Below are 144,179 nucleotides of genomic sequence, written 5' to 3' on the forward strand. Positions count from 1 at the left end.
CCAAAAAGGGTATTAAGTAACCCAAAAGGTATAATCTAACCAAAGAAGGTGTGAATTAAAAAGTGGGTAGTCCTGTAGAAAAGCATCAGCTGTGATTTGTAGAGGTGAAATTTAGGGGAGGAGACACAAGAGAAAAAGATCTCTAAAAAGAGGACCAGAGGCCAGAAAGAAGAGATATTCAATTCAAGAGTTGAGTTGGATGGAGGATTCTCTGACTTGGAATTGGACTGAAGGAACTGGACCCCCTAGAGGAACTTATGCAGGAGACCTCAGACTGCTTTTCCTTTTAGATGGGCCTTTGGTGAGTAAATAGCTGATTTAGTGACCCACATTTCTGGAGGCATAAAGCCTCCAGGAAAGGCCTGTCATCTTGAGACTCTCTTCCCCTGGCTGGGGCTTATAAGTTCTAACTGGTATCAGTGGAAGCCAGAGCTTGCTCGCTCTCGCTCTCTCGCTCTCTCTCTCTCTCTCTCTCTCTCTCTCTCTCTCTCTCTCTCTCTCTCTCTCTCTCTCTCTCTCTCTCTTCCTTAATATCTTTCCTCTATTGAAAATAAACTACCATAAATTCCATTTACTTTAGTAATTCATTTTGGGATTTAGAAATCAAATCTTTGGTAACCACCTATATAAATATTCAGAGTCCAACCACAATTAAATTTAACATGAGAAAATTGCTAGATTCTATGAAAGAATTAAAGTATCTTGTCATATTCTCCCTTCTAAATGCTTACTATTCGCTATCTTAAATGACTGCTAAGAATCAGATTAGGTAGATGAATTAGCCTTTACTGACCCTGCTAATTTGGGTCATCTACTTATATTTATCTAATTGTGCCTTATGGATAAATTCTGAAATAAAGACATACTGTGTACTTGTTTCCCTTCACTTTTAGACTCATAGAAAATAGACATGGTGGTGCTAGATATGTGGTTAAGTTCCTAGAAGAAAAGATAATAGGTGTCCATGTTTTAGAGTGATACTATAGCCTATTCCCATTATATATGCAAGTGACATACAAGAGATAGTGATAGGGACCAGATCTATAATATCATTGATACAGAGTATTTCTGGGCAAGGAAACTTCTTCTACCAATGTGAATTAGCACCCCCTCTGCATCTTAAAAGTCTTAAGAATTGCTTAAGTCACTGATACATGAAGTGACTTGCTGAGGGTAAGGTCACTTATAGTGTTTGAGGCAAGACTTGAATCAGGACTTTCTATCTCCAAAGTCAGCTTTCTCTCCACTGAACCATAACTGCCTCTCAACAAACAAACTAAATATGTGTGTGTGTGTGTGTGTGTGTGTGTGTGTGAGAGAGAGAGAGAGAGAGAGAGGGAGGAAGAGAGAGAGAGAGAGAGAGAGAGAGAGAGAGAGAGAGAGAGAGAGAGAGAGAGAGAGAGAGAGAGAGAGGGAGGAAGAGAGAGAGAGAGAGAGAGAGAGAGAGAGAGAGAGAGAGAGAGAGGGAGGAAGAGAGAGAGAGAGAGAGAGAGAGAGAGAGAGAGAGAGAGGGAGGAAGAGAGAGAGAGAGAGAGAGGGAGGAAGAGAGAGAGAGAGAGAGAGAGAGAGAGAGAGAGAGGGAGGAAGAGAGAGAGAGAGAGAGAGAGAGAGAGAGAGAGAGAGAGAGAGAGAGAGAGGGAGGAAGAGAGAGAGAGAGAGAGAGAGGGAGGAAGAGAGAGAGAGAGAGAGAGAGAGAGAGAGAGAGAGAGAGAGAGAGAGAGAGAGAGAGAGAGAGAGATAGGAAAGGGATATTATTGAGTGTTAAGGAAGGACTAATATTTCTAGTGAGATTTTTCAGAAGAGAACAATGGACTTCGAGTCCAGAAGACCTGAGCTCAAGTCCACTAACTAGTTATATGATCTTGGGCAAATTATACTGTCTGCCTCAGGGTCCTTAACTTTAAAATGGGAATAACAATAGCACTTACCTCCCAGGATTGTGGGAGGATCAAATGAGATAATATTTATAATTTAACAAAGTTCCTGACACATAGTAGGTGCCATCTTTCTGTCTATCTATACATCTATCTATCTAATGAGAGTATATGTAGAATATATATATATATAGTAGCAATGATGATGATGATGATGAAAAAGGTGAAGGCAGTAATAATGATGTAAATCATTTTGTAAGCTTAGCCTCAACTTTTTAAATTTGTACTCTGATTTCAGAGTTACAAGAAATTCCTATGGGAAAATCTCCATCAAGAAATGTGGTATCTAGTTCAAAATTTTTAATCTTACAGGGTGGCTGGGTAACCCAGAGAACTTAAGTGACTTCTTGGACACATGGCCAGGGCTTGTTGGAAACTAGATTTGAATGCAGGTTTTCTTGACTCCAAGACATGATCTCTATCCCCTAGACATCTTAATAGCATTGTAATCACCACTTTCTTCCTTGTTCTCAAACTCATCTGACAATGCAAGGGCTTCACCAGGTCTAGGTTCTTAATTTTAGGCATGCTCAAACATAACTGAACTCCTTGGAAAAGAAGTTTGGGGAAGATTTAACACCTCTTCTTATTCTGTGACTAACAAAAGAATCCAGTCTCCAAAGCAATCACTTTGACCTTTCTCTGAAGATTTTCCTAATTTTTTTAAAAGGCCTTAAAAATGCCAACATGCAAATGGTACATAAAATATTTAAAACTTGAGTCCTTACTTTGAAAAGGTGAATTAATGAATTCATCAATCAAAATCCTGAAGTTCTGAAAACCTCTAATTTACTCCTACTATAATTTAGTAGGAGAAAAGTAGCCTTCAACTTGAGATACCCCCAGAAATGTAATTAACCTTTGCATTTGATAGAACAGGCAGGATACAACAAGAAGGTAAATAAATTGTGAGCACATGGTGTATGGATATCTCCATAATAATAACCTCCCTTTGTTGAATGCTCTGTAGTTTTCCAAGTACTTCCATATGCATTATGCCATTTCATCATTACAGCAATCTAGTGAGGTTGAAAGGGCAGAGAATATTATCTTTACAGACTGCAGCCCACATATAATATAGGCTACTTTAGGACAGGATAGGAAATAATTTTGCTCCACATTTGGGTGGTATTATGGAATAAGAAAGGGACTGATAACCCTTTCCTACCCCCCAATGCCAGTTCTGCAGGGTAATCAACAAACATGTCAGTTTCATACCTTTTCAAATAAATATATATTAATATATGTGTGTAGGTATACATATATATTCTTAAAGCCAATATAGTTGTTTTAATACAATTTCAACTTTTTTATAATTGCCTGTCAAATTCTGAAGTTTGAATGTGTTTATGTCATTTCACCAGTCATTTAGCCTTCATCCTGTGTGTTTATGTGTTATAATTTATCCCATATTCAAGATCTGAAGTCTCAAATGTTTAGAAGAATCATTTGAAGGTGGAAGGAACCTCAGTAATTGTCTTGTTTAAACCCCTTGTTTTAAAGATGAAGAAACAGGGCCTGAGAAGGGAAATCACTTGCCCCAGGTCATATAGGTTATGTTACAGAACCTGAATTTGAACTCAGGTGCTCTGACTTCAGATCAAGTATTCATATCAAGTATACCACAGGTTAAGCCATTTTATTTAGTGGCATCAAACAGACTTGGAGGCTCTGTGGAGGGGGGAAATGTACTCTTTTAATCCTCATAAGTAATTTCTCCTTCTTTTAATTTTTCTCTCCATTAATAAAAATGGATGCTTTATTTCCAAGGGGGGAAAGATCAATTTTTAGAAAGATCAAAAGCATACCTTATAATGAGGACTTTATATGTCTTCCTTAAAATAAAGAAAAATCCATTTCAGTTACTGACCATTTCTTCCAGCTTTCAGGTCTCAATCACTCAGGAACCTTTTAAGAGCACTAATTTGTTTGGATAATTTTTTCATGTTTCTTCAGCATAAAATGATGTTATGATAATAAAATGTTGACTAAACTGTTTTGATTCACTATAAAACAAAAAGTAATCATAGTTCTAGAGAAGTCTGGTATAAGGAATTTGGTATAGTATGAATATTTTTAGTGAATAAAGAGAATTTTATCTGTATTTTGAATGTACTGTTCTTTCTTTTACTCTCTTCCTCTCCCCTAAGATTATCTCCAAGTGTAAGAGTTTGAGCAGGCGTATAAATGTAGGGATGAGGGGAGGAATATTTAATAAATTGCAATATCAAACATTGCCTATTTTTGGAGATGAAATGTTTTTAAAAAGAAAACTATTTGTGGGAAAGGCAGATTTTTTTCCTTTAAAATGAGGCAATTATTTTAAAGAGGCAAAGTAAAGCTGAAAACAGTGTATCCAATCTAAATCCTTAATTATATAAAGACCATTTTCAGAGGTGACATGACTTGCCCAAAGCCCTATGTAGTAGCCCAACCAGGATTTGAACCTAAGTCTGGTCTCAAAATCTTGCACTATTCCATTGAAATACTAATCCTCAGCACAAATCCTATTTCTGACACTTCCCATATAACCCTAGATAATCTTTTTGAGCTTCAGTTTATTTATCTATAAAATAAAGATAATCCTGGCATCTACCCCATGGAGATGTGGTGAAGAAGGAAGGAGAAAGTATATGCAAAGGACTCTCCAAATTATAAAGTACTGTATGTCAACTACTGTTACCTTAATTTTCTAACTTTTGCTTCTCTGTGATTTTTTTTTTTGTTTTGGTCATGATTTTGACTTAAATACAATCACTAGAAGTCTACTGCCTTCTCTGGCTTTGTTGGCTAACAATGCTTTTTAATGGAACTCCTGGGCATTGGATGAAATACTCAGTGCCCTTCAGCTATTCCTCTGGGTCTGGTGATCAACTTGGAATAAGCACAGTGTCATTTAGCCTTCATCATTCCCTTTACACCAAAAGTAAATCTTAACTTTCCCCATACCTTATAATTGCCCTGACAAAAACATTCCTAGTGACATGAATGGTGGTCTTGGCTACCAAGACAGATTTGTATGTTAATGAGTTTTTTTCCTGTAGAGGGCTGTGAACTGCTAATTAGCATCTATGACCCAATATTCTCAGCAAATAAGAGTAATAGCAGTAATTTCTAGTTTTATGCAGGGTACAAGTCTATAATATTACCAGCACTTCTCTTTCGTTTGTAATTAACTGCAAGCAATTATTACAGAGGCAAGGAAGTATATCCGAATGCTCCTAGGTAATAAGAGGGGGGAAAAAATGATGTTTGTAAAACTCATATATATATCATGCTGAGTGAACTGATTTCTTTGAGAGCCCTGTGATTATGTGGCTGTCAATTTAAATTTTCTTTCTTTTTATTCTTAGTTTTGATGTGTAACTTTTTAGTCTACTACTTAACTGTTTCTTTTCTTTCTTCCTTCCTTCCTTCCTTTTTTTTAGAACAATCATGTGATAGCATTGGGCTTTTAGCCCTGTGATAAAGAATTATAATGTTCCAAGTTCCTGTTTAGTTTTAAGACTGGGGTGTGTGTGTAGTGTGAGAATGCCCCTTTGGAGAAAATACAATATAATTGAGTTAATCAAGAGGGAATAAAGGAGTGGGCATTATACTTGAGATCAGCCTTGTGCACTTCTTATTGAATTGGAATGGAATATAGAAGCTTTTATTAAACTATTGCCTCCAGCCAGACACTGTGCTCAGCCTGGAGAATACAAATACAACTTTATCTTCAAGAAGGCTACATTTGAAGAGCTGAACTGAATCAATTCTATATTTCCATATTTCAACAAAGAAAATACACCAAAAATTATTTAAGTGATTTATCTTTTTCTTAAAAAAAAAAAAACAAAAGCCGTACCTTCTGTCTTAGTAACAACCCTAAGAAAGAAGGGCAAAGGCTAGGCAAAAGGGGTTAAGTGACTTATCCACAGTCACATAACTAGGAAGCCAGATCTGAGGTCAAATTTGAACCCAAGATCTCCCGATTCCCGGTCTGGCACTCTATCCACTGTGTACCTAGCTGCCCCTATCTTTTTCTCTAAGATTAAAGAAAGAGATGTATAGCCTATTTGTAGTAGGAAAGGAAAGGAAAGGAAAGGAAAGGAAAGGAAAGGAAAGGAAAGGAAAGGAAAGGAAAGGAAAGGAAAGGAAAGGAAAGGAAAGGAAAGGAAAGGAAAGGAAAGGAAAGGAAAGGAAAGGAAAGGAAAGGAAAGGAAAGGAAAGGAAAGGAAAGGAAAGGAAAGGAAAGGAAAGGAAAGGAAAGGAAAGGAAAGGAAAGGAAAGGAAAAGCTGGTAAAGGGAGTCCCTTCTTTGGAAGACACTGACAATCATAAAAATATAGGTCCAAACTTCTCTTAATGACTCAAGGTCATCATTATATATATGCATTCATTTTTGATAAATATTTATTAAGCACCACCTGTTTCCTTGACACTGCTCTGGGTGTCCAACATCGTACCAAGATGCTCTTTGAGCCTGGTGAGTTGTAAGTCTCTTTGTCCCTTCATGAAACTTTTCAAGCTTACTCTCCTTTCAAAGGTTAATGTTTCTTCTGTTTCGTCTGTCTGACAATGTCACTTTTCCCTGCTTTTGCAGAGTCTGATTCCAGCAGCCTCCACTGCAACTTCTAATGCTTTGTCCTCTGTAACCTAGGGAAGAGCTGAAGGTTGCCCTGGAAACTAGGCAACTCAACTTGTTAAATCAATAATCTTAATTCACACTCAATACCAGATCAACAGGCTCTGGCCTGAGGGAGGATCCACTCGTTTCCTTTGGAGTAAATTGCATGGGCTTTGGGACAACCACTTTCTCCACATCTTAAAGGCCTTTTTCACTTATTTCAGGGCTTACAACTGTGTCCCAGATGGCCAATATTGCTAGAAGGGGGAGGTTTCATGACATGTGAAGAAGAGCGTGGAAGGCAGATTCAAGAGATGTGAGTTATTTTACTTATGAAAGATGTAGCCATGAATGAGTAATTTCACCTCTGTAGTTTTTATTGTAAAATGAGGCCAATCATGCTAGTATTTACCCTATGAACTTTTTTAGGAGCACCCTTGGCTTTTTAAAAAAATGAAGTGCTGTGTCAATATAGCAATATTGTTGAGTGAAAAGGGCATTGGCTTTGAATCCCCAGTCAGGCTGCGTTTAAGCCTTGAATTAGTCATTTCCCTTCTTTACATCTCAGATTCTTCACCTATAAAATAAGGAAATTTAGTTAGCCGATCTCCCTTGTAGGTCTGGGTTCTATTAAACTGATAGACCATTCTATCGATAAAAGACCTTTATGACAAGAGACTGACAGCCATGCTAACACCCATGATGCTGCTGTTCTAGGTGTTAATATATCCCTTGACTGTCTTTCCATCCCTCCTAGTGATGTTCAAGTTATTCCCCCCTCAATTAAAGTAACCAACTCCATTCCTTTTGTCCTTACACTCAGCAGATGACTTCTACCTCTCCTTTAATGAATAGAATGAGGACTTTCTTAACTTCTCAATAAACCCCCTTGACTCTGCTCTGCCCTTCTAAAGCTCTCAAATATGGGTATTCCATCTGTTTTAGACCTTCCCTCTTTCTCTCTCTATACACTTTTCACTCATATGACATTTATACGAATGACTCCCAGATCTTTGTCTCTGTTCCCAATTTCTTCTCTCAATTATAATCACAAAGTTTCTGCTTCATATATTATATATCTATTCACTTCAATGGTTCCCCAGGCAGAGGTATACTGAAAAAAAGTTTAACAACCACCTCTCCAAAAAGTTATACAAACACACATACATGTTTCTGTATATATAAATATATTTTATATCTAACATTTTAAGTTTAATCTCCATTAATGTTTTTCCATCACTTTCTTAAGTAGAAATCATCCACAAAACAATAGTCATTCTACCCCTGACTTTGTAGCATTTATTGTTTTATGAGTATAAATGCTTAAACTATAATTTTTTAATTAAAAAAAAGTTTTTTTTTTTACTTCTATCTTAGAATCAATACTTTGTATTGGTTCTAAAGCAAAAGAGCAGTAAGGACTAGGCAATTGAGGTTAAGTGACTTTCCTGAGGTCACACAGCTAAGAAGAATCTGAAGCCATTTTGAACCCAGGACCTCCAGTCTCTGGTCTGGGATTTCAATCCACTTACCTCCTTAGACTATAATTTTAAGAACTGTTTCTCATGAGCCAGGGTAAGCTGCCTTCAGTCTACCTCTGTCTCTAGGACTCAAATTCAATGTCTAATAATTAATAACTAATAATAATAAATAATTAATAACTAATCATTGCCACCCCACCCAGCCAAATCTCCACCTCTGTTTAACTCCTTCTTCATGTCTATTAAATGATACTTTCATCATCATCCTTCAGACAACCAAGTGTGAAAATTTAAAGTGAAAATTCAGTTTTCTCTCTCTTGTCCTCATCTACCCAATAAGTTTATCAAGCTCTGTATTCTTTATCTCTATTTTTTCCTTTCCCTTCCATTATACTTCTATTTGTTTATGTCTTTTTTCTCCATAATTTTAACTATTATCATAACTTTTTAAATGATCTGTCTCCAGGCTCTCCTATCTCTAACTCAACTTTCACAAAACAGCCCAAATACATTTTCTAATGCATTATGGTTATGTTACTCCTTGACTCAAAGAGTCAAAAAAAAGTATTAGTGGCTTCCCACTAATGTCTGAATTAAGTATAAACTCCTGATTTTGTCTTTCAAGGTGCTTCATAATCTGGTTCCAATTCATTCAAAGCTGTTAGAGACAATTTAGTCCACCGGCAGAGATGTCAAACTGGGGACCTTCCTCCAAGCAGCCCCCTAATGAACTAGACTAAAATATAATTGGGAAATGTCTAATAAAATAAATTAAAATACAATATAGCATAGATAATGTTTATTTGAGGTTTTCTAAGTCAATAGGCAATGGGCCTGGATCCATTTCTATTTGAGTTTGACACCACTGGTTTAGAAAGCTGGTCACCAACTTAAAAAATCATGGATTTGAATCCCACTTCAGATAATTAACACTTAATTAAGTGTATGGCATTGGACAAATCACCTGATTTCTATGTGCCTCACTTTCCTCATCTATGAAATGGAGGTGATAATAGCACCTACCTCTAGGGGCTATTGTGAGGATCAAATGAGATTAAAATTTTAAAGCCCTTAGCCCAATGCAAGGCACATGGTAAATGCAATGTAAATATTCACTATTATTCTTATTAAGATTAGGGACCATTTTGTTTGTTTGTAATTTAATTTCTAGAGATTGGTGGGGGTGGGGGATAGTTGGCACATGAAAGAGCCTAATAAAGGCTTTGTCAATCAATTAATCAGTTTATCCATCCCTCTTTCCTTCATTTATCTTTGCTCAGACTATTCCCAAAGTCTGGAATGAGCTCTATCATTTCCCTACTTCAAATAATCCCTTTCACTTCCTTTAAGTAATGACTCAGATGCCATCTTCTCCATGAAATGCAATACTCCCTAATACTTCCCAAGGTGGAAGCCATCTTTCTCTCCTCAAAATTCTCCTAATAGTTCACCTGGCCCTCCTGTTTGCATTTATTTTTCCCTCTTTTGTTTCTTAGACATTTGTGTATATATCACTTTTCTCCTTCCCTATAGACTATAAAGCTCTTTGAAAGCAGGCCCTGTACCAGATCTATCCTCATAACCTAATATAGTGACATAAATATTATAAGTGCTTATTAGAGCCTTATTCAACTTAAAAGTGGTTGTAAGGATACCTTTAATGATTACCTAGTCCAAACCAATCATTTTTGGAGGATACTGAGACTTACAAAGGTGAAATGATTTGTACAAGCTTACTCAGAAAGTAAACAGCTAAACTATGGATCAAACCCAGGCTGTCGGGCTGCAAATCCTTTCTTTTACATATAGCAAAATCTTCTCTTTTCCATTGTATTGTTAGTTATCAAAGTGTGGTCTGGGGATCTCTGGGGATCCCTGCGGGTCCCCAAAAATCCTATAAGGGGTCATCAAGGTAAAAGCCATTTCTATAATACAAAGATATTTTAACTTATGATAAATATATATATATATCAACCACATAAGCAAAAGCTTTTCAAGACAGTCTTCAGTTATTTTTAAGATATACCAGGAAAATTCAAAATGGGTAAATGACTTAAATATAAAGAGGGAAATTATAAGTATAGTTGAACATATTGTCAGATCTATGGTAAAGGAAAGAATTTATGACCAAGCAAGAGATAGAGAATATTACAAAATGTAAAATGAATAATTTTGATTACATTAAATTTAAAAGGGTTTATACAAACAAAACCAATGCAACCAAAATTAGAAGGGAAGCAACAAATTGGGGGAAAAGTCTTTATAACAAAACCTCTGACAAAGGTCCAATTTCCCAAATTTATAAGGAGTTAAGTCAAATGTACCAAAAAATCAAGCCGTTCTCTGACTGATAAATGATAAAAGGGACATGAACAGGCAGTTTTCAGATAAAGAAATCAAAATTATCAATAAGCACATAAAAAAGTGTTCTAATTCACTCATAATTAGAGAAAAGCAAATGAAAACAATTCTGAGGTTGCCACATACCTAGCAGACTGGCCAATATGATAGTAAAGGAAAATAATAAATGTTGAAGGGGTTGTGGCAAAATTGGGACACTAATACATTGCTTGTGGAGCTATGAATTGATCCAACCATTCTGGAAGGCAATTTGGAACTATGCCCAAAAGACTTTAAAAGTCTGCCTGCCCTTTGATCCAGCCATACCACTGCTGGGTTTTTACCCCAAAGAGATAATAGGAGGAAATACTTGTACAAAAATATGTATAGCCATGCTCTTTGTGGTGGCAAAAAATTGGAAAATGAGGGGATGTTTTTCGATTGGAGAATGGCTGAATAAATTTTAGTATCTTGTCTCCTTTGTCTCCCCTTCATCCCCAAATGACTTTTATCTTAAAAATTGATTTGGGGGAGCTTTTCATGATGCTTGCTCAGGACTCACCTGGTGAAGCTTGATAAAAACCAGGGTAAATGCTAGCTAATAACTTTAGAGACAGATTTTTTTTTTAAGACTAGGTTCCTGCCCTTAAGGAGGAGAGTGAGAAACAAGTGCTTTAGTACAATTGTATAAAGCATTGGCCTGGGGGCCATAGCTGAAAGTAAACTCCTGAAAAGCTGACAGAGAGTTTTCATCCTCTCTCTTTTTCTTTTTTCTTTATTCTCTTTTCCCTTCTCTTTCTCTCACTCCTGTCTTCTTCCATCCATACCTCTCTTCCTTCATTCCTTCCATCCTTTCTTTCCTTTTATAATTCTTTCTTTTTTCCATAATTCTTTCATTCTTTATTTTCCTTTCTTTGTTCCTTCCTTTCTTTCCTTCCATAATTCTTTCATTCATTCTTTCTTTCCTCTTTCTTCCCTTCCTTCTATCTTCTCTTGTTCCTTTTCTCATTTCTTTTATTCCAGTTCTTCCTACCTTTATTCCTTCATTCATTCATTCATTTCTTTCTCTCTTCCTTTTCTCTCCCTGTCCTACCACAGTGCCTACTTCCACAGCGTAGGTTCTTAAATGGATGTTGAATTGAATGGAATGGTTTACTGATGGGGTTTCTAGGCGACTATAGACTTTTTCATCAATGAGATTTTATACTCACCACTCAACTCAAGATTTTAAAAATCCAAAGGAATGTCCAGTCCCTGCTCTACAACACACTCTGCCCTTTGGAGTAAGTTTAACGTTTTCCAAATTTCCCCTAAAAAACATTTATTTTTCCCACAATGATGTGTTAGAGCTGTGATAAATTCATGCTATTTTGAGCAAATGTGTAGTTATCTAAGATTTTTTTTAATGTAATGTACCTACAAGTTTAGAATGTAAGCCATCTGAATCAGTGATCTGTTATTTGTTTGGCACAGATCACTTCAGTGCCGTATAAATAATTAACCACAAAAGCCTACATTAATGAAATACTTGGATTGCAAATTTAGAAGGGGAAGCCAAGAAACCCTGCAAGGTTCACATTCACAAAGTAATATTCATTTTCTCACATTGTACATCTTAATACATTTCCATCGGTGCATATTTAGAAGCCTAATTAGCAACCCAATTTTGCATGGTGTATGTGTAATATGTGAGAGTTTGGGCTTCCATGAGTGGCCTACATTTTTTGTTCGTGTGTGTAATCTGTTTTATTTTCATGTTTATAACAGTTTTCACCATTTTGCCACAAAAAAAAACAAAGGGTAAAGGGACGGTAACTAACCCAAGTTCCTTTACTCTATAAAGATAGAAGACTTAGGACTTTCAAAGTTCAATTTTGAAAATTGGATCTTGGGAACTATTTGCCTTCTTACCTTTATTATGATGTAAACTTCTCGAAATAATATATCCTTTTAAAACTTTATTACATATATATGTGATATATATACACACACATATACAAACACATATAAAATCTGATTTTTAAAGGACTGGCGCAGTTTTTGAGAGAAGCTAGTTTGAAGGGAACTAAAAACCTGCTAGAGATAAAGAAAAAATCTAATTGATGCAAATTAATTCCTACACCATTTTCCAGCTTAAAATACAATTAAATTCAGCACATATTTATTAAGGCCCTACTATGTACAAGGTAGCATGCTAGGCACTGGAGATGAAAATATAAAATGTAAAAGCATTTCTCCCCATAGGAAATTGACATTCTACTAAAGAGATAAAATATATGCCTAGCTAAGCAAATACTGAGGACTGGAGAAGTCAGAGGGGATTCCTGAGGGAAGATAAGCAATCTAAGAGGTAGAAGTAAAGAGGAGATTATTTCATGGATGAAATGTAAAAAAAAAAGGTGAGAAAGTGAATGATAACAAAATAAAATTGATAAGACAGTAAGAATGGTAAGATAGTACCGGACTCCGCAATGGTTATAAAGACCAAGAATTATGAGAAGAACTGTGAAAGTATAGCTTTGAGTTTGTATTTTATACAAACCACTGAAACTTTAGAAGAAGAGAGGAGTGGCATGTTAGAACTGTATATTAAGAAGATTATTTCCATTCTTTTTTGACAATGGATTGAAGAGAAATAAGACTAGAAGCAAGATACAGGAAAACTGTCTTCAAATATCTAAACTACTGTCAAGGGGTAGAGGGATTAGACTTGCTCTGCTTAGCCCACAGGGGAACAATAATGAAGAAGAGGCAAATTTAGATTTGGAGAAAAGAAAAAAAAACTATAACTCAAAGGTATTCTTAAGAGGAATTGAAAACCTTGGGAGGTAGAGGATCCTACCTTCCTACAAATTTTCAAGAAAATCTGAATAGTTATATGTAAAATAGGTTAAGAATTTCTTCAGGAATTGATTATACAAGATGGACTGAAATGCTTCCAACTTTGAGCTCATGAGATCCTATCATTCTTTGTTTGTTATTTAGTCATTTTTCATTCATGCCCAACTCTGTATGTGCCCACTTGAAGTTTTCTTGGCAAGGATTCTGAAGTCACCATTTTTTCCCCAGCTCATTTTACAGATGAGGAAATGGAGACCAAAAGTAATAATAATAATAATAATAATAAGGTTAAATAACTTACTTACTCAGGATCACACAGCTATTAAGTGTCTGAGATTAGATTAGGACTCAGGAAGAGTCTTCCTGACTCATATCCCAGCACTCTATCCACTGGGCAACCTACCTGCCCATGATCCAATGACCCGAGGATAATTAAAAACCTAAAGGAATAGTTTTGAGGGCTTGCAGTAGAATTGTGGATTTGTGACTGTACAGAAAGTGATCATGAAATTGAGTGTTGTGAAGACTGAATGGACTAGTCTTAACTAATAACTAGATATCAAGACTGAATGAGAGGTAAAACTCAAGGATGACTCCAAGATTTTGTGGCTGAATAACTGGAATGACCTCAATAGAAACTTGGAGATTTGGAAGGAGAAAAGGTTTAGAATGAAGGTAAATTCCATTCTGTCCTTGTGGGATTAGAGGTAGCAACAGGACATTAAGTCAGAGGTATGAGCCTAAAATTCAGGAAATTATCAGTTTTGTAATCTTGGGCAAGTCATATAACTAGTCTATACCTTATTTTCTTCAACTATAAATTAGAATAATAATACTTAGAGTATCTAACTCATGAGATTGTTGTACAATTAGAAATTTCCTACATATCTTTCTGATCCCCTAGGGTTAGCTTGCAAAAGGACATTGTACTTATCTCAAGAAACAATATTTGTTCTTCAATCTTTCCCTTATTGGGAGAGAATAATTTTCTTCACCTTAACCCATATTTCTTCATCTTTGTCCTCAAAATTTCCCAGCTTCTGTCAAAGGTACTATCATCCTTCTAATTCTTGCTATTCTTTGAACATAACATTCCATCTCCTGACTCCATATCTTTTCACTTGCTCCCTACGTAACTGGAAAGCTTTCCTTTCTCATCCCTGCTTCCTGATTCCCTGGTCTCCTTTAAGAATTCAGCCAAAATCCTACCTTGGTACCCCCATCTAATCACTACCTTCTAGCCCTCTGATTGGGGGATGGAGGAAAAATGGAACCATGAACTCCAAAAATCACATTTAAGGAGAGCTCAGTTCAGACTTTTCTTCATTTCTCACTTGACTGAACTATTCTGAAACTTCTTTGATTTCTCTACAGTGTGACCAAATCTAGTACCATACATAGCCCACCACTTTTTGGCCCTTTTTGTATTGTCTTCCCTCATTAAATTGTAAACTCCTTGACAATGTTGACTTTCTTTTTTCATATTTATATACTCATTGCTTAGTATAAAGCTTGACCCATAGTAAGTAACTAATAAATGTTTTTTGACTATTTTGTTTTCCAGTCCCATTCTTCATGTAGCACATTTGTACATACAAAAAATTAGTAATACAAATTTTTTTATTTCAAAATAAAATTATATCTGACTATAATTGCATTTACATAAAGTATATTTGCCTAGATAGAAACAATTATAGTAAAATTATAATTTTTCAACATTAGACTGATACTCTTTATCCTCCTAGTATAATAATTAAAAAGAATATTTTTTAATTTATTCTAGAAGAAACAGATACCACTGGAGTCGATTGAATAAAGGATAATGGGCAAATAGGAGATTAAACAAGATCACTTTGGAGATTGTGTGGCAATAATTTTAGTCAATAGGAAGAATAATTAAAGAAAGACTCCTATAAGCTCCTTCTCCTCCCCTACTGTACATTTCAAAATTCAAGTGTAGGGAATGTTCAAGGAGGACTAGCACTTCTGGTGTGAGGACTTGTCCAGCCCTCTTCAGGGCTGCCCATCCACTTCTATTTCTATCTTCTTTCAAAGCTCAGCTCAAACACTACTTCTAAATGAGACCTTTCCTGATGCTCCCAACTCTTCACCAAAAAAAAAAGGAAAAGAAAATTACCTTGTGTTTACTTTATATAATTTTATATTTACCTACATGACTATATATTGTTTCTCTTACTAGAATATAAATGTCCAAACAAAGGTCTTTTGTTTCCACACCTCCTAACAACCTATCCATGTAATGGATATGAGGAACAAGCTATAAGAAGGTCATTGTCAAAAATCTGAGAGATGATCCCAATAAGTTAAAAGATTCACAAAATATGAGATCCACATCTATTATATCACTAGGATCTTTCTAGCATCCAAAGTGTTCTAAGTGAGAGCAAAGTGTGTTGTTTTATTAGGTAAACTAACTGGTAAAACTGCTTAAATTAGGTCACCCAACCCTCTCTGAAAGAGACCATAAAAATAAAAACAATCAAGTCAGTGAAAATATATTTGTTTGTTTGTTTCAGACAGCTCGCTCCCAGAGCCATGAAATGTGGTAAGCTTCTTTCTTCCTATGGGACAAGTCCTCATTTACCATACTGAGGACTGAGATTTTGGCTCCAGATAACAAATGAACAAGTTATTCCTGCCAAGATAGAAATGAATGATTCTACTCCCAAGAATGGGCAGGGTTTTTTTTTTTTTTGAAGCTAAAATATAATCATGTTCTTGAAACAGTATTTCTACATCAACATATTAGAATAAAGATCAGGAACACTCATTGGAGTCCAAGTGCAAAAAAAATGCCCTTGGGGACCTGAACAAGTTTTCGCCCTGCCACATTAAACACTCTGTAAGTAGACCTAATTTTCTGAATCAGACTAATCTCACATGGTCTAATGGGCCCCATTTGTAATTGGTGTTGTTGATTCACATGAATGTGAAAATAATGGCTTGAATCCAAGAACATGGAAGACAATGATTGTTTCACTAAAGTTAAAGGGATAATCAGAGGTCTTTATCAAAATGCGCCCTGGTTTTTTTGGTCAATTAATCATGGAATAAAAAATTACCCGTTAGATTTAGAATTTGATAATGACTGTGTTGTTTGCATATTTAGTCACTTGTCTTCACACATAAGCATCCTTTCATTTACAAAATGAGAACAAAAATTGAGCCACCTCTCATCTGATCAGTTGTGGACCTACTCATTTTGAGTTCATAAAAACAGATGCACCAGTCTGGGTAGTAAGATTTGGTGCAGAAAGTTATGCTACAGCAGAATTTCTTGTTTCTAGAGATAATGAGTATCCATAAACAGTAGCCTATTTATTCTGGCATTCTACATTCCCAGCCTACTAGATATTTCTCAGACTTGGCATTCCATCTTCTGCCTCCTTTAATTCATACAAGCCATCGCCCTTTGCCTATAATATGCTTGCCATTCACAACCTTCTGACTCCAGATATTTCTTCAAGATGCCACCTCCTCTATGAATTTATTCCTTTATTCTCCCTGTCCAAATGTTCTTTTTCTACCCAGATTACCTTGTTTTTACTTATCTGGGTATATGTTTTATTGAATCCCTAGATACCTTCACTTCCCATAAGGTCTTTGTCTAGCCAAAACAAGGTGGCTTGCACATAAAAGATGCTTAATTATAAGATGTTTTTAATTGAATTGAATGATTATTAATAGCCATAACAAAGGAATGTTCCAAAGGACATCATTGCTACTAATGGAAGAAGATGGTCATGTTCTAGATTTGGCAAAAGACTAAACACTTTTTTAATATTTTGGTTTTGGAAAATCCCCAATGGATTATGCCAAACACATTTCTTGTCATTTCTCAACCCATGTGTGTTTTTTAATGAATGTTTAATCCTTATGTTCTGTTTCACTTAAGCTTAACTTGACAAAATGTGTTTTAAGAACAATATTAATTTCCAAGAAGTTTTTGGAACTGTCCTGAGAAGCCGTTTGGAGGTTTTCTTTCTCCCTCCCCTCCTTTTTCTTTTCATTTTTAATTTGGAAGCAGGGAGTCATGTCCAATGATGAATAAACAGAATATGTCCCAAGAGTTAGAACACAAATCAAAATTTGGGGTCTACAAAATAAAAGTACCTTAGAAATTTCTTTCCTTTTAAAAGTCCATGTGCTAAATCAAACTCATTGGGGAGTTTTAGCCCAGATTAGGAATGTAATGGGCAAGGGGGAAATAAAACAGGACTGTGCTTCATCTCTGTTTAGAATCAGGTCTTATGAAGACTGTTAAAAGAATTGTCACAAGACTGTTAAAAGAATTTGCCTAGAAAACAATTTTGTAAAGATCCTAGGAGAATGAGCCTATTGAAGCCTGAACTGTTGGAGAGGTGAGGCTGCCATGTGGTTCTTAACCTTATTCACACTCCTGTGCCCTCTCCTCAAGATCCCTCTCCAGCTCTATTCATGTCTGGAACTCTTGTCTGCTTAGTCCTTTTACATCTAAAACGGACTCTTGCCACTTTTCTTCATCTCCTGGCCATTTCATGAGTCTCTAATCTGCCCTTCCTCCTCCCTATCCTCTCTCCCCAACCCATCTGGTCTCGACCCTTGATCAAATCAGTCCTACCATAATTTCTGGAAGAGGTGTGTCAATTTACTCCTCTGTCCTCTGTGATGCCACAAGCCAGTCAACAAGCCTTTATTAAACACTTACTGGATGTTAGGAAAGTAAGTTTTTTAAGTTTTGAGGATGAAAATATTGTATAAGAAAAATAAGGATAGCCCCTGTTCTCAAGGACTAGTTTATACTTTATTTATTTTTTTAAACCCTTACCTTCCATCTTGGAGTCAATACTATGTATTGGTTCTAAGGCAGAAGAGCTGTAAGGGCTAGGAATTGGGGGGTTATGTGACTTGCCCAGGGTCACACAGCTGGGAAGTGTCTGAGACCAGGTTTGAACCTAGGACCTCCAGTCTCTAGGTCTGGCTCTCAATCCACTGAGGGAACTTTACACTTTAATAAAGGAAGACAATATATAAAAGAGAATTGAATAGATGTAGTGGTTGGGGAGAGCAGAGGTGCTCTCCCAGGTGCATGATGATGAAGTCCAGGGAATGAAGCATGGCTACACTGAGCCTTTTCTCAAAATGGAGGTACTGGGAGAAATTTACCAAAGGGAGAAGAGACAGAGAGAGAAAGAAACTGTTGGCAAAATCGACTTAATCTTAATGTCTGAAATAGTCCCACTGACCTCCACTTTCCTGTGTGCAGAGCTCTTGCTATTATAATTTGCACTACAATGTGCATAATAATAATAATAATGATGATGATTTTCATTTATTGTCAGGCAAATTAAATAGGAAGTAGCAGAAGTGAGACATGCTGAAGGTGGTCTAGGTATCTTTGCTATGTTTCTAAAGGAGTTCCTGAATGTGTTGCCCTGGAGGCACATTTGTAGAAACTTGACAGAGGTTTAGAAATGCTTTAGAAATAGTTGTACCTAAAGCAGGGACAGAGTTCAGAAGTGTTAAACTTATAGCCTTCAGACTTCAAGCAATAGGTTTGATGTCCAAATTTAGCCTGAACCAGAATAAAATGTAATTAGGAAATGGTTAAGAAAATAAAAATGTAGGGGGAAGCTGGGTGGTTCAGTGGATTGAAGGCCAGACCTAGAGACAGGAGGTCCTAGGTTCAAATCTGACCTCAGACACTTCCCAGATGTGTGACCCTGGGCAAGTCACTTGACCTCCATCGCCTAGCCCTTCCTGCTCTTCTGCCTTGAAACCAATATCCAGTATTGACTCCAAGATGGAATGTAAGAGGTGAAAAAAAAGGGAAAAAACTGTAACACAACATAGCTAATGTTTATTTGTAGTTGTCTAAGTTAATATGCATCCTGAGGAATCTGTTTCCATTTGAGTTTGACACTTCTGATTTAGATGACCTCTCTGATGCCTTCATTCTAAAACAGCTATAGTGGCATCAATCTTAGATTTTTCTCCAGTGAATTAAGGCAGAGGTTAAATGACTTGCCCAGGGTCACAAACCTAATAAGTAGCTGAGGCTGGATATGATCTCAGGTCTTCATGACTCCCAGTCCAATACTCTACCCACTGAGTCACATAGCTGCCAAGGATTTGATTTACCATTCTGCCTCTCATTGCCTGTATATCTTCTGACATATCACTTAGCCCAGTGTCTGGCACACAGTAGGCATTTAATAAATGCCTATTGACTCATTAGAATGACAGCATTGGGCTAGATGGATGCCTAGGTTCCCTTCCAGCTTTATATCTAGGATCCTTTAAATCTAAGCATTAACCCATGGCATTTTTAAAGGGAAGAATCCTCCCTCAGCCTCTCTCTCAAGTATTTTTCTCTCCGAAATCATTCTAGTTGTGGAACAAGAAGTCACTGGATGGGACATAGGGAGCTAGCTATTGGGAACTGATAAGAAGAGTCATTCTTAGAGATTCCCAGAATAAGAATATGTGTTCAATTTGCCATAGAAATTCTTGCTGAAAGAGCTCTCTCCAGCCGCAGTCCAAACTGCCACCAGCTGCAAGGCTGAATCCCACCCAGATGAAATGCAGGTGAAACGTCCGTGCCTGGGGAGACCAGTCAGGAGGGGGCATTCAGGGTTTGGAGATTTTTAGACATTTTATTGCAGGAACACAAGCTGCAGATGGAAGCAATTACTGCAGGGGAAACTTTGCTCTCTTTTCCAAACCAAATTCCAATACTGTGAGCTCAGGCTAATGACTATCCTTGAGGACAAGCAAAATCAGACCACCAGTGAATTTCGCAGATCTATTGTACATCCCATCAGGTCAGGAATGGTCCAGCTTGAAACCCATCAGAATTACACCCAGCCCCTCCCTCGTTTCTCATTGGAAAGAGAGGTGACCTCAAACTCACTCATCTAAAATTAATATGCTCTCCTGTAGTTTCCGCTAAAAACCCCATCTGACACTGATACTTTATCGTCTGACTTGTAGGAAATACAATTATGATTGTTAATGAATAGCATGATCATTCCAGTGGGTGGGAGATGCACAGCCTTTTGTTCTGGTACTTCTGGCCATGCTGTCCTCTCTGGAATGTTCTTGCAGTCTTTATAGGGATCAGGCAGAAGCCTGAATCCCCTTCAATGCACATTTGTGAGAAGGGGGGAAGGAGGGGAAGAGAAAGAAACAGAAAAAAGGAGAAAGAAGAGAGAGACAAAAGAGACTGAGAAAGAGAGATGGAGAAAGAAGAAACTGTCAAAGAGAGGAGAAAGACAGAAAGAAAGAGACAGAGAGAGAGAGAGACAGAGAGGCAGAGACAGAGAGAGAGAGAGAGAAAGAGAGAGAGAGAGAGAGAGAGAAAGAGAGAGAGAGAGAGAGAGAAAGAGACAGAGAGACAGAGAGAGAGAGAGAGAGAGAGAGAAAGAGACAGAGAGACAGAGAGAGAGAGAGAGACAGAGAGACAGAGAGACAGAGAGACAGAGAGAAAGAGACAGAGAGAGAGAGAAAGAGACAGAGACAGAGAGAGAGAGAGAGAAAGAGAGAGAAAGAGAGAGAGAGAGAGAGACAGAGAGAGAGAGAGACAGAGAGAGAGAGAAAGAGACAGAGACAGAGAGAGATAACAATGTAGCTAACAATGTCATGGGAGTTAAAATAGAGAGGGGGAAAAAAGCAGAAAGAAGCTGAATCTTAAACCTATGACCATTAATCCATTCTTAAAAATGAGAAATGACTTCTAAACTCCATTGACCAATGTTTTATCTAGTGGGCTTGGCTGCTAAAATAATTTCTCTTCCTCTTTGGAGTTTTAGGTGATTGTCTCCTGGGCTTGCCTCTCACGCAGGCTGGTCTGTAACTACTCTGTCCTCTGAGTGCACAGAACTGCGTATGTATTCTATTGATAAGTCGCTTTCCTCTGGAGAGTTCAACTCCATTACCAGCATAGAACAAGGGTCCCCTCGATTTAACAGGGAGAGACCAGGAAGCTTTGGGAGGTGTGGGACTTTCTGCATTGAAGGAACCAGAGAAGTAATCAGCTCTCTTTTTAGCTTCCTTCAGATAGCACCTGATCACACAGTGGCTAACTTCTTAATGTGCCGTTGGAGATGAAATCACTTTAATTTGAAAGCTATGGCACTCTAAAGAAATTGTTATTTTAAGCAGAGAGGAGTAGAATCAGGGGTGTGAAAGGGGAAAGATGCTTCCTAATAGAAGAGTTTCAGACTGACACGATTTTATTCCAAATATTAAGTTCTAGAAGCCTGTCAGATGACCATGGCAGGATGTTACATTTGTGCACTTGGATCAAAGGAGGTGAGGAGCAATGCCAAGAACAAAGAGTTAAAGGTGACTGCTACCCTAAAGTCAGAGCTAGAGCTGGCAGTGTGGAGGTTCAAGATGAGCAACATGAAATGCAGCTCCAAAGTAATGCTGCATGGGGAAGGCTTGGTCAGTAATCATGTCAGAGAGACATTGGAACATCACAAAGGCAATGCTGAGTAGCCTTGCCTGGGAAGGAGCAGGATGCTGTCACTCGGGGAAGGAGCTCACCTGTGTTTTTGACCCCTGGAAGATTGGGGTGAGGGGAGATTAATGAGAAAGCATGATGTCTATTAGCTTCCTATCTTGACTAATGAGTTATTCTTTTTTTTTTTACATTTTTTCAAAATTATTATTTTATTTATTTCATTAAATATTTCATAATTACATAGAAAATTTTATGATGATCTTTCTTAAAGTTTTGAGTTCTAAAATTTTCTCTCCCTCCCACCAGTCCTAACGATTTATTCTTGATGACTAATTTCTGTACTGCTAAAGTGACACTGCTTTTGAAACAGAACTAATTTTCAAATTATACAATCTAGGAAAATCATTTAAAATCCTGGATCTTCAAAATTTCAATGTCCTGGACCAAAGCCCAATGACCACATCCTAGTTATTACTGTGCCAACAACTTGGCTTTTGAAAGCTTGGCAGTAGTAGTGGCAGAGGGTTTAAAGCAAGATAAAGATAGAGCTAGATCTGCCAGTCACTTTGCATTTACCATCTCCCATATCTGCTATCCTTTCTCTTCTTGCCCCCACTCCATGGATTCCCCCAGTCTGTAACTCGGGCGCCATCTTCCTCATGAAATCTATTTTGATCTCTCCAATTGCTAATGTCTTCCTTCCCTAACTTCCTTGTATTTACGGAGTTGGTATATATTTGTACTTATGGACATTACATTCATGTTTCTATAAAAATCATATATGTGTGCATAAATTTGAGCAGCTAGGTGATGCAATGGATAGAGTGCCAGTCCTGGTCCTGAGTTCAAATTTGATCTTAGATACTGGCTAGCACTGTGACCCTTAGCAAGTCACTTAATTCTATTTGCCTTCATTCCTCAACTATAAAATGAACTGGTGAAGGAAATGGCAAACTGCTCCAGTCTCATGGCAAGGAAATCTCAATATGGGGTCACAAAGAGTCAGGCATGACTGAAACAATTAAAACAACATGTATGTATATGTAATATACGTATATATGTGTGTATATTTGTCTCTTCCATTAGACTACAAGCTCCTCCCAGTCAGAATTATCTCATTTTCTCTGTTGTATCCTTAGAAGTTAGGACACTTCCTGGTATTTAATAAGTCCTTAATAAAAGCTTACTGTGTGATTGATTCATAGTCCAGGGAACCTCATTAGACTTTAACAAAGCAGCCCCAAGATCCCACCGCTGCAGACTCTAGGTGAGATGGCAGCTTCAGTGGGTGTGAGTTTCCTGTTAAGGAAATTGTAGGTAGCTCCTACCCCCACCCCATCTTCTATAACATCCTCCCCAAAAATAAATACAACCAAGAGCTTACCTGAGGGAATTAGCCTATGACATCTACTAAACTTGGCTTTGTGCACAAGGAAAGTTTATGGGACACTTTTGACAGCATTTATAGGGCAAGCAGGTCCTACTTGCCCAGTGTGTATTATGGGGTAAGGATGCACTTAGACATGCTCCCAGCTTCTCTTCTAATCTGAGATGTCTGAGGGAGTTTGGGGCCATTTGGCTACTTGCCTATGCCATGAGGAAGAATAGAAAGCCCATTCTAGTTGGGAGAGAGCTTGCTACTAGATATCCATGACAAAGTCCTTAATTTTGGGGGGGTTTAGATATTGTGGCCCTGGAGGCAGGTCTTTTCATCTGGGATTCATAGGAAATCCTATCTTAACTATTACGGATTTACAATTGGCAACCATTATCTACCACTGCCAAACAAAAGGAGCAGAAGAAAAGAAAAAACCTTTTAAAGATCTGTTGTTGTAGCCCTGACCACAGTGCCTGGAATAATAAACTAGGTGTGATCCAGCAGCTAGGTTGCTCTGAATTGAGAGCCAGGCCCAGAGATGGGAGGTCATGGGTTCAAATCTAGCCTCAGACACTTCCTAGCTATTTTACCCTGGGCAAGTCTCAACCTCCAAAGCTTCTCCCTTACTGCTCTTCTGCCTTGGAGCCAATACACAGTACTGATTCCAGGACAGAAGGTAAAGATTTTTTAAAACAGGAAGGAAAAGGAAAGAGAAGGGAAGGGGAAGGGGAAGGGGAAGGGGAAGGGGAAGGGGAAGGGGAAGGGGAAGGGGAAAGGGAAGGGGAAGGGGAAGGGGAAGGGAAAGGGAAAGGGAAAGGGAAAGGGAAAGGGAAAGGAAAAGGAAAAGGGAAAGGGAAAGGGAAAGGGAAAGGGGGAAGGGGGAAGGGGGAAGGGGGAAGGGGGAAGGAGGAAGGGGGAAGGGGAAGGGGGAAGGGAAGGGGGAAGGGGAAAGGGAAGGGGAAGGGGAAAGGGAAAGGGAAAGGGAAAGGAAGGGGAAGGGGAAGGGGAAGGGGGAAGGGGAAGGAAAGAACTACAGGTGATAGAAGGAGAAATTACTTGGAAGTATGGGGCACTAGTCATGCAACTTTAAACGAATGGCCTAATTTTGCTAAACCTCAGTCTCCTCATCCTTAAAACATGAGATTAGACTAGATCAAGAGTTTTTAACTTAAGAAAACATGGGCACCAAGGATGGATTTCAGGGAACATGAGGTTTTTGAAAGCTATTTTTATAACCGTACATCAATATATTTTATCTCCTTTGTAATCCTATATATTCATTTTATACATTTAAAAGCATTATTATTGACTGAGGAGTCCATAGGCTGCCCAAGACAGCAAAAAAAAAAAAAAGGTTAAGGACCCTTGGACAAGCTGGTCACAGAGGTCCCTTCTAATACCCACATTCTGGTTTTCTAGGATTTCAGTATTTACAGCATCACTTGTTAGCCACTTTAGACATAAGATCTCGGACATGAAAGCTATCTGGCTTTTCTGACCTCCTCTTTCCAAATCTGTACAGTTTGGATAATAATGTTTGGCCTGCCTCCTTTAAGGAGTTTTTGTGACAGTCAAATGTGAACAGGCGCTGGAAAGGTCTTTGAAAACTCTAAGGCTCTTCACAAATAAATACCAAATAAGCAAGGAGAAATAACCCTTCAAGGCTAGGCCCAGACACTCTAGCCTCAGAGAAAGCATTTGGGAAGCTTGTCCACTGAGGCATAGCAATCAGGGTGCTTCTGATCAAGGAACCATATAACCTTACAGCCAGAAGGGGCCTTGGAGAACATCTCATCCAACCCTCAAATACAGACTGAGTGGAGAGCACAAATGAGGGGTGGATACACTTATGCTGCCCATTAATTGCCTATTGCCTTAGGCACCAAAGGATAGAGTGTGCTGAATTTTTTTGTTTTCTGGGTGTTTTTATGGCTGTTCACTTGTTCAGCTCAGTTTATTTCAGTGGTTCAGCTAATTGTCTTACACGTAAATATTCAAAAGAAGTAGTTGTTTCTCTCAGGCACCTTGGAATATTTCAAGTGCCAGCTGCCACCAGAACACAATGAGCCAGCATATATGTTTCATTTCATCCGATCTTATCTTTTATAACTCTTTTCTTTGATTTCAAAAGACATTGACCCTATGTGGAACAGCCCAGCTGTATTTATCCTTCTAAAAGGGATGTATTTCTATCTCTCCTCTTTCCCTCTTCTTCTCTACTTCTATATGAAGACAGATCACAAGAATCCCAGCTTACTAAAATTTTCTATCTTGCAATTCATTTATATTCAATACAAAAATAATTATTGTATATTTTCTATATCCAAGACATTTGCACGAGGCACTAGGCAAGAGTATATACATATGAAGAAGACATGGTGCCTATCCTGGAGTCAACTTTTGTCACAGGGAAGAAAAGATTTGTTTGCGAATAACTAGACTAGTAAGTACACATAGGATTCTAAAGTCATAGATGAAAAGCTAATAGAGTCCTCAGAGGCCATCAAACCCAACAGCCTCATCTTGGAAATAAGGAAAATGAAGTTTATGGAGGTTAAAGTATTTTCCCAAGGTGCTAGATGGCAGAAACAAGATTTGAACCCAAGTCCTTTGACTTCAGAGCCATTACTCTTGCCTATAATAAGTGTAAAGGAATAGTGTAAGATAGAGACTTGTCTAGTGGATTGAATTTAGTCTGAGACCCTGTTTTCTAATCCTAGTTCCTCCTCTTGCTATCTCTAACTGTGGACAAGTTATTTAAGTGTAGCAGACGTCAGTCTCTTTGTGTGTAAAATAAAGGCATTGTACTATGTGGCCTCTGAGATGCTTTCCAGCATTAGAGCAGTGAAGCAGTACAATGTGAGAATACTGAGTAGAGAAAGATTTCTTAGGACTGTGATGATCAGGGAAGGTGTCACATTCCAGCTGGACTTTGACGGTTTTCAATCAATCAATCAATAAACATCTATTGAGCAACTATTATGGGCCTCCTTCATTGTGCTAAATTTTGGGGTAACAAAAAGAGGCAAAAGACAGTCCCTGTCTTCAAGGAATTTACAACCTAATTGGGTGAGACAACATGTAAATAAATATATTCACTGCAAGCTATATAATATATATATATATAATATATATATATGATAAATAGGAAGTAATTAACAAAAGGAAGGGGCTGCTAGGTGGTACAATGGACAGACTGTCAGATCTGGAGTCAGGAAGCCATGAGTTCAAATCCAACCTCAGATTTTCAATCCTAATTATCCCAATTTTAGAGGATGTTCTGTGACAAGAAGTATGAGAGCATTCCTATGAATGTCAGTACAAAGAAATGAGGAAAAGGCTTGAACATAAATTGCAATGATACAGACAAATATCAAAATAAAATGATCCCATATTAAGAATAAATCTTCTCACTTACTATCTGTGTGACCCTGGACAACTCATTTAACCCTTATTGCTTCAGTTCTTCATCTGAAAAATGAGCTGAAGAAGGAAATGGCAAACCATTCCAGTGTCTTTGCCAAGAAAATCTGGAAAATGGTGTCCTGAAGAGTCTGACTGAAAATATGACTGAAAAGTCTTAATAACAATAAAACAAGCACTGTGCTAAGGGTTGTACATGCCAAGAAAGGTAAAAGGAATTCTTCCCCTCAAGATGCTCACATTCTAATGGGGGGGGGGGAGAGACAAGTAAATAACTGCATTCAAACAAAATACATAGGAGATAATCATTAGAGGGACAACACTATCAGGAATGGGGATTGTGAAAAGATTCTTAATAAGTGAGATTTTAGCAAGGACTTAATGCCAGGAAAGGCAGCAGATGCAAACATTAAGGGGGCACCAGGAAAGACCTTCTGCAGAAAATCAAATTTGAGTTGAGTCTTGAAGAAAGCCAGAGAAACCAAGAGGTGGAGATCAAGAGGAATTGCATTCTAGAAATGGAGTACAGTTGGCACAGAGATGTGGAAATTGGAGATGAGGCATCATGTATGAGAAAAAATAAGTCATGGAGCTAGATCATAAAGTGCATGGAACTAAAGTGAAAGAATATTGGAAAAGGAAACTATAGATGTTGTGAATAGTGGGGGCATTAAGCCCATTACTAAAGAATTTTATTCTATTCTTTTGGATTAAGCTGATAGGGTTGCAATACAAAATTCAACAGTGCTAAAGGAGAGGGAAGGAAGCTCTAGGGACAGAAAGTCCATCATCCTCATTTCACCTTCTTGTTGTTCCTGTTAATGTTGCCCAGGTTTGTGAGATAGAAACACCATGTCCAAGGAATGTTGAGTGGTCTCAGAGAAGTGATTTAGTGGTCTTAAATCTGTTATGTCCACATTTCAGATCTGGTTGTTTTAAGGGAAGCTTTGTGACAGGTCTTATCATTTCTCATTCCTACTTTTGCCTCCTGTCCCTAGAAATCATGTTTTCCTTTCTTGAGTACTAAATATACATCTTTTCCACCTTTTAAACTTTACCCTTAAACCCACTTCCCCCCAACACTCTGCAGGGCTAGCCACTTATCTGCTACTTCTGCAAAATTCAATATTTGTATTATCCACAGCCATTTCAGATTGAGGCTATTAGGTATTTGCCTCAGTCCGTGCAGCTGCCTATTGATTTCAACAAGCAGCATAAAAGAAATATGGAGCTAGTGATGAGACAAAGAGACAGAGAAAAAGAAAGAGAGGGAGATACTTGAGAAACATATGAGTTCTCATAGTAGAGAAAATTAGATAGAACTAAATGAAAGGGGGGAAAAGAATAGGAATAAAACACACACCTTTATCTCATTTGATCCTCCCTCATAACTGCCATATAAATTAGGTGTTATAATAATTCACCACTTCAAAGATGAGTGGACTGAGGTTCAGAGAGACTATGTCACTTACCCAAAGTCAGAGAGTTGGTAAGAATCTGAGGAGAGATTCCAAACCATCTTCCTGACTCCAAGACTAGCTCTTTGCACACATGGAAACACTTCAAGACCTGGGTCTTGAAAGAAAGACTGCTGGGTTGCTTTTTTTTCTATCAATTTTGTCCTAAATGCTTCTGAATGAAATAAACTAGTTCACGTGAATGTGGCTGGTAGTTTATTAATAGCAAACTGGATGAGGATGTCCTACTATATGTTTTGGCCAAAGTGGTTAATTAGTGACTAATCAACACTGCCTCTGTTGGGACAGTTAATGGGCTGCATACTGTATATGTTAATGGGGTATAAAGTGACAGACAATGCAAAACCTGGGCAAGGTGTCAAGATGAAGCATAGACATAAAGCTTCTCTGGCATCTAGGAACTAGTCAGGTTAGTCCCTTCCTGTCTTCTTTCTGTCATCCCATTTTATCATCCTCTTTCTGTCTCACACTTTTATTTTAGAGAAGCAGCATGGTGTAGGAGTTAGAGCTGGCTTCTGAGCCAGGAAGACCTGAGTTCAAGTCATATCCCAAACGCACACTAGCAACCTGAGCAAATTCCTTGATGTCTGTGTGCTCTAGGCAATAATCTAACACAACCATATCTGAAATTTGACCATTTATTTTTTAATATTAAGATTATTCATTTAATTCATTTAGAAAAATTTTCCATGGTTACATGATTCATGTTCTTTCCCTCCCGTTCTCCCACCCTCCTCCAGTAGCCAAGGAGCATTCTACTGGGTTTTATATGTGTCATTGATCAAGACCTATTTCCATATTATTGATAATTGCACTAAGGTGATTGTTTAGAGTCTACATCCCCAATCATGTCCCCATCAAACCATGTGATCAAGGAAATGTTTTTCTTCTGCGTTTCTACTCCCACAGTTCTTTCTCTGGATGTGGATAGTGTTCTTTCTCATAGGTCCCTCACAATTGTCCTGGAATTTTGACCATTTATAATAAGTAAGATTCAGTCATTTCCCCACCACTTGGGGTTTTCTTGGCAAGGAAACTATAGTGGTTTGCCATTTCCTTCTCCAGCTCATTTTACAAATGAGGAAACTGAGGCATCCAGGGTTGTGACTTGTCCAGGATTACAAAGCTAGTATCTAAAGCTGGATTTGAACTCTGATCTTCCTGACTCCAGGCCAGACCCTCCATTCACTTTACCACTTAGCTGCCCACTTAAAAGAGATTTAAGACCAGTAAATAACTTCACTGAAACCACTCAGCATTCCTTAGAAATAGTTAACATCTCTACCTCCCAAACCTGATCTGCACTCGCAGAAACAACACGAAGCTGAAAAGATTTTGATGGACTTTCTGCCCCTGGAGCCTTTCGGTCCTTTCACCCTGCTGAATTTTTTATACCGCAGTTAAGACGCAGAGAAGGCGCTGACCTGTATTGGTGGAGAAAGTTTCCTCAAATAAAAGATTCCCGTGCTAATGACACCAGGGGTGCAGGTCTTAGCCCTATGCTGTTTTCTTCCTCGTAGGAGAGGGACCAGAGAACGCTGGGCATGCGCAGCTTTGATTGCCTGCCACCGAGATGAGCATTCCCCTCGTCAACCATGTTCTTGAGATTGGACTTGGCCTGCCCCTGTAAGAGGCGAGTGGGATCCCCCTGATTCATTAGCCCTTTGAACCTCAAGCCCTGTTCTGAATGCATCGAATGCTTTCCACTCCTAATCCCTAGTGGGAGGAGAGGCAGAAGAGATGGCTCCGCGGACCACCCAGAGTGTGAACTTTTCAGCGCGGGCCGGTGGCCTTATTTGTATTGTGCCAGATAGCTCACAATGAGGGAGGTGTACTTTTGTGTACTGTGAACAGCTGGGGAGAGTTTTAGGAAGTCAAAAACCGAATACGGTGGGCTGAGAGATTCCTTCAGCCTATCTCCGCCGGCTTCTTTGAGGTGAGCTGTGCAATCGCTATACGTACGACAAGGGGTCCTTTTTCACGCGCTTGTGGCTAGAAGTCCACAACCGTACTTTGCAGCCTTCCCAAGGAGGTGCCTTCCTTCAGGCTGCATGGACAAGGAGCGATTTTTGCAGCTCTGTCTTGGGGGGAGGGAATGAACACCAGCTCGGACCCCTGATATCCGGGATACACAGGAGAAGACTTTGCTTTCAAAAACCATCATCCCATCCCCCCCCTTCCCGGCATTTGTTCATTCCAAAAATGATTGTTATTGGTGTTCAAGACAATGATGAATAATCCAGCAGTGATGTGTGTAATGAAATATATTTCAGAGACAACCTGCTAGATGAGAAGTCCGGAGAATACTTTGGGTTATATCAGTGAACAGTTCAAACACATACCCCATATATTTCTGAACACGTTAATACTACCTTGGGGCCTGTAAATGATTTTTCCTGTAGCTGAGGAGATGTCAATTATTTTCTCTGATTTGTATGTAGGGGGAGAACTATCTATTATGAAAGGTGCTATCCAGATAGATACTCACCAAGGTTCTTGTCTGAAAAGATTGGGCTTTTATTCCCAGCTTTGGATGTTTTTTATTCTCTTTTTGGATTTGTTTAACGTTTAAAACAACCCAAATAGGCAAAATGCTTAATAGAACATCTTGTCTTCCTTGGTGTCTGTACTTTTGCTTTGCCACCCCCATTCCCTTTTCCCTTTTATTTTTTGGATCTAACTCCACCGTTGGCCTCTTTAACACTGGCCTCTATCCAGAAATGGGCAGAATCCATGAATCAGATAATTGTGAGAACTTCTACTCAAAAAAGATCAAGAACCAATTTATACAGGATTTTTCTCCCAATCCCTTTAGTGGCTTGTGCCCTCCCTTCCCACACAGACATATTTGTTTTGTTTATAGTCTGTGGATATATATGTGTGTATAAATATATATGTGTGTATATATGTATATACATACATGATAGCTCCTACTTAAGAGCTTTGGTATCAATTCTGAGAAATGGGAGACACTGGCACAGGACTGCCAAGCATAGTATGTCCACATTAAGGAAGGCACTGTTCCTTTTTTTGGTCAGTTTTTTTTTAATTAATATCCACCTTAGGTTCTAGAGCTTGTACACATTCAGACCAATCTCATATCTTGAACATCTACAGTCTGATACAAGAAATTGCAAAGAAATGTGACGTGCACAAATTTAGAGACATCTCTATCCTAAATCTTCCTAAGGGCTATTTGTGCCCAATGCATGGTAGAGCTTTCCTAGCTCATCTGGGGAGTCAGAGCTGGACACACTGTATTTTGACCTGACATAGTGATATCATTTTTTGGTCTTCTTCAAGAATGAAAGACAACAACCTCCTCTGTTTAAATACAAGTTCCTTGAAGGCAGGAAACATTTCTTTCTCTGTTGCCTTTATATTCCTAGTGCCTGGCACAATATCGATATTAATATATTAGTATTAAAATAATCATATATGAATTATATATGATATATTCAATATAATACCTGGTATATTGTAGACACTTAATGCAAGCTCTTATTATGAGAGAAAGGGATATGGACTAGTTCTATGATTTCATGAACATAGGAAATGAAGAAACTCTATCACCTTTTCTGGCTTAGTGAGTTGCCAAGTGTCCTGGGAGGTTATGATTTGTCCAGAGTCTCACAGCTAGTATGTGTCAGAGACAGGGCTTGAACTGAAGGCTTGCCAGCTCTCTCCATTAAGCCATGCTTCATTATTATTATTAACAATTATCATTGTTATTAATAAATACATATAGATGGAGTAAATAATGAAATCAAAATGGCAGAAGAGTTATCCAAATGTGACATGTTTTCTTTTCTGTGGGACGGAAAGGGAGTTTATGGCTTTTTAGATTTCCTCAGTCAGGACCTACTATCAGTGTTGAGGTTTTGAGACTGTGAAAACAAGATTTACACATTGAAATGTGTTACTGAGAAGCACTAGCAAGGGGAAAATTGCAAGCACTCCATTTCTCATCAGAAGGAAACCTTTCTGGAATCTAAAGAATCCGTTTCCTCCCTTTCCCTATTTCAAAGATTCGCAGCTCAAATTTTAAATTGTCTGACTTTTTACCTCTGCAATACTTCTTTTTCTTGTGCAAACCTGCCTCTTTATTTAAATTTCCAACATCTGTACCACCCAGCAAATGGAGACCTTGTGGCTCACATCAGGTCACTCCAACTTGGAGAGTCACTTCACTTCTCTTTGCCCTCCACTCACAATGGGAAGGGAGAAAAGTCAATATCTATAAGAGGCTTTCAGAGCTTTGGTGGAAAGAGCATCATCAGGGACAAGAAAAAAGAATTGTTAAGGTCCCTGTATTAGCTACATACTACAAATGAGGAGAGGCGGATAGCTGTGCCTGAGACAAGACCTCCCCATCAGGAGTTAAAAAACAACAAGGTATTTTTGAAAAATAGTGCTGCCTTGGCAACATTTTGACAGCAGGAATTCTCCAGGCTCCCAGTCCCCACAGCCTGTTTCTACCCAGCATAAACATAACCAAACTGCTGTTCAATTACATAATGACAATTTTAATTATTATTTTGTTTAAGTCAAAATGCATATTAGCTCCCCAAAAGCTCATTTTTAGCAGAGGGGAAAGCCAGGCAGCTTCAGGAGACACGTTCCCTGTAGCCTAGCAGGGGCCCTGGGTCTGGGATGGTCCTCCGTCTCTCCCAGGTCATTTGGCAGGTCTCCATTCGTTTTATTTCCATTATTACCCCAAGCTACCCATGTAGGAGTCATTCCATAAAACTGCAAATTGCAGTTAAGTTTGAATTCTTAAAGGCATTTCAAGTGCACATTGTAACCGAGCCTCCTAGTAATCAGCTTGCAGAAAGACTGTTATAATAGTCTTTCTCTCTCTCTGAATTGTGGAGGAAAAGGCAGATGTGGAAATTATGAGTAATGTAATTGATAATCTTAAAGCTTTTAAATACCCCAGCTCTCAACAATCAAGATCTATTTGAGTTCGGAATCTAATAAGTAGCAAATACAATGGGTTCCAATAAGACATCTTATCAAGTGCTCTACAGTGCTCCCCCCTCCCCCCTCCTGCTTTTATGGACAAATTATCATCTCATCAGCAGACAAGTTGAAGAATTGTATTGTGACATGTAATCATTTTTAGTTCATCGTTTTTCTCTGCTTTTCTATGCGCCCCCCCTTTTTTTTTAAACCTGTAAGTTAAGCTCATAAACCCCACCATTTTCCAAGGTTTTGTCCCTATTATTTTTAATAGGAAAGGAAACAGAATATTGTTAAAAGAGAGCTGTTTATTGACAACTAATTTATTGTGACCCCCTGCAGGAAACCATATAATGTTCATAAAGGAGGTTTCCAAAAGACATCAGTGAGATCGCCCTGCTCCCTGGGTTCAAAAAGCTGTTTCAACAACAGTTTTGGTCCCCAGATTCATCTTGGATACTGTCTCTGGAGCCTTGCTCCAGAGAACTTGTATGCCATTAAGAATTATTTCTCATGCCACATTGCATGTACCTTTAATGTGATTTCCTTTAATATGCAAATCATGCCTAATATCAGGGTGATCTTAAATTCAGTGTGAACAGCAATCATGCTGCCTAATGATGTATTCATCAGTGCCGTAGGTGTCTTAATACAATTACTATTTCATATTGTTTTTGGACACAGGCTTGACTATAAAGAAAATTGTATTGTCACTGTAGCAATAGTTTCAACTTTTTTTTTCTATTTTTTTTCCAGGAAGAAAAATGTCCTTGTTAAGAACACATTAGTACTGCTAATCTCTCATCTGCTATCACCTTCAGGCCCAGATACACTGTTACTATCCATTGCTGCTCCTGAGATATGAGGTTATTAAGGAGAAATCATATCACTAATCAAACTTACAAAACAAGGAGTGTGGAGGGGGAGGGGAATTTTTTTTTTTTAGTTTTCCTCAGGTTCTCTCTTGAATTAAAAAAATAAGCAACCACCCCAAAAAAATAATTGGGAACTTGATGCAAGTAAATAGATCTCTCTTATAGTAAAAACAAGATCATTGATAGATATTATCAATTTTTTTGGCACTAAAGGATAGAATTGTGAATTGGTGTTTATTTTATAGAAGAAAGTTGGCCACTTTTGTAGGGCATTGGGAAGAAGGCAGGGGGAGCAAAGAAAAAATATTGCTTAGTATGGGGAAAATGTGAAATTTCAATCTCTAGGGGTTTTTTTTTTCTATTTTCCTGAAAATTACATAGAAGCTTGAGCTTTTGAAGGGGTCTATATCCTGAAAAGCAGAGTTTAACATAGCTCTGCTACTTTCCCTTAAGCCTCTATTTTTTTTTTCATTACAAATCATTTTTAGCAGAGTCAGAAAGCAGGACAGCTTATAAAAGAGGAACATTCCTTCCAGCTTGGTAGGGGCCCCTGGAGCTGGGATGGTTTAGACAGGCATGATTAGGTCATGATCAGTATCACTGGAGGGAATGCCCACATTGATAAGATCACAAATCCATTGGATAGTTTGAGTATGCAACATTATTTGAAATAAACCAAACCTCAAGATTGTCCTTATATTTTGCCTCACTTTAAAAATTTGTATTCCTAGGGCTTAGCACGGTGCTTGGCACACAATAAATACTTACTAAGAGTTTTTTTTTTAATTTAGTTGCTTTATTTCAGCAAAAAGCCTAATCTTCTTTTAAGTCCCAGAACCTGCTCCAGAGCCATGTGAAATCTCAAAGACATCTTGTTCCAGCATGGTGACATTCCCTCAAACCTCCCTTACTAGCTGGAGTATGTGCTCTGCCTCAGATGACAACAAAAGCACATTGATTGATGATAAATAACATTCAAATTAAATGTACAGTTATGAAGGAGAGTGATGGAAGAGGTGGAAAAAAGCATGCCCACCCCCTGCCCCCAATCCCTGGCTCCCTATTACAGTATTTCCCAAAGACAAGAATTAAAGCTAACTAAAGGCTCTTTTTTGGATGCAGGATTGTTTTGCCATGGATGAGGGATTACTGATTGGCTTTTTAACTTCAGCTTTTCCAAATAGTTTTTCAGTTATTTAATTTACTCTACATGGAGTCTATTGATTATTCAAGTTGGCAGTCAATTTTATAGGGCACCCCGCTGTTTCTTTGCTTAATGTAGTCAATGATTGTAATTGCTTGATCAGTGCAGCCCATGAAATAGGTTTTGTGTCTTTTTTACAATGCATTGATGGCTTTATCTGATGCAGTCTTGGCAGGGTCTGGGTTTTACAGCACTATCCTGAACTCCCAGAGGTCTCTAGATTAATGACTATGGCTTGCTGTTGGAGTTGCTGATACTGCTCTCCAGAATGTATTCACACATCTGGCATGCCACACTTGGCTGTGGTGCCAGCTTTGTGTTGTGCAGTTAGAGAATCTCTCACCAGTGCCTAGTTAACTGTTTTCACTAAGGGAATGAGATAAAAAGCCATCCATAGAGCTGTTGGCTCCCATTCTATGGCACTGTAGTCACACATTTTTTTCATTTTTTTCCAGGCTTTCCTTTTTTTTTTTATAAAGAGGCGAATGATGTATGGAAACAACCAAATACGTGAGATGTTTAGAATCTGAACTCTGTTTGGATCCTGAAAGACATCCCAGGGGTATTTGGATTTCCCATAAACCTGCGATTAAGTCCCCTCCATTCAGCCATAGCTGTTATGGTTGATTATGCTCTCATAGCACAAAATGTTTCCAAGTTTTCTACAGCCATTCAGAACCCCTTCTTGCATTTTAGAAGGAGCATGGGGAGGAGAATCACTAATAAAAAATCAGCAACCATCACCCTACTCCTCATCTCATTGTGATTAAGGTAATTCTTTTGCCTTTCATTGAATCATGTTAAATTACTTAGGCATCATTTCCCTACGCCTGTGTGTCGATGTTTCATATTTGATACATGGTGAATTGTATTATTAGACATGTAAAATGTAGTCCTAATAAGCAGACCAAGAAAATGTAATGCAATAGGAAACCCAGGTGCATATATATATATATATATATATATGTGTGTGTGTGTGTGTGTGTGTGTGTGTGTGTGTTTATATATATATACGTATATATATGTGTATATATATATATATATAAGCAGTGTAATTATATAGCTGGCACTTGTCATTTACAAAGCAGAAAGTGACATTCTGACCCCCCCCAAAATGGAAAAAAATATGATGGAGTCAAGCCAGTTGTGCCACAAACAGAATCTCTCAGCTGAGTTTGACACCAAAGCTAGGCATATGTAACCGTCTATATTAATTTTGTTCTCTTCTTCAAGTAGCAAATTAGAAATGTATTATCTATCCTTTAGAGGCAACAGCCACTGCCATGGGATATACAAGATTTAAAACTCCAAACTGACCATGGCTTTAAATCCAATTTAAATTGGACAGCATCATAAGAATAATATACCTACATATGCAATATTAATAAGCTGGGGACCCATGTGTTGAAGACAAATAGATTTGATCAAATTTGTCAGTGTGAAGAAAAAGAAAAGAGAAGAATATAAGGATGAGGACAGTGGCTCCTTTGGTCTTCCTGTCATTGTGTTGATTTCTTTATTTAGAAATATTTGTTGTTATTTCAGTTTTGTGTGATTGTGGTAGATATCTTCCCCCATAGTCCTTTCGATATATTCTTTTTATACTTTATCAATTTTACATACTATTTATTCCCTGACTACTTTCATGTTATATAATTTTAAATCCTTTATACAGAAAGTTATTATTTAATAAGGCAAACAGAAGGAAGCCAAAATAGGTTTTCATAATAAGTTATTGCCAGATCAGACTTTGAAATGTGAATAAAAGTCTTCCAGATTAAGGACTGTGTAGGTGTATTTTGGGGGGTGGGGGAAGGGAAGAATTCCTTTGGTCTTGAATATACTTTGAAACACTAAAAATGACACCCATTTTGCAGAGAATTCCTCAATCACATTTTCATTGCTGAATCCATTAGGGAAAAGATGGTCTGCATTATGGAAAGCTTTCTGCCCTTCTCCCTCCAACTTTCCAAAGAGTCCCATAATAGCTAAACAAAATACTCTGAGGAGCAGGAGGATACCCTAATACAACAATAGATGGAAAGCTTTGCTCCAAAGTGATTTAAGATAATGCAGGCCATGGAATCAATTCTGTGATCCCATGTATACTGGAAGATAGAGCATTTCCATTTTTAGAGCTAAAACTAACTTATGTCAGCACCAAGCTGTTGGGCTATGAGGATTCCTAGGGGGTAAGAAAAAAGAGAGGGCAATAGGGTATTCCAGTCATGGCTGGACCTGAGTGAGCAGAGGAATCAATGAGCAAGTGACAGTACACAGGATTTAGGCTCCTCTGTCATTTTTCAGTTGGCTATATACTTGGTCCCATGTTAATCTCCCAGTCGATGTACTTGTTCACTTCCAAGTCATCTGTTATAGATTGTAAGATCCCAAAGGGCAGGACCACTATCATTTTCACTTGCTTCCTTTATAGCAAGGTGTTCCACACATGGATAAGTTTAATGAATATTGTGGGACTGGAATTTTTGTCATTGTGAAAAGTAAATGTTGCTCAAGCATTAAAGAGCTATGAATAGCTATAGCTATCAGTGGAAGAGGTTGAAACAGGTCCATACCTGGCCCTGTACTTTTTTTAATATCAATATCAACAATATAGATAAAATTATAGATGGGATGCTAATCAAAGCTACAGATGGCACAGAACTAGGAAGGATGGCTTCCAATAGAAGATAGAATAAATATTGGTTTCATTCTACTCTTTAGTAATTAGCAAAACATGTAGTCCATAGCTATCATCTTCCCTCCATTCTCCATCTCCTCTATCAATTCTATTTTCCAAGTTAAATAATATGAGTTCATTCAATTTATCCCTATGTGGCATTGTTATAAATCCCTTCACCATCCTGGTCACCTTATTCTATGTACATTCTAATTGCCAATGTCCTTTCCAAAACATGGTACTCAGAATTAAATGATACTGTTTTTTTATGCCTTATCTGAGTAAGAAATATAAATATTGTGAGGAACTTAATTAAGGGTTTGACTAAAATATATGAGAATTTTAAGATAATACTGTGGTTGTCGATTTTAAAATTGATACAGCCCAAGTCAAAATGACTCTCAGTAGCTTTATTTACAAAGAGATGGAAAGAGTGAAAGTAGAGAAATATAAAGGAGGGTAGAGTAAGAAGTCTATCCCCAATCAACCAAAATGTTGCTCCTGTCCCCAGCTCAACCTATGCAGGGCTTGTTAACCCGTCAGCCAGAGGACTCAGTGGTGAATTAAAAAAGGGTTCAATCCACATGGCCTCCTCCAAAAAGGATAGGCTTCTCTGGAACTAATCTCTCCAGAAGCCAGAAAAGGGAGGTCAGCTTCTCACTCACCCAAGTGAAGTCCTAAAGGGTAAGGTCCAGGAGCAGTCTTATCAGAAGCAGTCCAAGATCTAGAGTCCTAGATCCAAGCTCCTCCAGCCCAAAAATTTGGGATGAAGAGCTCTTGAACAGGAAGTTCATCACCTTTTATAGTCCTTTTTTATGTTACTTCCTGTCCCTTTCTCTACTTTATGGGGACCAATTATACTCTTTTTATTTGCTTAGCACTGCCGGGGGGGGGGGGGGGGGGGGAGAGGGCAGTGTTTGTAGGTTCCACCTCTTCCACCTCTCCTCCTATGAGGGTATAAACTCTTATCTAAGGATTCACAAGTTTCTGACTGATTGAGTTGAAAGGGTGGAGCTCTCTACATGGCTTGCACCTAGTGCCAAGTAGGGGTCTTTACGCTTTTGGCTGAATAAATTTAAAAGTAGGAAAGGGGAAAGTCAATCCAATCTTCACAATATAGATATATGAATATCAATACAACCTTAAGATATAAATAGCATTATAGATGCTTTGTCACACCCTTGACTTATATAGAGCTGACAATCCTTTCAAATCTCCAGGTGACTTTTAGGATATTAAATAATGTTTTGCCTAAATACATATCTACCATTATACACTTTTATATTTGATTTTTAGCTGTAGGAAAAACTTTATATTTATCCATAAATTTAGTGGTTATTATTATTGTTAATAGTATCAGATCCTTAAAATGTTTTATCTCATTTTATCTTTACAACAACCTTGGAGGTGGGTACTATTATCATCTTAATTTTAAAGATGAGAAAACCAAAACTAATTAAGTAACTTATAGGCAGTGAAGAAGCATCCAATAGATGAGGGGAAACTGATAAAATGTGGCAAATTACCCATGTCCATATAACTAATAAATGTTCTAGACCACTTATGAACTTGGATCTCCCTGACTCTAGAACTCTGTCCACTGAGCTACTTGGCAGCCTCATATTTCAAATACCAATAGATAGATATCACCCATTGTCACAGACTATCTGCTTGAATTCTGACTATGTTCAATATATTGTATTAGCCTTCCTCATCTTTATAATCCACAAATTTGATAATTGATTAATTTGATGTCTTTAATAAACTGAATAATAGTTCAGGACCAAGTATATAGCCTGTTAGCGTTAGACTAGACTTCCCTCCAGACTGATAATGATCTATGCATTAATATTTTTGGTTAGTTGGGATTTGAACACAGATTTTCTGATCTTAAATTCAGCACTATTTATACTACACTATTGTTCCCAGTCTAGTAGTTGTCAAAAACAGAAATGAGATTACTGTGGCATAAGTAATGCTTAAGAAAACTCCTGCTAAATCATAGTGATCACTGTTTCCCTTTCGGAGTGTTCACAGACCATCCCTTTAATAATGCATCTGATTCATCATCAGAAATACTGAAAATAATACCTGGAGATTTTAAAAGCAAGTCTTCAGAGATGTTGAAATTAATACTTAACCAGAAAAACATTTTCTATCCTTTTTGTCCTATCACACATCTTCAATGAAAAGTCCAATGAAGTAGAAATACTTCTGGAACTGTAAGTATTCTGAAAAATCAATATAACTTAGAGGACCATAACATGAAAGGTAATTTTTACCCTTGTTATTTAGCTTTAAAGTGCAAAACTAACATGAGGCTCAGACTGTTTTCCAAGTCAAGTTTAAGTTGTGCTGGAAAAAAATGAGGTCATTCACAAAGCACTCCCTTTGTTTCTTGCATCTCATCTTTCATTATTCAAATGATTATTGCATCCTCTTCTTTCTCACATCAAAAGGTGGTCCTTCTTGCCAAGGCAAATGCATATATGTGTGTGTGTGTGTGTGTGTATGTGTGATCCCATTCCATCCATCCTTCTCTAGCAGATTGCCCCTTCTATCATCCCAATTTTCTCACTAATTGTCAATCTCTCTGTCTGCTAGATGCTTCCTTATTACCTATATACATGCCCATTTTTCACCATTCTCAAACCACCCATACTAGTTGTATCCTTTAGAGCCAAACAAAACTAATCACATATTTGACTCATTTTCCACATTACAGCTCTTCAGATATTTAGAGATAGCGTCATGTTCCCCTTGAATCTATTTTCTTCAGTCTAAGCATCATCAGGTCCTTCAGTCATTCCTGATTGGCCATGGACTCAAGTCTACTTGCTCTTCTCAGGACACTTTCCAGTTTATTGCTGTCCTTCTTAATATGTGGTACCTACAATCTAATGTAATGAACTTCTCCATTAGTGGCAATGAAGTGATCCTGAACAACTCAGAGGGATCTGCAAGAAAGAACACTATCCACGTTCAGAGAAAACACTGTGGGAGCAGAAACACAGAAGAAAAACAACTGCTTGATCACATGGGTCGATGGGGACACGGTTGGGGATGTAGACTCTAAATGATCATCTTAGTGCAAACATCAAAACAAGGAAATGGGTTCTGATCAAGGACACATGTAAAGCCAAGTGGAATTGCCTGTTGGCTATGGGAAAGGGTGGGGGAAGGGGAGGGAGGGAAAGAATATGATTTTTGTAAGCAGGGAATAATGTTCTAAATTGACTGAATAACATTTTCCAAAAAATTGTGGTGTCTAGAATCTAACACAATTCTTCTGATGCTATCTGATCAACCCAGAATACAAAGAGACTATAGACTCATTCCTGAAAACTATGTTTCTCCATGCAGTTCAAGGTCTCATAACCCTTTTTTAGCTATCACAGTAGCAAGTTGATTACAAAATTCATTCCAACAGTAACTTTTGTTTGAACCAACTATCTACAGTTTGTTTATAGTATAGTGACCAAGGAGAGACCTGAAAGTTCCAACTATACTCATTATATACAACATAATAGTATAATTCATAAGTTTTATTGATATTTACAATGGGGATGTCCTGGAAGGCTTCTACCATAATGTATTTAGTAGCTATGAGCCTATTCAATCAAATCCAGTGGCTGCTTATTTTCTACAGGATCAAACATAAAATCCTTTGTTTGGCTTTTAAATCCCTTCATAACCTGGTCTTTCTCTTCCTTTCCAACCTTCTTCCACTTGCTCCCCTCCACATGCTCTCTGACTTAGCATTGGCTTCTGTTTGTGTGTGTGTGTGTGTTGCACAAGATACTACATCCCTTCAATTTGAACATTCTCACTGCTTGTTCCTAGTGCCTGGAATTCTCTCCTTCCTCATCTTCACTTCCTGACTTCCCTGGCTTTTTTCAAATCTCAGCTAAAGTCCAACCATCTGCAAAAAGCTTTTCCAAGTCCCCTTTAATTTTAGTACTTTCCCTCTGAGATTATCTCCAATTTATCCCCATCTGAAAGACCTCCCAGTGTAACAGGTTTCCAAAATTCCTTCCCAAACCTCCTTCTTTAGAAGACTCAGAATTTCCAGCTAATCCTTCATCTCCTGCCAGGTGCTCTGCTTGGTGTTGACTTCACCAACATCATGCCCCTATGCTGGTATCCACTGCTGGTACCTCTTCTGTGCTTAGCTTTTCAGCTTCCTTTTTGTGTGTTGTCTTCCTCCCATGGATTGTAAACTCCTTGAGGGCAGGGATTGTCTTTCAGTTTCTTATCTGTACCCCCCAGCATTTAGCACAGTGTCAGGTACATAATAGGTATTTAATAAATGTTTATTGTTTTCAATTGCAAAGACCATACCCCCTCTCCCTAGAGGGGGATAAACACCTCTTTCTGCTTTGGGGCTGAGTAGTCCTAATTGATGAGGAAGGAAGGGAGTGAAAATGCATCTAACCATTACCAGGCACACCCAGACCATACTTCCCATCCACCCCAGGCATCTTGCCATCTACCTTATTCCTCAACACATGTTCCTCCCCTAGGTCCCCCACCTCTTGTTTACACATAGGACTGAAGGGCTGGGGAGCCACCCACATACATGTCTATGAGTAATAAACTGCTTGACTTGTGATCCTTAAGTGCTTAAGTTTCTTCTTGATATCTTATCTATGATTTCATCATAGTGGCACAACTTGAACAAAAACAACCTTCTTGACTTTAACACCATGTGGTAGTTGAACTTTAGTAATAACTACTGATACTGAGACAGTGGTTTAAAGTTTATAGAAAACTTCCCAAAAATGTTCTCACTTAAGCCTCTCAGCAGTGTGGTGGGGTGGGACTTTCAAATGTTACTATCCTCATTTTTAAGATTCGAAAAGTGAAATTTAGAAGTAAAATGTGTTTCCCAGGGTCAGAGATAGTATTTGAACCCAGTTCTGATTCCCAATCCAGCACTTTCTCCACCACACCATTATAATCCTTGTGGCTTTAAAATGAAGATAAATGACCTTAGTAAATAGTCCTAGTTCAGATTTCTCTGCTTGGAAGCAGCTCTTCAATTTTTCCCAGAATACAAAGGAAAGGAATCCTCTCAGTGACCTACCCCATTAGTACTCTGTACTGTACATGTGCATTGTTAAGTGCATGCTATTTATATTTTTCTTACTATATTTTATTTATCCTCCACTATAGTCTCACTCTAATGCCTGCCTCATCATGGCATTCAGATGAGTCAATGCCAACAGAATGTAAACTCTGGCAAATCCCACCTCCACTGAAATGATAAGGATCTGTCAAGCCAGAAAGGCCTTGAGTACAGTCACATTGCATGTACTGTACATCTGTGATTCAGGTACCAACCTAGTACAAGGAGGATCATCACCAGAAGATTAGCTGTTGGGTGATAAATATTTTAGCTGTAATAATTCACAAAGAGAGGCTACTCAAGTATAGGGAAGCTACATGCATACATACATTAATATATACACTAGTGAAAGCATTGATAATTAGAATATTGCAGGATAATTATTTTATTAATGTTTATGTCTATATTCATATATTGAAGAGAAATCGATAACTATCGGGCCCCTCATTGAGGAAGGAGTCTTCTCAGACTTTTTCAAAATCAACCTTTCTCTTTAACACTACTTTAACTACAATTTCAACAATTCAAATGGTTTTCTGAATTATCTTTACAGTTAACAGTTCGGTGTGGCTTCATTCTTTGATTTAATTTTCCATGAAATGCTAGAAACTTCTCTTTGAGATTACCTCTATTTTATCTTGTATATATCTTATAAGGACATAGCCATTTGTATATTGTCTCCAACTTTAGAACGAGATCTCCCTGAGGCCAACTATTATGTTTTATTTCCCCTATAATCAGAGTTTAAAAACAGTACTTGGCATGTAGTAGGCACTAAATAAATGTTATTGACTTGAACACTTGCATTTACCCAAAGAAAATTTTTTTGTTCTCCCCCTAAAAAAGGCATGTCATGATGAGTGATGAAAAGCCACTGCTTTGGGTTTCTGTAGATTAACATTTCAAAAAATCCTGATGCTCCTAGCAGTCAGGAGTGAATCATTAGGGATTGGGTTGACTTCAACTATTTCATTAAGGAAGCACTTCCCATAAATTAAGAGCTCCTCTGAACCCTGGCTCTGTCTTTGAGTTAGATATGGTCCCCAAACATTTTTGTGGTCCTGATGTGAAAGCTTTCAATCATTTTTAATTTTCACATCCCTCTGCACTTCCAGGTTCTGGCTGAGCTTTGCAGCGGAAGTGCCAAAATATCATGAGAACAGCTGTCCCTCTAGGATTTTTGGCTTGACCAGAAGCAGGAAGTGCAGGAAACCTTACAAGAAAGCCCCGTTTTTCACACTGGAGACGTCTGGATAGTTGAGATAAGCTCTGAGTCGACTTCCAAATTTCTGGGTGCTCCTCCAAGCCTGTTCTAAATGGGGTGTGAAACATAGCATGCCGAGGATGAGGATTGGAAAGGGATCAAAACAAAGTCAAATTGGCAGCAGGGCAACTCTCCGTTTAGTTTCCAGGATGATGGAGGTGAAGCTGGAGCCTTCCCATCCTTAATGCCTTATCTAGGAGACAGCTCTGTGAATACTTGTCCAAAATGTTACTTTTCTTCTTGTAAATATTATACTTTGAGTTGTGGCGTTTTAGTGCACCAGAGAGCACAAAAATAATCTTTACTCTTGAAATATTTATACATAAGAAGCATTACTGAAATAAGAATGCATGATTACTTGGATTAGGTTGCATGGTGGTGACATAATTACTTTATTTTTAGTTGTTAGTGCTTAATGGAAACAAGGCATGGAAGTGGGGGAAGTTGTTGTGGTAGAGGCTGTTAACTGTTAAGCAACTGTTATTTACTTCTTGTACCTCTCCCTTCCACAGTTACAGCCTCACCCCCACGCCCAAATTTTCTCCTCTCCAGATTTCAACCATTTTCTTAATTTTACCTTTAGATTTAAAATGAGTTTGAGGCATTGAATGCCAGGGAGCTTCTTTTGCTGAATTTGATTTAACCCAATTCAACAAAACATAATTAAGCACCAACTATGATTTAAAAAAATTTAAAACTCCCTTCCCTCAAAGAATTTACATTCAGCTGTGGGATGGGGAATATGAAGCATGATAGATACTGGATCTGGAGTCAGAGGACCTGAGTTCAAATCCTACCTCCAATACTTGCTATCTGCATAATATTGCAAAAGTCACTTAAGTTCCCAAGACATCAGTTGTCTCATCTATAAAATGGATTAGAGGAAAGGATTGAATATGATGATCTTGAGCTCTCTTTTGCAGCTCTAGTTATATCATCCTAAATATAAAACATCTGTAATAATAATTTGTTATCAGCACTTGATAAGCTTTCATTTAGTTTAAGAATCCTTCCCCAAACTAATGACTTTTTTGAATTGAGAATTAATGCTACTAAATAACCTCAAAGCTCACACTGATTAAGAGCTAGAGATACCATGGGGCAGCTAGGGTGGCTTGAGAGCCAGATCCAGAATCTGGAAGTGATGGCTTCAAATCCAACCTCAGACACTTCCCAGCTATGTGACCCTGGGCAAGTCACTTAGCCCCATTTGCCTAGCCATTACTGCTCTTCTGCTTTGGAACCAATCAATGCAAAGTATTTGTTTTAACCCAGAAGGTAAGTGGTTGGTTGTTTTTTTTTTTTTTAATAGAGAGATACTAGATGTTGGTAATAATGAACAGTGGCACATGTTGTCGTTTCATTTTTAAGCCTAAAATGGCCATTTCAATTAACTTGTTGCATTTTTCCATTTTATTCTGCAAATCTTACACTGGACCATGCATGGTACAAAAAGTCCAAAGCATTTTCCATTGGGTAGGCCTCTCCCCTAGAAAAATCTCCAACCCATTCTGGAATGGGAGGTTGGGAAGGCTCAAACCACTCCAACCTTTGTAAGTACAGTTTACCTGAAACCATTTTATTACAATGAACTAAAATCAAAATTAATCATGAATAAACAAGTAATGATGAATAAACTTCCTTTACCTAGCCCCCCAGCCTCCATGCATTCAAAGTCTATACCAACTTCAATGTCGGCTCTCAAGAAATAAGATTCTCAAAATCTATCTCATGATTCTAGCTGAAGCTTCTCTGATGATCTCTCTGTAGAGCCCAGACTAGCCCTCCAAGCTCTTCTACCATTGTTATTCCTTTATTTCTATCCACCAAAGCCCTCCACCAGCTGCTGCCCTCTCCCTACCCAAGTTAGAGGGTAGTCCCCTTTGGTAATTCCTTATTACCATCTAACTGCCATTTCCCATCCTTTTGATACCTTGACAAACACATGAAAACAGAGTTTTGTTGAGACTCATTCCTTTGTAGGTTGAACACTTGTCAATGTTCAGGTCCCCTGCAACTAGCAAGAGTTAGATCCATTATGAGAGATGAAGAGAGTCCGACTGTTCAGAAATCTAAAGTAGACTTTAAAAGTTCTGCACATTTCTTGAAGCAGGCATGCATTCTGGTTGAAATAAAATAATTATAGACGTTTAATGTTCTTAAATTTAAAGATTTCATAGACCATAAAATAGAACTGAGAAAGAAGGGAAAGAGAAAGCCTTTAAGAATCTTTAAAAAATAATTTTAAAAGATATATTTTGTTTTTCTGTATTTCATAGGTTTCACAGTACTGGATCTTTTGCCTCAAGGTGTGTCCCATCCGCACATCAAGCACATTCAAGATGACTTCGAAGATATAAGAATGAAAATATGGGAGTTTTTTTGTTAATAATTTTGATAGTGTGTCAAATCATTCTCTGATAATAAACATCAAATTAGGCATAAAACAGGAAGATGTATCATCACTATGTATTTTTGCCATTATAACAGAAGCTGTCCAGCATAGCATCTTAGAAGAGGATCCTCTGCAGATGGTGAGGTCCCCCAGGTGTTCCTATTTGTGGATGACATGTATTGGTTTCAGAAGACATTATAGAGTCTTCCGAAAGAGATCTTGAGTCTCAGAGGAGTCTGACCTGTCTTTTCAGGAAAGATTAAATGGATAAGAATGACCATTGCTCAGATTTCAACACATAAGTACAGACTTTGCCCATCAGCATTTATATATGGGGAAAAGAGCACAAATAGAAAACAAGTCGGACTTGGATTTGAACAGAAGGATGGTGAACTAGATTGTTTTCAGGAAGCTTACCCTAAGTTTCCCATAAAAGTGAAAGTTCAGCTTTTTTTTTTCAACCTTACCTTCCTTTCAGAATCCACACTAAATATAGATTTCAAGGCAGAAGAGCAATAAAGGTTAGGCAATTGGGGTTAAGTGACTTGCCCAGGGTCACACAACAAGAAATGTCTGAGGCTAAATTTGAACCCATGACCTTCCATCTCCAGGTCAGGCTCTCTATCTACTGAGCCACCTAGCTACTCCGAAGTTCATCTTTTCAATACTAATATTTTACAGCTGTTGTTATGCAGTAACAAGATGAAGAACCTCACTGCCTCTGAAGAACAAAAATGGAATTGCCTATTTTTAATGGACAGAAGCGTCATTGGTATGAAAAAGGTGCGATACACATCCGATGAGGAACTTGGAAGAAGAGGAATAAGGTATAGCCTCAAAGCTAGAATTTACATACCAGGCACCATGCTATATTTTACAAATACCTCATTTTATTCTTACAAAAAACCTATGGGGTATATGCTATTTATTGTCTCTATTTGATAATTGATGAAACTGAAGCGGACAAAGCTTAAATGACTTGCTGAGGTCACAGGACTAGTTAAGTGTCCGAGATCAGACTCAAACTCAAGCCTTCCTGACCCAGGGCTTCGGGCTTTGTCTATTGAGCTATCTATCTGCTTGGCAGAGGATCAAGAAATGTTGAAATGGGTTTTCATAGTCAGGTAATAGGATAGGATTTTAATAACACATAACACTAGTGTTGTTATGAAAAATGGTTATACTTTGTCAGTGATCTACACTTAATAAAACAAACAAAAACGAAAACAAAATCTCTAAACAAAATGTCCAAGAGATAAGATTTCATCACCTCCTTTGGCAATGGGGCAGCTATAATCCTTGAGGAGTCTTTCAGCAACTCATTTGCATTTTCCAAGTGACTAAGATGTGTTAAACATTGTGTAATCAGAACAATCTGACTTTTTTCCCAAAGTTCAAGGTGAGGGGGTTGCCAGCTCCTACTGGCTTGGGAAAGGCAATTATTAAATTTTCAGCATGATCATTTAAGCCTCAAAAATAAGTAAGCGCTACAAATTAAATTGAAGGGCTTGGTTTCTTGCTTTGTTCGTCTAGACCTAAAAAAATGTTGGGGGAAAATGTTAATAATGCTGGTTAAACTTAAAAATGTGCTTCCCCAGAGAGCAAGGTGTTAAGCATTTTACCAGAATATCTTTGCCCAAGTCTCATCTGTTCTAGTTTCATTCTGTTCCTTTGAGAAATGACCTGAATGGAATGGGAAGGGATCTTACAGCTACTCTAACCCCCAGTTCTCAAATATTTTGGTTTCAAGACCTTCTTGTACCCCTAAAAGTTAACTAAGAGAGGCATCTAGGTGGCTTAGTGGATTGAAAGTCAGACCAGGAGAAAGGAGGTCCTGGGTTCAAATGTGACCCTGACATTTCCTAGCTGTGTGACTGGGCAAATCACTTAACCCCAATTGCCAAGCCCTTTTTGCTTTTCTGACTTGGAACCAATACTTAGTATTAATTCTCAGACAAAAGATAAGAGTTGGGTTTTTTTTAATATTACTGAGATTTTGTTTATATGGGTTATATCCAAAGGTATGTTGGAGCCATCTCTAACCTGACTCAGAAGAGCTGATTATTAAACTTTCAGTTTGAGCATATACAATTTGGAAATCATCAAATGCTTCACATTATGGTTTGATTCTGGTTTTGCTGATTGCCTAGACTTAAGTAAGTAATGGAGAAAATGTTAATATTACATATTAACCTTAAATGTATGTTGTGGGAATTTTTTCAAAGAATAACATTAAACATTTATCAGCATGCCCCTGGACTTATATCTATAAATATAGATTAGTATAGAATTATAGATTAGTATAGAATAGTATAGAATTAGTATACTATCAAGAAGGTCTTGATAGTATAGTAGAGATTAAAACTGATGTAATTTTAAATAAGTATTAATTTATTCAAAAGTCAACCATAAGAAACCCATGATTCTATTTTTCCTAAAAAAATAGTGGGGAAAGTGGTATTGTTTTTATGTATTTTTACATAGTTCTGTAATGTCTGGCTTAACAGAAAACAAATGGATTCTTCTATCTGCTTTTGCATTCATTCTATTGTGATATGTTACTTTGAAGAAAATGAAGAAAATCTGATCTCGTACAGATGCGCAGTTGGAAAAAGGAAGAATACTCTAATAAGCAAACAACATCTGGGATATTATTATGAAAATAATTTTGCCTTTGACCATAGATCACACTTTGAGAACCGTTGACCTTGCCCAATGATTTTATTTTATAGTGGAGGAGACTAAAGTCAAGGGAAATGAAGTGACCTGGCTAAGGGTCATTTAGTAAACATCAAAAACAGAATATGAACTCAGGTCCTTTCACTCTATAGTCAGAGGTCTTTTCTCTGTACCCTACTTGCTGTCTTCCTGAGTCAGAGGACTCAGTGCCTCTAGATTTTTCACAGATGGTCTCTTACACTCTATTTTCCTTTTGTATACTGTTCTCTAAATTTTCCAAATCTAGATAGCCCTCCATTAATATTAACTGCTCAGAATCCAATCTCAAGACTGTGCAAACTTATTAGGACTATACTCCAATGGGCCTGTTACCAGTATGGAAGTAAAGACTCTATATGCATGAGTGCTAACTGATGTCTCAAAGATAACAACAGCTCACTAATCACAACTTCAAAATGAAGTCAGCCTGGGACATTTCAAATTGAGGTTGGCTCATCCATTTTTTTTGAAAGGAGCAAAGCAAAAGTTCAAGCAAAAGTACAGAAGTTCATCCAAAGACATGACAGAAAATATTTGAGGCAGAGCACCAGGGAGATACTTAACAGACCCATCATCACAGAGGAAGTTTCTATTTGACCTCTTGCCAATTCTGTGCTTCCTTAGTGATGGAGCATAAAACTTCCACACTCAAAAATCATCCTTTTTTCCCTCTGCTTACTTTAGGAACATTGCAATTCCTCATTTCTTTTCTTGCCCCAAGCAGGTTAAATCCAAAGATTTTCCCCATGGAAGGGCAAAACTGAGCACTGTACCCAAGAGCAGGTTTTTTTTTTTGTTTGTTTGTTTTTTCTGTTCCTTTGTTGAGAATGATCAAGAACTTGTTTAGTGATTCCAAATTCACTGAGAGCAGTAGAACATGATTCCAGAGAAGCCTTCCCTGAGAGATGACTTCATCTCTCTTTCTAGAGTGACCCTAAGCTGAAACAGTCTATTTGCATATTTGTAAAAATGGGATAGTGTGTTTATTGCGCTCTTATTCCACCTCAGTTGTAGCTGAGGAGAGAAGCCAGTGACCTAGGAAAATACAGTTTTTAAGGTAAGTCTTGGCTATGTTTGAAAAGTCCATCCTTTTTCCTCTGTCTTGGTTTTACTTTGTCACACTGAGTTAAAGTGTACAGCAGCTAAAGGGGTGTCTCTAGGTTTAATATAACTTTTTAAAATCTCCATCAGGGAAGCTAGCCACTTCTATTTTTAACCTATTGTGTCTGGTCTCCAGTATAATGGACCTTTAGCTTAGCAAGTGGTAATTTGGGTTATTGAGATAAGACAGGTTGAATTTAGTTCATCAGGATTTGATTAGATGAGATTTGGCCACCTCTGCTGGGGTCACTCGGTTTAACTCTTTATACTTACTTTTTATAACCAAATCCTAAGAGGATGAGCTCTTTTCATCAGGGCCTGTTCACAATCATTTGTAGTTAATATGTCGGAAAGAAACCTGGAGAAATGAAAGGAGACACTTCCTCATTCATGATTCTTTTGAAAACTGTTTCTCATTCGGTTTTTTCCCCTCCTCCCCTTGCATACTGATATGGCATGCATGGCTTGCTCTCAGCCAGTGAGGAAACAAGCCCGGGCAGGCCTCATAATATGATTCAAATTGCAAATCTCATGTCTTGCATCCCCCAAACACCTCATCTCCTATGCAACCTGGAACCTTCATTCCAGCCCCAATTAGACTAATATATCCACCCAGCTCCGATTGGGGGGTGATGGATCGGCTGGTGGGGGAAATGGAGGCGATTTTCTCAGCTCCTCTGCATTCCCACAGGCATGCAGCATTTGACAGATTGAGCAGAATTGCCACGAAAGAGTCTGACACAGATGGTGTAATTAGAAAATGCGAAGTGTGAGTGTGAAATTTATCTTTGATCAGCACCTCCTTGCCAGATTGTCATCTATGTTAATATGATGATAGCTTCTTGGAGATGGCTAGGAGGAAACAGCAGCCTCGAGGAGGGAGTGGAGACCGCTCACTCCATACCAAGCAGATAGTCTGTTTACTTCGGAAAACCCAATCAATTTCAGCAGGGGAAAAATGAAATTTTACTTCTTTAATTCATAGGGAAAACAAGTCTAACCTGATTCAGACACTTTATTAAGCCCCTGATCAATATGGTAAAATCAGAGATTTAGTTGGAAGAAGAAATGCATTAATTTTTGATGGAGTAATAAATCTTAAAAAAGTGCAATCTATAAATGCAGGAGCAATTGAAGGCAATGTACATCTCTCTTTATCAAGACTTTATGAAAAATGCATAGAAAAAAATCACTACACTCTGCAGCTTTAAAAGTTCGGATAATGCTGTCATAGTTCCATTTTGTTCTTTCAGTCACATCCTCTCCCTTTCCCTGCCCCCCACCACGGTAACAAAGTACAAGCTTTGTAGTTATTTGAAATGTGAACTATCCTATTGTCTCCACTCAGTTTAATCTTAGGATACACCTTTATGAAATGCTTGCTGTCACTCTACATTTTAACAGTCTCATAATCTCAGGGTCGGGTGGGGAGGGGGAGAAGCCAAGGAAATAATCCAATCCCAAGCAGCCACTGTGTTTTGTACTGAGGATACAATGAATAAAAAGAAAGATGGTCCCTGGCCTCAAGGACCTTACAATCTAATGATGGAAATAATACATAAAAGAAGGCAGAAAAAGGAGGGGGGCGGGACGTATGGAGGGGGGAGGGGTAACAAGCCACCAGCGAAATCCAGTGCTGGACGTCCTATTGAGGGGATCCTAAACCAGAGAGGGGGGAGAAGATGCCAAGTGAAACAAGCTAAATTCACTTTCTGCCCTTTATAAAGGAAGGCATTGGGAGGAGTTTGGTACTCCGCCTTTCAGTCCTCTAATCAGAGGAGAGAGGAGGCTGAGGGAGGTGTCAATCAAGGCTTGAGTAAGCCGCATCTGGGGTGAGTTTAGTAGGAACGATGAGTTTATTCTGGGAGGGAAATCTTGTTCCCGGGCGCTGAAAAACCAGGCAGGACAGCAGATGCAAGCCCATATATTAGACCAGAGCCCCTCTCATTGGAGACCTGGATGAGTTGATTCCTTTCCATCATCAGTCGGAAAATTTACCTGGAGACGGATGACTACGAAGCGCTGCAGAAACCTTTCGCCCTTCCCCAACTTAGCAGTCTACAGCCACTGCATTCTTTTCTTTGGATGCTTCCAAAGGTGCAGGTTTACCAGCCACTATGACAGAGTTCATTTTCCTATAAACTGTTCAAATGTTCACATGGATGGTGCTAATTTTCAGGAAGGTAAATTAGCATAATTAATGACCAGCCAAATTTGGGGGTAATACAGTATGTAATTAACATTAGAGAGTTCTGTTGTACCACCTGCCCCCACATTTCATTGTTGCAGCGATCGAACTGTACAGGAGGGTATTTTCCCCTTTGCCGCACTGAGCGGAAAGCAGCTTTCTTCATCAGAATAAGCCATTAGCTGTAATGGCATGTAGGTGTAATGGAATGTACTCGGAACATCTGTGCTGAGAGCAGGGGAGAAATTGCTGCATGCAGTCGTAGGCCTTTGGGGAGCTTGATTAAGGGTTGCTTCAGAGAACTTGAGATCTGGCTTGGGATGCAAAAAAGAGAAGAAAGGAAAATAACGCTAATAGATTTACGGATGTACTGCAGGGAGAACAAAGGATTTTTAATTTTTTTACTTCCCTTTATTGCTCTTCTATTGCATCTGTTCTCTGTTGGGTTTTCACTTATTGAAGTGATCTGGAAGGGAAAAAAGGTTGCTCCTCTGTGCAATTTAGCAGAAGAAATCATTGCTATATAAATAAAATCGTTTGATTTTTCTGGTTGGCCAATGGAAAGTCCTTTGCAACCAACCAAGAATTCTAATTTTAACTGTTTTTTATGCTAAGTGGTAAATTTAAAATTCACCTTTAAAAAAATCAGGCTGGGGGGAGGTCAACATCATTTACACATCTAATTTTTAAATCTATTATACAGGATCATTTTCATATTATATTGGCAAGCTGATTGTCTGGAGACTTCATCTGGTTCTTGCTTAATTCAAATTTGTGTAAGATCAGCTTTGAACTAATTTCTGATTCAGATTCCTGAGTTCCTTTAATAGTGTCATGTCAAATAATCAATAAAATAGAACATTTCTGGACAATAGGAAGTTTGGGGTCTTGGGTTTCACTTATTCCATCATTCATTCAAAAAATTTAAACATCTACTATGTGGCAAGCAACCATGTAATTGCTGGGTGTTTGGTCACTATTACTTTTAGACCATTTACACACAGCCAACAAACTGGACCACTGTGTGGCTAATTGTATCTTTTCCCAGCCTCACCACTCAGCACTGACGGCAATAACCACCTGATCACACAGAGATCCCTGCGGATTGTTAAGGAAGCAGAAGTGAATGGTAGTGATGTTTTGGTCATTCTGAGCATGATACCAGACCACTAGAAGCTTTAATGCTAAAGATAGGCTTAAGGTGGGGCCGATGGAGAGGGGGAAGGCATTTGGCTAGCAGACAAAGAAAAGGGTTAAACATCTGTGCAAAGCATGCAGTTAAGAAGGGAATTAGTGTTCTGCACAGGACAGATGTGAATGCACTACGTAGAGAATGAGAAGTAAACCTGAAAATATTGGGTGATTTTATGATTAGGTAAATCTTGAGCTTTCTAATTATAAACGACAACAAAGCACTCTCCTCACTGGTATCCATCTTCCTTATGAAAGAAGAAGCTTGCTGAGCTGGTGCCAAAAAATTCCTTGCACTGAAGTTTAAAATATGGAGGGAGGCAAGAATGCAATAAAAATTCAAAAGCTAATAATATTATGGCGACTGGCATTGTTTACAATGTAGAGCACCTGCTGTTTAAAAAAAAGAGAGAGAGAGAGAAGAAAAAGTGAAATCATCAAACTGTTCCTAAATGGAAAATCTGGGCTCTCTGCCAATTCCACAATGTGTTTCAGGTGCACTGTAAATAGGAACAATAAAAGGTGCAGAGGAAAGAATATGAAATGTTAAATCTCAGATACGCAAGAATATTAATATGATGTTGCTTGAAAGAAAATCTTGGGACTCTTTCCAACATTCTCCTATGGTGGAGGCAGGCTTAAAATTTTATTCTGCATGCATAAAGTTCTAAAACTTTTAATTGTCTATTTCTTGGAAGAACATATGCAAAAGCAAAAGCGAAGAGGGTTGCCATGACTTAGCCCTTATTTTTAGAAAGTCAGTGCAATCTACATTGACCAGATAGGTCTATTTCCTTATATCTTCTTTAATCAATTTTATTTATGGTTCTTCAGAATAGAGTCTGGAATGAAAAATCTCTAAGTAGGGGAGAAAGGTTGGGTGTGCAACAAAGGGTAGAGTACTAGACTTGAAGTCAAAAGACCTGACTTCAAATCTCCATTTGTACTTTTGAATGAGAGCAAGCTGCTTACTATCTTTGCCTCAGTTTTCTCATCTTTAAAATGGGAGAGGGGCAAATTAGTCTGTTTTTAAGGTTGCTTACACATTGAAATCTGTTAACCTGTGCTACTAGAGATGGGGGACAGGGGTGGAGGAAATGTAGACTCCAGTCTGTAACATTACAAAAATTGTGCAAATCCAAGTATAATTTTCTGATCCATAAAAACCTAACAAACACAAAGGTTGATATAATGATTTATTTCTCTATTTGCACCATGAAACATTTAACAATAGATTCTTCTTGAATTAGACACCTATTTTTCCCCATTAAAATACTCATGCATGCTGAATCTTTTCAAGTTCAAATGTTTTTTCAGTTACTTTGAGGAATTTTAAATTGAGCCATCTTTGGAATGTGTTCTCAATTTTAAAGCACTGCTCTTCCATTAACGATGCTACTTAAACAGCATTTTTAAAGCAAATTTTTTTCATAATTTTCAGAACAGTGTGTTTTCTGGGTGAAGCATGGGAATTATTCTTACAGATAATTGAAGGATGCATGAATTCTTAAAGTAAACTGGTTTTTAGGTGTTGGTATTTGATAGGACACAGAAAATTGCTAAAAATTAGTGTCATTCTAGAATGTATATTAACAATTTCAGATCGTGTTTCTTTTCTTCCACAAAGAAAATGCAACCAGCAAGCTGCATGCAATGTTTCTTGGATCTCCATGATTCAAGAATGGACAGCTTCCAGCATGGAAAAATGGCTTTGAAAATAGAGAGGAGACTATGTTAAAGAAAAATTATTTCATTTGTTCTTGATTCCTAAAGGGGAATACTTATAAATTTGTATAATTAACAATATTTTGCATTTTCTATTCCTTTGCCACCAAAGGGTGATAGATAACATTTTCATTGTCATTCTGTCTTAAAGTATCACATATTCCATAAAACAGATGATAATTTTTCAGAGGACTTGTGCCAAAGGAAGCCCTCATGGCAGTGACTGGGAATTAGATTTGTAGCCCTCATACTAAGAGAAAGATTGACATAGTGATTAGAGTATTTTATTTAGAGTCAGGCAGAACTGGGTTCAAATCTCACTGCCGACACTTGCTAGTTCTGTGCCCCAGTTTCCTGATTTTCAGAATGCAGATAACACCTGACTCAAACAGGTGTTGGGGATGTTCAAATCCTCATGACCCTCTTTTCATTCAACTACCTTTCCGCCCAATTTAGAAACCAGGCCACAGAGAACCCACTCACACCCTGAAGTTACCACTGTCCTGATTATTCATTACCCCTATTTTTCATTACATCTAGGTCTGGTCCCACTCATTTTATTTCCTGGCCTTTTTTTACTAGCTGTCTCGTGTCGCACACTAGATCCGCGTCCTATTTTCCAGTTCTTGAACCATATTCAAATCAACTCTGTCATTATTCTTGGAAAAGGAATCAATCTATTTCCCTCCTGTAATTTTACTAAGTAAAGTGGTCTTTCCTGGCCACTATTAGCATCTATATACTGTCTCTATTAGAACATGAGCACCTTGAGTACAAAGGCTGACTTCTGCTTTTGATTTCGTATGCACAGTCCTTAGCATGGTGCTTGAAACATTGTAGTTCATCCTCCTTTTTCATTCATTCCTGTATTTAAAGCAACTTAATAAACATAAATTTTTAAATAAATGTAAACTAGTATTGTTACACTCAGCTGGTTGGCTCAATGGATAGAGTCTGGACCTACAGTTAGGTTCCTAGACTTGGGTTCAAATCCAATTTCAGACACTAGCTGAATGACCCTGGGAAAGTCATCCTGTTAGCCTCAGTTTCCTCATTTGTAAAATGAGTTGGAGAAGGAAATGGCAAAATACTCCTGTATCTTTGCCAAGAAAACTCTACATGGAGTCATGACTAAAATCATGTAACAATAACAATGAAATGTTAGATAAATGTAAACTAATATTGTCATAACAAGTTTAAAATATGCTGAAGAAAACAATAGGTTAGGAAAGTTAAGAAAAAAATAAAACAAAAATAAATAAAATGTCTAAAAAAAGAACAGGATAGATAAAGAAACTAAAGATGTGCACCATATGCCCGATTTTTCTTCAGTCTTTCCAACTCTCTCTTCTTTCATTACCAATAGTCAATAGCTCGTAAAGAGTAATCATGACTCAAACCCAATAAATCTTCAAGCATTTATTAAACAACTATTTTATACCAGACACTGTGGATAAAAACAAAAATTTGAAATCATCCCTGCCCTCAAAAAGTTTACATTCTATTCTAGAGTATCTGGCTCCAAATTCAATTCTTTTCCCTCTATAGCATACTATGTAGACTTGGAAGAACTAGAGAAGAAGTCTTAAAACCTAAGCAATTTTCTTAACCATGCAGGATGACCACTAGAATCCTCACTTAGTTGGCTACTAATTGAGTCAGACTAGCCAGATCAATGTAGATTATATCATTTTTAGTTAAATGCATCGGTTTGGGACTTGGTCATTAGCTACACAAATTCTGACAATTTTCTCCTTGCCATTTTCAATTTCTTCTTCCAAGTGTCTTCTAAAATCACACTTTCTCCATGAAACTTTTTTTCTGGCTAAGTGGAAATGAAGTGGTGATTTTCATTCCTCCTCAATTCTGGCAACCACTTCACACATTCTAAGTCATAAACAGGAAAGTCTGTCTATAATTTAAGGTCCAGTTGTGAATACGTTTCATCACCTTTACACAATGCATTTCCATGAACTCCCATATATAAGTTCAGATTCAGCTGAGAAACAAACAGATCTGCTTACACAAACTCTTTATGAGGCACCGTCATTCATATTCCTTAGGTCTGTTCCTAGAGATCTCAGAGTTTAACTGAGAGGCAGGGAAAGATGATATTACAACTATGATAGAGGGCAAGAGTGAGATAAGTAAAAATGGGGGAGTGGCACAAATCCAGACAAATAAATTTGAGGAAGTAGTGTCACTGCCACCTGGGAAATTCTAGGAAGTTTTCATGAAGGAGGTGGTATCTGAGTTGGAGTCTGAAAGAAAAGAGACTTTAAAACATAGAGAAAAGTGGAGGAATCTATTCTAAGAATGGGGTGGGTGGTGTTCAAAGACAAGGAGTTAAGAAAGGACTGAATGAGAATGGGGAATGAAGAGTAGTCTGGTTTGTCTTGAGCAGAATTCAAGAGGAGCAGATTTATGGAGTAAGGAGAGTTTAGATATGGCTCAAAAAGTAGCTGACACAACCAAAAGTTCCTATTTGGTTCAGTACATAATGAGGCACCACTGAAAGTTTTTGAAGGGAGAAATAATATGAATAAAAGTTAAGAAAATTCATTTGGTAGTATTATAAGGGACGAATTAAAGAAGGCAGATATTGTAGGCAGCGAAATCAGTAAGAATACTGGATAAGAAAAGATGAGGGATGAAATTATGGTGACCACAATGTAAATGCAGTGGCAATGGACATAAAAGATATTCTGGAAGTCAGTGTGATGGCACTTGGTTACTAAGAAGGATATTTTGGAGAGGCAAGTCATGGATGACTCCAAGATTATCAATCAATTATCAATAAATCTCAAAATCTAGATACATGTGACACATCTAATTTATTTAAATTATTTTTCCAGATTAAATGTACACACACCTTTTAATGATAATTTTCTGACATTTTATGATCCATGTCATTTCCCTCCCTCCTATTCTTCCTCCCTATGGAAGATGACAGATAATATGATATATAGGTCAGTGATGGCAAAACTTTGAGACCATGGGCCATGCCCCTCCTCAAACCTACCCCCCAGACCAAGTGCCATTCCTGTTCTCCACCCCAAGAGACTATGTGCCATCAGCCCTCCTTGAGTGCTGGGTGTGCCCTATCCCCAGCTGCTTACTCTACATAGGGGAGGGAGAAAGTGCTCCCCTTAGGCTGCTGGGTGGAGGGGCTGGTAAAGTGAGGAATGTCCTCAACAAGTGTAAAGATGGGGAGGGAAGTGGCCCAAGCACTCTGCTCCCCTCTAGCTCTGCTTCCTGTGAGTCATCTACCTTAACCCCTGTGAGTTCCCATTAGACAGAGAGCCTGGTAAAATGATGTGATGGAGACTGAGCAGTTCTCCCCAAGTCTTTCTGCCTTTCTAGTAACAAATTCTGGTGGTGTGTGTGGCTGTGTGCCCACAGAGAATGCTCTGTGTGCCATCTTTGGCACCCATGCAATTGGTTCCCCATCACTGATATAGATTATACATGTGCTATCATATAATATGTATTTCTGTGCCCATTGCATTGTGAGGGAAGATATATCACTTATACAAGAAAAATACTCATGAAGGAAATGAAGTGGAAAATGGTATACTTCAGGTAGTGATGCTATTATCAGTTTTATAGATGTTACATTGAGAGGCATAATTTCTAGAAACCTTATTTGTACTCTGTCCTCATCAGAGTTCATGTAGAATACCATGTTTGGTTCTGGGCACCATCATTTGAGAATGTCATACCCAAGCAAGAAAGTGCTTAAAGAACTATTACCAGGATAGTGAAGGGTCTCAAGTCTATGTCACACAATAACTAACTGAAGAAACTGAAAGTGTTTAGCCTGGAGAGGAGAGGACCCAGGGGAGACATGATTACTGACTACAAGTATTTGAAGGATTGTCAAGTGGCAGAAGAATTTGATTGTTGTTTGGCCCCAAAGAGAAGAACAATGAGCATTGAGTGAAAGTTGCAGAATCAAATTGAGGCTTAATTTCAGAAAAACTTCCTAACAATTAGAGTTATCCAACATGGAATGAATAGTCAATTCTCTCTCTTTAGACTCCATCAAGCTGAGTCTGGATAATTACTTCTAAGATATGTTATAGTGAGCTTTTATTTTGTGCATCAGTTGGACTAGACAACCACAGAGGTCCATTTAAAATCTCAAAATCTATGCTTCTGTGGGTTTTAGGTACATGTGACACATCTAAAGGGATAAATTTGCAGATAATCAGAAATAAAAGACTGGACTTTTGCAAGAAGGTTAAAATAGAAATAATAGATGTGAGAGTCATATATGGAGGTAATCATTGAAACTATAAAAATGAATAAAATCACTAAGGGCCAGAACATAGAGAAGAAAGAGTGCCTTAGACGTCAGCTACTTTTTACTAAATGGCCAGTTGACGCATGATAAATTTTCATAACTATTTGAATGCATTTGTCTCAAAAGGGAAAAAGCAGCATTTTTTATAATTGTTTGAAGGAACTAAAAATGTTTAACCTGGAAAAAAAAGTCTTGGGGCAAGACAGGATAGGTGTCTTCAAGTATTTGAGGAACTACCATGTAGAAAACAGATTGAATTTGTTCAAATTCACTCTAGAGGACAGAATTTTAAAAGAAGGTCAGGAGTTGCAAAAAGAATTTAGGCTCATTACAAGGGGGAAAAAATCTTTCTAAAAATTAGAACTGTCCCAAAACAGAATGGGCTTCCTTAGGAAGCAGTGGATTCCTTCTCATTGGAGAGCTTCAGAGGCTAGATGATGAATTATTGGGGAAATTGCAAAGGAAGTTCTATTTCAGATATGGACTCTACTAGGTTGTCTGAGAGGTACCAAATTTTAACTCAGAATGTGATTCTAAGAATAAAGAGCCAACCACATTTAATGATGAATGCTTGGAGCATGATGATATTAATATTGATTGTACAAAAGAGGTCTCTAAGCAATGTGACATCAAGGTTCCCCAGTTGTCACTTGACTCACTGAATTCACTGTCCATTAATAAAAGTAAACACTGACTTAAATCCAGTTTCTTGTGGTCTAAAGAAATTAGCTCTTCAACTATGTTATCTCATTGGTTACTACAGCCAGATCATAAACCAATGAGTCCCATTTATACACAGAATTTGCCAGCAGAGTGCTAAACAAAGAGACAAACAATTTCTGGCTCAATCTTCAATCATATTCTGGATATACCATCAGCATGTCTCCTGGGAGGTTTTTCTTTGATTGAGCTCTGTCTGTCTCCATTGAAAATCTCTGACAAGTCTTAGACAATATCGGAAATCTTCCACTTCATTTCATTTAAGAAACATTGATTGAGTACCTTTTATATATCAAGTATTGTCCTAGGGATAAGGCGCAAAAGGATTAAAAATGACATAGTCTTTAATATCAAGGTGCTTTTAGGTCCCCGAGGGGATATAAGCAGGTAAATACAATACAAGATATAGAGCCAACAAGAATGTGGGACAAAGTGTCTTAGGAAACTTGAAGAAAAAGAAAACATCACTTGGACATGTCATGGGAAATATTAGAAAAAAACTGGTATCTGAACATCTTACAAAATGAGAAGGATTGACTTCCGGGTAATCATGGCTGCAATCTAGACGCCACACGCTTCCTCTCCCCGGCACCGAACGAAATAGACTACATCAAAGGAGCATAAAAATCACCTTTGGAGGAACAGAAGGACACCCCAGTACTCCACAGAGGCGAAGGTACATGGGGCTTGAACATTTCCACACTATAATAAGGAGGAAAAGCTTGCAGAGAAAAGTGAACTGAGCCGCCCTTCCCCCACCCCACCTCCCCCACCAAACCAGAGTGAGCTACCTGAGCGCTCACCGGGACAGCGAGTGAGTGGGGAACGTCTCTGTCTGGGGGGGGGGGGCACTCCAGGGTCCTTGGGATCTGGGGACTGCCAGGAAAAAACGTCTCAGGGCGGTTTCACTGGAGAATCTGCGCTGATTACAGGGGTCAGTGGAGCTGTACTTGGGGCAGCTGCGTTGAACATCTCCGCGGAGCTAAACACCAGAGGCTGACCACATGCTGATTATCTGGGTGGAGCTGAACACCTGGGCAGTGTGGCTGTGATCAGGGACCCAGCGCTCTAAGAAACCTCAGAGGCTGGGAAGAACTAGTCTGAAGCAACCTAAATTCACAGAAAAACCGCCCCTATAACCCAGACCCCGGACCAAAAAGGAAAGGGGAATAAAACCACCAAAGGGATGGCTCACATGGCCCAAAATCAAGCCTCCAGGAAGAAAGGGAAAAAAGTGACTATTGAAAACTTTTATGGTGGAAGTACCCAAGGAAAAGAGGAGAATGAGGAGGAAATCCAAAAAAAATCAGAACATGCCTCCCAAAATGGAAACTATCAACAAGCTCTGGAAGATCTCAAACTGGAACTTATCCAAAAGATGGAAACCTGGAAAGAAAAATGGGAGAAAGAGATCAGCAGTCTGACAGATAAGACTACTCAATTGGAAAAAGAACTCGAAGCATCCAATAGAAGGGCAGACAAGGCTGAAAAGCAAAACCAGTCCCTAACGACCAGAATTAAGCACCTCAAAGAAAGTGAGATGATAAAACAGCAAGAATCAATAAAGCAAACCCAAAAATTTAATGAATTAGAAGAAAACATAAAATATCTCACTGAGAAGGTCACAGATCTCGAAAACAGAGGGAGAAGAGAAAATCTCCAAATTATCGGTCTCCCAGAAAAACCAGAGATAAACAATAAACTCGATATTATTCTACAGGAGATTATAAAGGAAAATTGCCCTCATGTTCTGGAGCAAGGGGGCAAAATAGAAATAGAAAGGATTCATAGAACACCTTCTATACTAAATCCCCAAAAGACAACCCCTAGGAATGTAATTGCCAAATTCAAGAGCTTCCAAGAAAAGGAGAAAATCCTACAAGAAGCCAAGAAAAGGAGCTTCAGATATAAGGGGGCTCCCATAAGGATCACACACGACTTAGTGGCTAACACACTAAGAGACGGCAAAGCATGGAACACGATATTTAGAAAGGCAAGAGAGCTGGGTCTCCAGCCAAGAATCAACTACCCAGCAAAACTGACTATATACTTCCAGGGGAAAGTATGGGCATTCAACAAAATAGAAGATTTCCAAGCATTTGCTAAGAAAAGACCAGAGCTCTGTGGAAAGTTCGATGTCCAAGCACAGAAAGCAAGAGAAACATGAAAAGGTAAATATGAAAGAAAGGGAAAAGGAGATAAATCTTATCTTTTTCTTTAAGTCAAACTCCCTTCTATAAGGACTACATTTACATCAAATTATATATATTAATATGTGGGGAAAATGTTTTGTGTAACTCTCATAAATTGTAGCATCATAAGAGTAGTTAGAAGAAACATGCATAGGGAAAGATTGGGGCATTAAGAAGATTTGGGGAAAGTGGGGGCAAAGAAAGGAAAAGGGAGGGGGGAACCATTGATAATACTAAGACTTACTTCAAGAAATAGGGGGGGACTCAATAGAATAATCTTTCCCATATAAAGATACACATGGGAAGGGGAGGGGAAGAACTCTCATATGAGAAGGAGAGGAAGAAAGCGTGAAGTGGAATTACTTAAACCTTACTCTCAGTGAAAGCAAATCTGAGAGGGAAGAACATCTAGATCCAGTGGGATCCTGAATTCTATCTTATCCATTAGGGCAAGAAAGAAAGGAAAATTAAGGAGGGGGAGGGGAGAGGGATTATAAAAAGGGAGGGAAGGAGAGGGGGGAGGGGAAGGGAGCATAAAAAGGGAGGGGCTAGAAAGGGAAGCATCTCAAGGGAGGGGACTAGGGGGACTGACCTAAAGTAAATCACTGATTCAAAAGGAGAAAGCTAAAGAAGAAAGGTCAGAACTAGGGGAAGATATCAAAATGCCAGCGAATCCACAAATGACAATCATAACTTTGAACGTGAATGGGATGAACTCACCCATAAAACGTAGACAAATAGCAGATTGGATTAGAACCCAAAACCCTACCATATGTTGTCTTCAAGAAACACATATGAGGCGGGTTGACACTCACAAGGTTAGAATTAAAGGTTGGAATAAGACCTTTTGGGCCTCAACTGATAGAAAGAAGGCAGGAGTTGCAATCATGATATCTGACAAAGCCAAAGCACAAATAGACCTGATCAAAAGGGATAGGGAAGGTAAATATATTCTGCTAAAAGGGAGTATAGACAATGAGGAAATATCACTAATCAACATGTATGCACCAAATAGTATAGCATCCAAAATTTTAATAGAGAAACTAGGAGAATTGAAGGAGCAAATAGACAGTAAAACCATATTAGTGGGAGACTTGAACCAACCACTATCAAATTTAGATAAATCAAACCAAAAAATAAACAAGAAAGAGGTAAAAGAGGTGAATGAAATCTTAGAAAAATTAGAGTTAATAGACATATGGAGAAAAATAAATAGGGACAAAAAAGAATACACCTTCTTTTCAGCACCACATGGCACATTCACAAAAATAGATCATACACTAGGTCATAGAAACATGGCACTCAAATGCAGAAAAGCAGAAATAATAACTGCAGCCTTTTCAGATCACAAGACAATAAAAATATTGATCGGCAAGGGTACATGGAGACCCAAATCAAAAATTAATTGGAAATTAAATAACATGATACTCCAAAATCAGATAGTAAGAGAAGAAATCATAGAAACAATTAACAATTTCGTTGAAGAAAATGACAACGGCGAAACATCCTTTCAAACCTTATGGGATGTAGCCAAGGCAGTACTTAGAGGAAAATTCATATCCCTGAGTGCATATATTAACAAATTAGGGAGGACAGAGATCAAGGAATTGGAAATGCAAATCAAAAAACTTGAGAATGAACAAATTAAAACCCCCCAGAAAAAAACCATACTAGAGATCCTAAAAATTAAGGGAGAAATTAATAAAATCGAAAGTTACAGAACTATTGAGCTAATAAACAAGACTAGAAGCTGGTACTTTGAAAAAACAGACAAAATAGACAAAGTACTGGTTAATCTAATTAAAAAAAGGAAAGAAGAAAGGCAAATTAACAGCATCAAGGATGAAAGGGGGGATCTCACCTCCAATGAAGAGGAAATTAAGGCAATCATTAAAAACTACTTTGCCCAACTATATGGCAATAAATATACCAACCTAGGTGATATGGATGAATATTTACAAAAATATAAATTGCCTAGACTAACGGAAGAAGAAATAGTTTTCTTAAATAATCCCATATCAGAAAAAGAAATCCAACAGGCCATCAAAGAACTTCCTAAGAAAAAATCCCCAGGGACTGATGGATTCACCAGTGAATTCTATCAAACATTCAGAGAACAGTTAATCCCAATACTATACAAACTATTTGACATAATAAGCAAAGAGGGAGTTCTACCAAACTCCTTTTATGACACAAACATGGTACTAATTCCAAAGTCAGGCAGGCCAAAAACAGAGAAAGAAAATTATAGACCAATCTCCCTAATGAATATAGATACAAAATGAGAAGGATTCTGAAAGACAAAAAGGAGAAAGGAATATCCAGGCATATGAGACAGCTGAGAGGACATAGGTTATGAATTTCAGGTTACAACTAGAAGTCTAGTTTGATTGATCTATAAATTATATAGAGTATAGTGAAATAATATTAGAAAAGGGGATGGGACCCAGATTTTGGAGTCCTTGAGTGACAGATATGAAGTTTGTATTATATCCTATAGCAGTGATGGCAAACCAATGGTATAAGTGCCAAAGATGGCATGCAGAGTTCTCTCTGTGGGCATGTAGCTGCCTTCCCCCCAAGCTCATTACAAGAAAGACAGAGGGACTGGAGCAGAGTTGCTCCCTCCCCCTCTCTACCCTGCCTGATGACATTTTTTCATATCCCCACCCCTGTTCTCAGCAACCCAATGGGAGTACACAGGGGATAAGGTGGGTGGTTCATAGGCAGCAGAGTTACAGGGGAGCAGAGCACTTGACCCACTCCCCTCCTCCTCTCCATGTGTCAGAGGACATTCCACATTTCACTCACCCCTCCACCCAGCAGCCCAGCACTTTCTCCCTCCCTGTGTGGGGTAAAGGGAGGTGAGACATGACATGGTTTCTAAAAGATTCACCATCACTATCTTATAGCCTATAGGGAACCACCGAAGACTTTTTAACAGAGTGGTGATGTAGTAAGAGTTGAGCATTAGGGAAGATTGTTTTGGCAATTAACTTTGTGAAGGATGAATTATAGAATGCAGAAACAATTTTAATTTTAAAATATCCTTCAATTTACAGTTTTTGTGTATTTTTTCCTATTGTTGTGGTTCCCTACACTGGTTGTGAATGTAGACTTTTTTCCTTATTCATAATCAGCTTCATTTCCTTGCCAGATGGATTCAATAATGTCAAAATCCAGTGTCTGTAATAATAATAGAGTACTGCCTGTGATAAATGGTGGAAATATTACAAATATTCATATTTGCAATTTTTGTAATATCATAATATATGCCAAGAATAGGCAGGGAGATTTTTTTGGTGAAAGCTTTTTGGGAAAAATGAAATAACACACAAAAAATTAAATATAATATTGGTATCTACAATTGTAGTTTCTCATAGAGACAGTGCCCAAAAATTATTAGTGCACTTTTAAGTGATTTGGTCTGTTGGGATAAGTTTCCTCTGAATTACTATTCAATCAAAATTTCTAGATAATGTTGCAAAGCTTAGGAAGGACTTTGAAAGTAGAATGCTTTCTTTTTTTAAAAAAAGAACCTCCAAAATTTGGAAGTTATCATTGGAAAAGAGGTACTGTACTTTGAAACAACAGAGGTACTTGAGTTGTTAGTCAGAACAACCAGGTTTGAGGCTTACTATCTCTTTTACACTCAGATAAAGTTGTTCTTCTTCTCCCAAACTGAATTCCTGTTTAAAATAAGAATAATAGTAACTGTCCTATCTGTCTTCCCTCTGGTTTGTTGTGAAGTTCTCATGAAATAATAAATGTAAAAACATCTTGAAACCTGAAGAACACTCAGGATAGTGTCTCAAAAGTTCTTAGCTCTAATAACTTAAAGGAGCACCAAGACTTCTGGGATATCCCATACATATATTCTCTGTGATTGCTATGATAGAATTATTTTGTCCTCTGAAGCTTAAGTTTAATAATAAAAACAATAATAAGCTAGCATTTCTGTAGCACTTTGGGGTTTACCAAGTATTTGACTTTATTAACTCATTTGATTCCCTTAGCCACCTGGTGAAGTAGGTGCTTTTATTATTCCCATTCTACATATTAGGAAACTGAGATATCTAGAGTGAAGTGGCTTTCCTGATGTCACATAGTAAGTCTGTGAGGCTAAATTTGAACTCAGGTCTTCCTGACCCCAAGTCCTGTTCTCTGTCTGCTGTGCCACCTAACTCCTGCCTTACCAAGCACTTATTATAATGTCAAGTGAGAATTAAAGTTCTTAGGCAAAATGGTTCTCAGATTTCCTTGTTTGATGACAGGAGAAAGAATATTACAACTCTGAACTGAGTAGAATATAAATTCCTGAGGATCAGAGACTATTTTATTTTATTTGGAGTCTCTCATTGTGTGTTACACATGATAGAAATTTAACGTTTGTCACATTGAACTGGACTGCTATTGTGAAGTGATTAAGAAAAGCTTGTAAGCTAAAGAAATTGAGCAATACATATTTTAAGTGCCTAGCAAATACCCCAAATTATAGATGGCTCTAGGAATATACAATAAAGCCCAAGATTTGTTTTCTGACCTCAAGGATCTTATAATCAGAATGGCAAAAAAAAAAAAAAACTTTCAAGAAACAATTAGAGGGGCAACCAGGTAGTTCAGATGATAGAGTCTAGAGTCTGGAGGTCCTAGGTTCAAATCTGATCTCAGATCCGTCCTAGTTGGGGTAATTCTGGGCAACTCACTTAACCCCAAATGGCTAGCCTTTACTACTCTTCTGCCTTAGAACCTATACTTATTCAAGGAGAAAGAAAGGAAGAATAATTCTACAGTTGCATCAACCTGTAAATGATTACAGTACAGTGGGGTGTATAGGTGTTTAAGGAGCATAGCACCTCTGCTGTGAGGATTTGCCCAGCCTTTTTCAGGGCTGCTCATCCATGTTTGGTGTCCATCTTTCACCTAACTCTCACTTGTTGCTCCAAGAAGCCGTACCATGCACAGTGGCTGCCCTCCAGTAAATCATCTTGGCAGATGGGCTAAAGCAGGTTGAAAATAACCAGTGGGAGACAAACTCATTGCTGAATTAGTGAATTATCTACCCCCAAGTATTCAAAGACTTGCACTAGTGGAATGAGTAGATGAGAACAATCTGTTCCAATAGTGATGAAGATAACTAAAGTAGGTGCTTAGAGCTTGGTCAGACATCCAAGATAGCAGCCTAGGCCATCACCAATCATCTTAACTTTTGTCTTGCCACTGACTTTGATGACTATGGAAGGTAGAGGGGGCCAACAACTTTGGGGAATTTTGCCTCAATAAAATCCAATTCATATGCAAGTTAGGAGATCATCCCAGACTGTTTTTTGTTCTCTCTGAAAATGAAAGACAAACAACAACAGTACCGTTGACCAGAAGGCAGACTTTTTAAAGTGCTTATCATGATAAAATTTATCATGATTAATTTAGGGGGGACAAATAAAAACAAAAATAAAGATGGTACCTGTCCACAAGGAGTTTACATTCTAATAGAGAAAAACAGCACATAAAAGTGAGCCAAAAAAAGGAAAGAGTGGTGGAAAGGTAATCCAGAGAGTCAGAAGCATAATCAGGAGGAGAATGAAGCTTAGCCAGCCTTAGCCAGTCCCCTAACTTGGAAGAAAGAGCACAGCAGTGGAAGAGGGGAGTCAGCAGAGTAGAGGGATTTTGGAGGATGAAAAGGCCCCAGGGAGTGAGGGAAATAAGCATAGTGACAATGTCTAGAGAGTCATAAATAAAACCAGGATGGGAATATACGGTAAGCACCATAATCTGAACAAAATTGTAAAACACAAATTCTCTTCACTAGAGAAATTCACAGATGGGAACATTCTTGGAATTATAGAATCTCAGATTTGGTAGGGACTCCAAAAGCCATCTGTTGTTGTTGTTATTGTTTAGTCATTTCAGTCCTGACCAATTCTTCATGACCCTACATGAGGTTTTCTTGGCAAAGACACTGGAGTAGTTTGCCATTTCCTTCTCCAGATCATTTTACAAATTTGGAAACTGAGGCAATTAAGGTTAAGTGACTCATTCAGGGTCACACAGCTAGTTAGTGCCAGATATCAGATTTGAACTCACAAAGATGAATCTTCCTGATTCCAAGGCCAGTGTTCTATCCATTGTGCCACTTAGTTGGCCCTGCCTCACATTCCCGATTAGTCAGCTACTCCCCGGTCTAAGCCTCTGACACTAACTTGTAGACAACCTCAGTTAATTCACTTTGGGGTCTTAGTATTGCTGCCTGTAAAATGAGAGTAATCGCATCTCTGTGAGCTGTCTGCTTCGCAAAAGGCCCCTGAAGATTAATGAGAAAATCACCAGTAGCTGCACATACTCAGCAATTTATAAAGTTAGGTCCCAATTTGAATTAAGTATAAAGTGAACTGGCTAGATTAAAACAACATTAAGATACTCAAGAGCACATCTAGGTCATTAGTGTACACCTTATGTAATTAGGAGGGGCCAGACTGGATTGCCAAGTGTCTTCTTGGCCCTGCTTGACACAGGAGTCCTCCTTATCTCATATACCATAATGCACCTAAGGTGAGTATTAATAGCCCACTAAAAATACACTGGCGTAGGAAGTGGGTAACGTGATATTAGACCTTTTATCTACAAGTCATTATAGGTATTCTGACACAGGTCAGTGGCTATTGAAAATCATTTCTGTCTGGCAGAATAAAATGAGTTGGCGGTCCAAGGGTTCTTGTCTAGTGGGCAGGTGTCTACTTCATAACATATGAGAATCCAGAAATTCCATTTCTTTGCAGTTCTAACCAGGGAGAGGGACCAGCAACTTTGCTGTAAGGCATCAAAACTCAAAAGGATCTATAATAATTTGCATTCAATCAGCAGCAGAAACAACTAAGCTTAATGCCTAGTTAACATGATTAATTAGTTAAAATGAGAAACTAGCAAAGGTGTGCTTTCTCATTGTCTTCCAAACCACAACTTAACTCCTCCCTGGCAAGGCCTCTTCCTACTCCCCCTGTCAAGCTAACAGACTCCCCAACAATAGGCTCAAAGTGTCCAAGGATCTCTATATTCCATTTCCTTCCTCAAGGGATAGTTTCCCACAATTTTCTCCATCCCCCTCACAACTTCATTAGTCTTTAAAAATATGATTTAAGGGTCCTTCTAATTCTTGTTTCCCCAAATGCCTTTGGTGAAGTTTCCCTTCAGTGTCAGACTTGTAAATTATGATCCTGTCCATCTATTTGCTCTTGCTCAAGAAAGGGAAGCCAAGGATTATATGTACTTTGGAATGAATCTCTTCTCAAAATATTCTTCCCCAACAGAGCAGGAATAAGGTACAATGCTGAAGCATCCTTAGAAATACAGTGATCCCTCATCCATCAAGGGAGTTACGTTCCAGAGATCACCTGCAATAGGTGAAAATCCTCGAAGTAGCGGAATTATATTTATTTTATTATTCATTGATGGTATGATCACTAAAAGACCTGAACATTTTCTATAATATTCTACAACCCAAGTTCCTTTCACTATTCAATTCTGAATTCTATTCATTGTATAACCAAAGTATGAGTTTAAGGTATAGAAATGAGTTATGCCATACTCTCAACTCTGTTTTTCATTCATTTTGTCCAACATGTATGGTTAGTATGAAATATTTCAAATTATTACAGATTACATTGATTTTCAAATCTTATCCTTCTTCTTCAGTCCCTTTTCCACCCCCATAACTCTTCTTTTTCTCTTCTTATTTAATGAACTTGTCTTTTCTTTTACTGAGAAATCGAGGCCATTCAATAAGAATTCTCTCACTCATTTTGTTCATCTCAAAATCCTTTCACATTATCAATTTCTCCCTGCCTTTCCCTCAGTCTTCTTCTTGCCAAGGCCAACTCCTTTACATGTAAAATTGATGCCACCCATTCCTCTTTAAGAGATTATATATATATACAATCATACTACCTGTCTTGATTCTTCAGGCTTGCCCTATCAACTAGATCCTTCCCTACTTTCATCAAATTTGTTCAACTCTCCCCTTCCTTAAAAGAAAATTTCACTAGACCCTATAGTCTCACATTTTTAAAGAAAGATGGGAATTAATTTCCAAATTCCAAAATATATCTAAGAAGGAAATAGACCTACCCATATCAAACAAAAAGGATTTACCAGAGAGCAGTTTTATAAAATAAACAAAAATGACAACCAAAAAAAGCCCAAATAATCAAAAAAGACATAAGCCTATTTTATAATCTCTCTAAAATTTTTGGCAATGGTCAATTAATAAAACATAATCAAGAAACAGAGCTACAACTACTTTAGGAACATAGATTAAACCCCCAAAATTGTCTAGAACTTTAAAAACTAAACTGAGGAATTTATATTTTATTTTACAGACAAAAGGGAACTACCAAATGAGGATTTTATTCTACAGGCGAAAGGGAGCTACCAGGTGAGGAAACTCCCTCTTCCAAAGAACCTGCACTTTAGAGTTGTCCAGATCAGTGGTTTCAAACTCAGTTGAAACAGAGTCCATTGAATTGTATATAGGCATTCCTGTGGCCCAAACATTAGTTTTAAAAAACCACATGTTAATATTAACCATTTTTATACCTCTCTGGCAGGGGCGATTCCATGACCAGAAGGGTGATTTCCCCAGCGAGGCTTATCCATTGCAGATGGACTGACCCCTGTAATTTCCCCAACTGCAGGAAACTCAACTGCATAATTTGTGGCAAAGAGAGACTTCATATGAGCTCTTCCCTGCTAAAAATAAATAAATGGAAATTAATTATTTTATTATATTTTTATTCATTTTGTTAACTATTGCCCAATTTCACTCTAATCTAGATCTAGTAGTAGTCCAGTGTTGTAAGTACATGGGGCCCAAAGACTATGGGTTTGACCCTTTTAGTCTAGGGTGCTAAAATTTTAAATAATTTGTCTAGGGTCACACAGATAGTATATACCAGAGGAGGTTTATAATGCAGGGTTTTCCTGGCTTAAAGGATGGCCAGCATCCCCCTGATGCCTCTCAGTAAATCACAGAATACCACAGTCTCCAAAGACTTAAAATTTTTGATCACTTAAAGAGCCAGCAATGAGAAAATTAGCCATGGGGCATCACCAGTAGTTACTTGTATATAAGATATGGTTTAAAAGATATCTTCTGGGATGATGACTGAAAAAAAAAAGGAAATGGTCATGTAGTAAGGGCAAGGGAAAACAGATGGTCTTGAGATTATGCTTACACTTCTATAATTTTATTCACTAAAAATAAAACCTAGGAGAGTCACCTAGAATGAAAAAATACAGGTAGGTCACAAATCACATTCATAGAAAGAATTCCTACTGCAATGAGATTGCATGATCACTGAAGTATCAAAGATCTATTTACAAAGCAATTTCTTATAGTACTTTGCCCAAATTCAAGTATGATTCCCATTTTACAGATGGGAAAAATGCAGACCCAGAGAAATTAAGTGACCCAGTTTGCCCATCCTATAAACAGCAAAAAGGAACTTGAAATTAAGGTAATCTAGCTTCTCTCACCACATGGTGTTTTATCACCTTTTCTCCACTATCACAGATGGTATTATATCAGAAGATGGCCCCCTGGTAGGGAGGTTGTCCAGGGGTATTACAGTTATCAGGAATCTATTATCTGGTACCCTTCTAGGTCATTCTGCTGTATCAAAAGAAGTTGTTCTTCCTTCCTTATCATTCGGGTAGTTGGACTGATTTATATAGTTTAGGGCTCTAGGAGCCCCTCTCAATAACTCCTCTCAGGGGATTTCTTCACCTGTATCTTCCTAAAATAAATATTGCAACACCATATTAACCACACAGGGATAAATACCACCCTTGGTACCATACCTCTGAGAGTTGCATACAAGACACCAAGAGCAAGCTTTGGACCATAGTATCTATTTATTGATTTTTTTTTGGTAAATGAAGCTTACCAGGCGTGCTACTGGGAATGCTTCCAGAGTGGGAGAGCTACTTGCCAAGATCTAATTTTCAGTTAGAAAAATAAAGCACATTTTTCCTGCCCATGGCAATACTTGCCTGGAACTAACAGGCTATGCTTTATGTAGGGTCCCAAAGCCTACCAGGAGGCCAATATAGTCTGAGAAAAGCCAGAATATTGGGGCTCTCAGAAGCCCTGACCCAAGAGAGTTCTTTGAAGTTTTGCATGTGAGCAGACGGACCGAAGCCCTATGATGTATTTTAAAAATGGAATTTTTTACGCTCGAGTAAAGAGAGAGAATTGGAAGAGGAAACGGAAAAGAAGGAGGAAGTTCAAGTTAGGAAGGGAAGAAGCTCTCATTTCTAATGAGAAGCCAGTTTTCCAGAAGACTCTGAGACAGGGACTAAAGCCTGATGCATCAACCTTGTACCAACTTGATCATAATCATTTTTGTTACCCTCCTTGACATCCTTATTGATATTACTTGTCACCCTAGACCTTCCCAGGACCATTGAAGGCTCCTCCCCTGTTGTCCCTAGTCCCTTCTACCATCGCTCCATAACCCATTAGTTTATACCTTCCTTTTTTACACGTGAGAGGGCAACAGGTTACCTCCTAAGCACTAACCTCTAGTTATTGCTCTATCCCTCTGATCTAATGCAGGCTGCCAAGCTGACATACCTCTAAAAGCTGCTCCCATCTGCCCTGAGATTTTAATCAATAAGGCCAATCTGGGTCAACCAGAGCCAAAACTTGGGCCTTTTACCACTTCAGGATGGTGTCTACCATGCCCCTTAATTGCTGGGTTTAGGAGCTTCAGTCAACTATTGTCATTACCTTTGACTTAGCATGGAATGAATGGTCTTTCCCCTTTGGTCATTACCTTTGACTTAGCATGGTGTTACTAGTCTTTTCCCCAGAACTCTTGGTAGGAAATCACAAAAAGAATCATTTTGCCTTTCCAGACAATCCAGTATTTCATTTTAGTCTCTCACACAATACTATTTATTTTGGCCAAGTTGGCCTTCTTGCTCTTTGTAGATGGATAAATGATTTGGTAAAGCATTTATTAAGTACTTAATATGTGTCCAACAGTGTAATGCATGCTGGCAACATGTATATAAAAAAATAAGACGCTCCCTACTCTCAAAGGATTTATATTCTATTGTGGAAGATACACATAAGGGTGCTAAAAAAAGCGAAAGATTGGGTTCTAAAAGAAAAAAACCCACCACAGTTCCCTGGCTGAAATTAACTAACCCCCCCCCCCCATTACTCTGAATTTTCTCAGATTCAAAAGTCGCTCCTAGGCATGGGATTGGTCCCTATATAGACCAATCCCGCACCTGGAAGTAGGGGGCGTGGCCCCTCCCTAGCATGGGATTGGTCCAATTCAAGACCAATCCTGTGCCAGATAGTAGTAGCAAGGGACCCCTGAGGCGTGCTGGGGGGATGTGGCTCCCCAGGCACAACATTTTAAAACCCACAGTTCTCAGAGTGACAATTTGTGACTCTGTCTATGATGTTCCATTTCCTTTCTCCATGTCTTTGTATAGACTGATCCCCATCTTTGAAATGCAAAGATCTCCTTCATCATGATCCCTAGCTCCTTTCATCCCCTCAGATACCATTTGTACACGGAGCCTCTCTAGATCTCCCCTGATTATTAGTGATTCCTTATTTCTTTTAAAAATTTACCTTCAACTTTGTTTTACATTTATTTACATTAAGTATGTATATGAGATATCCTTCAGCCTCAGTTTCCTCATCTGTAAAATAAAAACATTCCTTCCCAGAGCTGTTGTGAGGATCCAATTACTGTAAAGCCTTTTGCTTCCTTAGAGGTCTATATAAACACTAGTAATTATCATCATTATTATTACGATTATGGAATGTAAGCTTCCTGAGAATAAGGACAGTTTCATTTTCATCTTTGCATCAGCCACCTAGCACAGTGTCTTGTGTATAGTTGGTGCTTAATAACTGCTGGTTGAAATGAATTGAATTGAATCTAATCAAATAGCATCATGTTTAATCAACCACTATCAGTCTCTTAAGTCTAGCCTATGGGAATAATTGGAGCCAATGAAGTATTCCAGCAGCTGCTACAAAATAGTAATACAGAGCCTGGAAGAAGCTAGAGGCAGCCTCAGCTCTTTGGGTCATTTGGAAAAGCCCAGCTGTGCTGCATGTACGATCTGTTAACAGCTGGGGATTTCAAGAAATATTCAGCTGTATTTTGAAGACTAGCTCTAATAAAGCTGGTCTCCAGTAGGCTCTAGACAAAACTTTGAAACAGGTTGTTGTTTTTTCAGTGACCTCTTCTTCCTTTTTTTTTTTTGAATCAATATTTTGTACACTCCCCCACCTACAGGTCCCCAGGACTGTTCTCAATTGATTAACAATTTTTGAGGACCTACTATGTGCTGGACAAGACAAATCAAATCAACAAGGCACCTAGTAAAGTGAAAGATGTTATATAAAGATGTAAAACAGGGTTTTGGCACTCCCAAGACACACACACACACACACACACACACACATATGAGGTAGGAAATGGACCTGTTATTTCACATTAGAAGAGAAACCCTGCTTCCAGTACAGGTCAGCACCTTCTCTGCTTCGTAAGGTTTTAGAGTTTCCCATGTCTCTGAAAGATTAAGTAATTTATTTTCCATCGTCAATAAGTGTCTCAGTTGAACTTAAATGTGGGTGCTCCTGGCTCCAAGGCAGGTTCTGTGCCTATTATATCACATTACCTCTTCCATATAGATAGATATAGGTATAGCTATACATATATATTAGTTATAGCTATACCTATATCTATTATTAACCCATATAATAATATATATATAATAGAGTATATAAATGTAGAGAGAGATATTATACAGACTGAAAAACGGATGGATGGATAAATGGATAAGTAGAGAATTACAAATAGAGATGCAGCTATAAATGTAGATATAAATATGAATATAGATATTTTGTTAGGAGAGATGCTGAGTCAGAGGTCCTAAGTTCAAATCCTTCTAAGATTTGTCAGCTATGTGACTTCAAACAAGTTACTTAATCTTTCTGGATTTCATTTAATGTTCTGCAAAACAGATAACACAAGTTATGTTATGAAAATCAAGTAGGAAATACTAGAGTTAAACATTTTGTAAACCGTAAAGCAATATACACATTTCTCTTTCTTAGTCTAGTGACATAACTTTTAAATTTTAATAGATTTTTGTTTATTTCATTAGACATTTCCCAATTGCATGTAAAAAAAATTTTTTTTTAAACCCTTACCTTCCGTCTTGGAGTCAATACTGTGTATTGGCTCCAAGGCAGAAGAGTGGTAAGGGCTAGGCAATGGGGGTCAAGTGACTTGCCCAGGGTCACACAGCTGGGAAGTGTCTGAGGCCAGATTTGAACCTAGGACCTCCAGTCTCTAGGCCTGGTTCTCAATCCACTGAGCTACCCAGCTGCCCCCGTAAAATTTTTTAAGATTAATTTTTAAAATTTCAATTCTAAATTCTCTTCCTCCCTTCCATCCCTCCCCAACCACTTGAGAGGGCAAGCAATCCGATATTGATTACAGTATATACATGTCAAATACGTCATGACTGCAAGCATTTAACAATAAGTGTTAATGGATAGTTTTACCCCCTAAGAATAGGTTCAGAGTATACCTAACACTTTAATGTTTGAAAATATAACATATATAGGTATGCATACATAAATAACTATATAAACATACAATATATAAATACACATACTTGCACACACATCCAAATTACAGTGGGAGCTGTTGTTTTTAATATACTTAATTTAACAATGTATTTTTGTTTAAAATGCATTCTGAGTCCTAGGACCTGGTTTCAAATCCAGACCCTGCCACCTGTGTGACTTAAACAATTTGCTTCCTTTCCGCAGTCCTCAGTTTCCTCATTTTAAAAAAGAGGGGTTTGGATGTATAGATAGCCTCTTAGGTTTCCCTTTCCCAACTCTAAATTTATGGTAACCAGGATCTATGTCATGAAGGTCTGGCATGAGCATGTTCACATATGATTCGGACAAGTATTTTCAAAATATTGTCCCTTCTCAACTCCCCTTGGCTATACCCTAGGACTTGGAGTCGCCTGAGGTGAGAGCAGGGTGGTGTCAGATTTAGCAGCCTTATCTCCTTGTCCTGAGAAAACCCTCCACTGGCATCATTCCAGCGCCTGAATTGCTTCCAAGGAGAGGGCAGATCCTGGAGAGAAGGTCTGTAGGGGCTCTCTGGGAAGCAGGTGGCAGAGAGAGATGTTCCTAGACAGATCTTGTGTTGGCACAGGTGACTTCCTCTGGGTAATGATCATCCTAATTTTCAGGTAAGAAAATCATTTTTCCTCTCTACATCTGAAAGCCAAATGTGGTTTTAAATCAGCCAGGGCAAATAGACTGACAGACAACATCCCTCAGGAAATGTTTGATACGGCTTTATATTTCAACACTACCCACCCTTCCCCCCTCCAGAGCAGACCTATAATCCCACATTTGTATAAATACATATGTGTGGCATATTTATTCGCATGCTGTTGAGTCGAGAAAACCATTCTGCATTTTTTCCTGGTTAAGTACACATGAAGTGAGTATGTGTTGCTTGAGTGGCATTCTCTCCTGGAAGGGGAGTCAGCAGGTGTTGGAAATAGAAAAGCAGACCCTGGCCAGCATTTGGGGAAGAAAAGCTCACAATTTCTTTGGAGAGGTAAAGAGTGAGATCTCTATTTTGTACCTCTCACAGACTAGAGGAGAAAGATGGGTCGTAACTGAGTAATAGACTCCAGGTGTACGCAAAGAAGATGGTAACCGTCTACGGTAGGACCTCATTTTATGGGACCAATATGTTCTAAGATACTATGTGTAAAATCATATATAATGGGGAACCTCATTATTTACTCAATATTTCTTATAAGCACCTGACAGCTTTTCTTAGGCTTCTGAGAGATACCAGCATCACGACTCTTGTCGTTTGAGGCCATTGTTAATAATTAAATAGCATTGATGAAACAAGGAGAAGCAGTGCCCTGACATGGACGCAACTTGTAACAAGGGAGAATTCTGGACAAAGATGAACGTGGGAGTTATTATTTGGTGCAAAACAATGTAATAGCCTGCAAAATGCTTCTCAGAACAAGAATGAACAGGATTGGGCGAACTGCTGTAAGACTTTATGCTGCTTTAGAAAACAGTGTGGATTTGATAAGTAATTTTAAAAATTTTTACGTACTCTTCTGCCTTTTTTTTCCAGTTGCCAATCACGTATACCTTAATTCCCATGGGGTGAGTTTGAGTGAAACCATCATGGGAAGGACACTGGAGAATAAGGTTCTAGACATGAATTTGCCACTAACTTGCGGTGTGACCAGTCAAGTCAACAGACATTTAATAGGTATGTTATGTGCCAGGCACTATGCCAAGCACTGGAGAAAAAAGATAGAAACAGTGATTGCCCTCAAGGAGCTCATATTCTAACTTAGAAGACAACATGTAAGTAAGTAGGTACATATAATACATATAAGCAAGTTAAATTGATTTCATTCTGGGTCACAGCTTCCTCATCTATAAAATAAGTAAAAAACTTAGGTGATCACCAATTTTATTCAAGCTCTAAAATAATGTGAAAATGATAAACTATGACCACAAGAAAAAAAAATAGTCTTGTACTGCAGCATAAACAGCTAAGAAAGAAATCACTAATGGTAACTAAATGCTGGAATAAATTATTCAGGGAGGTTGTAGATTTTCCTTCTCTGGAAGATATTTTAAATAGGAACAATCTTTGTCCTATCAGTAGCATTTATGGGAGCTACTCACTCCTTAAGGGCACATGGATGTCTTATACCTTCAAAGTCATTCCTAATGCAATAATTCTGTGAAGTTTTATGCCAAACAACATATTATTATACAGGATGAAATTGTTATAAAGCTTACAGTTTATTGCTATACTAATCTACATCAATAGAGCACTTCTGTAGCATATTTCAAAAAGCTTTGAACAGTACATAAAGACATTCATTTATCCTAGTTCATCTATTTCTGGGGATCTGGGTCTATCGCTCTATAATTGAACAATAGAATAGGCTGCTTCATTGGGTAATAAGTTCCTCCTAATTAAGTATCGAAGAGGCTGTTTTTTGAGAAGGCAAAGCACCATGTGATGTCTAATGAGAGAAAGGACATTACTGAACCATGAATGACATCATGGACGAGGTATCATCTGAATAAGATAAGGGATGGATAGGGTAAAATTGGCAAAAGTGTAAAGGAGGCAGGAAATGATCAAAGCATTGGAAACAATAACACAGAGGAGGAAAAGAATGAAGTCTATGCAGTGAACTATAGTATAGAATACCCAGGGAAAAGTCATATATTATAAGACTGAGTAGGGAGTTGGGCTCCTGATTCTGGAGGGACTTAAGTACCAAATAAAATACTTTCAGTTGGATTCTCTATGCTATTGAACAATTTTATAAGTGATACATAAAATGCATATATGATATCCTTATTTAACTTGAAGATGATACAAATCTGGGAGGGAGAGCTAACACACAAAATGATAGGGTCAGCATTTTATTTAAAGGATCTTCAAAGACTAGAATAGAGGCAAGCTATAAGTAATAGCCATGAGTAGCCCACAGGCCTCAACTGGCCAACTCCTAGATTAGAACATTGAACTGAGCTTAATTACATAAAATTCAATAGTGATAAAGTTAGTCTTACACTTGGGAGTTGGGGGGATTCAACTCAAGTACCAGTTAAAGGAGATAGCCATTGTTGAGTTCAATTCCTACCTGATAGAGGGTTCAGGATTGTAGATCTCCAAAGCTAGAGTTTAATTCTAACTACCAATATTTAAACAGCTTTTATTTGAATCATCTAAAATTTTCTTGAAAATCAAGAACCTTATTCCAAACCTAAGATGCTGAAATTTAATAGGACATATTTAAAGTCTTAGACTTGGACTCAAAACATAAATATCACAGGTACAAGATGGAGAAGGAACAAATAGACAGAAGTTCATGTAATAAGATCTTCAAGTTTCCAGGCAAGTTTCTGTAGGAATCAACAGTGTGAAGTAGTAGCCAACAATGCTAATGTGATCAAAGGCTGAATTGAGGGGCATAGCATCCAGGTCTAGGGCATTATCCTGATGCACTCTGCCCTGATCAGTCTGACTCTGGAGTATAATGTAAAAAGAGTTACCAAAGTTTTCACTGAATTACCAGAATTTGGGCATCATTAGTTTTAAGGGGCGGGGAGGAAGGTAGCAATGAATGACAAAGGAAAGGAATATTTCTAGAGGTGAAAGAAAGAGGCTATGGTACCTTAGCAGCCAAGAAAGGAAAAAGAATCCAGTAGATTATAATGAACATTACTCAGAGGTAATAATAATAACAACTGATTAAATACCTTTAGAATGGAAGTAACTGAGATGACCTCTGAGTGGACATTTTTAGGAAATTCCAGAACCCCTTAGAATGTAAATGTTTTATGAATAAGAATTGTTTCATTTACTAATCGGTACTTAAATACTTGGTGACATCTACTGTGAACAATCAACCAATTCTCTCTTCAAGATTTGGCATTTCAACAATTCAGTATTTTTAAAACACCTACTGTGTGCCAGGCACTGGACTAAGAAGTGGGCTTTCAAAGACACAAATGAAAGCCTCAAGAGACTTCCATTCGAAATCTGTAATGCTGATCATTGTTATTAACTTACTGTGTGCATGGCTGTAATCCTGGGTTAATATTATCCCAATTATTCCTCATTTCATTCTCATTTCAAAATAAAAAAGTTTCCCCTTTTCATAGACTAGTAACAAATTTCTTCTTACCTCCTGGGAGTAGAGGGGAAAGACAGAGAGACAAAGAGAGGCAGAAAGAACTGAGAGAGGGCCAGAGACAGAGACCAATAGACAAAACTGGGGAGGGGGGAGTGGAACAATATTTATAAAGAAGCAATTGCACACTTTATTTCATTTTTAAGACTTTATTTTCCTGTGAATGTTCATTTAATTGAAAATAAAAGTGACACCCCAGGAAAGGAATGGTGATACCTCTGAGACTAATATCTTTTGGCCTTGTGAGCTGAAAAAGGAAACATAGTTTCTGTCTGCCTTATGTTTCTGTGTTGTTGACATGTTGTTTCTTTGATTCTGTTAATAATCATTATGCCCTTATGCTCTGTGTTATCTAGACCTCAGGGAAAATAGGTGGCAGGATGAGCTGGAATAGAAGTTTGGTTTCTAGCTGCCTTTGGCTGTTCTCTGGGTCTGGAATCAAGAAGACATCTTCTGAGTTCAAATCTGACCTCAGACATTCACTAGCTGTGTGACCCTGGGCAAGTTACTTAACCTTGTTTGCCTCAGTTTCCTCATCTGGAAAATGAGCTGGAGAAAGAAATGGCAAACCACTCCAGTATCTTTGCCAAGAAAACCCAAAATGGGGTCACAGAGTGAGATACAACTGAAATGACTGAACAACAACATTCTAGAATAAAAATCATGACTCCCTAGCTATCATTCTGACTTCTTTGGACCTAATTCTTTGGACTTCTTTGGATGGGTTGGTGGCATTTAAGTGTCAGTAGTAACCAGGGGGACGATGACCTCATCGTCATTAGCTATTCAGTAAATATATGATTTCTTCAACTAAGACCTCATCATTTTCAAGTTGCTACACAGATAACGAGGGCATCAGCTTCATTTGTACTTGTTGTCACCTATTCACAGGTTATTTTTCACATATGAGTTTCTGGCTAATTGCGAGCTCTAAAGATTTTGTGTTAGGTCAATATCTCCACTGTTGGCCTGCAGAGATGATAATCAAGCTCTGTGGCTGAACAGTGCTCTCCCCCCAAGACCTTTTAAGTACTCTATAGAATGAGAAATAACACTCCCTTTTGCATTTCCAAATTCAGTAAATGGTGATCCACAGTGCAATATAAAATGGGAGGTTACCACTTCTTCCTTTTGTTCTCAATCTTACTCTTGATCTTAGCACTTCAGGATTTCTATCAGCTTTGTCAGCTCTGAAAAGGATCACAAGTTGGAGACTTTTGAGCTTCCTGAAAATTTCAGCATAGCTTGTTGAAATTGCTTTCACAACTCCCCCAGTCTACATAGAAATGGTATTTAGGAACTGGCCTTCCAAATACAATTGTTGTTTTTCTCAAAGAACTTTCTGGATTTTTTCAAAGGCAATCAGGTTGATCTTGCTCCCCTCCTAGAGCAAGAATACCTAATTTTAATTTTTTTTTAATTTTTAATAATATTTTCTAATGGGGAAATGACAACTTTATATTCATAAACTTTTGTCTTCCTTTGCAATCCTAAGTATTCTATTTTATTACATTTTAAGATAATATTCTGATGAGGGTTCTCCAGGCTTTACCAGATTTGTAAAGTAGTCCATGACACAGAAAAGGTCAAGAGCCCTAGTCCTAGAGTTACTGATAACTTATTGTAAAGGTGACAATAACTAAATTACAGAATGGATTGAGATTAGAATCTAAGCTTCTCAAGTCACAAAACCATAGTCAGTTAGCCAATAAACATTTATTAAGTGCCTACTATATTCCAAGCACTGATGATGCAAATATATAAAAGAATGGATGGTCCTTGTCCTCAAGGAGCTTACAATTTAATGCAGGAAGACAACAAACAAAAGAAAGGTGGAAAAGAGGAGGGGGAGAGAGAAGTTACTGCAATGTCAGGGGCATGATGGAGAAACCCAGAGTGATATAGTCAGCTGGGAAATGAAGAAATGGCTGAGCTGGGCCCCCTCCTTAAGGGGAAGTTCTCAGGAGAGATGGAGTTATCCACCCTCAAAATCTGAAGGAAGGTCCCCAGAGGCAAAGGGTACTTGAAGAAGTGAATCGCAGGCCTGAAGCTATCTTGAAGGATGAAGAGATTCCTGGAGCATCATGGAAAATTCCAGAAGACATGGAATTTTAGAGTTGGAGGGGTCTTAGAATTCATCTCTTCTAACTTCCTCTCCAATGTTATAATACCTTCCATAATAATCTTTAACAGTCATCTAGCCATTTCTTGAATACCACTAGTAATGATCAGCTCACTATTTGACAAATCAGTTCATTTATTCTATTCATGTCTAGTAAGTACAGACCATAGAGAACAATGGATTTATGCCTGTTATGCTTTTGTTTTCTCTGCCAAGGAGAAGTTTCTTTGCACCAGAAATGCCAGAACAAAATTGTCTCAAAGGGAATTGATACTCAGTGAAAACTGCAGGAAGCCATCAAGTGTACTCACCTGTTGACCATTCACATTGACAGGTAGACTATCAATGACATCCTTGTGAGACAGAGAACAGGCATATTTTTTGGAAGTGGGAGAAGTTTAATAAAAAAAACCCATAGGCATATAAATGATTTCAAATACATTTACAATATTAAATTCACTGTATGTTCATGCAAAATAAAGACTTAGAAAAAACCTCACATTATGAACTCCTAATACATAAATGTAAAAATGAAAGAGTCCCCAAGAATTCTCTCCTCTAGCCCCAATGCATATACTCTGAGATCATATCATTCGTTGATGAAACAAGATTTAAGAGCTGGTGCTTTATTGAAATTTGGAGCTGACACTGAGCCAGGGAAGTCATTCATCTAGCCAGGGGTCCCTCAGGCCCTGCTTCACTGCCTTTTTCAGGAGAATAAAGACCACAGAGCTGCTAGCAGGCTGCCTTTGGACAAGATACATGTTGAATGAATGTTTAAAGTTTCATTCCATTGGAAAGGTTTAAATTGGTGTATAATTGAGCCAGTTAATCTCAGTGACTTGAAAAATCATCATGAATCAGAGCCTGACAGTGTAGAGAGATCATCCTCCTACCATTCCTTGTGACTAAACTAGCTTATCCCCCACCATAACTAAGCCATTCACCACTGTCCTCCAAACATAGACAACTAGAGCCAAAGCATTTTTTTCTGCTTGCAATTAGTTCCTCTAAGTGAAATACTGATGTCAATATCTTGTCAACCCGAGCACAGATGTTGAATAGAAAATAAGGGTCTGGGCTTTAACGTTGCAATATAGCAGACAGAGCCACCATCCGATTTAATATATGATTTATAAAAATTAACTGTAGAGAATACATGAATCTAGTCTAACTCTGTGTAATCAATCATTGGCCCCTGGGCTTCTTATCCATGGCTTGGTTATCAAGTGCAGCAAAGAGAATATAAGTCAAATCTTTGGGGGGGGGGGTTATGGGACACAAAGTTCCTGCCTGAGCTGATCAACTAGGGGAGTCTTGTTATGGACAAAGGAGAGAGAAGTAGATATCACCCATCTTTCAATAGCAGGACTCTCCTATATAAATACAGAGCTTCACTTAACCTTTCCAATTCGAGATCAGTTTAAAAGGGCAATCATTCACAAACAATCTATTTAGATTCTGAGACCCTTATGAGAAAGAACGCTATCCACATCCAGAGGAAGAACTGTGGGAGCAGAAATACAGAAGAAAAACAACTGCTTGATCACACAGTTCGATGGGGATGTGACTGGGGAGGTAGACTCTAAACAATCATTCTAGTACAAATATTAATAATATGGAAATAGGTCTTGATTAATGGTATAAGTAAAACCCAGTAGAATTGCATGTTAGCTATGGCAGGGGGAAGGGAGGAGGGAAGGGAAAGAACACGATTCATGTAACCATGGAAAAATATTCTTAACTAATTAATTAATTAAACTTTTAAAAAAAACCATTACATTGGGTAAGGTCAAACACCTGTTGGTCAAAAGAATGTCACCAAGATGTCGGCAACTTGTGTTACCCAGGCATATGGCATTACAAAACTGTGAGAAATCAGATCAGTCATGGTCGTGTATAACATTGCCTGGTGACAAAGAGGCAGCTCCACCACAGAAATTAACAGAAACGGTCAAGGCCAAGGCACACACCAAATGACCCCGCTCCTCACCTCTCTTTGGGAATCTGCACTTTGTCTATACAGAACAGCATATGGTCTATTCAAAGATGACACAACTGACCCACCAACTCATTGATCAATACTAACAACCCCATGCCGTCATGTGGTCTCCCTTGTGGTTCATGGTAGGCTTAAGATGGAGAGTTGGTTTTAGGGGGAAGCTAACTCACCCACGAGGGACCCACCTTCTGCTAGCCTTTATAACACTGGCCTCTATTCAGAAGTGGGCAGAATCCAAGAATTAGATAACTGTGAGGACTTCTACTCAAGCACCTTGGTTTTTTTTTTTATTAAAAACAAGCATTTATGTATTAAATTTATTTTGTGATTTCTTCATTTATTTATTTATTAAATGCCACTTGTTAAATGCCTAATCCTGGGCTGAACTCTAGCAGTACAAAGACAAAAGCTCAAGTAGCTTATAATCTACTGAGGGAAAGAACATCTGTCTATAGTTGTTTACAAAAATCCGGGATGGGAAAGGCACTAATATCTAAGAAATGATGAAAGACTTCCTGTCAGAGAGGGAACATGAAATGTGCCTCATAGGAAGGTTGGGATCCTAAGAGATAGAAGTGAGGAAGGAGCACATTTACCAATGAGACATGATCATTGCAAAGGAATGGGAGTGAAGGGTGGAAGGCAGGAGGGGCAGTAATAAAACTATGCATTGTGTAATTTGGTCCATAATCAATGTCAATGTTTATCTAACTGAACTGAAAATGTTTACTAAGCAACAGACCAATAATCTATCTGAGACTAACTCCTAGTCAAGGAAGTTCCACCTTGCTTCTAGAAATATATCTAAAAATGCTTACCTGGAGAAAAGTCAGCCTTCCCTAAAGTCAAAGAAATGAACCATGGGGCCCTCTGAGTTCTTTTCCATTTCCTAGAGGCAGGTGGTAAAATGGTGGACAGAGTGCCAGGCCTGGAACCAAGAAGGCCTGAATTCAAATATGGCATCAGACACTTATAAGTCATGTGACTCTGGGCAAGCCACCTTACCTCACATGTTTCTTAGAATGTAGATAGTTATATCTACCTCCCACAGATGCCATAAGGATCAATTAACATAATATTTATAAAATGCTTAGCAAAAGGCATGGTACAGGGGGCATCTAAATAGCTCAGTAGATGAAGAGTTAGGGTTGAAGATGGGAGGTCTTGGGTTCCCAGCTGTGTGACCCTGGGCAAGTCACTTAACTCCCATTGCCTAACCCTTACAGCTCTTCTGCCTTGGAACCAATACACAGTACTGATTCTAAAGTGGAAGGTAAGGGTTTAAAAATAAAAGCACGGCACATAGTAGATATTTAATAATTTTTTTTCCTTCCTAGATTCTATAAAACATGTAAAAGGCATCGTAAACTTGTAAAAATTTTTGTCTTTAACAACACTTTTCTGTCAGGATGGTCTGATCTAGCCTTCCCTCATACCTTGTAATATGAAAGGCAGAAATAGGACCACTTTGCTAAGGTAAGTTTTAAGTGTTGATTTATGTCTTGCATAGGTGAGTCAAAGGACAATGTAAAAATAAATGACAGTGGGTGCAACTGCAATGAAGCAGCAACATTATCATCAAGGAAGATTCCCTTAAAAGTGGTATAAAAGAAATCTTTGAAGTTATTTTATCAGAAAAGGAGGAGGACCAGCCATATAGAAATAATAATAATAATAAACGTTTATAGAGAACTTTGGTGTTTAAAAGCATTACCAATATGCTAACTTATTTGAAAGAGTGAGGGATTACAAATGGACAGTCTGAGCAGTGCTTCTACATCTGTAAATATTCAAAGAACTAGAAAAAGATCTCCAAGACTGCTCATTTAGGGAATCACAGTTCCATTAAAAAATCACGTTTCCAATAAATAATGTTTGAAAATGACCAAATAAAATACTTAAAAAAATAAAAATCAAATAATTTCTATAATTTCTATAGAACTTTAAGGTCTGCTCAGCTATCTTTGTGAGATAGATGCTAGCTACTGTTCTCATTTTACAGCTGAGGAAACTCAGTGACTTGCCCAGGGTCACACATATAGTAAGTAACTAAAGAAGGATTTGAACCTAAGTTCTGCCACTTTTGTTCTCAGAAGAATTTGTAAGGGATTGGTAGGTGGTATGGAAAGCCAGGAAAATGAAATAGTGAGAATCCAGAGCAAATGATTGGTGCAAAAAGAGATCCTGACAAAGAGACGTGAGAAATTGAAGAGGAGAGAGATCACCAGCCCTTGGGGACAATGAAGTGGTGGTAGTGATTTCAGAGGGTGCTTTGTGACTGAGCTGGGCTTTGAAGGAAGGTCCTTCCACAGGTAGAAATGAGGCATCTGAGCATCCACTCCAAAAATGAGGAAATGAAATGGGTTGGTCCTGAGTAGAAAAGGATGGTGAGAAAGCTGTCTCAATGGAAAGTATGAGGAGGAAATGTGAGATAAGGTTTGAAGTCTAGTCTGGAGCTAGAATGTGGAAAAAACTAAATGTCAGTAAGGAGGTTACACTTTCTTCAGAATAAGATGAATCACCAATCAGTCAGGCAATAAACATTTATTTAGTAACTACAATGTGCCAGACACTGTGTTATGCAATGGGGGTGCAAATAAAAGTCCCTGACCTTAAGGGCTCACAGACTAATGAGGATATACTACAATGCAAATGATTATGTACAAATAAGCTAAATACATGATAAATTGGAAATAATCAATAGAGGGAAGGCATTACAATTAAAGGGGAATGGGCTTCTGGTAGAAGGAGGCATGCCCTCTTCTAAAATCCTTTCTCTTTGGTCAAACTCTTTTCTCTTAAGAAAGTGTGTAAAAATCTAGAATGGAAAATGTATTAAGGTGATAACCAAACTTACTTCTCTGTCCCATTAAAATCATTGCCTCCCCCATCCCCAGAAGAAATTAAAATGATGACCCACCTAAGGGCAGTCCTTTCTCCCCCATTGTGAAGGGATTAAAGAATCGATCTGAGAGAGGAGGTCACTTTGATTATTTCTGGAGAGCCCTTGAGGGGAATGGTCAAAGAGAGATGAGTAGTCTTGGAAAAATTAAGTGAATATTGTATTATTACATGGAGTGGAATGTTAACCTTAAACTGTATTACCTTATCTTAGTTATGACCTTTTTCTTGTTCAAGATTCCTATAAATGTTACTTCAAATTAGCTCATGTTAGAGAGATATCCAAAAGCTATGAGGAGATTACAAGTTTGGGCATTTCTCCCCCATTAGAATAATGTTAAATTGAGAAAACATTTTTCTGGAAGATCTGTGCCTAAAACAGAGTAGGGTTATTTTCTCTGACAAAGAAAGGAGTGTAGAGAGAGACACAGAGAGAGACAGAGAGAAAACAGGCATGGAATCTTAGGAAACTAAGACTCTTGGGGAGTTTTTCCTCATAAAGCTGTAGGAAAAGATTGTGTCCTTCCAAGTCCAATTCAAAACTCCACTACTCAGATACTCTAATGGAACTATGACCTCATTAACACCCCCCCCCCCCCCCCCCCCCCGCCAATGATATAGATTATGACTTACTCTGTGAAACTCTTTGTATTTCTTAATTTTGCCCAAGGATCCATTTAATATTCTGGGAATTTTCAATATAAAACTACACCTAACATATGTCATTAGTTTTATTTTAAGTCCAGCAAATTATAGCATTTATGTTCTTCCAACGATTGCTTGCTTAAATGCTTACAAACCATTGCTCCATACTTATTTACAAAAATACGATTTGAACAATTTTCTTATTTGAACATATTTTACCAAATAAAACCCCTTTTGACTCCCTATTACTTCCAGAAGACCAATTAGGACCTAGAGTCAGAGAGATTTGAATTCAAATCCTGCCTCAGACTCTGTCAGCAGTGTGACCCTGAACAAATCACTTAATCTCTCTGTATGCCTCTGGCTTCCTTTTGTGTAAAATGGAAAAAATAATAGCACCCCCAGAATCTGTGAGGATAACATGAGAATTATCTCATATCAATCTCTAATGTTGTTGTTCAGTCATTTTTCAGTCATATGCAACCCTTGGTGCCCCCACTAAGGTTTTCTTGACCAAGATATTGGAAGCGGTTTGCCATTTCCTTATCCAGTTCATTTTTACAGATAATGAAACAGAGACAAACAGGGTGAAGGGATTTGCCCAGGATCACATAGCTAGTAAGTTTCTGAGGTCAAATTGAACTCAAGGAGATGTCTTCCTGACTCCAAGACTGGCACTCTATCCACTGTGCCACCTAATTTCCCAGCAATCTCTAAAGTGCTTTGCAAACCTTATGCAAGCTATTAAGATCAAGTGTAAACACCCAAGACAGACTTTTGCTGTAGTTTTCTCCCATATCAAGAATGGGCTCCTTCCACATCTGCCACTTAGAACCAAATGATTCTTTTAAAATTTACTTAGTGTTACCTTCTAGTTGAAGCTTTTTCTGAATTCTCTCCTATTCCAGCAACTGACAGTCTTCCCTTAAACTAACAATATATAATTCCATCCTTATTTGTTGGTTCCTCTGATATAATAATCAAGAAAGAAGGAATTCTTACTTTTTTTTTTGTTTTCCAGTATCTAGCACAGTGCTGGCCCAGCTATGAGGCAGGCACTTTTAAAATGCTTATCAGTTAATGGATTGATTAATTAATTGAACCTTGAACATTAATAATTTGAACATTGAACAATAATAAACATTCAATAAATAATTGAACATTAATTGAAGATTTCTTTAAAGATAGATGTTGAAAGCTTAGGCTGAATGAATAATCTTCTCCTGAGATATGTTTTAATGTTATATCATCCCAAACTGGATTTTATTTTGGGTCAGAAAACCCCCCAAGCTTAGATGGCACAATTCTGACACATAGAAGACATTTAATGTTTTTTTTTTAATTTGACTCAATGATGTATCTAGAAATTCTGTAAATCAGCATCACCTTTCATCCAGTCTCTAGGGAAATCTGATGTGCTGAATGAAGCCCAAAGTTCTGTACCTCTGGGAAGTTCTTAACATGGATTGGAGTGGGATAATAGGAAGAATATTGAAATCCCCTTCAACTCTGCAGAGGTTCCCAGCACCCACCTAATGCAGCATCCAGGGAAGGTTGGGCCACACCAAAGGAACCCGCAACAATGACAAACTTAACAATATTTTAAGGCATGGTCTGGGGATGGGGGTGGTGGAAAACACACATATATGTCTCCACTAAAGGGAAACAATTCCATTTACAACACAGAATTTGTATCAAGTTCTTCCCAAGAAAACCACAGAAAGAAAACCCAATAAAAACCAGCCAACCAGTGGGCTATAGAAAAGCAAAACTAGCCTTTGAATTTCTGTGTCCCCCTCTTTCTTCCCCATGCTCTTTCTTCTTCTTTTTTTGCTCATCCACTGAATAACCATTTGTCATAAGCTTTACTGTACCATGAAGCTATGATTAATATTATGACTCAAGTACAGCGGGTTGAAAGACCACATTCATTTTCAAAGTCACGTCGCATTGATTAGAATTCACTGCAGGTTATTCAAATAACGATCCTCTCTTTTCCCTAGAGAATCTCTGTCTGATTTTTCTTTATCCTCATTAAAGATCCCAGGTGCAGACAAAGCTTTACATACTTCTAATTTGCATTATCCTTGGGAAGGAGGCAATTCACATGCCTTCAGTACATGGTACTTGTTTTTGTAGTTTGCTCCTTCCTATCTGTCTATTTAAATAAATCAAGAAATTTAGCCTTTATAAACCCTCAGACAATAGAAAATGCCAAATTTTATTATGCTTGGTAATATGCACATGGAGCCTGCACTATCCATTATAATTCGGATAAAGTGAGGCATTTTTGTGCAGCTTTTCTCGGTGATGTGCTGAGAATTCAATGCTCATTTTTCGGGGAAAGGATTCATTTGGGAAATAAGACTATATACACTGAGCATCTTTCTGCCTTATAGGAGCTGAGAGTGAAGAAATGTCCATCAGATGATAGCTGGAATAAGCAAGTAATCCCTAACAGCATTTGATTGCCAATTTGGCTAATTGGGCAAAAATTCTTTGCAAGAACTGATCAATTATTGCCTCAGTTGACGGCAATTTATTAGCTCCTCTCCCCCAAACTTAGTGTGTTCATAGAATCACATATGGATTTCATTGGCAGGAGGTAGAGTCTCTAAACTGGGACAAAGAATTCTGCCTTGCACGATTCCTACCTTGAGTTTTTGTGTAATGAGTTTAGCCTGGAGCAGACTGACAGCATTGTTGACATTTCATTGAGTTTCCATTTCTCAAGAGAGGAGAAATTTTAGCTAATTAAATAATGTTAGAGTGTCTTCGAAACTACAAAGGCAACATGAAACCGCACAGCACTCACAGGGTATCGGTTAAGGCCCCTTGTGTAATTTCTGAGATATTTACAACAAATGAAGTCAGCCCAACCGAACCCTTATGGTGACTTAGCTGCTGGGAAAGATGGGGCTGACAGAACCTTGGAGATCCTTGGAGAGCTGTTTAGGCAGCATGGAAGAGAACTGGTTGTAGAAACAGCTATTCCACTTTCAATATGGCGGGGACAATAGGCTTACTTTTGCCACTGTGGCAGGGCAGTAAAGAAATTCTAAAATTTTACTTATACTTCATTTCTGTTTTCTACCACAAAGTCAGTGTGGGCTATTTTGTTAAGAGAGGAATAACACTCTCTTGAATGTGAATTAACCAGATTTCTTAGGTATTCGGGAAATTTGTTTTTTTAACTTCCTACCTTATTTTGCAATGCCTACAAACCATGGTCATTCGGGCCTGTGTCCCTAGGGCCATACTAGGCCTTTGGCATTTCTTCTCTAGTGCATTCTGTGTGAGAACTAAACATTTTTATATATGATCACTTCTGACTTTGTCATTGCTGATATGATGATGTTTACTCAGCTCCTCCAACTTCTTTAAGATTATGAAGAAAATGAAGGACTCAGGCAGTGGAAGCTTAGCGAAAACCCATTCATTCCAATAAGAAGCTATTTAACAAGTAGCTCAAGTCTATAATGGAAAATAACAGCACATTCCACTCCTGTAGGGTATTTCAGCTGAGATTCACAAAACGGCTGACCAGCAGGACCTTGAGGGTAAGGCCAGGGCTACCAGTCCAGAGTCAAAGTCCAAAGGGATGAGCGATTCTGAAATCTTACCATATCTGCTCCCAAAAGCTAAGAGCCCCTTCCATGTGGACCAGCCAATGGAGCCGCAGGTCATGCTGAGAGTGAAAAGGTGGTGGTGTCTGGATTATATTCTGAATGACCTCTGATTATTTTTGCTGTCTGTGCATGTGCTTGTACACACACACACACACACACACACACACACACACACTGGCACTTTTCCCTAGGCTTGGGCATCAGACACAGGAGAAGAGCAAGGGAGCAGGCATGGAGACCCCAAAGAGATTTATTTTCCCTTTAAGCCTCAGGAAGCCTGAGAGATTTCATTGACATTAATTAAGCCCTCCCTAGGATCATGGGCTCTGTAGGCTGGGTGAACTTTTGTTTTTAAAAAGCAAGCTTGCTTTCTAGGCGAGTTTTTTCCCAAGCTCTCATTTTATTGTGGTTTCCAGCAGGGGATCTTGTTTCAAGGGATATGATCAAAGTAAAGGACATTTCTTGTGGGACTTATTTTACATAGATTAGATCTCATTATGCAACTTGCTCTTTGGTCTATATTCTTTATTATAAGCTCCTGGCTGTATGAATGAATTTAACATAGTAAAGTGTGAATTTATTACAGTGAATACACTTTCTAAGTCAGGAAAGAAAGCAAGATACAGCAGAGCGGAATATTTGGAGCTTTTCTTATCAAGTCAGAATTTCAGCTGCCACAGCTTCAGTGTAATCTTAAATGAGGTTGTTCCGTATGACTGTAGGCCCAAGATCTCCAACGACTTTGTATTATTTCATTTCCCAAATATTAAACAACTCATTATTGAACATGGCGCTATCTTGTGGTTCTCCTTCCTGGGTCTATTTTCCTTCTACCCCAACAACCCCTTTCCCCCCACTTTTTTTATTTAGGAAGTTGGAAGGTTTATTTTTAAGAAGTATACTGGATGACTTCTTATAGTTTTACATTATCTAGAACATGGGGGATTTGGGTGTTTGGAATCACATTCAGTGATTTCAGCTGAAAGAGAGGCATTGACTTAAGGCAGGAGAAATTGCCTACACGACCTTGTTCTGAAAACATGCACTTCTGGCTGTTCGTCTGCTAGCAGTAGTCCAGTGTGCATGCCCCCATTGCTTTCAGAATACTGCTCAGGATCAAAGATTAGTGGAGGGACTGACTATGAAAAGTCTCTGTACCTAAATGAGCACAACCATCCCTTCCCAAACCCCAATATGTCAGGGTCACAGGCAAGAACACTGAAGTCAGTCCTAAGATCCCTGCTCCCAATTTAAACAAAAGGGTGGAAGGCATTTCAGCAGTAAGAACAGTGTGTTACATTGATTTAATCTGTAATTGCATACTTTTTGAATCTGCTCTCATGGGTTTATTTGGTTATTTTCCCTGTGATGTCCTCTATTTGATAATTAAAATTGCAGAGATGAAAGAAGAAATTGATTTGGTAGCACTTGGAGAAGTTGCATTCATGGGAGGCATAATCAAATTTTGAATTAAATTGACCCATTCTTTCTAGCAAGCTTGTGTACCTTTTGGTCTTCTGGACATCCAATTTCCTTTGGTGTAGTGAAAGCTTTATCCTATTTTTTGGTTCTATACTATCTGCTGTGCATTTTATGAAGAGTTAATTTATCAAGCTGTTAACAGTAGCCTTATAGCATCTCCATTATTCTACTCTGCTACTGGCTGGATTTTATATACTTCAATTTAACTCATGCAAGAGACTAATCGTGCAAAAGATCCTGTCTATCAATCAGCTAAATAGTTAATCAGAACTTAGACCTTCTGTCTTCTAATAAGTGAAAGTCAAATTCCCAGGGCAAGGGGTTGCCTCATCTTCAGAATCTGAAACATAATTAAATTGCAGGAAGGTTGTTATGATTAAAGGTGAGAAACTGGAAATATTCAAGCCATAACAAAGGATGTAAATTATTGTCAAGCTTTGCATAAAAAACAAGCTCAGATTTTCTTACCCTCATAGTAATTTTTTTCTATATTATTTCTGAAGTTCTAAGTTCTATACATTAACCATTTTAAAGAGGTTTTCACTTATTTCTTTTGTTTCTTTTCTTTTACTAGAGCTATTCCTAATAAACACATATGCTGTACTTCGTAAGTTTCTAAACCTAAGCACACCATTGGGTCCAATTTCTGAATCTTGCTTCTCTCTTTTTGGTTTAATATCTTTATAGTGACCTTAATAATCTTCTACAACCTCATTTAGTTCCGTTCTGAATAAATATTTCTCCAGATGACTTCCACACAGCTCAGTAATGTATGAACTGTCTGTATTATGCAATAAATTTCTGAAATCTCTACTATTTATTGTATTCTAATTCTTTATTGCTATAATAATTTCTATTGAATTTCCACTTTCTAATTAGATTTTATAGCTTTTACAGTACAACACATAGAATATATGTCTTCTCTTGCTGTAATTTAATCGTGGATAACTTTTAACAAAATTAAGATATTTGTCAAAAATGTGGAAATGCTCAAAAGCAATCACCTCGTGGAAATCTGTTCATCTTCCATTTTTCCAACGATCTATCCCTTAGAGTATTCTTTTTGCTTTATTGATGACTATCATCATTTGACTATTTTCTGTTAGGTGTTACTATTGAAGTTACTTTAAAGCTTGCAGATTACCAAATACTTGTCAAGGGTAATGGTGTAAGTAAAAATGATATATGTAAAAGGTTTTTTTAATTGCCATAGAAACATCAACCAAGTGTGAAGAATGTCATATCACCTTCTCGGTCCGGTAATCAGATGTCCAATTGCTACTTTTGTTTCTGGCCCATTGCTTTGCAATAAAGACTTCTTTATTCCTGGCAATGTTTGTTTGCTCTAACATGGGGATAGCTATCTCAGGAGTGTTTCCTGAAAGTAGGCTCATTGGCTTCTTCCAGTGATTTTTAATCTCAGAGATGGCAGGCTCAACTCAGGTGAGCTGCTCATGTTCTAAGCTGACACCAAGGGGGATGTGATACATCCACTACACTATGGCTAGTTTTCCCTCAGCATGTGAACAGGATGTGATCACTTTCAGACTGCTTCAGGATAATCTGCCTCAGAGCTTAGCAAACAATATATAGGAATAAGAATAAACCTTGTAGATTATTATTTCTTGATGAACTAAAATAAATGTCCAGTAGATCACAGTGTGGAAGAGTAAGAATTTAGTGGTTTTTCAGTGAACAGTTAGGAATTTATTTATATGTACCATTAAGTTCATCAGGGAGGAAGCCAGAAATTAAAATTTCATCCTGCAGTGAAGACCTGAGTTTAAATTTTGGCTACTAGCTATGTGATTCTCAATGTCTCTGGTGCCTTATTATGAGCATTTAAGTGCCTACTATGTGCCAGGCACTGTGCTAAGCACTAGGTACATAAAAAAGAGGCAAAATACAGTCCTTTCCCTCAAGAAGCTCACAGTCTAATGGGGGAAATTCTCTAAGGTTTAATGTTTTAGAGAAGGTGTCAGTTTATATGGGCAAAGGAAGTCTTCTCACCCAGGACTTCCCTATATCAATGAAAATACAGATCCAGTTCCTATCTCTTTTTGGAGCAATAGCAGTAAAACATTTCTTGTTTTCCTTATGGAAGAATCTAGAGTATTAGAAAGGAAGGAGCACTAGACAAAACCATTGTGATATCTACCAGGAATTAGCTATATGACTCTGTGTAAATTGTTTAACTTCTCTGAGTTTATTTTTTCTCATCAATAAAATGAGGTTTGAAAGACTAGATTATTTATTATAGTTTAGGGATGTCAATCATGTCTGACTCTTCATGACCCTGTTGGACCATATTGTCTGAGGGGTTTTCTTGGCAAAGATACTGAAGTGGTTTGTTACTTCCTTCTCCAGGCAATTAAGGCAAACAGAGGTTCTGTGACTGATCGAGGTTCAAATGGCTAGTAAGTGTATGGGGCTGGATTTGAACTCAGGTCTTCCTGACTCCAGGTCCAGCACCTTATCTTCTGAATCAACCCGCTGCCTCTAGATGACAAGATAGCTTCTGAAATTCCTTTTATCTCGGGTTGTTCATATCTTGATGCTTTAGTGATAGAGATGAATTGAAAAAGTTATCCAGATTACTTTAGTCAAGTTTTCTGTCCCCTGATTTGCCTAGGTACATAAGGAGGAAATGTTTCATTCTAGGGATTGGAGTGCCTAAATTACAGAGGAAATTATTTGAATATGACAGCATATGTTTTGTTCTACAACTCACATTGGTCAAGGACAATGGAAACAAGTTTGATAGTAGAAAATGGGCTCGTTTTACAAATCTGAAGCCAGACTAAATAGGTTTCAGGGTTTCTTGTATCATTTACAAGTTGGGTGACTTTGCACAGGTTACTTAACTTCTCTGAGACTCAGTGTGCTAATCTAGAAAGTGAGTATAACAATAGATGTCTCTTTGTCTGTCTCCCATTCTTTTCATATCTGACTCTTTATGATTCTATTATTATCCTACTACTTGCCTTACCTAACTCCTAAGTTTTGCATTAAAATCAGAGAGAATTCAAACAAAAAATTCTTCTAGTGGATTCTAGAGGATTCTAGAGGATTCTTGAGTTATTATAGCCTTTTAAATAATAATAACGATAATAATAAGAAAAAGAACAATAGTCAGCACTTGTAGTCCTCACCTGAGCAAAGAAGGATGGGAGGTGCATTATATTTCTTTGGCATCAAGTTTGGTCATAAATTTAAGAGCATTTCTATTTTTAACTATCGTATTATGCATGATTGTAGTATCACCTATAATAACAACTACAACAATTAGCATTTTAATAGCAATTGAAGGTCTCTAAAGAACTTTATAAATATATTTTTTTTGTTCTCACAAATATTCTTCTTTTTTTATTCTTATAATCCTGGGAAGTAAGCATTATTATTACCTTCATCTTATATAGGAGAAACTGAGGCAAGTAGAGGTTACATGACTTACCTTGGATCACACAGCTAGTTAGAATCTGAGTTGAGATTCAAATTCAGGTCTTCCTGACACTAGGTGTATCCTCTAACCACTGTGCAACCTTTTTATTTTAAAAGGTCTTTTTTTTAAAGGTTTTAAAGGCTTTTTTAAAGATGAGAAAATTAAAAGAGAGACTAATTAATTTACTTACATTCACACAGAGAAGTATAAGAAGCAGGATTTGAGCCTGGTTCTTCCTGACACCAAGTCCAATCCTTTATCTTTGAAACCTTGCTGCTTTCATCATTATTTTTATTATTCTAAAGTGGATTTTCACTCTGCCTTGCATAGATACTACTAGGTGGTTAATACTTACCATAGACCTGATTTTCATAGTTTATTAATCCATTGTTAAGATATTATGGTTGGTCGGCATTGAATAATCTTCTTTATTGATATTTACATAGTGCCATGTATATTCACCCCCAAAGGTTCATTCTCTATGATCATAAGCAAAAGTGGAAAGGGGCATTCCATAGGACTTGTACTTCCCCTATATGCAGGTGATCAACATTTCAATGAGTGCAGAGCCTACACCACCATTGTGGCCCCCTGGCTGGAATGGTGGAAGCCACTGACCATGAGAGAGAATCAGATAGCAAACTTCCTCCTAGAATGGCCATACTGTTTCCTTTGTGTTCTTATTTATCTTCATTTTGCAGTTCAACCGTGCATTATATTCACACAATGTTGCAGTATCATCTAGGAGTTTATCCTTTCAACTTTGTTGTGATGGAGGTGAATGAACATTCATTAAAAAGATTGCCTTCATATCCTGAACCTATTATCTGGGGCATATTTGCAATTCTACTGAAAGGCAACAATTTAAAAGATGATGTTTTATTAATTTTGTTTTGGTAAAATATCATAAACACTGCTGTATTGCTTATTTTTCTGCTCTTGTCTGAACAAGCATGCTTTGTTTTAATGACATAAAACCCATAGGAGCAGATGTCAAGTTAAAGCCCTTCTCCCTTTTTTAATATGTTGAAAGCAGAAGAGTGAATTAAGCCCAGCACTGGGATAATGGGCCTATTTTTTTTTAACATATGCTCTACCACTGTCTAGGTGATCCTTAGTAAGTCATTAGAATGTTCTGCCATATTACCTCTGCGTCCATCAGTTCTCTGTTTCGGAAAGGTATTGTCCCACCATAGCTCACAATAAATGTGTCATTGAAAAAGAATGAGTATTTTTTGTTGCTCTTTTCTAAATCATTTTTAATAGAAAACTTTCATGGGTCTACTTGACATTCCACATTGATGGTAGCTTCTCGCTATCCTCTGAATTAGCCTAGCCCATGGTAGATGTTTAATGAACATGGGTTGAAGCGATTATTTGTAGAATGAGGTGATGGCTAAAGCACAATGTTTTCTTGAGAACTCAGATGTATAATGAGCAGTTGACATCTTCAGTTATAATTGCATCACCCCATGCTGATACTTGATTCCCTATCTGCTCCAACCCAGAGATGGATGTGGAACAAGAGCTATTGCACCATTGGTGTAGAAACAACTCATCTGGCGATAAACAAGCTTCAGGGAGATGGATTTAAGTGGTAGATATTGAACAAAAGTAGTAATATAAAGTCAACTTTTCATTTCAAAAGCATAAAATTTGCAAAGTGCTAACAAAAATAATAAGAAAGAGGAAGATATTGGCTTCTAGTAATCTTTTCAAAAATCTCCTTTCAATTTCTATTACTACTGCTCTAAGCATTAGTCTTTGTTGTCACCTACTTGGACTATTGTAATAGTTTCCTAACAGGTCTTCCCATTTCCATTTTCTTTCACCTCCAATCCAAACCACTGACTGATCTAATTCATGGATTGATTTAGTGATTTGACATCTTTGCTCTTAAATCTTTAGACTTATTGATTTAAATTTCAAAGTTTTATGTCTGGCATTCAATGCTTTTTTCCATTATGCTTTAATAGCCTTATCTTGTATTATCTAGTCCTATGCTCTCACTGCCCATGTACCCCATCTCCAGTCAAAGTAGATGATTTGCATTTTTTCAATTAAGTCCTGGACTTTCCTGTCTATTTGCCTTTACTCATACTCTAGGCTTAAAAAATCATCTTTCTCCATTGTAATATTGAATTCCTACCTATTCATTAAAGTTCATTCTATGTAATACTTTCCTAACAAGATCTTCTCTGATGCAATTAATCATTAAATATCTTTTATCCACTTATAAGCAATGCTCTCCCCTATCCCATACTTCTCTCTCTCTCTCTCTCTCTCTCTCTCTCTCTCTCTCTCACACACACACACACACACACACACACACACACACTTTTATTATGTGTTATTTTGTATATTAAAAGGTAGCCTGGGGCAGTAGGGAAAATGTTGGACATGGAATAAGGAGAGAACTGCATTTCAATCCTATTTCTGATATCTACTAGTTATGTGACCATTCCCCAGTCACATAACTTTTCTGAGTCTCAGTTTCCACATCTATATAATATACATAATAATAGTGCCTACCTCACAGGGTCATTATGAGGATAAAATGAAACAATGAATCTAAAGTGTTCTTCACATCTTAAAGTGACTAAATATTTACTTTTATTTAATATTACTCATCTTCACACACTCTATTTATCAGTTAATCTGGTTTTTTTACATTGCTTATCTGACACATCTCTATACTTTTGCAGTAACCATTCTTCCTTTACTAAAATTTATAGCTCCACCTCTTTGAATTTCCAGTTTCCAGAAGGAAGGAAGGAAGGAAGGAAGGAAGGAAGGAAGGAAGGAAGGAAGGAAGGAAGGAAGGAAGGAAGGAAGGAAGGAAGGAAGGAAGGAGTAAGGGTGGGAGGAAAGAAAGAAAGAAAGAAAGAAAGAAAGAAAGAAAGAAAGAAAGAAAGAAAGAAAGAAAGAAAGAAAGAAAGAAAGAAAGAAAGAAAGAAAGAAAGAAAGAAAGAGAGAGAGAGAGAGAGAAAGAGAGAAAGAAAGAAAGAAAGAAAGAAAGAAAGAAAGAAAGAAAGAAAGAAAGAAAGAGAGAAAGAAAGAGAGAAAGAAAGAAAGAAAGAAAGAAGAAAAGAGAGAAAGAAAGAGAGAAAGAAAGAAAGAAGGAAAGAAAGAGAGAAAGAAAGAGAGAAAGAAAGAAAGAAAGAAGAAAAGAGAGAAAGAAAGAAAGAAAGAAGAAAAGAGAGAAAGAAAGAAATGTGGTGAACATAATGCGTTAGAATACAATCAGCAATGGTTTTAAATAATTATATAAATTGGATAATTAGCATTAGGGCTATTCTTTATTAACTTTCAAGATTTAACAAATAGGAATGCCATTTACTCACTGAAATTAAAACGCACGTGCGCACATGCACACATACACACACACACACACACATACACACACACTAACTTGCCACTCTCCCTTTGATGATGAATCTGGCCTTCAAGTTCATTTAACATGAAATAACAGATTTGTGTTGATGATGCTTTTGTTCTTGATAGTAAGAGAACTTGTTACTGAAAAATTAGCTACTCACCCTTAAGCAATCAGGAACATTCGAGTTCCTGAATAGGAGAAGGAAGAAGAGAGCAGATGGAAGCAAACAAAAATTGTATTAATAATACATAACCAAGTGCTGCCTATAAATGATATTTCAATGGAGGAAAACAATAGGAAAAGTACAGTTTTCAGAGGATCGTAATGTATTTATCAGTTTCTAATGCTTCCATCTTCTAGCCGCTCTCTTTTATTGACACGACAACACAAATTGCAGAAGTAAATTGAATCACGGACTAGGAATGTAAAAATCAATGAGAAATAATTTTGTAGCACTAAAGTGGATAGTGTAATGCTAGGTATCCATTTAATTAACCATGAGCTTTTCCACATAATGCACAATCATTGCCAGCTTTTCAGCTCAGAGTTGTTCCAGGAATAATGGGTTTGGGATTCATCTTTAGAAAACCTGCATTAATATTTGAAAGCATTTAAATCCATTAGTGGGTCATCTGAACACTGCAGGTCACTTTTACATTGCTAATTGAAACAATAGTAATGGGTTATAATCTACTGTCTAATAATGCCTGGAGTGTTTTACCGCTTTTATAGCAGCAGATTCCAGGAAATATGTAAATTTGTTGCTGAACCGTTATAAAAATATGGAAATTTAAGCTTCAGACATCAAAGTATTTTTAAAAACACAGCGTTAATAAACTGAAGAGTTACACTATATTTTGGTGTCAGGGTAAATTCCTTACCATAGACCTTCTAGTTTTCTCTGCTTCTACGCTATGGATTCAGCATCTGGCACTCACATCTTCCACGTTGCCATTAGGAGAAAGGGAATATCATTAAACCAGTAAGTAAACAATCATGTCATTGTTTCCATATGCAGGCTATACATTGACTCAGGCTGCTGTGTTCTGACAGCTTTTTTATTTGCCCTACATGAATTTATACATGCTCTATATTTTTCACGGGGATTTCTGATCTAGACCAACTTTTTTTTTTTTTTGGAGGGGGTGCTGGGAGAGAAGGGAGTGCATGTGGCAGCAACTGCAACATATGGGATGAGATTTTGAATTCAGCATAAAAACATGCATGTGTGTATACATACACATGTATGCATATATATGTGTGTATACATATATACATAAATAGAGGGTTGTATGTATAAATAGAGGTAAAGTTGGTTTCGGAATCTTCCTTGTAAATTGAATACTGTATAAATTGATACTTAACCAGCATTTTCCATTTTAATTAAACATGCATCTCATGCACTTACCTGCATCTTCATATGCTTAATTACACTCTGATTGTGCAGAAAATCCAGAAAGATACATCTCATTATATATGGAGAAAATGCTTTGGCACAGATATAGAATGTGTGTGTGCACATTTATACAAATGGGATGCATTTTTAGAAGCCCTTCATACAAGGGGCCGAATGAAAATAAGGACTTAGATTCTTTCTTTCTGCTCTCATCATTAACTCATTATTAAAGTCGCTAGGGTTGGAGGGGGATGGGGAACTGCATGTGAGACAAGGAATAGGGAGTGGCAGTTCCTAAGAGAGAATGAATAATATATCATAGCGAATTTGGTGCCATATCCAGGCAGACGGCATTTTAATGTCTTTTTTCAGTAATCATAGATAATCTCCTCTATAATAGGTTGTAATACTAAGTATCATAGCAATCAGCCAGAGACCCTTAGAGTTGGATGAGATCTTAGAGATCAGATATTTTGTCCTCTACGCAGGTCTTAAATTTTATCTGCAACATCCCTGAGCAATGGTGAACCATCCACTGTTTGAAGGGATCCAACAAAGGGGAGGTCACCATCCCCTGAGGCAGATGAATCTGTCTTTTATTAAGTCCAGTGTGGTCTTTCTAGTTCGACACTGGTGAGGTCAGTGCAATTTTATGAGATATTCTAAAAATTCTGGTTTCCTCTGCTATATAAGGAAGACATTGGGGAAGAGGGGGCTGAATATTTAGATCACACGAATGAAATCTGAACTTCACAAAGCCTCTCCTAAATACCTTCACCATATTTCCTGTCTTTTTTCCAGGCACTGTTAAGCTCCCTTTGAAGTCAATGGCAGCTTCATGCTTGGAACTGCAATGGAGGACCCAGGGAAAGACCAGGAAATTGACCCAAGAAGCCATGTTTCTTTGTTTACCAATGGAAGCCAAATAATGTTAAAAGACAAGCCATATTTACTTTCCATCAGCTGTTGAGGCATGTGAGGGAAGTCTGAGGATCCTACATATATGAACTCCTCATATGGCACTGATGAAAGGAGATCTCTCAGGATATGCTAAGACAAAGTCATTGATTTATTAGGTTTTATTATGCCAATAGCAGAGGTGTGCATATGTAACTTAAGTGTTAGAAGAAAATTCAACAATAATATCATCTACTTAGTCAATTGAGAACTCTTGTTCAAAAATTAACAACTCCTTCCCAGCCCCAGGACATTTTTACCATGAAAGCCAATTGTTTCTCTTGATCTTACATAAATCTACAAATGCACATATTAGGTGTGTATTATCTAGAAGTAACTGACAGAGTCTGAATGCAGATTGAAGCATGCCATTTTTCACTTTGTTTCCTCTATGAATTTTTCACTAGTGTAAGTGATATGTGTCTTCTTTTACAACATGATGAATGTGGAAATATATAATAACACATGTACAACTTATATCATATTACCTGCCATCTTAAAGGGGGGAGGGTTGGGAAGGAAGGAGAAAACATGCTTCATAAAATGTCAGAAAGCAATTTTTGAATATCGCAATGTAATGTAATATAAAAATATATAATCTGCAAAGAAAATTTAAAAATTATTTTTTACAAAGGAGTGTTATCATAGATTTAGATCTGGAAAAGACCTTGGAAATTACCTGGACTTATACCATCATTTTACAGATACAGAAAGACTGTATTGAATGATGAATGACTGCAAAAACGGAGACACAGAGTACTAAGGGATTTATGCAAGGTCACAGAGGCAATAAGGACTCCAGTCCAGATCCTCTGATTCCAAATCCCTCATGTAACCGATCCTACAAAGGAAAGGAACTTTTTTTCCAATCCAGCTTAAATCTACCTCTTTGAAACCTCTATTGACTCCTACTTCTGCTTTTTAGGGGCAAATAAATAGAATAAGATCAGAGTAAACATGAGAAGATTTGCACAGGTTTCCCAAGAACTTGATTTCTTCTCCCAATAGCTTTGTCCGGTGGATGAACGTGACTCTCCACCCTGGAGGAAGGCAAACTGAGGCACTGAGAGTAAAAACAGTTTGGCATTAAAGTCTTAAAGATTCCATTGTTCCCAACTTCCACTCCAGTATGATGCTTACCAAACATCTTTTTAAGTCATAAGTATAGTTGTCCCTGTTTGTGTACCTCCTCAGATTCCATTGAATTAGATTCTTTTTATCATTAGAGTAAAGTCATTCAAATAATAGCACTGTAGAATAGTGGATAGAAGACCAGCCTCAGAGCCAGAATGAACTAACTTATCTCCTTCCCATAGGATAAGTTACTTAACAACTCAGGGCTGTAGGAAACTCTATATAAGATTCTAAGTTTCATAGGTCTAAAAACCCAGTGTAAAACCCAGAGGAATTTTGTGTCAGCTATGGGAGGGGGCGGAAGGGAGGGAATGAACTTGAATCATATAACCATGGGAAAATATTCTAAATTAATTAATTAAATACAATTTTCAAAAAAAGATTCTTAAGTTTCAGAGAAGGTGCCAACCTCTAATGTTAGGGAGAGATACTTTATCAGGGATTGGAAATCACAGGTCCAGTAGTTATCCATAATCATAATATCAGCTAGACAGTGGACACTGAAATAGTTTTTGTTTCTTTCCATGATAAACCCTGTAAGGAGGTTTTTCACAAAGATAAATTTCCATTTGGAAATCAGAGACTGAAAGTTTTTCTTTTCATTAAGTGACAGAGACAAAAGAGATGAAAGGGTTACAGATGACCGAGGAGTTCCAAAGCTGGGTGACTAAAATAATGATGGTACCAATGCCAGGAGAGATCAACTTAGGAGGAGGAGAATGATGATGAGCTCAACTGGAGATAATGTTGAGTCTCAAATGGCAGCAGGACAAGCAACTGGAAATGAAAGTTGTTGAAGATGTCAGGACTAGAGGTTAGCAAGGTGATCTCTACTGGAGATGTAAATGTGCATGTCTAATATGATGGAACCATCAGAAAAAAAAAGTAGACAACCAAAGCCAAGAAGTTCTATGCCAAACAGATTCCAGGACGGATGTTTAAAGTGGACTTAAAAGAAATAATCACTTAATTTGCCTAATCCTTAGAAATGGAGGATGATCTTGTGCCACTGACATCACTAGTCCATTTTTGAGGGACCATTTCTGTGAGGTCATTGGGAATGGGAACTTCGGATGAGAAAATGCCTTCCACTGAAGTAACTGCTCTGTGACTTGAGGAAATTGCTAAGGTACCAAGGGGAACTGACTTCCTCATGGCCACAGGGTCAGTATTTAGGAATAGCAGTTTCACGCAGGGCCTTTTTAAATCAGAGACCTTCTCTCAAGACTATTCCACTCTCTATTTCATATACTTTGCAGGAATATTTGATATCAAAATGAGCAAGCACTCCAAAGGATGCCATAAAGAGATGCTTCAAGGACTAAGAACCGAAGCTGAATAAAGGAGGCATGATGGGCGAAGGCCAGTGTGGGAAGCAGCAGCAGGCAGAGCACAGGACAAGAATTAGGACACTGTAGTCTCATGGAAGCCCAGGGAAGAGAGAATACAGGATTTTTAACAGCGTGAAATTCAGCAGAGAGGTCAAGGAGAATGGGGACTGAGAAAAGGCCCCTGGATTTGGCAATTAGATCATTAGTGACCTTTGAAAGAACAGTTCAGAGGGGTGGGGGACTGGGCTAGAGGGATGTAAACCAGACTGAAGGGGTTCATGGAATGAACTGGGTAGTGAGGAGACAGAGGCTGCAGATGTAAACAATTCATTCAAGAACTTTGGCAGGGGAAGGAAGTAGAGAATTAAAATTGCTAATTTTCACAGCAGGCACATAGAGAAAGTCAAAAACCATCACCAAATCAGAGGGCAACCAAGGGTCATCATTTTAGGGCACTGGCAAAGAGGATTCTACATACATTGCATACAAGTATTATTTAATTCTGGATCATGGGCATGCCAGTGTTTCTGACGAAGGCTAAGGGAGTGCTGCCCTGGGATCCAACCTTGGCTGTTAGCCTGGCAGTGATAGGATGAAAATGCTAAATCTCAATGTCCTCCCCCCCTCAACAAACGTCAGAGGCCTAAGTTAGGACAGTGGGACGCCAGCCTTAATCATATCCTTAATTGCATGATTGCAGTAAAAAGGACCCAAAAAAACAAAAAACAAAAACAACCCATGAGGGAAGATTTTTCTCTGCTTTCAAGTTTTGAACGATATTTAGAAAAGTCATCCTAAGGTGTCAGAACAGCAAGAAGTTAATTCCACACACCAGCCCCCCTCAAATGGAAAAGATATTTATATTCCCACCCCCATTTCCCCCATCCCTTCCTTACCCCTGCCCCCACACCCTGATCATCATCATTTCATTGGGTAGACTTAGAATCTGACAAGATTCATGGAGGGAGCCCATCCCCAAAGCACCAGACTTTCAAATGTTCCACAAATATGCTTTGACATACTGCAATCCATTGTAGAGAGAAGAGGAGAAGTCAGCTCAGAGTTCAAAGGGCACATCCCGCTGCCCTTTGAAACTAAGAGAAAATGGATAGCCGGAGTTAAACAGAACCAGGTAATATATCCCAATGGAAGGTTTCCCGTCCACCTCTTCCCCCACCCCACACACACACACCTCCTTCTCCTTAGTAAAGTTTCTGAGTGTGGATTGACTTCAGCTGTGCAACATGCTGGCCAAAATTTCACAAACCCTGGAACCAATTTATTCCATCTGGAAATTAGTTTCAGTTTTTATTGCTTTAGAATGTGCTCCAAACCAGACTGGATTTCCAAAGGGAGGTCTCTGCTCCTTTGCTGTCAGAATTTTCTATTTTCTAAAGAGAACTATTTAAAAGATTTTAAATGATAATCAACAACAACAAAAGTTTGGAGGGAAAAAAATCTTTCCGACACCACTGGCTTCTGGGGTTTCCCCCACAAGCCTTGTAGAGAGGCTTTCTCCCCAGGAGCTCCTTTTCCAAGAATATTATTCAGGGCTGCCATCAGTGACTATATAGAAAAGGCAAGTTAGAGTTAAACTGTTCCCCAGTAAAATGTATATTTTTATCTGCTTCTCTCCTATGCCAGGTAGTGACTCAATTGCTTCCTTAAGGCATATGGACCAACTGTTTTGCCCCTGAGTGGAATAGTCAAGATGAAGATGCTAAAGGTGAAATTCAAAAGGCAAAACCAAAACAAAACATAGGCAAAAAAAATCATGCATAGACTTTAAAGATCTAAAATCTACTGACACATTAACTATGTGGATCACTGAATAAGTCATCACATTCTTAAACCTAAGATTTCTTTGTTTCTGTCAATCTACCATCTACTAATTAAAGTCCTTTTGGGTTAAATTTCCATTGTGATTCATTATGTTGTTTATATACCTGAAATGTTTTCTTTTAAGGGTGAAGTTTAGTATAATTCTTTCATTTCTAAGAATGGCAACCCTTCAAAAGTAGAGCAATATCATGCACTCCAGAAATTTACCATCTGCTTTCTTCTCCTCTTGTAAGGAATTACAAATCTATAGCAAAACAGTATTGGAAGAAAACACAGCATAAATAACGCTAATGGCATTCATTTGTGATGTTCAAAAATCTATCCATTTTTAATTAAGCTAAGTTACTATTCTGGTCCCAAAGGAACATTTTATCTATTTCATATATCATCTCTTTGCTCTGGAGTTAAATTGCCAAATGGCTGTGAATTTCCAACCAAGTCTATGAGACCATCTTTAATTTGCTGTGAGGTACTCTCATTTCTAATGGTAGAATAACTAAAGATGTTGTATAGTTGTCTAAGTCTTGGCCCAAAGCAGCAAAAAAACAATTGTGTTGGAATTGTGTTAGAAGTGATCTAGAAAATGTCAGGGCAAATGCATGGTAGACAGTTTTCCAACAAAATGCATGTCCTTGCCAACAAGCAGTAAGGACCTAGTGCCTGCAATTTCCCATCATTTGAGAGTTAGCTATTGTTTCATTTCTGCATGACAAAACAGGCATCTGAAACCACAGATTAAAGTCATTTTTTCCTTTGCCCAGCCAAACCAATTTTTGTGAAATTTTGTAAAACAAAACAAAATTGCTTTCAGACTGAGAACACATGCCAACATTTAGACTGACTTTTTTTTAATGACCATCACTCACCCTAGAAAGAAGGAACACTATGCTCGCACTTCTTTTGAAGACCATTAGTAACATTAGCCAGGAGCCAACACTTGCATTCTGTTTGATACCTCTCTCTAATGGACACAATGCTCATTAGCACACCCAGGACCATTTTGGCTCCATGCACATTCGACACTGTTAGCTCCATGTGTCTCCGGTTCTCTTTCCTCTCCTGTTTTCCCCATCACTAAGCTGAAAGCTATTCTATGACTTCTGGCATCTCTATTAAGTAGCAAGCAGCATGGAAATGATTAACTTTTGAACTGCAAAACTGAAAACACTCTTGTGCGCATTCTGGAAATGAAACATGTCATGTACGAACCTGGTACCTCTGATGGAGTTTGTAGTAAGAAAGAAAACCATTGGCTGAGATTTAAGTTTTGTTGCTGTCATTAGAGATCAAAAGGACAGGATCATCCCTTCTGATGGCTCTTTTTCCCCCTCTAGTAAACAGTCTCAGAACAAGTTCATTAAATATTTAAAATGCTCTGATATCTATTAATGTTATCAGACACATGAAATATGCCTGATGGATTTACTCTGCTGTAAAAGAGCCCTATTCCCCCTGAACCTCCTGGGATGGTGCTCCAGCTGTTTAAATGATAATTCCATCAAGAGAAAGAACAGTGGAAGCACTGACCTCTGTATAACGGACTCATTGCTGTTCATCCTGTAAATTGCAAATGAAACCTTTTTGTAATCATGTGAAAATATGCACGCAGAAGAATTAAAGCACCCAGGGTCAGCCACAAAGCCTCTGGGTTAGGTTTGCTGGGAGTTCCAAACAGCTGGTGGACACAGCTCAAAGGAAACCATACCCAGGCAGGGTTAGTCAATTGGGCATGTACTTGCCTGGTGCATGGGGCATAAGATCCATTGCCAGGTGCACAGGGGTCTTAATTGAGCCTCTGAGGATTTTGTTGATGCCAATATTATTTATCTGGTTTTGTTTATCTACAAAACTTCTGTAATGATCCCAAGCCTCTCCTTTATAATATCAATATTCTAGTGGTATAATTATATAATTGTGAATCATGGAGATTATATTCTCTGAGAAATTAAAAATGAGTATCACTCACTAGGCGAAAGAGAGGCACATGATGGATATGAGCAAGTCATGACACATAGGGAAGAGAATTGAACTCTTATCAAAGAAACATAGGATTGAAAAGATGGATTGTTCCCATCATAGGAGCAAGGCATAACTCAGTGGACAATTCTATACTCCACTGGTACTTTCACAATGTGAAGAGAAAGCAAGGAAGGACTCTAACATACTTGGTAAGTCCCTCTGTAGTTAATTATAGGAGGATAATTATAAGAGTTGGGTAGTGGACAGGCATGAATAGGTTGAGATCTATATCATCAAAGGGAATATCCAAAGTGATGAGCTCCCAGGTCCATTTCTGTTTCAGAAAGATCTTGTTTTCCTTTTGCTGCTATTTTATTTACAATTTTTGAACTGACATTCATTAGTAATATTGGTCACTAGTTCTGCTTTGCTTTCTCCTTCTCTGGGTTAGGTACTGGGTTTATATTAGTATTATAGCAGGATTGTATTGGTGGTTTTTTTGTCAATTTTTAAAAATAATGAATAGTATGAGTATTAATTATTCTTTAAAGCTCTAGTAAAACTGAAAATCCTTATGAAACAGTTTTCCCTTTGGAAATTCCTTTACAGCTAGTTTGATTTCCTTTTGTGAAACTGAAAGTCTTGTTTCTCAAAGTAAGAAAGTTCTGGTCAGTGTATAGACCTTTTGTTCTCTCTATGGGATCCTTCAGATATGAGTTCAATTATGTTTTCAGTTCTTTGACTAACCTGGTGACCCACGTTTGCCAAATCATTGCTCATGACAAATACTTAATAGACTTGAGATGGGGGAGGAAAAGGCAAGTGCTCAACGTTGATATAAGTGGCTTCAGCTTCTCAGGACAGATCTCCTGCCTCCCATAGTTTTATTACCTCATAACATCCACTCCATGTGATGCAGAAGATATACAATATCCATTGTTGAATTGCAGATTTTAAACCAACCCAACAGGGTCAGATCTTCTGAAGATTTAAATTTTAAAGCCTCTGCACTAGAATGGAGAATTACAAATGTCCTAAAGTAGTAGCATGCTGTTCTTGCTGAAGATGTCAACTCTTTCAGTATCAGCAAATTCTTATTTTCTTCCAGGTGTTTAATATACACAGACATCTGAGACATTGGGAGGGAAAAGTAAGGCACTGTAGTAGGTTAATACTGTAACTTCTTGCTTCTCCACAGCTAAATAGGAATAAACTCATTGGTAAAACAGGAGGAGGTTGATCTTCCTAACTTAATCTCCATTTTCTGGGTCATCGTTGATAGCTTCTCTTTAAGAATAGCCCCTGGTTTTAAAAGAGAAGAGAACCATAGATTTAGACCTTAAGATTCCAATTCTCTCATTTTACAGATCAGTAAATAGAGTACTAGAGAAGATAATTGGCTTTCTCAGAGTCAAACAAATAATAAGAAGCAAAGTCAACATTTGAACCCATGCACTCCTATTCCAGGTCAATTGTTCTTTTCATTGAACCATATCACCTCTTCTATTTGTTGTTTGGAAGCCATCTTTTAGGTCAAGATTTAACTGTATACGTTCACTGCCTACCTCATAGGTTTCCCCTCCAGAAACAGCTTTGTAAAATTTCCAAGGCTATATAAAAATAACTTACTATTCCTTCATTCAACAAATATTTATTGTGCAGTAAGAGTAAGGATCTGCTTAGAATCAAGATTGCACCCCTACTTTTCAATAGTTAAAGTTATTTCCTCAATTTCCTTATTTTCATAACTATTTCACATGCCCATGAAGTTGAGTGGAATTAAAATCTAGTAAAGTTATTGGATTTTAATGAAATAACAGTCAGTATACTGTAGTGGAAAGATCTCTGTTCAAGGAGTTATAAAACTTTCATTCTACAACTAGTGCCAGGTATTCACATGAAGCACTAAGCATGGAAAGAATATATGGTGAGTTTATATCATAATAGGAGAGACATTGTGAACATATATAGGTATATTCAAAACATATAAAGTAGATAAAAGGTTACTTTATAGAGGAAGACACTAAGGAGTTGAGGTAGCTCATAGAGTTGAGTTAGGCAATGGACCAGGAAAAGCTTCATGCTGAAGATAGTACTTGAGTTGTGTCTTGAAGGAAAATGGGGATTCTAGAAGATAGAGAGAAGAGAGTTGGGGAAGGGTGGGCAGCAAGTACAAAGGCATAGACATAGGAGATGGAGCATCATATATGAAGAAGAGAAAGTAGGCTTATATTACTGGACCAAAGAGTATTTAGAGAAAAGAAATATATAAAAAGAAAGGAAAGATTCAGGGGAGGGGATAAAAAGCTTTAAATACCAAACAGATCATTTTATATTTGGTCTTAGAAGTAATAAGGAAGCAGAGAAGTTTATTCAATAGTGAAATCGCATGTTTCATTGTTAGACAGCAAAGAATGTTGACCTTAAAAAGATAGCCTTTTCTTTTCAATATATGTCTAAATTTATTGAAGGAACATTGTAATTTCCTAAAGCATAAACATATTGATGGACAATCTTTATAAATTGTTGATTTGAATGAATGTCCAATTTTGGATAATAGATTTTCTCGATCCACTTGGTATTTACTATGGCAATATTCAGACCAAACAACTTTTTGAGTACTTATAGATCTCTTTTAAGCTCTCTGCAATGTTTTGAGTCTTGATATAACCAGTAGAATGTCAGCCATAGGCAAGGTTAATTAATGGTCATCAGAAAATTAAACAGAACCATCTACAAAAAGTCTTCTTCCACTGATACTCTGTGGTGGATCTCCTCCAATTCAATGGTGAATGTTTCTGATTTATGCCATGGCTTATGTCTATAATCAGGAAATCATTGTATACAATCATTCCTGTTAAACTCTTGAATGATTTTGATACATAAAATGAGGACACTTGGTTGGAAAAGATCCCTTAAGATGGTGTTATATTCTTTCAGATCAAAAGCTTTTTCATGATCAACAAACAATAAGTACTTTGGGATTCTATATTTCCTACATTTTTCAGTCAACTACAAAATGATAAAGATGTGGTTCATTGTTTTAACATTACTGGATGAGGCCAGATTTTCCCCTACTCATTAAGAATGCACTCCACTTCTGAATAAATGAATTTCATAAAGGTTTTTTATATGAATAGATACAAAGTTCAGTAGTTGTCAGTGTTTTAATCACTATTAAAATGAACAAGGTCTAGTTATTAATTAATGACAATTAGTTAACAATTAATTAAACATATTTTTGCAAGCCTTTTATCTTTTCTCATTATATATTGACCCCTTCATACCTTTATAATTATTTCTCCTATAGCTCAGATCACCTTGAGATATTCTAGATCTAATATAATATGTTGTCATTATTTTCCTTAGAGCCATTTCTAACTCTTCTCTAAGCTTATCTGAGACTATATTGTAAGGGTAGAAGTATAATAGCTACATTATCTTGTATGATGAATGAGACACATATGGAAATGTTCATCATGGGAATTCATCTAACTAAACTATAAATATTTGGGACATATTTAGGGTAAGAAATAGAGGGATAAGAGATAAGAGGGATAGAAAATAAGTGTTTTTAAGCACTTTTTACAAACATTATCTCCTTTGATCCTCACAACAACTCTACAAAGTAAATGCTATTATTATCCCCATTTTACAGTTGAGGAAACCGAGGCACATAGATGTTAAGTGACTTGCTTAGGATCACACATCTAGTAACTCTATTAAACTCAAGTCTTCTTGATTCTAGGCCCAGTGCTCTATTTACTTCATAATTAGCCGCCTGAAAATACTTCTCAGACCCCAGTGTAGAAGGGAGATATGGAAGATATTGATACAATAGAGTGGACTGCCCCAGACTTGATGGTGACCAAAAGTTCATATCTCAATTATGATTTTTTAATCCTTATTTTTCATCTTAGGATCAATACTAAATTTGGTTCCAAGGCAGAAGAGTGGTTAAGACTAGGCATTTGGGGTTGTGACTTGCTCAAGGTCACACAGGTAGGAAGTTTAAGACCAGAGTTGAGTACAGGACCTCTCATCTCCAGGCCTGGCTCTCTATTCACTGAGCTATCAAGCTATCCCAGTCAATTATGCCTATCAATGTTGCAAAAATTCAAATTATTTTTCTTAGTGGGAGATCATATTCTTTACCATTACCACTGTCACCCCCTCAGAATGGAACCCACGGCTGAGCTTTGTACAAGGAAACATGCATAGAGAACTTCTACTATACCTGCTACCCAGAATGAACTAGAATTTCTTGGGGTGTGCATGTATATATGTGTGTAATGAAGAGACCAAGAAAAATTATAATGCCACAACTTTTATGGATCTGTGAAGTCAGAGATATCAATACTCTCTCCATGTGTAGGATTAAAAGCTTTCAATCTCATTGTGAAATTTGTATTAAATTTATTCTAGATGATTACTTATTTATTATCAAAAAGCTTTTGATTTGGTTATGCATGCATGACTTTTTCATACACCGACAAAATAGAAAACATAAGTATAGTAATAATGCTGTATTCCTTGATGTCCACATGAAAATCCAATGAGATAATGCCAATATGATCATGAGTAATACATGGGTCGAAAGGATATGGTTGGGGAGGTAGACTCTAAATGAACATCCTAGTGTAAACAACAACATGGAAATAGGTTCTGATCAAGGACACAAGTAATACCCAGTGGAATTGTGTGTTGGCTGCGGGAAGAGTGGGTGGAGGGGTGATTATTGTAACCAAGGAATAATGTTCTAAATTGACTAAACTTATTCAAATGGGAAAAAAAAATATGATCATGGGTAAAATGTGACAATGTTTCGAGAACTACCTTGAGGCCATTGTGGTTCCGACTCATCTTAAATCTATTATCTTCCCTATCAAATAAAAAAAAATATAGAGATTTAAAGTTAAAGAAGGTCTCTTATAATCAGAGAAATGCAAATCAAAACAACTCTGAGGTATCACCTCACACCTAGCAGATTGGCTAACATGACAGCAAAGGAAAGTAATGAATGCTGGAGGGGATGTGGCAAAGTTGGGACATTAATTCATTGCTGGTGGAGTTGTGAATTGATCTAACCATTCTGGAGGCCAATTTGGAACTATGCCCAAAGGGCGATAAAAGACTGTCTGCCCTTTGATCCAGCCATAGCACTGCTGGGTTTGTACCCCAAAGAGATAATAAGGAAAAAGACTTGTACAAAAATATTCATAGCTGCGCTCTTTGTGGTGGCAAAAAATTGGAAAATGAGGGGATGCCCTTCAATTGGGGAATGGTTGAACAAATTGTGGTATATGTTGGGTGATGGAATACTATTGTGCTAAAAGGAATAATAAAGTGGAGGAATTCCATGGGGACTGGAACAACTTCCAGGAATTGATGCAAAGTGAGAGGAGCAGAACCAGGAGAACATTGTACACAGAGATGGATACACTGTGGTACAATTGAATGTGATGAACTTCTCCATTAGTGGCAATGCAGTGATCCTGAACAACTCGGAGGGATCTATGAGAAAGAAAACTATCCACATCCAGAGGAAACACTGTGGGAGTAAAAATACCAAAGAAAAACAACTGCTTGAATACATGAGTTGAAGGCATATTGTTGGGGATGTAGACTCTAAATGAACATCCTAGTGTAAACAACAACATGGAAATGGGTTCTGATCAAGGACATATGTAATACCCAATGAAATTGCGTGTTGGCTTTGGGAAGAGTGGGTGGAGGGGAAGGAGGGAAATAATGTGATTATTGTAACCAAGGAATAATGTTCTAAATTGACTAAATAATCTTATTCAAATGGAAAAAAAAATAAAGTTAAAGGAGTTAAACCAAAACATCTTATCAATCATGATGTACCACCATATCTTGTTTTACTATGCTCCACTTTATTGAAATTCATAGATATTTCATTTTTTACAAATGGAAGATTTGTGGCAACCCTAGTTCAAGTTAGTCTATTGGCACCATTTTTCCAACACCATGTGCTCATATCACATCTCTGTCACATTTTGATAATTGTTGCAATATTTTAAACTTTTCATTAGTATTTTATCTGTCATGGTGATGTATGATCATTGAGTTTTGATGTTATTATTATAATTTTTGTAGAACACCATGAATCATGTCTATGTAAGATGGTAAACTTAATCAAATGTATGGGTTATGAATGCTCCACCAACTGACTGTTCCCAATCTCTCTCTTTTTGGGTCACCTTATTTCCTGAGATACAAGCATTGTGAAAAAGGTCAAAGGGCATGCACAATTTCATATAACTCTTTCAGCATAGTTCCAAATTGTTCTCCAGAATGGTTGAACCAGTTCACAACTCCACCAACAGAGCATTTGTTTCCAAAGTTTTCCACATCCCTTCCAATATTTGTCATTTTATTTTTTCATTATTTTTTTCAATCTAAGGGGTTAAGATTCTACCTCAAAGTTGTTTCAATTTGCATTTCTCTAGTTATTAATGATACTTAGAGCATTTTTTTCATATAGCTTTAATTTTTTACTCTGAAAACTGCCTGTTCATATCCTTTAACCATTTATCAACTGGAGAATTTGGCTGTCTTTACTATATATTTGAGAGATGACCTTTATCAGAAAAACCTGTTTTAAATTTTTTCCCCATTTCCAGCTTTTCTTCTAATTTTGTTGGCATTGGTTTTTATCTTTTTAATTTAATGTAGCCAAAATATTTCACATTCCTTCCCATGATCCTTTCTTTATATATCATGGAGTCTCCACCTATTCATAGATCTGCCAGGTAATTTATTCTATGATCCTTTAATTTGTTTATAACATCATCCTTTATGTCTAAATCTTGTATATATTTTGGCCTTATCTTAATATTTAGTGTGAAATGTTATTCTCTGCTCAATTTCTGCCAGATTTTTTTTCTAGCAATTTTTGTCAAATAATGAATTCTTATCCTAGTAACTGAGATTTTTAGTTTTATCAAATACTAGTTACTAGACACATTTGCTGATGCATATTATGTGCCTAATCTATTCCATTGATCAACCATTGTATTTTCTGTCCAGTACCAGATTATTTTGATGATTACTGATTTTAGTATAGCTTGACATCTCATACTATTAGGGAAACTAAGAGGTTTATGATAGCAATTCAATATCAGGTCATTGCAAAAATTGAAGAAGGAATGGGGAAAAAGTTAATCACTTTGTGCCAAACACTGTACTTTAAAAATTACTCATTTGACCTTCCTAATGACCCTGGGAGGTAGATTCTATTTTGATCCCTATTTTACAGTTAAGGAACCTGAGTCAGAGGTCAAGTGACTTGCCCAGGATCACACAGTGTCTAAGGAAAGATCTGAACTTGGGTCTTCCTGACTCCAAGCATTCTATCCACTGTACTATCAAGTTGCATCTAAAGAGTTATCCTTAAGGGCTCCAGATTTAATGATTGATGTGAAACATTCAAGAAATGAGTAGAAATGGCAACACATTGTTGTAGTTTTTAAAATTCTACCATTTACTGAATATCAAATAATATATGACTTGGAGTCCAGGATTATGATAGAGAAACTTGCTATTTTTCATGGACTGACATATTACAAAAACATCACACTACAATAGAGATCTTGGACTATCCCAGATAATTTAACCAACAAATGGAATTAGACCATTTTCATAGAATAAGCCATAACACCCCATTAGAGAAATATAATACTGATCATCAAAAAAAGGAAGCTGTTAGCTTAGTGGAGAGAATGATAGCCTTGAAGTCACGAAAACTGAATTCAAATCCAACCTTTCCCACTTCCTAACTCTGTGACCCTGGGAAAATCACTTAACCTCTGTTTTTCTCAATTTGCTCAGTATTAATAGTTATAAGAACAATGCCTGCTTTGAAGGCTTGTCATGAGGGTCCAATGAGATAGTATGTGTAAATAGCACTGAGCACAGTACCTGGCACATAGCAGGCACTACATAAATGCTCATAACTTTTACTCTCCCCATAAAAACTATTTTTAGTAGGTGTCACCATAGCAAATACTCATAATCTTCAAACTGCATGCAATGAAAGGCTTTCAAAATATTGAGCCAAAGGATTAAAATCAAGGAGGAGCAGCATGAAGCATGTCATCCCTTTTTGGGGGGTTTCCTAATGCAATTGAGGATTTTTGTTTTGTTTTATGACCCTACAGAGGATGACCTTAGAATAAAATAATATCAAGAGCATGACTTGTCCCAGCACTATTTCTATCTGAAACACATTCCAATGACAAGAATAAGATAAAAGTAGCAGTACTGGTGGTGGTGGTGGTGGTACTAGTAGTGGTAGGGAAACATCAAAAAGATGAGATGAATAAAATGAAAGTGAAAAGTGAAAATAATATCAAAACTAGCCCTATTGAACCAAATAATCCCCTCATGCCTTCTTAATCTAAAAACACCAAGTAAAGGTCTATTTGAAACAAAAAATAAAGCCCTAAATCATGAAATTTCAAAAAAGCATGAAATGTTTGAGCTAGTAGAAATCTGAGGTCAACCAGACCAATCATGCCTTTTTATGGAAAACAAAGTCATGTATTGGCTAAAATGATAAAAACAAAAATGACAAATGTTACAGAATGCTGCATATTAAATGAAGAATGCCTAAACAAGTTGTGGCAATATGATTGTGATGGAATACTACTGCATCATAAGAAATGATGAGCAAGTTAATTTTAGAAAAACACAGAAAGTTGAAAGTATGAAGAGTAAAACAAGCAGAACCAAGAAAATATTATATATATATATATATATATCAACAGAAATATTGTTTGAAGAAAGACTTGTCTATGTCTACTTACAGAGAAAGGACTGATAAATAGAAACAAACAAGACATAGTTTTATATATGTGTGTGTGTGTGTGTGTGTGTGTGTGTATTTGCTAAATGAATGTGTGGAGGAAGGGGTGAGATACCTGGGAATTTTAATGTAACAAAAAAATAAATATTTCTTTATGTGAAATCAATTGGCCACAGACACAAAATGAGTTAGTAGCTAAGCCAGGGACAAGAACTCAAGAGCCTCAACTCAATTTTATTCTCCTTCCATCCTTCCACTGTGTCAGTGCTCCATCCAATAACTAAAATTTTTTATTATTTTTATGATTTATAATTTTTAAAGAATATATAATAGAGTATATATATATGTATGTATATATATACATATATATATGGTATAATGGCTGGATTCTTGGAGTCGGTAAAACCTTTGAGAAGTTTTACCACTGAATCATGTTGACCATATTGACCACCGGCAAGTCATGCCCTTCGATGATTCTCTAAGACTACATGAACCAGAAAAGTTGTCTGCCTGCATTGATGGCGAGACTATCCTCATGAGCCATTTCCCAAACTGATAAAATAACAGATCTGGATCAGCCTCAGTCATCCAAGAGTATCCCTCCTTTATTTTTCAGTAACAGAAAGTCCTTTGTAGCTTAATCTTCAAACCTCCTAACTTTATAACAGGTTGTACATATTTTACATAACCATCAAGTCATACTGGAAAGCTGGATGATGCCAGAGCCTGAATTCACTCATCTCCATTCAGCATAGAAGCCTGGCTCCTCAGGAAGCCATCGCAATCACAATGTGGTCCGTATCATTGATATTTCCCTGGAAAATAAAGTTGTAGAAAGAAGCTTCTGGAATGGCATTTTTCAATAGGAAGCTCCTCAATAGAACCTAAATTATCCCAGCTTGCTCTGTGGTGGAATTTTGTACAGCAAAGCAGTGTTCTCGCAAATTCACAGTTGAGGAGACACTTCAAACACTTGGCCCCATTTAAAGTGTAGCACTTTAAGCAACTAAAACGCAATTGGAATTTCACCGAAGCTTTGAAAAAAAGATATATTTAGTGGTTATTAACCCAGTACTTATCCTTCCATTGCACGAAACGCCTCTGTTCCTGAAGGATCCCCTGCCGAGAATTCCCAGGCTGGGACAGGACAGACTCTTCACAATTGGTATCCAAACCACAGGGCATAGCCTGTAATGATTTGCAGTTAAAGTAACTTGGAGGAAAAAAAATAAAATAAAATGATAAAACAGAAGACATGGAGGCATTTAAAATAATTTCTATAGCTGGATTTTGTTTTGTTTTTTTAATCACTTAAGGGTCAGTCAGTCTGCCTACAAACTAAACCAGCTCCTTTAAATGTCCTCTAGATTTTAATTGTTTATTTGTTTGGGGAGGAAGGACAGTCAAAAGAAGTGGGGGGGGGGTGCATAGACTATGTAGTCACAAAGCAATATGAGTATTTCTTCATGGGACATAAGCTTTGAGGAACTGAAGATATTTTAATTCCATGCCTGATTCATTCCATGGACCATTTAACGAGAGCCTCTGGAATTGTGCAGCCAATAATGAACTGGCAGGATCTAAAAGTAATCACTGCTGCAATTATTAAAATTTACACCAGAATTCTATTACCTTTACTACAGATAAGAGTCTTGGATTAAGTGGTCTAGAAGGGATGCATGAACTGGTTCAATAACAGAAGAACTCTCACCTCATTCTCATACACTTTCCTTCTCCTGGACTTAATATGAGGCTGTGCCTCCAGTGGATTAGCAATATGTAATTATTAGGTTGATGATAAATTTTAGCACCAACTTACTCAAAAAGTCTTGTAATCTTTGGATGAGCCTCCATTTACTTTTTGGTTTTTTGACTCTGCCAATCCCAAAGCTTTTGTAACAAAAGAAAGAATCCACCTTGAATCTTAGAAGTCTAAGCAATAATTGTAGTCATTTTAAAGTTGAATAATATGGAGAACTCAAGAAAAATAAGGATCAGTGGAACTCTCTTCCTATTGCAACATGATTTCACATAAAGGCATGATTTCTTTTAATTTCTGTGTTTTTATGGAACCAATGAACCACATTAACACAGGATATATCTCTAGTTCCCTGTTTCAGAAAGGGTCAGGGAACAATTTCATCTTTCTCAGTAGGGAAACAGAAAGATGGTGTCATAAATAGAATATTGGGCTGGGAATCAGGAAACCTTGTTTTAGACTCAAAGCTTTGTGATCTTTAATAATTATCTTTGCAACTTTAGGCCTTAGTTTCTTTATTAATAAAATGATGAAGTGAGTCCAGAGGACCTCTGAGCTCCTTTCTAGTTCTACACCTATGTTTCTATAATCTTTCATGTCCCTTCCTTTTCCAACAATATGGCAGTATCTAAGATTATATGCTGTCACTTAACAGAACAATCAAGAATAACAGGATCACAAAAACACAGCATTTATAGTTGAATTCAAGCCCTGGAATAATAAAGCCTTTAATGGTCAAAGTCATATTGATTCAAAAAATCTCGATAATTCAACTGAACATTCCAAATGGCCAAAATAGACTCCATCTCCAGGTTGTTCATGTTTCCTTCATTACTAATTCAGAAATCCAGGAACCTTTGAAACTAAGTCAACATTACTTTAATAACCCAAGCATTTCTTATTTAGCATGAAATATAAAGTTTCTTGTTGCTTAAAATTACAGATATTACCATGTCTGCTTTTGTGAATATACTGAAACCAAGTCTATAGAAATGTGATTTATTTTTGTCATGTAGACCAGTGAGGAGAGGATTATGACCAAGAGGGAACTTCAATTCCTCTTCTGCTTTCAATTCCAGCATGGAAAACATTCAATAACCAAAAAAAAGCAAGTGTAATTTCCTGTAGACATTTCAAAATCATTTTTATTTAGTGTAGGTTGTGAGAGATATCCCTGGCTCATTTGCAACCTTATTATGCTCATGTGGTCTGGAACTATTGAAGAAGCAAGCTCTTTAAATATTTGCTATTTCTTTTCCAATGAAATTTTATCATTACTGGCTTGTTAAGTGGGATGTGCTTAAAGATGGGAGAAATCAGCCACATTTTGAGCCCACTGAATGCCTCAAATTATTTTTCAAACATTGGGTTTAGGAAAACCTAAAACACATTTTCCCAAATTCTTTTTTCCCCCTTTTAAACCCATGTGTTTTGTAAGGGAAATTTAATCCATATGTTTCTGATTCATTTTGAGTTAACTCATCAGATTGTTGATTTGTAAGATCTATTTGATGTCCAAAAAGCTTTTTGATCACTCTTTATTATTTTTTCAAACTTTTTTTTTCTGAAATAGGATTTTGTTTTGCTAAGTGTAAACAAGCATGGTTTCCAAAGATCCATGCTTTGTAAACCTAGGAATTGAATGGGTGCTAACTTATTTAACTTCATTCTTCTGTTTACTGGCTGGGATTCTAGCACATATAATGCTTAAATTTTTTGAAGTTGTTTGTTTATTTTTTTAGATCTCCCCTATCCTCAATTCCCCAGTAAAGAACACATTTTATAAAATTTACAAATATTAAAATGTTAGCACTAGAGAAACGAGAGAGCCTGTCAAATGTAATCAAATGGAAGAAAAAGATCAAATCCATCTATTCATGGAAAATGAAAAGAAAGGAGGAAGGGAGGAAAGAATGAAAGGAAGGAGGAAGAGGAGGAAAATACTCAAACAATGGCATTTTTCTCATTTTGTGCCTATCTCTAGTCTAGCATTTCTCAGCAGAAGAGATAGACTCCCTGGCAAGGTCCCCAGTGTCTTTCAGGAAAGGAATAATATATTTATTGTGCAATTATTGAACATTTACAGGCCAAATTATGAACATTTACAGACCAAAGAAAGTGACAAGGATAAGCAAATAATATGGTACCAATTTCTCACTAGTACACAGAGGCTTATCTCTTCTGCAAATTAGAGAAAAAGGGTTGATCCGCTCTAGATTTTCTCAAAGTGGGATTCATATTATGCATTCACAGGAAAAGCAACCCTGCCAAGCAGAGGTCAGTCTGGGGTGGGGAGCTCTAGTACCTTGCTGATCCTTTCCTTTCTTGGACTTGAAGTAGAGGGAAATTAATGATCAGTTTGGGCCTGTCCACATGATAAGGAATACTCTGCCCAAAGGCACTGTGCTTCTCTATCCTGTCATCAAATAACAGAGCCTTGAACCCTCGCCCCCCTCTGAAAAGAAGGCTCTCAGATGAGGCCCTGGTGAATTACTTTCCATGAATAGAAAGAGGGAGAAGAAAAAAGGATTTCATAGGACTTGTGGCATCCTAACCTGCCCTGCAGCCTAAAGCAGAATGCACATGAAGGCTAACATCCATCTTCTCATGGTCACTCAAAATATATATATTTGAGCATCACAGGAAACAGATTTTTCTTGCACAGTTGCCCAGATAACATACAAATCTGCAAAGTAAACATCTCCAACCCTACTCTGAGATTCCTTGGGCTAATCGGGGATGTTTGTGCTACTGATGTTTTTTACTATGAATGTGTTCCATCACCAGATCCCCAAAAGGGTTCCTGAAACATCAGGGGTTTAACCTTTAAATGTGAGAAGCAGGAAAGTCAGAATACTCTCGTTAAAGCTTCAGGGTATAGCACAATTGTATCCTAATAGGCTGGTCTTCAAAAGGACAAGAGAAGATGTGTTTTCTCCCCTGACCCTAGAGAAATAGCTTGCAGATGAGTCTGCATTACATTTGGAAAACTCTAAACCGGAGGAGATGAGGCTTGCTTCTCTGTATGTCCTTTCTGAAAGGTCATCAGGACAATAATCAGTGCGAGCACTATTCCCGAGCAATGAGCAGTTTGTAGTGCTATGGCCCTCTCAAATACAGCTATTTAACTTGTTTCTACATTTCAGAAATTGCATTCTTTCTGATGACATAAACTGAGAATATTAATTCAAGATTTGAATTAATTTGAATTCTAGCAAAGCAGCACTTTAAATTTATTTTTAAAAGAGATCATTAAAAATCAACACTCTAATGAGTGGAAGGAAAAGTCCAACTCTGTCATGAAAAAACTGAGACTCAGGGAGATTAAGTCATGGGTGCAAATCAGTTCCCTGATCAGAGGAGGTCACCTTTATTTTTTAAATGACTTTTTATTGATATCTTTTGTTTTGACATAGTCTAGATTTTTCCCTGTGTCCATCTACTTCCCCCTTCCCAGAGAGCCATCTCTTTGATTTAAAAGAAAAAAGAATTAAAAAAGGAGGAATATAAGACAAAAGATCAGTAAAACAGAAATCCAACCAATGTTTCAAACCTGTGGAATTCCACACCTTTCCATTTTAAAAGCTGTCTTATGCAAAGAGAATCCAGAGCATTTGCAATATATTATTTAAAATAAAAAGTGTCTACAATGTCTCAATTCTGAAAAATCTCCCCTAAATCCAGGATTCAAGGTACTACGCGGTCGATATAGAGGAAGAAGTCTGAGAATCTACATTCAAATCCTTCTTTTACAGCTGCCACTGAGAAAGTCACATTCCCTTCTAATGGGCAATTTCCCCATTTGTTAACCTCTACTTCCCTCCCAGAGCAAATTCTATAATCCCTTCTTAAAAAAAAACAAACAAAAAAACAACCCTTACCTTTTCTCTCAGGATCAATACTGTGTAATGGCTGTAAGACAGAAGAGGAGTAAGGGATAGACAATTCAGTGATTTGCCCAGGGTTGCGCAGTTAGGAAGTATCTGAGGCAAGATTTGAACCCTGGACCTTCTTTCTGTCTTTAGGCCTGGTGCTTTCCAGGTCCACTGGGCTCTCTAGAATCCCTTTCTTTACAGGGCAACTTCACCTATTGGTAGAATAGTCTTCCTTTTATAGGAAATCACTCGCTTGTAATCTGACAACTGATAGAAATTATTTTGGTTAGAAATGTTAAGGAATACCAGGTCTTTGAAGTAAGTCCTGGTCCCATGACAGTCCCAAGTATAACATTCCATTAAGACTGGGCACAATGAAATTCCTTGTTGTTCCTGTCTATGTAAAATTGACCCTAGTCAACAGTCAGTCAACACCCATTTATTAATTACGTGTCTCCACTATGTGTTGGGCACTGTGCTAAATACTGGATGTTCAAAGATAGACAAAGAAAAGAAAAGGAAATATCTTCTCTTGAAGAACTGAGTCCCAGGGTTCATCACTATAATAGCATCCCTTTTTATTATAAATCAGGCACCAACCTGCTATTGTGAACCATCTGAACCCACACTTTTACTTGTGTCTGCTCAGACTTCACCCTAACTACAAACTACAGACCCAAGGTGAAATCTAAAAGGGAAAAAAAAAGAAGCCATACACCTGGTACAGGTCAAATCTGTCTCTAAATATCTCTTCTGTAGGCTCCCCATGGCTGAAATATCTGTCATTAGAGTCCCTAATAAATTACACAAAAAAACAACAGTAAGAATCATCTTCCCCAGAAGATACGAGTTGCAGTGTACCTGTTTCTGAAGGATGGCCTTCTCAAGTCATTCCCATTGGCAAAAAAAAAAAAATGAACCCAGGTTTCATAAATTAACTTGTCGCCTAGAAAGTCAAACATAGGGGGATGAGGTACCTAGAGACATCTCTGAGAAGGGAGAGGATGAAAACAGTAAAACAAGAAGATGCTAGGTCTGGGAGGACTAGCTTGGCATTAGGGCACCAGGATTTGAAGTCAATGGAAAAGAACATGGTGAAAAGAAACCATCCAACTTGCCCAAAGCCAACAGGTTTATAGCAATTTGTCAAAGACTCTTGCTCAACAATTGTCTACCCTAACTCAATTTATGAATCCTCCTCATATATAAAAGGCAATGGTGGGGGCATCTGGGTGGCTCAGTAGATTAAGAACCAACTCTAAAGAAAGGAGGTCTTGGGTTCAAATATGGCCTCAGATGCTTCCCAACTATGGGACTCTGGGCAAGTCACCACCATTCCCAACCCTTACCGCTCTTCTGCCTTGTAACCAATACACAGTATTGATTCTAAGATGGAAGGTAAGGGTTTTAAAAAAATAAGGCAGTGGCAAATATACATAAGAAAAAAATCATACCATCTATAATAGAAATGGTCAACCATGGGACTTCCATTGTTTGATTCTTTGCAATTGAGATATACAAAAAAAGAGTGGGAAGGTTCAGGATGGAGGTGTTAGGATACCCAAATCTTTCCTTTACTCTGTCCAAATAATCTCGGTAGAAAGCAACAATCTGAACTGCCAGTTGCTTGCTCTTCTAGGTTGTTCTGTATCTACTCTCTGATATACATTCCCACAGAAGCCATCTGAGAAAGTAAACCAGGTCATGGGCTTAGAGTCAGGAAGGTCTATTTCTCATATTTGCTATTTGAATGACCCTTGACAACTCACTTAACCAATGTGTACCTTGCACAGGCCAAAGCAAATGCTAGCATTTATTAAACACCTACTATGTGCCAGAAAACCCTGTTTGTTGCTGGAGATTCAAAGAAAAGCAAAAGAAAGCCCCTGCTCTCAAGGAATTTTCATCCAGTGGTAGAGACAATATGCAATTAGGTCAGAGACCACTGCAAGCCATTTCAGTGGAAGAATTTCTAACATTTGGAATTCTGTACATTGAGAAAATGATGGAATCTTCACAAATCAATCAACAAGCACTTATTAAGTCTTTCCTATATACTATATTGTACTGAGTAATATTCTCTGTTTCTTGGCAAGAATTCAATGACATATTCTTTGTGAGTATTCATTTTAATGTTTTAAAAAATGTTTTACTAGATACTCAGGAACTATAGGTTACTCCATCAGGGTGCTTAAAATAGAATAATAATTTATTCTTCAAGGTTCCATTTATTTCTTACAATATTATTCTTCTATTGTATAATTGAAAATCTGTTGCCCTCAAAAAAGAACTACATTTCCCCGGAGCCCACTGACTTCCTGTCATTACATACTTCCTATAGACAGGGAATATTAGGTGGAGATGTGGAAGGCTCCAGCTCTTTACTTCATGTCCCGAGCTTGGTGGTGGTAAGGTGGGTGTTTGAACGGGCTGATCAGCCATGGGCACGTGGTCTTTATTTTGTATCTTCTTTATTCCTTGATTTCTAATGATCATTAATAAACCTCTAAAATATAATATTTTTATTATTAGAGATTTAATTTTAACTTTTACACTATTATGAATGATCTGGTCACTTGATATGTACTTGTACTTTCATATGGTCCTTATTTTCCAGTCTTGGGATTTTTAATTAATTGATTATTGGTGAGCAAGCTGATCCCTTTGGATAGAAATTTTTGATAAAGCACTACTTGCCTAGTAGAATAAAGGTGATGAGTCTCTTTTCATAGACTCATAAAAGGTAAAAATAAAGGTATTAAAGCTGCTTCCTGTGGAAAAATTAACACTGAATTGGGATATTTTTTGTGAAAAAAAATTTCTCTTTACCCCAGTTGTGGGGGGTAAAGGATTGGAAACTGAAAGAATATCTATCAATTGGGAAATGGCTAAACAATTTGAGTTATATGACTGAAATGGAATACTATTATGCCATTAGAAATGATGAACAGGATGATCACACACACAAAAAAAAAAAAACAAACCTGGAAAGAAACATGAAGTGATGCAGAGTAAAGTGAGCAGAACCAGGAGAATATTATACACAGTAACAACAATAATGTATAGAAATCAACCGTGAATGACAACAATTATCAGCAATGCAAGGATCCAAGACTAACCCAAAGGATTCATGATGAAAAAGGCTATCCAGCACCATAAAAGGAATTGATGAAGTCTGAATGCAGATTGAAGCATACCATTCTTCGCTTTATTTTCCTCACGAAATTTACTCTAGTATGAGTAATATTTTCTTCTTTTACAACATAATGAGCATGGAAATATATATTATATGAAAATATATGTATAACCTCTTTCATATTATCTGCCGTCTTGGAGGAGGAAAAGAAGTAGGAGATGGGGAGTTAATATGGATTGCAAAATGTCAAGAAATGATTATTAAGATTGTGTTTACCTGTACTCTTGAAAAAACTATAATAAACAAATAAAGCAAACAACCCCAAAAAAGAAGATTCATCTTCATGAGTTCAAATATAGCAATCAGACACTTACCGGCTTTGTGATCTTGGCAAGTCACTTTGCCCTCTTTGCCTCAATTTTCTCATCTATAAAATGATTCAGAGAAGGAAATGACAAACCACTCTACTATCTTTGCCAAGAAAACCCAAAACGGGGTCAATGCTTAGTCAGGCACAACTGGAGAACAAAAGTAACATCTCATAAATACAGTAGTAAGAGAATTTAAATTTTTAAGAGAGAAGTGAACTAGATGGCTTAGTGAGTCTTCTCAGTCTTACTTTTATAACTCTTATGGCTCTGTGACTAGAGTCATGTTTATATATTTCTTAACAATAAATTTAGTGTTTACCATTAGTCTAGTCATTGTTATTTTTGCTCTTTTGATTTATTTGGCACAATGGATTTTCTAGGCTTCAGTAGCCTGGTATAAATCTTTCTAGTTGTGGTTGAATTCATTGGATCTTGAGTCTGAAGAAAACCTTCCAAGGTCACTGCATCCACCTTTCCAAACATTAAAATGTCTGAAGCAACCCAAAATTCTATATTACTTAGTCAACAAATTAGGGGTCACAGAAAAAGTAAAAAAAAAAAGAAAAGAATCAATCAGCAAATACTTACTTAATAGTTACTTAACGCATGACTCTTTATTTTTAGACATAACCCCTAGCCCCAAGAAGTTGATACTTGATCTCCATAAAAAGCAATGTCATTACCTCTTTTATTACCCCATTATCTCATAATGTTCTTCAAGAAAACAGAATGAAATGTTAAGAAACTAGGAAGCAAAATCCTGAGGTTTGAGCCCTGCCTGCCACCACTTACTAGACAAGTGATCACAGGCAAATCATCCAACTTCCTAGGATTTTGGCTTCTTCATTTAAATGATACTAAAAGGATAAATTTATAAAAATGATGATAATATTTGCTTTATGATCACAGTTTTTTAATGGGAAGGGACTTTCTAGGCCACCTACACAGACCCTTCTTTTTACAAATAAAGACACTAAGGAGCAAGTAGATAAGAAATCACCTAGGTAGTAGAAGCAAGATTTAAAACTCAATTCCTCTGACTCCCAACCAGTAACATTCCCTTCCAATAGCTACTTCCTGTGGTTGTTGTGGTAACATAGTGTTGCAGAGATCTAATGTTTGTAAAATATTTTGCAAAATACTATCAAAATAATAATAATAATGTAATTCTTCAGTTGTGCCCAACTCTTCATGACCATATTTGAGGTTTTCTTGGCAAAGATATTGGAATGGTTTGCCATTTCCTTCTCCAGATCATTTAACAAAGAAAGCTGAGGCAGACTAGCCCAAGGACACAAAACTAGTAAGTATCTGGGGTCAGATTTGAACTCAGGTCTTCCTGATTTCAGTATGGGCACTTTATCCACTCTGCAACCTAGCTGCTTAAGAATTATAATAACAAGAATAATAAGAAAACTAAAAAGAATAAGTAGCATTTAAATAGTGTTTCTCATGTGCCAGACACTACAAAGCATTTTACAATTATTATCTCATGGTTGTAGTTGCTCTTGTTATCTCCATCTTATAGATGGGGAAAATTAGGCAAATGGAAATTAGGTGATTTGACCAGGGTTACACAGGTATTAAGTGTCTGAGGCCAAATTTGAATTCAGGTCTTCCTGACTCCAAAAAGTATATAAATAAGAACTCTTATTATAAACTAAATAAACATGAGCTTTTTATTATTGCTCCTCAAGCTGCAAAAGTTTAAGGGAAAGTATTTTACCTGCACTGATGAAAATCACTGTTCCATAAAGTGTGAATAATCAAAGCATGTTATTAATGTCAAGAAGATCTTCTTAATATCTACAATTTGTCTTCTCCTGACCAGAAACAGAGTATCATTTCTCTAGGAATGACCAAAATCATCAGAAGACATTTGGACTCTGGGATTTCTTCAGTCACCAAGTGATAAAACATATGAACCACAGAATAGCCTTGGGCCCAAACTCAGAATTAAATAAGATTTCATATGTTTAAAACCACAGGCTCACAGAATACTAGAACTGAAAGAAACCCTGGAGACCTTCTTGTCCAAGTCCCTCATTGGGCATGAGTGTACTGAGGACCTGAATAAAAACATTTAGAAATTTTTTATTACACTATAAATCAGATTTAATCATCACATTATTTTCTGGCATCTCTCTCATAATCTCCCAACACAAACATATCTGCGTTTACATTTTTAGTCATATACTAAAACACTTTTTTTACTTACATAAAATTGAAGACCTTATCTTGGGAGTGGTTTAGTCATATTTACTGGGATAATTCTCATGGCCCACTGGAGTCTTCTCGACTAGCCATGAAAATCTGTGTCCAATGAACACCAGGTTGTGAAAACTCTGGTTAAAAACAAAAAAGAACTCTTTCACTCTCTTGCTTTCTTCTGTAAGGATAAGACCAGCACCTCCTCCCATGTCGTCCCTGGTGGTCACTCAGTTTTGTGTGTGTGAAAGGGATAAGCAGGTGTTCAGGCAAGGATGCAACTTAAGCTCCAGATCTCTCTCATCTCAGGAAGAGGCCCAGGATTCATTTCCCTTTGTCTTGACATTATTTACAGAAGAGTTCATTGAATTCTTCCTTAAAGAGCTAGTCTTGGATCTCAACCAGTAATGAAAAAGATGAGCTCAGGATGTCCGTATATTTGAAATTTGTGAAATGCTGCCTCTGTGTTGTAATAGAAAAGTAATTACTTTGTGTGAATGAATAAAATGATTTTAAATGCTTATAAAATTCTGTTCATAGGTCCACAGAAAATCAGTGTTCCTAATGTCTCAATGCTCCATGGCTATGAAGGTTATTCATTAGGCAACTAGAGTACTACCTTCTTCGTAATGTAATACAATTATATATTTTAATATCAGTATTTGCTAGAATATTCATATTTCAGGGACTGAGTAATTGAAACCCATTGACCCCATATCTACTAGTTTTCCACATGATTATGTGATGTTTTTGGAGAAATGACAGAGATGTAGCTTTACTGAAATATCCAAAGAATTCAATCCCATATTCATTAGATGGGGTCCTGAAGCTATATATCCTGAAATATTTCTTTCTGAAAGCTCACCTTACTTTTCCCATTAGTGCATTTCTCCTGGAGCCTCCATTTTGTAAAGAGGTCAGGCTTGATCCCCCTTTAATTTATCCCAGATTTTTAAAATTTTCTTTAATTCTTTACTTTACTAACTTTCTTTACATCACTTCAATATCATGCCCCTATAATGGGTACCTTCATTTTCCCCTTATCTTCCCCCACAGAACACACACTTTCAGCTTTCTTCTCTACGTTGTCTTCTCTTATTAAAATATAAGCTTCTTTGGGTAGTTAGGTGGCTCAATGGATTGAGAGCCAGGTCTAGAAACAGGAGATCCTGTATTCAAATCTGACCTCAAACATTTCCTAGCTGTGTGACTGTGGGAAAATAATTTCCTTAACTCTTTTGTCTTTGAACCAATCCATAGTACTGATTCTAAGATGGAAGGTAAGGGTTAAAAAAAGAATATAAGTTCCATGTGAGCAGGGACTGTCTTTCTTTTTGATGGCATTTGAATCTCAAGCATTAACACAATGGTTTTCATAAAGTAAGCCCTTAATTAAAGCTTATTCCTATTTCCTTTCTTCCTTTTTCTTCCTTCCTCCTTTCTTGCCTTCCACATCAGTCTTGGCTAACACTACAAAGTTGAGACTAAAAATAACTGAGAATGCCAATTATATTAGTGTTGCTTGCATTCTTCTCAACCATAGATCTTAATGGCTCAAGTTTTAAGATTTCCCAGCCCCCTATACCTATAAACTCCCCTTAAACCCATATACCACCTACTTTAGGAAAGCTCCACAAAAAATTCTCTACTCCTCCACAAAAAAAAAAAATTACACTTACATTGAATATATCTTGTGTTTGCTTGCATGTTTGTGTATTATTTCCCCCAATAAAATATAAATTCCCCCTGGTGACAGAGACTCACTTATTTTCGCCTTTGTTTTCCCAGTGTGTGGCACAAAGTAGGCTACCGACAATGTTTGGTGATTGTTTGGGTGATTTTCCAATTCCTTTGTAACATGAAGAGCTATGAACATTTCCTATGTTCAACATGTTTAATTTCCCAAACTTCATTTTTCTGCCACAGATATCAAGAAAAAGTTCTGTTGTGGCCTTATTTAACAGAGATTGGGAGTTGGAAGGCAGAACACAGAATATCTAGAAAAAAAAGAATTTTATTCTTTTATGGTCATATCCATGTTTCTCAATATAACCTTAAAGAGAATATTGCTATTTCCAATCTTAGGACAAGAGATTATGAATTTAACAATTAAAAAAAATATGCCATTGATGCATAAAAGGCAGGTATTTTTAATTATATATACTCAATAAGTGCAATTTTATACTTACTTTTTCACTTAAAATGTTTATTGACTCGCTATTAGGTATCCAAGCTAATGCAGATAATTCTAACACAATATTTATGAGAGATTACCCAGGTGGAAAGTTACCAATTGACAATTAAGTTTTTTTCTGAATGACTTGGGTCAACAAGACACAAATATATTAAATGATCACTATGAGCCAGGTACTCTGCTAACAAGAAATACAAATACAAGCAAAAAGAAAAACAGTCTCTGATATAAAAATATTTATATTCTAATAAAGAAAAAAATAAATAAAATGAAGTGATGGGAAAGGATTAAGATATTTTGTGGGGAAAATATGGTAGAGAAAATATGGAATATTGCCTAGAGAGCCTTAAAGGGAGGTTATAAGAGCAGTCTTCCAATCAGAAAGAAAGGACACAGGGGTAGATAGTATTTCCAATATGTGACATCCAGGCCTGGAAGTAGCTTCCAGAATAAAGAAATTTCTAGGATGTACTTGTGCATAAATTGCCCATATGTGAAATAGAAAAATTGTTTCATAATCCAAAAAGAAATGAACATACCAAGAAATCATGATAGGACAGGAAGCCAAAATTTCTACTTCCAAATGATTAAGAAAACAGATTTGGGATAGATTTTAAAATATATATACATATATAAATACATGTATATGCAATATATAAATATATATTGATATATTCATGCATGTATATATAATTTACAAGTAAGTATAAACATATTGAGGTTGTGGACTCAAAAATATTTTGCTGAGTTGAATAATCAAAAAAGTGTGGAGACCACTGAGATAGAAGGACGTCTAGAAATGTTGTTTGTATGGTGTCAATAATAGTTGGCTTAGAATGGTGGATAATAGCACTTTGTCCTTAACTGGGCTCAAATCTTCATTCTGTCCCACCCAAAATCCAAACTTAGAATGTTGGCACCAAGGTACACCTACCAGAGCCAGGAAGTAATCTGCTGTGCAGGGGTGGAAGCAGAATTTTTCCTGATGACACCTAGGCAGCTATTACAGATAGTAATTATTTTGTTAAAACTGTTCTAAGGGTTTTTAACATGGGAAGGAGATGGCAGATTGGAAGCTTGATTAACTAGCAGAGAGCAGGAGAGAAATGGTAGAATGTTTGGGGATAAGAGTAGATGTGTTTTTGTTGGAAATTAATTCCACTTCTTGTTATCAAAAAGCTATCACAGGAGCAATTGGATGTGATCTTTATACCTTTTGATTAATTGATAATATAACTTAATATAATATAATTATAATATAATATAATTGATAACTCCTTAGGAGTTAGGCCATGGACTTTCTTGGGGTGATTATGGGGCCCCCACTTTAAATGCCAGTCTAACCAGACACCATCTTTTCTGAATCTACCATTTCATTGAATTCTAGCTCTGGAAAACACTTATCTACTCCATTCCCCATTCCCCACTTTAGAGATGAAGAAATAGAAGCCCAAATATGTTCAATGATTTGTCAGAAATCACACAGCTTAATGTCAGGGCCAGGACTGAAACGTCAGATTCCCTATATCTGAATCCAATGCTCTTTCCATTACACTAACATTTCTAAATATTTTTACTGAGATGAGACAACCTGAAGAAGTCTCCTTCCCTCACCAGTCCCTTTCACCGTGAGGGGGAATTTTTAATTGGGCAACAGGATGGGTGGAGTTTTCACAAAAATCAGAATTCTTGCCAAGAACTTGGAGTATCAAGAAAGTCAGGTAAAAAGTGACTTGATTCACTTCCAAAAGTGATTGCCTCAATCTCCCATCAAAATTGTCACCTTATCTTAGAGAAATCCAGCAGTCTGTGATCTGGTAACTCTAGAATCCATGCAACTTAAGTGATGCCCCAGCTGAACCAAAGGAGCTTCTCGTCATTCTTCATTACATACTAAGTAGAATAAACCTCCACTTTGGAAAAGACCTCGGACACCATCTCAGCCCAGGATGGGAGCTCCAGCTGCCAAACTCCCAACAGGTCATTGTTCTTTCAAGACTTGCATTGCCAAGGAACTCTTCTCCTCTCAAAGCAGCCCATTCCCCATGTGGATGGCTCCAATCATTAGGAAGTTTTTCTTTTGTTGGACCAAAAATCTGTCTCCTGAAACATCTACTTATTGTTCCTATTTGCTGAGTATTCTGAGCCTGGACAGGACAAGTAGAATCCATGTACCGCATGGTAGCCCTTCAATTCAATTCATAAAGCATTTGTAAAATTCCCACTATGTGCCAGACTCTGTACAGGGTACTGAAATAGTACCCAAAGACAACTCGCATATCCCCACCAATCTTTTACTCTTTAGTCTAGACTTGCTTTAGTTCTAAAAATTATTACAGTCAAATAATCAGTAATCAGAAAACATTCATTAAGTACCTACTATGTGCCAGTCTGGGCTAAAAATACATGCCAATGTTCTCATGGGCAGACATAAATGAACTTGTCTACGCATCTCTCATCATCACTCTCCTTTTCAGGACTTAAAAGAACATGACTGACTGGGCACAGTAGGTGCTCAAAAATATAAATTATATCAAAAATAAATGAAATGAATTGAAGCAAATCTCTTCAATCCCACATTCTAGCACAAAGAAAGAAGACTCAGAATCAGTACTTATTTTCCCCAGGCTTATGACTCCAATCCAAGTTTGTTTCCATATAACCAAGATAACTAAAGGTTATGAAAATGTAATTACACAAGAAAATTGATGTCAGCTGTGCCCTCTGAACAGGTACTTTTTTTCTGGTCCAATACTAAAGCAGGAATTGATGACCACACATTGATGTCAAACAAGCAGACTTTATTTCTCATTGACAGAGGCAGGGTGACTGAGTGACAAGTGATAATACAGTTTCTCTGAGGAAGCGTGTTATCTATTCTACACAAAGATGTTCCTTCTTTTTTTCAATTAACAGAGTTTGGGGAGATGTGTGTCATCAGAGTGAGGGGTAGCCCATGAGGAAAGAAGAGTCGTAGTTATGGGGATGCAGGAGAGCTTTGGATGGATCCAGACATGAAATGCATTTTCTGAATGATGTAAGAGAGAGAGAGAGAGAGAGAGAGAGAGAGAGAGAGAGAGAGAGAGAGAGAGAGTGAGAGAGAGAGAGTGAGTGAGTGAGAGAGAGAAAGAGAGAGAGAGAGAGAGAAACAGAGAGAGAGAGAAACAGAGAGAGAGAGAGAGAGAAACAGAGAGAGAGAGAAACAGAGAGAGAGAGAGAGAGAGAGAGAGAGAGAAAGAGAGAGAGAGAGAGAGAGAGAGAGAGAGAGAGAGAGAGAGAGAGAGAGAGAGAGAGAGAGAGCGAGAGAGCTACATTTTCAGGAACACACTTTCTGCTCCCATTGGCAAAGTAGAGATTTGCTGGTTTATGGTCACAGGGATACAAATGATACTTCTCGGCTTCTGATTTGTAACCACACCTGTATACTCTTAGAGATGCTAGTAGACAAATGAAAATTTAGGCACAAAGGGAAAAAATCTAATAAGAAGAGTATTTGAATGAGTAAGGAAATGTCTAATTTTTTTTTGCAGTCATTAGGACTAGAGGAACATGCTTATAGTAATTAGGTAAGATTGATTTAGAGGCCGAACACCACCCACAATTTGTGTAGTCTGGGGGTCAGGCGGGCAGCTGCAGAAACCGCTCAGCTAATTATGAGAATTCACTGTTCGTTAATAGAATCTCTCTCCACAAACAGCAGCTGTGTGTTTGCTCACACAGATTATTAATTCTGGCCCTGCCTCAGCTGCAAGTTTCTGCTGCGTCGAACGGAATCCTTAGATAGAAGTGTCAGTTATCACCCAAGTGATAGCAAGAGGGGAGAAAGAAAAATATGAAATAAAAGGAAATATCTTCTAATCACAGGTGTATAAAGATTTTGCATCAGCCTTCCCTTTTCTGCCTTTCATTCCCAAACAATTGAATGCCAATTTTGGAACTCATTAATCTGGAGGCAACCTGGCGAGATCTAATTTATACCTGTCAGGAGCAATGGGCAGCAACTAATAGGAAGGTAATTGCGAAATAAGTCTGCTTTCCCACTCGATAGTTTGCTTTCTTTTAATGACAACCCTTTGATACTGGAATATCAAAATGGTATCTGCAATATCTGTCCAATAACTTACAGAAGCTGGTGTGTGGAGAGTGTAAATGTGTATTGTACATCCGTGCCCACGTGTGTGACACTGATAGGAAGACTTGAAACTGGAATTTACTTTTTACAGCAAATACAGCAAATGGGAAATATAATACACAACTGTTTTGTACAATAATTTAACTTGTTTTTTCCTAAAATTTAATATGTGAACTTTCTAATATAAGCTTATTCTCTTTTTAGTTGGGGTTTTTGTTTTGTTTTAAATCCTTACTTTCTGTCTTAGAATCTACTGATTCTGAGGCAGAAGGTCCTAGGCAATTGGGGTTAAGTGACTTGGTCAGGTTCACATAGATGGGATTTATCTGAGGCTATATTTGAACCCAGATATGACTTCAGACCTGGCTCTCTACCCACTGTACTACCTTACCTGCCCTTCATTTTTAGTTTGTTGAAGAAAAAATATATATACTTTTAGAAATTGATAATAATGGAACACATTCTCATTCAATTCAAATTGAATTCACATTCTTTTTAAGCTTATTTTTAATTAATGTAGAATATTTTTCTATGGTTATATGATTTATATTCTTTCCTTCCCCTCCTCCTTCTCCCCTCCCATAGTCAACAAGCATTGAGTTCACATTCTGCCCCTAGTTGACATCATAGGATGAAAAATTTGGCCATTTTGTGGTTTAGTTGTTTCAGTCATGTCTGACTCTCTGTGGCTCCATTTGGGATTTTCTTGGCAAAGATATTAGAGTGGTTTGCCATTTCCTTCTCTAGCTCATTTCACAGATGTGGAAACTGAGGCCAACAGAACTATGTGCTCTTATACAGTTACCCAACAGGTAAATGTCTGAGGCCAGATTTGAACTTAGGGAGAAGAGTCTTCTTGACGCCAAGCCTGGCACTCCATACACTCTACCAATCTAGCTGCCCCGTAACCACTGGCATGGAGGTTGTATGTGTCAGAGGTAAGATCTGCACACAAATACATTGACTCCAAGGTTGATGTCCTTTGCTCACTCTACCATAATCTCTACTTGAATGGTTACTGATGGATAGACTGACATATTAGGATGAACATGGTCCAGAGCTAGCTGTCTGAGGCTAGGCCAAGGGAGCACAAGCCCTGGAAGCTGAAAAGGGGGTAAGTATGGGACTATTTGGGGCAGCTAGTTGGCACAGTGATTACAGTGTCAAGCCTGGAATCCAGAAGACTCGACTTCAAATCTGGCCTGAGACATTTACTAAGTGGGCACCCCTGGGCAAGTCATTTAATCCTGTTTACCTCAGTTTCCTCAACTGCAAAATGATGATAATAATGTGAAAATTAAATAAGCATTTATTATGATATATATATATAAATTATAAAGCACTTAGTATTATATCTGGCACATAGTAGCCACTTAATAAATATTTGTTCCATTCCTCTATTTCCTGGAATGTGTGACTTTCTTTTGAATATTGTGCTTTGATGGTCTCTTAAATGTTCGAATATTTTGAAAGATGCATAGTTTCACCAGTACAGGATATTTCTTCCGCCAATAGCAATTGTGGCCCATAATAACTTTCCTAAGATTATAGATTTAGAACTGGAAAGGGCTTCAGAGATCAGTTAATCCCAAACCTTTCATTTTATAGGTCCAGTGAGATTAAGCTTGCCCAAACTTACAAAAATCGGGAGGATTAGAGGCATGTGTTGAACCCAGGTCCAATGACTTCAGGGTTAATGTCCTTCCTACTGTGAAATAATTGTGTTTTTCTACAGATTTCCCATAGATTTACCTATGTGCTGGAAATTTTTCTCTGGGTCTTCCAATATTTTAAGAATACCAGTGCAACACTTAGACTAGTCATTGTTATTTTTTCCCATAAAATATTATCTACTCTAAAATAACTGTCCTGATTTACCTTTGAAATTTAACTAGGTAAGTTTCGAATCCAGAGTAATAAAATTTAGAGTCTGCCTGCTTGCTTCTAATTGGCAGTATCTGAATTATTAATTGATAAGGCTTTGATTGGCTTACATGTTCTAGCTTTTAGGAACTATCTTTGGAATATGGCAGATGGGGATGTGTAGCTCTTTTAATTTGGTTCTCTCCAAAACAATAGGACTCAACAAAAGATGAACACAAAGTTCCATCTGAATCAACTTTCTGAAACTAACACAGTTTTGACTCTTCAGTTAAAAATTAGCCTCTTGGGGGCAGCTGGGTAGTTCAGTGGTTTGAGTGCTGGACCTAGAAATAGGAAGTCTTGGGTTTAAATCTAGTCTCAAACACTTGCTAGTTGTGTGACCCTGGGCAAGTCACTTAACCACAGATGCCTAACCTTTACTACTCTTCTGCCTTAGACTGAAACACAGTATTGATTCTAAGATGGAAGGTAAGGGTTTTTTTAAAAAAAGGCTTTTCTCATAAAAGTGGATAACATCACCAAAAAAAAAGTTCAGATTTCACAATGAGCTTGGAATAGAGAAGGTGAGATTTTTTGCTAACAAGTAAGAGGCACTATGAAACATGTTATATTCTAGATTAGCAGTCTATAATTTAGTAGATTAATCTATTTTTTAAAAATATTTTTATAGTTGTCTTTCAATATAACTTGGTTTCCTTTTCAATTCTATATGATCTATTTTATACATTTAAAAATATTATTCTGAGAAGGTCCTGTTTCTCTACTTGACTGCCAAAGGTATTCATAACATAAAAAAAGGTTAAGAACTCTTGCTCCAAAAAGAAGAAAGGTGACTATATGGGAAATGACGAGGCCAGAAATAAAGAGGAAAATTTAAAGATTCTTTTGGGGCTGCTGAGCTCCCCTTTTCATCTTTAGTCTCTTCTCTATCATCCAAATTAGGAGAAAGTGCTCTGCCCCATCTCTGGTGGTCAGAACAGCAGAGAGAAGTGAAATTTCTCTTCTTTTTCTCAATTTGTCTCTCAAGGGCTGTTATAAAGCTACCTAGATGAGTTTTATTTTGCAATCATATTCCATCCTGTTTGTAGTAATGCTTGTGAATCTTTGTCTTTAGGATTACTCAAGGAAAATGCTAAAATAGATCTGTGATTTTTAGCAATTTGGGCACCCCCTCTTATGAGATCATAAAGCACCTCAAAAGAATCCTACATATGTCCTCCCATGAGGTCACCATAGATGCTTCATCCATTGTCGAGAAGTCTGAATTACATTCTTCTGACATCACAAGGATACCATGGAACACTGGGGCTCTCTCTGGGCAGCCAAATCATATAATGGGTACAGTACTGAACCAGAATCTGGACTACCTGAGTTCAGATGCAACCTCTAACATTTTTACTGTGTGACTCTGGCTAAGTCACTTAATCTCTAGGTGCCTTGAGTTCCTCAACTGTAAGATGGAGATAACAATAGCATCTACTTTCCAGAGCTGTTGTAAAGATTGAATGAAATAACATTTGTTAAGCACAATGCACAGTGTCTAGCCCACAATAGACACTTAATAAACACTATTTTTCTTCCTTACCTGTTATTTGGGAGGATATATTTAATAATAATGTTCTCAATTTCTTCATCTTGGTTATGTCAGATGTGTTCATACAAAACTAGAAATTCCTACAAAAGTCAAGTATTTGCAAATATTTTTAAAATACATATTTCTATAACCTATGTCATATTACCTGCCTTATCAGGGAAGGGAGAGGAAAAGAATGGAGGAAGAGAACATGAATCACAATGTCAGAAAATGATTATTAAAAATTATATCAACATATAACCTGGAAAATATGACAAAAAAGAGAAAAAATAAAGCTTGCTAAGCACTTTGCATTTAAAAAAATACAGTTCTCCTTGTCTCTAATTAGTGGTAATGGTTAGAGTGCTGTGCTTGGAGTCCAAAAGTCCTGAGTTTGAAACACGCCTCTTAGATTTACTTCCCATCACTTAACATGATGGGGGCTCATTCTGCTCGAACGAGAACATAATACTACTCACCTACTTGTTATGAGGATTATTTGACATAATGTATGTAAAGCACCATATCAATGTCATTTATTATTGAGTAGAATTGTTTATTCTGTGGAGATCAGCTTACCCGGATGTCATCATTTGCTAATCTCCAAAGGGAAAAAGAGAGTTTCCTCTCCAAGAGGTCCCATTGCTTATGAAATCACGGGTCTGGTTTTAAGGTGCTGAAAAGAAGAGGGAGTTAGAGTGATGCACAGGAATCTTTTAAAAAATAAAGTTTTATTAGGTTTCAAAAAAGTAAATTTCTACCATTAAAGGGAACTAATGAAACAGTGAGCTAGACATGTCATTTAGTTACATGAGGAAGAAAAGGAATTGTAGGAAGGAAAGAATCACTTCAATTCAGGGTGTGGGAACTCTTTCCCCTCAGACCTTGACCTTGGACCTTAATGGGTAAATAGCCCTTGTAAAGCCATCTATCTTGACCAAAGACAGGAGGCTGAAAAATTTAAGCTCTGCAGGACCTTCAAAGACTCCAGGCCAGGGACCAAAAAAAATTAATGCAGCAACAATCTCAGGCTGACCACAGTTTGGGAGGTGAATCATGAAGGCAAAAGGAAATCAGCATGTTTTTACCCAACATTGGGCTTTAGTGCTGCAATAAATAAAGCTAATGAAGTCACTAGCCATGTTAGAAAAGTGTACTAGATTGCACTTTTTTTCCCAAGTACATTGACACTATTTCATTAGTTCTCATAAGAGTTATTTGCAGGTAGGGAAACTGAGGGAGAAGGGATTTGTGGTGGAACCAAATTACATAAAGTTTTGTGCTAGAAACCAGCTTTTTTTTATTCAGTGCTTATAGCTATCCTTTTAAATGATGCCAAGGATCTAGATGAAATTTAAAAAAAAATCAAGTATTCCTAGTTACTTTTCGTAAAACCATGTATAGGCAGTAAAAATAAAATGGAAAGTTTCAAATGTCATTTTAGGGCTGATCATTGCCTCTGTGTGCTGAGGATCTGCCTTCAATGATACCTACTACTTGTTGGATCTTTGGCAAGTCATTTAACTCCCTTGGGCCTTAGTTTCTCCCCCTGTGACCAATAGTTTGGTCTATCCAGCCTTTAAGGTCCTTTCTAGACCTAGATGTATGATCCTATGATTAGGATGTAAGGCAATAGGTGTTTATTTGTGTGCCAAGCACTGCATTGAGTGCTTTATAAATATTTAATCCTCCCAACCATTCTGGGAAGTAGGTGCTATTATTATCCTAATTTTACAAATGAAGAAACTGAGGGAGACAGGAAATAATATTATGGTCCACCAGCTAGTAAATGTTGTACTTGGGCCTTCTTGATTCTAGACCTAATGATATTGACTATGCCATCTTTTTATCAGATAAAGAAACTGAGGTTCAAAGAGACTTGCCCAATGTCACGCACAGAAGAAGTGATCTATAACATGGAAAACATTCACTTCTTCCTCTGAAATTGGAGAGAAAGAGGGAGATAAAGGGGAAGACACTGAGGGATTTAGAGGAATAGAAAAGGGAATTAAACGAGTTCATAATGAATGGTTTCAGTTAGGCATATTGTAAACTCCTTGAGGTCAAGGACTGATTTTATTTTTTAATCTTTTTCGAAGGGGGAGACCTATCATTCGACTGGTATAGGAACTCCTAGTAAGGAAACTCTACTAATGCAAATCTGTAACTCTTCTATAAATTACAGCCCTAGAACGGCACTGGCATGCCGACATTGGGCTTTGCCTAGATTTACACAAACAGTATGGATCAGGGATAGGAAGGATTTTAATCTAGGTTTTCCTAATCCTGAGGCATGCCCTCTATCCACTAGTGATTAATAATAACAGCAATATTTAAATGTACCAAATGCTTTGCTAGTATTTTACACATATTTTCCCATTCTATCCTCACAACAACCCTGAGAGGTGCTATTATTATCCCCATCTTACATTTGAGGTAACTGAGGCAAACATTGACATTATATCATATTGTCTCTCTCATTGGCAAATACTCAGTTTTGATAAATGTCAGTTGTATTTCTAAATTAAAATGAGCCTCCTCAGTAAATCAGGAGGAGACCAGATCATCCATTAAGAACAAGTTGGGGAGGGGGCAGCTAGATGGCTCAGGGGGTTGAGAGTCAGACCTAGAGATGGGAGATCCTGTATTTAACTCTGGCCTCAGACATTTCCTAGCTGTGTGACCATGGGCAAGTCACTTAACCCCCAATGCCTAGCCCTTCCCACTCTTCTGCCTTGGAATCAATATAGAGTATTGATTCTAAGATGGTTTAAAAGTACGGGTTTAAAAAAATAATGAGCTAGAAAGGTGAAAATTTGGGGGCTTAAAGAGAATAGAGGTTTGCTACAGCAATTGTGGAGAATGTAATAGAGGCAAATATAGAGCAGTAAAAGGATTATGCTATAGAAGGAAGAACCCAGCTGAAGTTAAGTCACATTAATTTGTAGCGGACCCAATCAGTACAATTTTAGGTGTTCCTTTAGCAGTTAGCTGATGCAAGACACAAGCAAGATAGGTATTTGTTTGAAGTCAAGAAGATTTAAGAGGGAGGAGGGCAGGAAGAATAGAAAATCAAGAAGCTTTGGGGAGCTAGGAATTCAGAGGGATAAGGAAGGGAATGGCTGTTTGGACACAAAGGAACAGAACAGAATTTTTGTTGGACTCATCTCATTCCTACATATTAAACACATGGGTCCTACAAACCCCTTTCCTTGGCCCTCTGTTCTTCTCTCTGTACCTGTTTGCCCTTGATAATCTCATCCATGACCTTATTTTTAATCATCATCCCAATAGAAATGATTCCCAAATCTTCTGTATTCATTCTCAAACTTTCTTTAGAGCTCCAGACCAAAAGCAAACCCATCATCTTCTCCAATATGGCTACTCTTACCTATATCTGTTGATCCTGAGAGAATCATCAAATGCTGCCCAACCAATTCCTCTTAAACCTTGAAATTATTTTTCTTCATCTCTTTTTACTGACTCCTATCCAGAATGCAATCAGTATACAAATACTTTAAGTTCTGTCTTCACTATATCTCTTAGGTCAGATCCCTCTTCACTACTTGCATTAATTACAACCTAATTATTCCTACTTTTACTTTTTCTCCCCTCCATTATTATCATTGTTTAGTTGGTTTTTAGTCATGTAGATTTTTTTATGACTAATTTATATGAAGGCAAATGGCACAAGGTCATAAAGAGATCCCTAGGCTTCTCCTCCAGAGATCTCCTGCCATATTGGTAGTGAACCATTAATAACCACAGAGTTGTATGAATTACTTGGAACAAGAAATACTTTTGACATGGTTGTGACATGATCATATATATGTGTTTCTACCAATACCAGGCTGACTCTGAATGGCTGGCCTTGACCATATGAAAGCAAATTGAACTTGTCTCCCCACCTTTAGTTAGTTCTCTGTTAGCCAAGGGCTGAATTTCATGGAAATTGTTTCCTTTCTCTCTTTTGTTATGTTTTTAATTCTGCTGTTTTTAAGAGTGGGTATTAGGGGGGCAATGAGGTGGCTCATTGGGTAAAGTGTCAAGCCTGGAGACCACAAGTCCTAGGTTCAAACTGACCTCAGTCATGTCCTAGCTGTGCGATTTTGGGCAAGTCATTTAGCCCCACTTGTCTAGCCCTGTCAGCTCTTCTGCCTTGGAACTGATTGTACAGAATCTAAGACAAAAGTTAAGGGTTTTTAAAAATGAATATTAGTTTAATAAAGTAATCATAAAAGCTGTAGTTCTTAAAAGAGCATATTTTAGTGACAATTAGATATATTGAAGATGGTGAGAAGTCAAATGTTTCCAGGAATATCCAAGCCCACAATGAACCTGGATGAGTTTTACTGAAGTGCCAAGGAAAATGTGATCAAAACAAAACAAAAATGCCAAGAGCTAACAAATGATTATAGAAAAAAAAAAAGCCTAATTAGCCCCCATAAAAAGAAGCAAAGGTCTTCAGAGAAATGCATCAATGAGAATGAATGTTATTGATACCTCTAAAGGGCAGTGTAGACTTTTTTAAACTGGAAGAGCAATAAAACCAATTGTTAGGGTTTTTTTTTTAAGTAGCAGCTTGTCATTCTTGAGGGTAGAGTAAAGGGGTCAGGGATGGTCCTGGGCAAAGCAATACAAAGACTGGAATACCAGAGTGTGGTAAAAGGTAATTTTACCTATTCAATTCACTGTATTATTCATGGTTATACTAAAACAAGTTCTAACTTCTGACACAGATGAGCCTAAAAAAACTGGACATCATCAGATTTAGAATGACTCGCACACATAGAGCTATTTCATATATGTGTATGTGCGTATGCATGCATGTATAAGTATGTATAGGTGTGTATATTAATATATTGTTATAAACACACATAGATATAGCAGATATAGAGATAGATGTATAAATTTTTAATTCCACTGGAAATCTTATCCCTAGTGAGATAATGATTATTCATATGTGTGTGTGCCTATATAAAATATGTGTATGAAGTATGTTTTACATGATAGATAGATATTTTTACTTTTAGTGTGCCTGGAAGTCTATTCTTAGTGAAACAATGATTTATTCTGATAAATATATTTCAGCTACATTTATCTCAGATCTATTTATATACTGAGGAGGAGAATTATCCAGCAATTATAGAAATTCCTAAATTAACATGGAGCCCAGCAATACAACTTTGCTCTATGCTGCAGGTCACATTTTAGAGAAATTTATCTAAGATGCAGAGATAAATATGCTTGACTTGCCTAGAATATCACCTGATTTAAACCACATTAGCAACCTGTACACTTAAATCAAGGCTAGATTTGGCAAAATGGACAACACACGAAAGGTACTCTCACCATCCAAAGTGATAAAAGTGTGATTTCACTATGAAATAAAGAATATGTGCAAAAATGTTACAAACTCAATGTCAAAGAGTGTAAGAGAAGTGAATGCCAAATAGTGTAAAAGTAGTGATTACAGAAGACAGACATGTCACATATCTAAAGGTTTCTAGATACAAGAAATTATAAGGTTGCTTGTGTAGGAATACATTGTGCTACTTGACTTTGTTCTTGTTAACT

Source organism: Monodelphis domestica, chromosome 3, assembly GCF_027887165.1.
Source record: "Monodelphis domestica isolate mMonDom1 chromosome 3, mMonDom1.pri, whole genome shotgun sequence".
In the NCBI taxonomy this organism is placed as follows: domain Eukaryota; kingdom Metazoa; phylum Chordata; class Mammalia; order Didelphimorphia; family Didelphidae; genus Monodelphis; species Monodelphis domestica.